Source organism: Eubalaena glacialis, chromosome 1, assembly GCF_028564815.1.
Source record: "Eubalaena glacialis isolate mEubGla1 chromosome 1, mEubGla1.1.hap2.+ XY, whole genome shotgun sequence".
In the NCBI taxonomy this organism is placed as follows: Eukaryota; Metazoa; Chordata; class Mammalia; order Artiodactyla; family Balaenidae; genus Eubalaena; species Eubalaena glacialis.
The window spans coordinates 173,912,705-174,027,144 of NC_083716.1; the positions used below are offsets into that span (position 1 = coordinate 173,912,705).

General features: G+C 36.5%; 1 protein-coding gene across 5 annotated transcripts; it reads right to left on the reverse strand.

Moving 5' to 3' along the window:
- Window positions 1-7,084: 7,084 nt before the first annotated feature.
- On the reverse strand, window positions 7,085-94,810 carry TTC21B (tetratricopeptide repeat domain 21B). 5 transcript variants are annotated; one of them, XM_061201131.1, is made up of 29 exons: window positions 94,698-94,810; window positions 89,983-90,112; window positions 89,784-89,894; window positions 86,910-87,025; window positions 84,290-84,412; window positions 81,370-81,527; window positions 77,430-77,514; window positions 76,225-76,323; window positions 74,621-74,813; window positions 74,073-74,170; window positions 73,565-73,765; window positions 69,984-70,113; window positions 63,560-63,717; window positions 61,472-61,696; window positions 59,626-59,864; window positions 57,748-57,820; window positions 56,674-56,784; window positions 55,800-55,938; window positions 50,027-50,133; window positions 45,779-45,967; window positions 41,175-41,285; window positions 40,130-40,211; window positions 23,228-23,378; window positions 22,870-23,031; window positions 20,586-20,781; window positions 16,488-16,712; window positions 12,673-12,793; window positions 8,815-8,882; window positions 7,085-7,574 (listed from the first exon to the last, which is right to left on the reverse strand). In XM_061201131.1, exons 1-29 carry the CDS (start codon window positions 94,716-94,718, stop codon window positions 7,497-7,499), a joined length of 3,900 nt encoding a protein of 1,299 aa, XP_061057114.1. In that variant the 5' UTR covers window positions 94,719-94,810; the 3' UTR covers window positions 7,085-7,496. The 5 variants fall into 5 exon arrangements, with proteins under 5 accessions (XP_061057114.1, XP_061057106.1, XP_061057099.1 ...); XM_061201123.1 differs by having other exon boundaries at window positions 16,488-16,709; window positions 86,859-87,025; XM_061201116.1 differs by having other exon boundaries at window positions 86,859-87,025.
- Between the last annotated feature and the right edge of the window lie 19,630 nt (window positions 94,811-114,440).

The following is a 114,440-nucleotide window of genomic DNA, read 5'->3' on the forward strand; positions in this document are numbered from 1 at the left end:
CTGAAGAAATGAACAAATATGATGAAGTTGCTGGGACTCAGGGTCTCACTGTGGAAGAAGGGACATACAAATGAAAACTGGGGGAACACAAGAAAGAACCCTATGGTGATAAACTGGATTTGGAGGAATTGGTGTAAATTTGTGATTTCTGAAACATGTTTCAGTATGTGTGTACTTATACCTGTGTATGCATGTATATGTGTGCACATACATATGTGTATGTATGCATGTGAGTGCATATATACATGCATATGTTTTCTATTTGCTGAAAGGGTTTAGAAACAATTCACCCTAGTGGCAGTGAACACACCTTACACTAAGTTCTTGATCTCTAATACCATTGCCCCACTAAAGGGAACCAGGGCTCCTCAGAGAAGTGGCTGATTCCAGGGCTGGGACAGGGTAATTAAAAGTTGAACCTGGGATATTTTGTTATGCTAGAAAGTAGGAACATGCTTAGAAAAAAAAAAAAAGAAAAGAAAGAAAGAAAAAGATAGGGGTAGTCACAAGGACACCAAAGGAGCCAACTTGAAGTGGTCCTGCTGGCCAAATCTGAAACCATTTGAGCACCAAAATAATTAAAGGCATTAATGAATTATGAACCAATGAAAAAATAGGAATTCATGAACACATATGATATTAAATAATAAATATGTAAAAAAGTAAAAAGAATAATAAATAAGCAAAGGAGGGGCTCTTGCTTATAGTAAAATGCTAAGGGCTGACTGGTTGGAACATGTGGAGAAAGTGGTGAGGTTAGAATATCATCATTTATAATCATCATGGTGAATATTAGATCAGACAGGAATCAGGCTAATCTAGGGGAAATTTTTGAAGAAGCAGAATATTTGTAAGATCTTAAAGTGTCTCCTCACAGATTGGTTATTAGTTGCAAGGGGAAAAATAACAATTATATGGTAGAAAAGTTTGACTTGTGTAATCAAAATTAATGTCTCCAATGAGGGCAGGTGGACATTGTGTGTTTCCAGACGTGATACCATGAGGACACCACATCACTTATACAGTATTATGGCCAGAAACACTCAACTCAGATTGAATCTTAAGGAAATATCAGGCAAATCCAAAACAAAGGAACACTCAAATTAAAAAAAAAGGGGGGGGGGAGCAGAGGACTGTATTTTCAAAAATAGCTATTTTATAAAAGACAGAGGAAGGCTGTGGAAATGCTCCAGATTAAACAAGACTAAAGACATGACAAGTAAATGCAATACCCAATCCTAGAATGGAACCCAACTGGAGGGAAAAGATGCTGTAGAGGATATTATTGGATCAGTTGGCGGTAAATAGTGGCAGATTAAAAGTTTTGTATCTATGTTGAATTAACTGATGTTCATAACTGTACTGTCATTAAACTGGAGAATATCCCTATTCTCATGAAATACACAATGAAGTACTTTGGACTACAGAGGTATGTATGATGTATGCAACTTACTCTCAAAATGTTCAGAAAAAACATTTTACGTATAGGTGTGTATATGTGTGTGTGTATAAATGTATATATAAAATTTGTATATACACAGAGAAGATGCAAATGAGGTAAAATACTAACAATATTGTAGTATGTATCTGGGTAAATGGCATGTGGGTGCTCTTTGTACTCTTCTTATTCACGAAACTTCTTTAAGTTTGAAATGATTTCCAAATGAAAAATTAACCAAAAATTTTTTGTGTGTGTGGAAAAAACCCAATTTTTATTGGAACTGAAGTAATGAATATTTACACTTTAAGAAATCTGTGGAAACAGCAGTAAGCTCACTCACACAAAAAAGATATTACACTTCATAAGAGACAGTAGAGTTACTTGTTCAGCACAGAGAACTGACATCAGGACCCAGACACATCTCCTTGGTCACATTTCTTCCCCTGACCTCTGTGTGGTCTGCGCGCCATCATTTTAACTTTGCTCTTGCGTGTTCTCAATATCCTGGACTTTCCCCAATCCCCGTATCCCCCTCAAATTATCCTCTGCAATCTGTGACTTAATGTGAAAAATTGGCTGGAAACTTGTCAAGAAAGTATATGTCAGGGAGTTTTCATTCATTGACTAGAGCAACTTCAAGTATTTAACTTAAACGGTTGAAAGGAGCATTTATGTAACTGCTTAGCATTTTAGCACATTTTTTCCTCCAGTGTTCTTTAAGCTTAGTGTGTTTTCCATAAAAAGTTTAATCTCTACCTGTGAAACAGGACCTATTACCCATTATAAGTGAGGATACTACTGAATACTTCCCAGCCCTGTTCTTAGTGTTTCAAGTTTTTTTTTTTTTTTTTTTAAGGTTCTTACATCATTTACCCATTAAAAATAAAACTAGCCTGCCTCTGGCGGAAACTGAAATAGTAATTACTTTCTTAAAATACACTTGTTTTTTTGAAACAGAGTTTCTGTTACATTGCCAAAAGAATTTGTTTGAAGAAAGATAAACATAACATACACACTATTTGAAAACAGCCTCGTTTAAAGATTGCCATAGATTCTAAGGTTGTACCACTCGGAAGGAAGACATTTAGAATCTGCTCGTTACTCAGCTTTCCTCGTTTATGGGATCAAATTGTTTTACGGGCAGCGTGCCAGATCCATTTACGTGCACTATAAGGCCGAGTGTAGAGTCAGGCATTTCTCTAGAAAACATCTGGTTCTTAAGAAGAGGATTAAAAGGTGGGTAACACTTTTTTGCTCGTAACTATGATTTATGATGTTACAGTAACCCCCCCTCTAATCTGGCAGGCAGACTTCCAGCAACCACAACCAGGAACCTGGAAGTAAGTGAAAATACTTCAGAGCTCAAGGAAAACAGAGGCCCCCAAATTCCATGCATATGAAAGAGTGGTACTGCCTTTAGGTCAAAGTCCACTTTATTATAAAACTGACGGAGCAAATCAGCATACGGGCTCCTAAGCCCACCTTTATATGTAATACCTCTTTCTACAGTTACATTTTGTTCCTTTACTCCCTTTACAAAAATCACACATCCCTCTGAACTCTAATTCTTCTAAACCATCCCCTGGACCCCTTTTCCTACTCAGGCTTCCCCCTTTTCTCTGTCTTATACCTTCAATATCTACTGACCTTTCCCCATAAATATTCCAAGATGCTCAAGTAGCTCCTGTCTTGAAAAACAGAAAACAAAAACCCTTCCATAAACCTCTGTAGCCATCACTCTATTGCTCCCTTACCCTCAGCCCTATAGCCAAACATTTTTCTCTTCTGTCTCTAGTTCCTCACCTTTCATTCAAACTTTGTTCAAATTAGTAAGGGATCCTCTTCCTCCAAAGGGGTGCAGTTGCAGTTGTGAGACCCAGAGTGCTAGCTTCTGCTCCTCTGCTACCCCCTTGGGTGGGTCACTCTGTCCAGGGCTCACACGACACAACTACACGTTGTGGCCCTGTGTGATTTCAGGTATTTCCTCCGGCTTCTTGTTAGTTATATTTGGTAGGATCATCGTTAAAACTCTGTTACTAGAATCATGGAAAGTGCAGAGAACTGGTTTTTTTCTGCAGTTGCAGGACTGTACTCTTCACTCACCTTGACAAGAGGTACTCCTCTCTCCCTCAGTAACTCCTGTGCTCTCCTATTACTGTTGCTATCGCCACTCTCCTATTGCCATTTTCTGGCAGTCTTTTTCAATCTTCTCCTTCTTGAATCTTTTTCTCTGACAACTGAAATAAACCAGATTACATTTTGTACAAACCATTAAAGTGTGGGTGTTAAGAGTTTTTCTATTCATCTTTAAGAAAGCTATTCTTTTTTTTTAAAAAAAGGGGGGAAATCCTTATTTTTAGTGTGTGTTCCTTGCAGTTAACTTGAAAAATGGCAAATTTTTCATCACTCAGATATAACTACTGTTAAAAATTGGGTTAGTTTCATTTAGTTGTGTGTGTGTATCTTACATATACATCTATTTATATTCTTTTGCAAATTAATGTTATACGAACAGTTATGTTTCTTGCATTTTCACTTATTTTGTGAGAATCTTAGCAGTTAAAAATCTTTTAAAATTCTTTAAAAAATAGGAAAAAAAGAAAAAATCTTTGAAAACAGTTTTTGATGACTACATAGGACTCCATTATTGGGTAAACTAATATATTTGACCACTTCATTTATGTTGAATGTTCTGGCAATAACCAAAAAACCCAAGCTTTTTGCTTCTATGTTTATTTAAACCAAAAAACTTTGAGGAAATTTCTGAATGTCCCCTATGATAAATTTCTCTAAGTGGGATTACTTGGTCAAAGGACAGAATCTTAAATCCATACTGCCAAATTCCCTTCGGAAAGGGTGAATGTGGTGGTTTTCTTGCACTGTTGCCAATCTTCCATTAAAAACAAAAACCAAAATAAAACATAAAAGCATTTGCTACTTTATCAGCACTAGCACTGTTAATATGATCCTGTTATAAGGCTCTTCACTTATCTCCAGACCCAAACTAGGAGAGTTCCTGTCAGTCTTAACCGGTCTTTTGGTTTCCATAGTGATTCTATCATCTATCCTAGTGCAAAGTTTAACCTAGCTTCCTCAGCTGTCCATACATAAAACCCTTCCAGAATTGCTCTAGCTTCTTGACTTATGGGAGAGAGAGCGGTTTCCTTTTGGGACCCAGTTCACCATACTAGCTGGCCTAATGTCAAAGGGCATTGAACTTAAAAATGCTTCCTTACTATGAGGGTGGTGGTATTCAAACCCCAAATGCACAGAAAATTCATTCATGTGGTGTCCCTCCCTCCCCGTCCTCCGTGTGGGCCCCAAACTATCACTGAACATGCCACGGGCACTGATTCCTTCAAGCAGTAGTTCAGTTTGAGTTCCAGCTTTCCTGGATGTGCGATCTTGGGCATGTGAACAAGAAAAACATCAGAGATTAGTTAGTGCTAAATAGAGAGTTTAACAAGGGTGACAGGGTACAGACTGACATGATGGCTACTTTAGAGTGTTGGCCTGGGCATGGACAGGGCCTCTGAGGAGGTGATAATAAACTGGTACCTGAATGAAAGAAAGAATAAGCCTAGAGAGGGAAGCTTGGAGACAGTAAGCGGGGATTAGGGAGAGAATTCCAGCAGAGGAGAGAAGGTCAAAAGTCTGTTCGAGATGGATGAAGTGAGATTTACGCATGTAAAGAGTGCAACATAATTTCTGGTGGGGGAGGGGAGCAAGAGAGAGAGGGAAGGAGGGAGGGAGACAATGAATGAGAATCTTGACTCCTGTACGGCTGTGCTTCTAGGGGAACTGACTAGTCCTCTCCATCTCACCTTTGCCTGCATTGTCTCTTTTCTTCTGTGAAGGTTCTTCTCAATTGCAACTACTACTTGACCCTGTTCGGTTTATAATAAGTAAGTAGAGCTACTATTTATTAAGAGCCCAAGTGAGTTAGATTCATTAGGTTTTATGTACGTTCTTTCACTTAATTCTTACAACAACCCGAGGAAGGTTATTCTCCCGATACGTTACTTTATGGATAAGAAAAGCAAAACGAGGCTCAGAGAGCCTATGTAACTTGAGAAAGTAGTAAGGCCAGACTTGAAACCTAAGCCGGTCTGACTTCAGAGCCATGTTCTTCGCTGCTACACTACACTGCTCCTCACTTACAACTCTCGTTGGAAGCTGCCACATTTGTAAGGACGTTCATTCCGCTCAGTTCTTCTTGTTCCTCATTACCTAGCCACCTCTGTGACAGAACACTCAGCTTCATCTGTTAGCCAGATGCAGATAAAAGAATTTTTCTTATAGACACCATCTCTCTTAGTTATGGAAGGCACCTTAATATAGGAAAGGCTGGTGTGGAATCCAGGCTCTGACAATTCTTCTCTGACCTTGGGCAAATCACTTAGTTTGAGCCTCATCATCTGAAAAAATACTATCTCTCTGGAGAGCTGACTGAGAAATAAAAGACCTAATTTAAAGAAAGTTTCTAGAATAGTATCTAACAAATGGCAGAATAAGTGGCTGCGTAAGAAACAAAAACAAACTCATTTTACAGATAGGAAAACTGATTTGGAAATGTCTTGCTGGGAGAAGAGATGTTCTACTTTCTCTATCCAACTTCCATGATTCTAGCATTCCATGATGCAGGCTCACTGGAACTGCTAAGGGTATTCTGTTATATCACGTCTTTAACAATGCCCATTCAGGCTGAAAGGTTATAGAGAAAGAGATAATCTGTCACAGTGCCAGAACTATAAAACAGGGATAATAATGTCTATATTATAGGACTGGGGGATAAATGTAATAAGACATGTGAAAGCGTTTTAACAGGCATGAAATGTTTCATAAATGCTCTACTTATTAAACATTTTCATGGAATGCCATACATAAAAGAATGACTAGAATTTTATAACATATAATTGGAATTAAAAGGACTCTGGAAAATTGGAGAAGTGATCAGAAACTAGAATGTAGCTCAAAAGAAATAAACATGAGGTACTTAAGGAAAAGCAAGGGACTTTGAAAAATACTGTTTATTGAAAATGCAATTAAAATTGAAGACTGTGTTTATTGTATTTTTAAAGGCAACTGAAAAAGGTATAGATAACATACTAAAAATGATGTTAAGAATTGAGTTTATGAAGATTAGGTTAAATTCAGTGTAAAGAGTGAGTGCTCTCCCAGGGTGGCGGCAGGGATTCTAGGGAGAGTGGGGTCTGCAGCTGCTTTCACACGGTGTGCTTTGGGAGTCCCTACTGACCAGAAATATTCTCCACCAGATGCTACAGCGTCTAAAGTTACACCAAAAGACCTCGTCTTTGGGCTAAGGTTAAATATTGCTATAAAGGTTTACCTATTTAAACTAATTTCAGGTACTGGTTATTTCTTAAAAGGATCACATAGGCATTGGGAGCAGGAAGAATCAGTTCAACAGAGAAGCAAAACACACACACTCTTTATACTTCTCCACAAAGATTTTTCTAGGAAAGCCACATTTTCTGTAATACTACGCATTAACATGGGGAGCCTACCCTGATTTTGCAAAACTCACCATGTCTTTTGAGTTCCAAGAGGAATACAAATCATAAATTTATAAAATATTTATTAAAAAATATATTTTCTTTTTCATAAATATCTACAGGGAAATTTACTCAAACCTTTGAAATAACAGAGACTATCACAAAAATGTTTAACAGAGAACAACAATATTGTAAATGTATTTCCTGAAAGAAACAACTAATGTTTCTTAGAAAAGATATAGGATACTTAACTACCAAGATTTTAACAAAATATTTTTTATAGAAATGGGTTATAATCTTTACCACAGAGTCACGAAATCTGCACCTAATCAAGAGAGTCAATTAAATAAACCAGCTCTCATTCACCTTCTCCATCGGAAGACATCCATTTAACATAGTGTTTCTCTTTATATACAACAGCAGCCTCTGCTGGAGAAAGAAAAGTATGCTTTCTATTACAAAGTATTAGCTTAAACCTATTTTGAACTGGAAGAACTCAGATTCTTTTCATTTCTTGCTTCAAAAAGCTAAAATAATTTTCAAGGTCTTAAAGATGTACGAGCCTTATCAAGTATATCCTTTCTGATTTTGGGGTAAGTTGGATGTGCTTCGAGAACCTGCAAAAACACACACACAAACAAAAAAACAAAATAAAACAAAAGCATAAGAACTTGTAATTCATTATCAAGAACTGGGGAGTCACACAACTTACTAGAAACAGCATTACAGTTGATATTTCATTATATTAATACTACAAATATAACAACACTTTTTAAAGGTGATATCTGAGATGCGTATGACATGATGACTCACTTCTATTAACAGCAAATAAATGGAAAAGGTAGAATATAATACTACACGTGAAAAATATAACAAATATAATTATTTCCTTAATAGATCAGTTACAGAAAACAATTATGTATCAATGATTTAAGATACTTCAAAAAATTTAGCTATTTATGCATGATATTTAATAAACCCTTAGTTATTTTTACCCAGGAGCACACATCAGATTTACCTGGAATGATTCTGAAACATACAAATTTCCAGGTCTACTGAGTCTAGGAGTAGCGGAAATTCATTAAAAAAAAAAACCTCCACAAATGATTCTAATGTATAACTTTACATTAATGTACAACCTTAACCTTAATGTGAAATGCTGCCTTACACAGAGACTCAGTAATCAATAGCAATCGCTGGGGCCAAGTATTTACTATAATGATGCTCACACAGCTATCTGGGATAAGGCACATTACATAATTCTCTGCTAAGGAGCTTTTCTTGGAGCTCCCAATAATGTTTAGTAAAATGTCTTATATGGAATATCAGTGTGACAATGTATATAAAGAAACTGCAAATTCTAAAACTGCAACTTAAATATTTGTCATTTTTAACAAGGGATCATTTAGTCAGGAATCAATTCCAGAAGTGTAATTGAATGACTTCTAAATGACAAAAATACCTCTTTAATTTATAAATCTGAATCCTCTAATAAACAGACTTAGACACATACATAAGAACTTCTACTCAGAACAGTGACGTGGAGAATCTATAATAATCCTGAGATATCTTCTGACTTAAGGATTAAGTTTTATTTAACATGCTTCTCTAGCCTCTTTCTTTAAATTGACGTAAACATTTTATTATTTGAGCCCAATTAAAAACATATGTTTTTTCAATTTAAGTAAACTTTATTTTCTAAACTTTGAAAACTGGTAGTATCTCCCAGATATATTTGATGAGTCATTTAACCAAAATATGACGTCTTCTATCTCTATTCATGTACATCTTGATATTAATTAAAAGTAGGAAATAGTGCATCTGAAAAATTTTAAGAAATCTAAATTTAAGTTTTACCTGGTGACATACGTCAATTGCATCCACATATCTTTTTGCTTTTAAGTAATTAAATGCCAGTTTGTATCCTGTAAAGACAAAAAACCCAACAATGATATAGTACTATATTTATAGAGCATACTGTTAATATTACCTTTTTCGGCCTCCTCCTTTGTTTGCTTACTCTAATATCAGAGAACTCTTAGTGGAGGCTGGTGACTGTACTATGACAGAAATGATAAGATAATAGAAGGTGGAGTGACATAAAAGGACAACAGGTAGGAAAGAAAATGGAGTTGTAACAAAGGACCACAGTTGGGTTAGAAGATGGCCGGCCATCCCACAAATGCGGTTTTGCAACTTACTAGAAAAGTCCCATTTGTTTCAGATTATGGTAAAAACTCATCATAGGGCAGTAAATGGTAACACAGCTATCATTTATACAGTACAGATTTACTTAACACGTCAGGCAAACTGGTTCCTTCAGTCATGAGGTTTACATTCCATTAGGAAAGAAAGTACCTTATTTAAGTAATTATGTAAGTACATGAATAATTTCAAAACTGAGATAAATGCTATGAAATAAAGGTACAGGCCAAGAGCACTGTAATAAGAAACCTGGTTGGGGAGGGGGTGGGAGTCAGGCAAGGTCTGAAATCTGAAGGAAGAGGTATAATGTAGGCCAAGGGGGTGGGAAGCAAGAACACTGTTAGGCAAAAACTGCACACGGAAAGGCCAGTGGTAGAGGGAGACATAGCAACCAAATGGACCTGGAGTGCACGAGCGGAGGGCAGAGCGGGGGGGAGAGCGGCTCAGAAGACACTGGGTTAGTCATCAGATAGCCACATCAGCGATGAGTAACAAGTACCACAGTTACTGATACTGAAATGTCACATTTCAAACACTGACAATTTAGAAGAAAGTTTTAAGACATTCTTAACTGACTGTTGTTCTGTAACAATGCCCTAATAGTAAGCAAACTAAGGAAAAGACAAAAAAAGTGGACTCCATAAATAAGATATAACACAATGTAAAATAATATGTAACTAATAAATTAAATATCTTGCTTTACCATTTAGAAATATGAAAAAGGGAAATCTGAATGCTGCTCTTAGGCTTTAATCAAAGTACCAAAGCAAGTTTTTAGAATTTCAAAGCAATGTTTTAAAAGAATTGCTGGCTAATGCAATCATATGGTAGCAAAAAGGAAAAGGAATGATCTAAAATTCATTGTATTCGATACACACACACATACACAGAAATGAGAAATGTCCAAGATGAAAACAATAAGTGTCAGAGAGGTAAACTTGATATCATTAGAAAATAATTATAAAACAGATTAATAAATAGAGTTTATTAGAGACCTGGACTCAAGTCATAGGTTTCTTTCAGTCTTAGTGTCACCTCAGAAGAGTTAATTGAAAACAAGCCTTCTGTACTTCAAATTAGTTGATTTGAAATAGTTAAGAATTGCTAATGATGTGTTTGCAAACATGTGAAGTAAATTGAATTTAATGTTGAATACTTTCAAGCATTCACCTAATAAAGCCACTGTTAAGCATTGAAAAAAAAAGGGAACATTTAAAAGGACATTTAAAAAGTAAAACAACTTAAGATGTCATGCCAAACATGGAAACTAGAGCCAAAAAAAACCCAGACTTAACTTTTGGTTTCTGGCTTCCTGACTAGCTTTGAGACCTTAGACAAGTCACCTGAGCTGTCAATTTCAAGTTTCCTCATCCAAAAATGCAAGGATAACTCTGCTCTCTCTTAGTGTAAGTTTAAAGATCAAATGAAATATTTGTTGTGAAATGCTTTTAAAAATTTGAGTACCACGCAAATATTAGCGTTTTTTTTCTGTGTAAACACTAAATTAGAAGCACAAAGTTTTCATATTGAAAGAAACTTGATAGATCATTTCCTTCAAAAAACTTCAGAGAGGAAATGAAGAGCTAGAAATGGCAAAGAACACGTGTACCGCAGCTGCATGACACCTGTCAGGCTTCTAAGAATTCAACTCTTTGTAATCAGGAAAAAAAACAGGGGAGAGAGAGAGAGTGCGCTCGTGAACACGAACAATGTGAACAGCCCAGTGACTGTCACGTAACCTGGGAATGACTGAAGGGAGAAACATGACTGTGTTCTCCTCTCAGTGGATCTCAGCTCCTGGTGCCTTTCACAGTTATAGTACTCACGCCTGAATCCTATGAAAAGAACACAACCATGATTTTAAGGATTTCCTGACAAGTGAAAAAGTGAAATAAATGCATCATTAACTTGGCCAGGCAGGCTGGGGGTACTGGATGCAATGATAATCTTAAGGAAGAAACTGTGAGAATTAATTGAGAGCCTCAGAGAAATGCCTACTAAGGAGAAGTCAAAGGAACTGAAAAAATCACCTATAAAACACAAAGATCACACAGTGAAGGAGCTACTGACTTGAAATCTCTTTATTTGCTGGTCTTCCAAGGAACAGAGTATTTAAATCACTGAGCTTCTAACTGTATTCCTTCTGGGGAATAAAGCACCAAAATTAAATATATTTTAAGGATTTTAAGGAATGTTCATTTTACAAGCTGATTTTATTCTGTAAGACACACAATACCTGAGAAAGAAGCGTTAGTTCCTGTGCTCTATACAAGTCTAGTAAAATAACAGACCTCAGAAAAATACAAGGTAGGGGAAGTCCTGAACTGACAGCAGGAAGTCTAAAGATGACCAATCTGACTGCAGATTCAATCTGAGTCATTACTGTGCCACGGCTGCTAAAAAGACAGATGCCATCTTAGGCTGAACTATCAACTACTGAATGCCTAATTTTAAAAAATAGCTTCATTATACATACAATTCATTCTTAAATCATACTTAAGAACTTGTTCATTTCTGGTACAATAGGTCAAGATGGACATGGACAAATAAAATTGCCTTTTCCAAACCTATTTGGCCATGGAACCTAATCTCCTCATGCTCAACTCTCTGTTTTAAAGCAATAACTATTAATACCTCACCCAGTATTCCAAAGCAAAGTTTGGGAAATACTATTTGAGAGCTTCCAGGAGACAGCAAGGAGGGTGAAAGACTTGAAAGCAAGAATGGACAAGCACCTGAGGATGGTCTGGAGAGAAACTGAGGAGAGACATGACAGAGTTTGCAATTAGAGGGCCATTATGTATAAGGGCGGAAGGACTCTGTGGGTTGCTCCAGAGAACAGACAGGGCAGTGTCAATGAAGCCTATTTCAGCGCAACACAAAGAAAGAGAGGCCTGGGAAGGAGCCCCCTCACACTGTGGGAGACAGGAGTCACTAAGTATATTCCAGATGCTGCCCATCTGTTAGGGATACTGGAGACTAGCCTTCCTCAAACCAATGGGCTACCACTGGAACCAGATGACGTTTATAGATGCTCAAGAGAAAAAAAAAAGTTCCGTAGTCAAATTACTGTGGGAAACATGTCCCCTCTGTGATATCCATCACGGTATATATTAGGGTTTAGAGGCTTTGAGAAGTTCTGCAGTAAAGAAACCAGCAGGACTTGATTTGATGCAATGTCTTCCCACTTCCTTCACAGTGGTACACCTTCCCCCCACAGCATCACCATTTTGGAATTAGAAGGTGAAGGGAAAGAAAGGGCAGAATTAGATCAGATGTCCTTTAAGGCGACTGAGGCAGAGTTTGAATCTCAGGAAACTACACCTAATAACTTAGTAGCTAATAATCTATTATAAATATAAAATTTATTTTTCAGAAGGTCCGACAAAGGATGTTGGCTCTTAATGTGTATTTTGTCCTTAAAGAGAAAAAACAAATGCATTTAAATGAAGATTTACTTATAAAACCCACGTTTCCTGTGAAAACCCAGTGTCTAAATTTTAAACTCACCTACTGCTGGATTTGTCTGATTGCCATGTTTCCATGCCATCTCATAGTTTAAGGCAGCGTCTGTATATGCTTGCTCTTTTTCCATAATGTATCCCATATATTCATAAGCTTTGCAGCAAGACTGAAGAAAAATGCAAGATGTATGAACAGATTACACTTGATATCACTAAGATTTTATGGAGTGCTTATGACTATAGAGGTCAACCATATTAACTCATTTAAATGGCACATAAAACAGTGGTTTTCAACCTTGGCTATGCAATCCAGTCATGTATGGGACTAAAAAAAAGATTCTGATGCCAAGCCCCTATCCCAAACCTACAGAATCAGGATTTTTGGGTGAGAGGGAAGGATATGTTTTATACATATACATGTACACTTTTTATTACAAATAATTCTAACACATATAGAAATAACAGTATGATGGACCCCCTGAACCCATATCTTCAACAATGAACTCCTGACTGATACTGTTTCACTACTCCATACACTTGTCCTTCTGTATTATCAGATAAAAAACCCTCAGATACTACATCATTTCACCCATAAATATTTTAGTATGCCTCTTTAAAAATAAGGACTTTCTTTCAACATAACCACAAATTATCACACCTAAAATGTAACAACTCCTTGATATCACCAAATATCCAGTCACTATTCAAATTTCAAATAGTCTTAACATACTTTTTTGTTTGCATGTTAGGATGAGGATTCAAATAAGGGCCACACACTGTGACTGGTTGAAATGTCCCTAAACTTCCTTTTGATCTAGAAGCCTCCTCTCTGTCTCTCTATCTCTTTCCTTGCAATTAAATGTAGACGAAACAAGAATGTTCATCCTAGAGTTTCTCACAGCCCAGATTTAGGTGAGTGCATCCTTATAGTAGTTATATAATATATTCCTATGTCACTGATATTTCCTGGAAATTGTATTAGACCTAGAGGTTTGTATCCGATTTTGACTTGAGGGGAAAGAGGTGAAACTACTTACTTCATAGATCAGTGCTCAACCGAGTCACACTGCTCCTTATGAAAAAGCAAAAATGCACAATGCTGTGTACATGTTTTTAGGTATTTTTTCCCAGAGTGTTAATTTTAAAAAATCAAAAAATAGAAAAGTAGGTATATTAAAATTCACTGTGTTATTTTAAGTTTGAATATTTTTTCTATTTATCATAATTTTACTTTCCTTACTTTCATGCAAGAAGAGACATCACTAATATTTTCATGAAAACTATTAACCATTAAAAAATACACACAAACATGGATCAGGGCACACGTTTTCCCTTTTTGCTTCAGGCTTCAATATAGCTCAGCACAGCACTGTAAGATCCTACCTGTCTTACCTTTTGATACTTTGATTTTTTAAAAAATATTGCATTAAATGTCATTCATCCTGATCACTACATTGGACTGAGTGTTTATGTTCCCCCAAATTCATATGTTGAAATCCTAGCATCCAATGTGATGGTATTAGGAGGTGAGGCTTTGGGGAGGTGAACAGGTCATTTGGGTGGAGCCCTCCTGAATGGGATTAGTGACCTTATAAAAGGGACCCCAGAGAGCTCCCTTGCCCTCTTTTTCTGCCATGTGAGGACACAGTGAGAACTCATTAGTCTGCAACCAGGAAGAGGGTTATCACTACAACCCAACCATGCTGGCACCCTAATCTTAGACTTCCAGTGTCTAGAACTGTGAGAAATATTGATAAATTTCTGGTGTTTATAAGCCACCCAGTCTATGGTACTTTGTTATAGCAGCATCAGTTAACTAAGATAATCACTGAGATTTTTTTTAAAAATATTTATTTATTTATTTATTTATTTGGCTGCGCAGGGTCTTAGTTGCAGCACGTGGGATCTTCGTTGCTGGTGCGGGATCTTCGTTGCGGCATGTGGGATCTTTTTAGTTGTGGCATGCGGGATCCTTTTTTTTTTAGTTGCAGCATGCGAACTCTTAGTAGCGGCATGTGGGATCTAGTTCCCTGACCAGGGATCAAACCCGGGCCCCCTGCACTGGGAGCACGGAGCCTTAGCCATTGGACCACCAGGGAAGTCCCGATAATTACTGAGATTTTAAGTGCTCCTTTAAATTTCAGACCTGGAGTGAGTGTTTCACCTGTGTCACCCCACTCTGACCCTCTCATAGATGGTGTGTTCTTCCATCACGTGGCACGTGATGTTATACCCATTCATTAATTCATCATGGTTGGAAAACAGTGACATTCTATCATTCTTTCTTCATTTATTAGCTGGAAAACATCTATAATGAGAAACAACTCCTTTTCCACTATTTTGTTTCCCAGCAGTATTGTTCATACAGAAAAGGCAGGATAGATGCTTAATTCTTTCCCTTTATTTGCCAGCTTTAGAAATAAGTCAGTTTACTAGCATATTTCAGTGGTGACCAATTAGGGTTTTTTTTCTTTTTTAGATCTTTGTAAACTCATGGACTTAGACATATTTGGTGTGTTCCAACTCAATGCAGTTATTACTGATATCTAAAGTGTCTCACCTTTGGCTAGTGGGAGTGTCCTCAAGTTGGCTCTTGAGTCCCTGACATGACTCCAATTATCACTGATAGCTTCCTTGCCATCTGGTATGACAAGATGGTCTAGTGTCATCTTGCACATTTCCTGCCCCAAATCTGGATGATCTCCATTTTTTAATTATATAATTCAAAGTTTCTAAGCTCTGGTTCCTGAATTTCAGGCTTCCAATATTGTCATGCCTAAGCAGTAGGGCTGACGCCTCTAAAGCAGCCGTCATGTTCAACCATGCAATGTACTGCTGTCTGCATTCTGGCAAATTGAAATTCTATCTGCACTGAAACCTTAATTCCCATGAAAGCTTGCTTAATCCTAGATTAGGCATGTAAGGGTTAGTTATTTGGCAGTTTAGATTTTTCAGAGCCTATTAATAAGTATTCTTTTTTTTAAGGCCAATGTAACTTAAATTACATGTATAATTACATAAATTGATAAATGGCTTGATATTTTAGGTTTTTAAAGTCCCCAAGAAAATAACTTAATAGTATTAGATGATCATGACTCTTCTTTGAAAAACAAATGATCCATTTTGTAATCTAACTGGCTCAAAGGGAATAAAACATAGATTTGCTGTGATTAAGATTTTGAAGTAACTGATAAGACTCTATAAAGATAAATATCCTCAAGTTTCTAAGTTGAGCACCATGATTTCTCAATAAATAGTAACAAATTCTTAACTTAAAACGTGTTATAAAAAGACATCCTTTTCTGGGCAATTAAATACTAAAATGCACTGTTAGTAAAGAGCCTTAAATTCTAAGGACTTGAAGATTTTCAGTTTTATACCTAATGATACGGACTTTTCATTAAACAAATCAAATTAAATGCTTAAAACACTTTTCCCTACAAATTATATTATGCAGAGTGGATTTTAATAATGTGAAAACAACATGCAGCTGCAGTCAGTTCATCAGGAGTATTTAACAGGAGGGACAGACGTCCGCAATTAATGCTCTTCTGCAACTTTCATTAGTTCTGGGATGAGATGGATAATCACAGGCAAACGCTTGACATTCCAAAACACTTTCTGAAAGTAGGGCAAACCACAGCTGAAACTTGAAACCGCAATCTCTCGTTCTTTATTTTCAAGGGCAAATGGCTTCTTTTTTATTACTAATGTTTACTTCCTGATTGTGGTAAAAACAAACATTTAATTCTCTGAAAACACACAGAAATCCCTAGAAATGGACCAACACTCTATAAAAACCTATATACAAAGCTTATACAACAAAGGCTACCAATTATTTTTCGCTCCTCAGTCACCTACCCTATTATGACGCAGGCACCTTTTTAACAGCTCTTCTGCCATGTCGTACTTTGCTGATTGAATATAAATATCAGCAAGCAGCAGCCAACTCCTCTCAAAGTCCTCAGCATCAATAGGATTCCAGTTCATTTTTGCAATCCGTTTCAGCTGGTTTCGGGCTCGTGGAGTTTGTTTCAAGATCATATAAGCTGTTGCCATTCCCAGAAGTGCTGGAATATGATCCTTCTATAAGGAAACAAGAGTTGAGACCCCCAGATACACAAACATAAATGTGCCATGTTTAAAAGAAAAACACATGGACAGTAGCAAGTGCTACATAATATAAGGACTGGCCTGTGGATTCTATTGCTGGCTTCACTTAAATACTGTGATATGGTCATTATGTAACACATCCAGTAACCTCAGGCTACCAGGAGGAACCATCTGGTCCAGGTAGTTCAGTAAGAATGCAGGTGCCGTAACCACACAATTCCAGACAATTAGGAAAACTTGTTCTTTAATGAGACTGACTGGTTGTTTTGGTTTTGTACAGAAACAGAAAAAATAAAATTCTATCTCATTGTAGTCCTAATTGAACATTTATGTTTCAGATTCAGCATTCTGGCTCCTTAGTTCTTTCACCTATAAAACAGGAATAACAGAATGATTTACCTGCAAATGATATTCCTTATCTATACTGACTTCTATTGCTCTTTTCCTCCTCCCTTTTCATTTTATTCAAAAGCCTCTTCTCCCAATAAAGTTTGGTCAATGAAATGTTATAAATAAGGCATGCAATTAATTAATCATTTGGAAACTATATGAAATAAACTCATGCCTTAAAATATGCTTTTATATTTGGAGGTCTGCAGCTCCTTGATAGTAACTATAAAAGACGATATTCTTTTAGACAGAGTTCAGAGTCAGAAAATGTCACTCTGCGAAACCAACAAGCTATTAAGAATACCATTAGCGATCTATCCAGAAAACTAACATACCTAAGCAGTTATGTGTATGTATCTGATAAAGATAAAGTGCTTCTCAAATTTCAGCAGAGGGACCATGATGCTTTTATAAAGAGAAAGACTTCCATTTAAAATATAAATAAAAGATGAGAAACTGTGATGTAGAAATTATAATATTATGACTATAATAAAGGTGCACTGTTAAGATAGCAAGTTTCAGTAACTAATAAGGAACAAAAGGAGAGTAGAGTGTTAAAAAGTTCAATGTCCAACACTGATCATGGTTGGAAGTCAGAAATAACCCTGGAATAGAGAAGGGCAATTCACTAGAGTTTGATGAACACGGTTTGTAGGAATATAAAACTTCCTTGGGTCTAATTTTATGTCTATCAATAAACTCCCAATATGTAATTTGTTCTCCTGATTAAGGAATGGCAGAAAGTTTTTTATTTGAATGCCAAATACAACCAATTTGGTAGTAGATTTTGAAGACGTGTGGGATATTATTAATTATTGAACGGTATCCCCCATCCCAGGAGGGCTAGAGAGGAAAGAAAATACAGACCTACTATGCATTTGTCAGCCAGATCCTAGGACAGCCCAAGAAGAGAAGGGTCCTGGAAAACTGTCCAGACCTATTCACATACTAAAAATATCCCACACTATACATTTAAAAATAAACTCTCTGATTTAAAAATCACACACTTTGAGTTTGATTAGAATGAATCAATTCCTCACAGCTTGAAATCACTCCTGAGTGAACTGAAGAATGGTTTCTAAAACTGCAGACTTGCATTCTAACCCCTGCACTAGGCCCATGATGCCTTTTCTGGTGCAGACATCCTATGATGTTCAGCCAGCTTTTCTCTCTCTGTCACTCTGAACTGCAACAACTTTACATCACAAAAGACAATATAGCTCTATTATAAACAGTGTACCTTTATGGTTCAAGGTGAGGGGAAGAAAGGGAGCGGAAACATTTTAGCTTGGGTTTAATGCTTCTTCCACTGGTTCCTCCCATGTCTTCCTGTCATTTTTCAATCAATCTGAAGGCCGCGTAGTGCTGTGACTCTACCCTATGCTCCGATGCCTCCCTGCCTTTGTTCACATTTTTCCCTTAACTTAGAATGCACTTCCTCCAACTCTGCCTGTGAAAATGCAATTTATCCTGGTTCTTCTTAAATCATACCTTCTTCCATGGAAAGGGTCTCTCAGCTCTCCTTATACTATCTCCTACAGCAGTGGTCCCCAACCTTTTTGGCACCAGGGACCAGTTTCGTGGGAGTCAATTTTTCCACAGGCGGGGGGTGGGGGGTGGGGGGTGGGGGGGATGGTTCAGGCAGTAACGTGAGCCATGAACGCGGCAGATGAAGCTTCGCTCGCTTGCCCCGCTGCTCACCTCCTGCTGGCTGGTCCGGTTCCTAACAGGCCGGGGACGGTCCGCGGCCTGGGGGTTGGGAGCCCCTGTCCTACAGCACTTTTATTTGCAACTTTAGGACGGAATGTAACAGATTTTGCTTTGCATTACACTCAGTATGCGTGTCTCATCTTCCCTAGACCACGAGAAACTTGAAGAAAGGGTCTATATGTGGTTTATCTTTGTGATTCCGACTATGCTCAGCACCCACTGGTCACTTAATGAATATTCATTATATTTAATATATGCAGCTTATGAGTTAAAAGGGAAAAATGCAAGATAAAAATTCACTTACTAAACTTCAATTCATACATCAGTCTTTGGACATATATGGCCAGTAAACAGATTTGAGGACCGTATATTACTAATCACATATGTAAGAATGTTAAAAAAAATAAGGTAGTCTCAGCAAAACAAAGAACTGGCACAGTCTCTCTAGGAAACAGCTGTGATGTCACTTACTGCTTTTAGTGTTCCCTCTCAAACCTCACAGTTTAAACTCTCCTTACATGATAGAATGTTACTTCACAACATTAGGGAGCTCTGACACCTTACTTGCAACGGTGCTTTATCATGTTTTACAGATTTTCCTAGACTTACAGGACAGCCCTATTTCTGGTGCTGTCAGCTGCTGTCACCCATCTGCTGCCGCACAGTCAATTCAGCGGAGCACCCCGAGCACTACTTCAATGTCAGCAGAAGGGCTCTGCTTGAGGATGGAGCTGGGCGGCTGCTGCCTTGCTGTTGTTTTGTCCCCAGGGCGGCTTACAGTGGCGGTCAAGTGCCACCATGGATACTTGCACCCAAACACCAACAGGAGTTGCAGGTTTTCCAAAGCCCTCCAGGGTCCTGGGAGGCAGGGGCGAGGGGTCACTGTAGGAGGTTTTGGTCATTTACTGCTGCTGCTGTGACCTCTGAACCACAAGAAAACACAGCAAAATTCTGTACATCCTGTGAGAGGCCCCACATGATGAGTCTCCCACGGCTTACAGCACCAGTGAGTAGAAGAACATGAAATCCCAAGTGCATGCTTAGAACTAGCTACTACCAACTGTTGATGGGATGGGTACCTAGAATTCCTTCCTTAATAACAAGTAATTGGAGAAATACAGCACTGTGTGAGGGAAGGAAAAATAAAAGGCCCAGAGGGTGAGAAGGGCAGTGGATCTGAATGGGCTGAAAAGAGGAGAAAGCCTTTGATCTAATAATAATAAAATAATTTATTATTAATTAATATTTAATATTTATTATTATTATCGCAGGGGGTGATTTCAGTGTCACTAAAGAACAACATCATTATCTGCATGACTGAATTATAAGTTGTCAGTACTGATCTCACTTAGCTCTACAGCTAGAAAAATTTCAAGTTCACGTAAGTGAAAAGGTGAGATATCAAGGCAGCCAGGTGTTTGTTTTCACTTAGTAAGTTAACCTAGGCTACACTTACAACACAGAGGATAAAGCCATTCCCTTGAGAATTAAGTTATGCCCTCTTGCAGAATTTCCTTTCTCTAGAACTCACTGTTCTAATAGAGATAAACATAACACATCAACATGTAAAAACGCCTCCTCTGAAAACAAAGGTACACGATGTAAAATCATACCAAACTATATATCTAATTTTAAATAATAGTAAATAATGAAGTCAATCTTCAGAAAACAAATAACTAATTAAAGTACATATTTCAACACCACCAAGGAAAGCTAACATGAAGTTGAAAAAGAAAATCTACTAACCTCCGACGTTGCTATTTCAGTGAAGGTATTCAATGCCTGCTCGACATTAGATTTCTGTTTGGTAGCCATTAGGCAACAGTTTTCCATTATGCGAAGCTGTACGTGACCCTGAACAGTCTGAGGTTTTAGTTCCTTAAGGAGCTTTTCTGCTGTTCTCACTGCTAACTGCACAGACTCTTGCTTCTCAGTTGAATTACTGTATACAATAAAAAATAAATCTATGTCTATCACTCATGAAGTAAAATTCATTGAGATTAGGGTACATTGGTTTCTATTTTTCTCACCAATTTAAAAGTAATCCTATTGAAGAATGTCACTCATTCTCTTCTAATACAAAGTAAAGCACAGTTACAGTTTTAAAAACAAAACTAACATAGCTTCAGTAAAACACCATTAAACATTTATTCACTTTAGACTGAAAACAAAAATTGGATACTATCCACCTGTGGTAAGTGTGTTCATTTTAGCTAATATAAAACTAGAATTCAGGGTAAGTAGAATCATACAATTATCAAATAGCATACCTACTCAGAAAACAAAAGAAACAAGGGAGACTATAAAATACTGTAAATCAACTATATACTTCAATTCAAAAATAATTAATTTAAAAAAAAAGGAGGGAGCAGAAAGTAACTAACTTTGTTAAAGCACTTCCTATGGGCCAAGCACTGTGTTATTTAATTCAATGTATGTTGAATCCATTTTATATATGAGAAAACCAAGGCTCCAACAGATAAAGTAATTTGCCAAAGGTCACATAGCTAATAGATTTGAATCTAAGTTTGCCAGACATATAAAGTATACTTAATGCTCCTCACCCAGTTGCCTATTAGGCTCTCAGAAAAGAAATTCTTTATTTGTCAAAAGGTTATAAATTTTAAGTGCAATAACAATTTGAATGTGTAATAGCAATTTTCTTATATACATACCCACACCCAGATATAATGCATAAATAAATCAATTAATGAAAGGAAATTAAATTCTTAAAGCCTAATCACTAAAGCTATTGATCTTCTTCTCAGGCTTTTACCTTCTCTAAAACATTTTACACTGTTGGTAATCTTCTTTCAAGCTCCCCTCCTTTTGTTTCTTCTGTAAGATTACAGTTTTCCTTCTCTTTCCACCAGTCATTGCCCTTTCCTTACCTCCCTTCCTCCAATCTCCTTAAATGTTAGCACACCGCAAATTTAGTTCTCAGACTTCCGTCACTACATTCTACTCGAAAAGAGGCCATTCATGGGGTTCCAACTACCCACTCTGAGCACCTATCCCCCAAATCTGTATCTCAAGCTGTGACCTCCCTTCTGAGTTCTATATTCCAAATTTGGTATTTTCAACCTATTGCTGAAGATTTCCATGGGGACAGCCTATAGTTGCAAAACAGAATGTTACCTTAACCTTTCTAAAACAAACAAAAAATAAAAAAGCCTCTCCCCCGCTCTAAATCTTTCAATGGTCTCTGTAATCCAAGCCTTCAGGACTGCCACTGAAACCCCTCAGCAGTCGGGTTCTCATTTCCCCCACTCCTCTATGCAGCATCCCCTGACTGCTCTGTACTATGATTTCTATGAATTCCTGCGACACTTAATAACACTTTAACTCACTTCTGTTTTGTTGCAGATTGAACGGCTTCAGACAGTCTTGCCGACCAGGTAAATTGCATGCATGCTCCTGGGGGCAGAAATGACCTCTCCTACTCCCCTTACACCCTTATACACTCCCCACCCTGCCTTCCCTGACCCTGAGGAGAGGGCAAGCAACAAGTGCAGGCTGACAGAAGTATAACCACTTACCCGCAGTGCACCACAGGGGCCAACAGCGGGAGCTCTGAGGCCAGGGAGGACTCAGTCTAAATCCTTCCTCCGCCATTTTCTAACTCCATCACGTTAGGTTAACTTGGAGCTTTTTCACACATTGTTAAAGGGAATAAATAAGGCAATGCATATAAAGTATACAGCCAAGATCTGGCAGAGAGCCATCTGTTAAGAAGTTACTATTACTATTATGCGGACAATTTTTGCCAAGGTAATCACACACTATGATTCATTTTATTTTCCACAGAGCAATTAGGGGAGTGTCTTCAATAGCATGTCTGTTCTGATTTAGAAAACCTTCTAAAAGTATGTCATGCTTGTTTCAGAGAACAGTTATTCCAGCTATGACTTATTCACTAAACTGCCATTAGTGCTCTCCTGGTATTTAGTTCTCTTTTATAAGATATCCTTGCTTATTATCCCTAACAAGTGTTTCTGGAAAAAAGCGTAACTTGTCAGATAGTACTCACCCCAGGTCTCCATCCAGATTTTCAAATACTTCACCTCCAACAGTTTCATTGTCTGGATTCAAACAGATTTCTATCATATTATAAAGGGCATTTTGGCCCCAGTCACTGTCTTTCCGAGCCTTATTAAAATGTCGAAGGGCATCATTTGGTTCTCCAGTATACCTTGTTAGATGTTTAAAAAAAATTACTTATTGCAATCACTAACTACAAACTTTAAGTCGTTTATAATTTATTTTATTTGGTAAATAAAACTATTATATTTTAAAATATAGAATTTTTAAAATTCAAAGTGTATTGTACTTTAGTCACAATGAGGAAAACAACCTATTATGTAGAATTTATTTGCCAATAAATTTACCAAAGATATAATCCTTTACAGTACTGAAATCCTGGCTCCAGTTTTGCTCTGGAGTTACGTTTCTCAGCCATTAAGAAAAATCTTGGAACATCCTCAAGTTTTCCACATCTTCTTAGGAGATCAATTAAACGAGATAATGTCATATAATTATCTAGAAACAAAGAACATTTCAGTTATGGACATTTTATAGCTTTTGTTTTGATGGTTAAAATCCTACTTCATTAAAGTATACTTTGCTTCAAATGAAGTGCAATTTAAATATAAATTTAAATTTAGTGCCTTAGGGGTTATAAGTCCCTAAAGAGACTGTACAGACACTGGATGATTTATCAAATGATAAGGGATGGGTTGGTCTGGTCACAGTGAGAGAATGTTCAATATAGGCAAATCTATAAAAATGTACATTTGTTGTGCCTTACTTTTCAATCGTCATTCTGGGGACCAAAACCTTCTAGAAACAGCCTCTGTATAATCTAAACTCTTAAATGTAAAATTCAGTAGGATCAATTTGATTGCACAGGAGAAGTCTACCTCTGAGACCTGCTTTCCTACTTACTGCAGCTAGGAAGCGGGTGAGAACAGTACACCTTGATGATAATGTTTAGGGTGGCAATAACTTTACTCCAGACTTGCCTTAAGGTGTACATGTACCTAACACACTCGATACCAGCTTACCATATTATAACCTTAACATACTAGTCCCAGTATTTTAATCCTATTTTATCTTCTTCTAAGGAAAGAGAACTAGTTATTTAGTCCCAGGTATAATTTCCTGGCAGGTTTCTAGAATGGCTTCTTCTAATTCTATTCAGTTCTTTCTCATCACTAAGATACTAAATTTTGAGAATCATGTTAATACATTTTAAGATAGTGAAAATAATGTATGGACACTTTAGAAAATTTGGAAAAGTACAGAAAAGTATAAAGGAGAAAAAATATCACTCATATTCCCACCAACTAGAGATTACCACATTTTGGTACTTTTCCTGTCATATATTTATGAGAAAAATCAATCTATAAATATTTAAATGTAAACAGTGAAATATGTTGCCTACATATATACAAAGTTGGAGTCACACTTGGGGTTCTGATTTTGATTCAACATTATATAGTAAACATTTCCCAATTGTCATTAAATGGACTTCAAAAACACTTTAGTGACTGCACAATATTCTATTATATTGATGGCTCACATTTTATTTCTCTATAGTTGTGTTTTTTATGTATTAATATTTGGGCTCACAAGTTTCAATTAGCACAGGACTCACAGTAGGGAATTTATAAAAATCCTTATTTATATAAGCTATTCGATTCACTTTGATAGGGTGAATTCCTAGAATTACAACACACATAGAAACAAAAACTTTTAAAAGAAATTTATCTTGATTCTATTTTCCAAGAAAAGAGAAGATACCGTATAATCCAGCACTTCCACTTCTGGGTATACACCCCCAAGAACTGAAAGCAGGCACCTAATCAAATATTTGTATACCAGTGTTCACAGCAGCATTATTCACGGTAGCCAAAGGTGGAAACAACCGAAATGTCCACCAATGGATGCATGGATAAACAAAACATGATATATACATATAATGGCATATTATTCAACTTGAAAAGGAAATTCTGACATGCTACAACATGGATAACCCTTGAAGACATTATATTAAGTGAAATAAGCCAGACAAAAAAGGACAATACTGTATGATTCCACTTGTATAAGGTACCTAGAGGAATCAAATTCATAGAGGCAGAAAGTAGCTGGTGGTTGCCAGGGCCTACAGGGAATGGTGAGTTAGTGTACAGAATTTCAGTTTGGAATGATGAAAAAGTTCTTGAGATGGATCACGGTGATGGTTACACAAAAATGTGAATGTACTTAATGCCACTGAACGATACACTTAAGAATGGCTAACATGGCAAATTTTACATATGTTCTAGCAAAATATCATTAAAAAAGGAACCTCTGTAGGCTTTGCATCTACTCTTTTACATGATGTCAAAATAATCCAGGTTGACAATATCATCATTTGCCTTTTAAAAAATTTTTATTGACGTATAGTTGATTTACAATGTTGTGTGAATTTCTGCTGTACAGAAAAGTGATTCAGTTACACATATATATACTTTTAAAAATATTCTTTTCCATTGTGGTTAATCACAGGATACTAAATATAGTTCTTTCTGCTATACAGTAGGACATTGCTGTTTATTCATTCCACATATAATAGCTTACCTCTGCTGACCCCAACCTCCCACTCCATCCCTCCTCCAGCCCCCTCTGCCATGGCAACCACAAATCTGTTCTCTATGTCCTTGAGTCTGTTTTGTAGATAGGTTCGTTTGAGTCGTATTTTAGATTCCACACATAAGTGATATTATATCATATTTGTCTTTCTCTTTCTGACTTACTTCACTTAGTATGATAATCTCTAGTTGCATCCCTGTTGCTGCAAATGGCATTATTTCATTCTTTTTTATGGCTGAGTAGTATTCCATTGTATATATGTACCATATCTTCTTCATCCATTCCTCTATCAATGGACATTTAAATTGTTCCATGTCTTGGCTACTGTGAATAGTGCTGCTATGAACACAGGGGTGCATGTTTCTTTTTGGATTAGAGTTTTGTCTGGATATATGCCCAGGAGTGGGATTGCTGGATCATAAATGTAATTCTATTTTTAGTTTTCCCAGGAAGCTCCACACTGTTTTCTGTAGTGTCTGTACCAACTTACATTCCCACCAACAGTGTAGGAGGGTTCCCTTTTCTCCACATCATCTTCAGCATTTGTTATTTATAGATTTTTTAATGATGGACATTCTGACCAGTGTGAGGTGGTACTTCACTGTAGTTTTGATTTGCATTTCTCTAATAATTAGCGATGTTGAACATCTTTTCATGTGCCTATTGGCCATTTGTATTTATTCTTTGGAGGAATGTCTATTTAGGTCTTCTATCCATTTTTCAATTGGGTTGTTTTTTTAAAATTTTATTTATTTATTTATTTATGGCTGTGTTGGGTCTTCATTTCTGTGCGAGCGCTTTCTCTACTTGCGGCAAGTGGGGGCCACTCTTCATCGCAGTGCGCGGGCCTCTCACTATCGCGGCCTCTCTTGTTGCGGACGGAGCACAGGCTCCAGAAGCGCAGGCTCAGCAATTGTGGCTCACGGGCCTAGCCGCTCTGCGGCATGTGGGATCTTCCCAGACCAGGGCTCGAACCCGTGTCCCCTGCATTGGCAGGCAGATTCTCAACCACTGCGCCACCAGGGAAGCCCGGGTTGTTTTTTTATTTTTGAGTTGTATGTATATTTTGGAAATTAAGCCCTTGTTAGTTGTATAGTTTGCAAATATTTTCCCCCTTTCTGTGGGCTGTTCTCTTATTCTGTTTATGGTTTGCTTTCCTGTGCAGAAGCTTTACTCTTTCAAAGAGCCAGCTCTTGGTTTTACTGATATTTTCTATTTCTTTAATCTCTATCTTATTTCCTTTATGATCTCTATTATTTCCTTCCTTCTGCTGACTTCAGGTTTTGTTTGTTCTTCTTTTTCTAATTCTTTTAAGTGGTAGATTAGCCTATTTAAGATTTTTCTTGTTTTTTGAGGAAGGCCTATATTGCTATAACCTTCCAAGAAATGCTTTTGCCATACCCCATAGATTTTGTATGGTTGCGTTTTCATTGTCATTTGTCTCCAGGTATTTTTTAATTTCCTCTTTGATTTCATTGTTTACCCACTGGTTTTTTTAGCAGCATGTTGTTTAGTCTCCATGAAATCATTTTTTTCTCATTTCTTTTTCTGTGGTTGATTTCTAGTTTTATGCCATTGTTGTCAGAAAAGATGCTTGAGATAATTTCTATACTCTTAAATTTGTTGAGGCCTGTCTTGTGCCCTAGTATGTGGTCAATCCTAGAGAATGTTCCATGTGCACTTGAAAAGAATGTGTATTCTGTTTTTTTGGATGTAATGTCCTGAACATATCAATTAAGTCTAACTGTTCAACTATATCATTTAGGATCTCTGTAGCCTTAGTGATTTTCTGTCCAGAAGACCTGTCCATTGATGTGAGTGGGGTGTAAATGTCTCCTACTATTATTGTATTCTTGTCAATTTCCCCCTTTAGTATTTGTTTTATGTATTTGGGTGCTCCTATATTAAGTACATATATGTTGATGAGTATAAAATCCTCTTCTTGTATTGAGCCTTTTATCATTATATAGTGCCCTTCTTTATCTATCTTTATGGTCTTTGTTCTAATGTCTATTTTGTCTGATATGAGCAATGAAACTACTGATTTCTTTTTATTTCCATTTGCATGAAATATCTTTTTCCATCCATTCACTTTCAATCTATGTGTGCCCTTTGCCCTAAAGTGGGTCTCTTGTAGGCAGCATATTGTAGGCTCTTGTTTTCTTTATCCAATCTGCCACTCTGTGTCTTTTGATTGGAGCATTTACTCCATTGACATTTAAGGTAATTATTGATAGATATGTATTTATTGCATTTTAACCTTGTTCTCCCGTTGATTTTATATTTCTGCTTGGTCCCTTTTTTTTTCTTTTTGTTTTTCCTTTTGTGGTTTATTTTCTTCTGTATTATACTTATGTTCTCTTCTTTTTGGTTTCTGTGAATCTAGTGTATGTTTTTGACTTGTGGTTACCTTGTTTTTCAAGTGTGTTAACCCCATCCTATATCTACTTGCCTTAGACTGGTAGTCATATATGCTCAAACACATTCTAGGAAATGAAAAAAAAAAATCCACTTTTTCTTACTCTCCTCACCCATCTTTTTACATCTTCATGTTCTTCCTTTTGCTGTTCATTGTGGTTATCATCACTTTCACAGAAATTTTCTGATTTTTTTTTTAATCTGTGTACTGGTTTATTCAGGTGATTTGCTTTCCAATTGTGATTTTCTCTTTCCTATATATTCTTACTTCTTTTCTTTTTAGAGAAGACTTTTCAATATTTCCTTAAGGATAGGTTTAGTATTGCTGTATTTTTAGTTTTTGCTTGTCTGAGAAATTTTTTTTTTTTTACATATCAATAAAGCTGTTCTTACATTATTATTTTTTTTAATTTTTGTTTTATATTGGAGTACAGTCAAGTGTACAGCAAAGTGATTCAGTTATACAGACACATGTATCTTTTTCCATTTAGGTTATTAGAGAATATTGAGCAGAATTCCCTGTGCTATACAGTAAGTAGGTCCTTCTCTATTTTAAATATAGTAGTGTGTATGTATCAATCCCAAACTCCCAATTTATCCTTCCCCCCAACCTTTCCCCTTTGGTAACCATAAGTTTGTTTTCTAACTCTGTGAGTCTGTTCCTGTTTTGTAAATAAGTTCATTTGTATCATTTTTTTTGGATTCCACATAGAGTGACATCATATGATATTTGCCTGTCTGACTTACTTCACTTAATATGATAATCTCCAGGTCCATCCATGTTGCTGCAAATGGCATTACTTTGTTCTTTTTATTGGCTGAGTAATATTCCATTGGATATATGTACTACATCTTCTTTATCCAATCATCTGTTGATGGACGTTTAGGTTGCTTCCATGTCTTGGCTATTGTAAACAGCGCTGCAATGAACATTGGGAAGCATGCATCTTTTTGAATTATGGTTTTCTCTGGATATATGCCCAGGAGTGGGATTGCCGGATCATATATATGGTAGCTCTATTTTTAGTTTTTTAAGGAACCTCCATACTATTCTCCATAGTGGCTGTATCAATTTATATTGCCACCAACAGTGCAGGAGCAATAAATCTCCAGCATTTATTGTTTGTAGACTTTTTGATGATGGCCCTTCTGACTGGTGTAAGGTGATACCTCATTGTAGTCTTGATTTGCATTTATCTAATAATTAGTGGTGTTGAGCATCTTTTCATGTGCCTCGTGGCCATCTAAATGTCTTCTTTGGAGAAATGTCTATTTAGGTCTTCTGCCCAATTTTTGATTGGGTTGTTTGTTTTTTTGCTATTGAGCTGCATGAGGTGTTTGTAGATTTTGGAGATTAATCCCTTGTTAGTCACATCATTTGCAAATATTTTCTCTCATTCTGTGGGTTGTCTTTTTGTTTTGTTTATGGTTTTCTTTGCTGTGCAACAGCTTTTGAGTTTAATTAGGTCCCATTTACTTATTTTCATTACTCTAGGAGGTGGATGAAAAAGATATTGCTCCGATTTATGTCAAAGAGTATCCTGCTTATGTTTTCCTCTAAGAGTTTTATAGCATCAGGCCTTACATTTAAGTCTTTAATACATTTTATTTTTCAAAAGGGTGTTACATGTACCAAAATGTTCATTGCAGCTCTATTTACAACAGCCAGGACAAGGAAGCAACCTAAGTGTCCACCAACAGATGAATGGATAAAGAAGATGTGGCACATATATACAATGGAATATTACTCAGCCATAAAAAGAAACGAAATTGAGTTATTTGTAGTGAGGTGGATGGACTTAGAGTCTGTCATACAGAGTGAAGTAAGTCAGAAAGAGAAAAACAAATACCGTATGGTAACACATATATATGGAATCTAAAAAAAAAAAAAAAAAAGGTCATGAAGAACCTAGGAGCAAGACAGGAATAAAAACACAGACCTACTAGAGAATGGACTTGAGGATACGGGGAGGGGGAAGGGTAAGCTGGGACAAAGTGAGAGAGTGGCATGGACATAGATACACTACCAAACATAAAATAGCTAGCTAGTGGGAAGCAGCCGCATAGCACTGGGAGATCAGCTTGGTGCTTTGTGACGACCTAGAGGGGTGGGATAGGGAGGGTGGGAGGGAGGGAGACACAAGAGGGAAGAGATATGGGGACATATGCATATGTATAACTGATTCACTTTGTTATAAAGCAGAAACTAACACACCACTGTAAAGCAATTATACTCCAATAAAGATGTTAAAAAAAAAAGGGCTTTAAGGAATGTTCTAATTTCATTCTTTTACATGTAACTGTCCAGTTTTCCCAGCACAATTTACTAAAGAGATGTCTTTTCACCATTGTATAGTCTTGCCTCCTTTGTCATAAGATTAATTGACCATAGGTGCATGGTTTTATTTCCGGGCTTTCTATCCTGATCCATTGATCTATATTTCTGTTTTTGTGCCAGTACCAAACTGTCTTGATTACTGTAGCTTTGTAATATAGTCTGAAGTCAGGGAGCCTGATTCCTCCAGCTCCATTTTTCTTTCTGAAGATTGCTTTGGCTATTTGGGGTCTTTTGTGTCTCCATACAAATTTAAAATTTTTTGTTCTAGGTCTGTGAAAAATGCCATTTGGTAATCTGCTAGGGATTGCTGTGAATCTGTTGATTGCCTTGGGGAGTATAGTCATTGTGACAATATTGATTCTTCCAATCCAAGAACATGTTATATCTTTCCATCTGTTTGTGTCATCACTGATTTCTTTCATCGGTGTCTTATAGTTTTCAGAATTACAGGTGTTTTGTCTTCTTAGGTAGGTTTATTCCTAAGTATTTTATTCTTTTTGATGCGATGGTAAATGGGATTGTTTCTTCAATTTCTCTTTCTGATCTTTCGTTGTGAGTGTATAGGAATGCAAGAGGTTTCTGTGTATTAATTTTGTATCCTGCAACTTTACTGAATTCATTGATGGATTCCGTAGTTTTCTGGTGGCATCTTTAATTTTCTATGTATAGTATCATGTCATCTGGAAACAATGACAGTTTTACTTCTTTTCCAATTTGGATTACTTTTATTTCTTTTTCTTCTCTGACTGCCATGGCTAGGACTTCCAAAACTATGTTGAATAAAAGTGGCAAGAGAGGACATCCTTATCTTGTTCCTGATCTTAGAGGAAATGCTTTCAGCTTTTCACCGTTGAGTATGATGTTAGCTGTAGGTCTGTCATATACGGCCTTTATTATGTTGAGGTATGTTCCCTCTATTCCCACTTTCTGGAGAGTTTTTATCATAAATCGGTGTTGAATTTTGTCAAAACCTTTTTCTGTATTTACTGAGACGATGATACGGTTTTTATTCTTCTGTTTGTTGATGTGGTGTATCACATTGACTGATTTGCGGACATTGAAAAATCCTTGCAGCCCTGCGATAAATCCCACTTGATCATAGTGTATGATCCTTTTAATGTATTGTTGGATTTGGTTTGCTAGTATTTTGTTGAGTGTTTTTGCATCTGTGTTCATCAGTAATACTGGCTTGCAGTTTTCTTTTTTTTCTGGTATCTTTGTCTGGTTTGGTATCAGTATGATGGTGGCCTCATAAAATGAGCTTGGGAGTGTTCCTTCCTCTGCAGTATTTTGGAATACTTTCAGAAGGACAGGTGTTAAGTCTTCTCTAAATGTTTGATAGAATTCACCTGTGAAGCCATCTGGTCCTGCACTTTTGTTTGTTGGAAGTTTTTTGATCACAATTTCAATTTCAGTATTTGTGATTGGTCTATTCATATTTGCAATTTCTTCCTGATTCAGTATTGGGAGATTGTATCTTTCTAAGAGTTTGTCATTTCTTCCAGGTTGTCCATTTTGTTGGCATATAGTTGCTTGTAGTGTCTCTTATGATCCTTTGTACTTCTGTGGTGTCCATTGTAACTTCTCCTTTTTCATTTCTAATTTTATTGATTTGTGCCCTCTCCTTTTTTTTCTTAATGAGTCTGGCTAAAGGTTTAGCAATTTTGTTTATCTTTTCAGAGAACTATCTTTTAGTTTCACTGATCTTTTCTATAACTCTATTTCATTTATTTCTGCTCTGATCTTTATTTCTTTCTTTCTTTCTACTAACTTTAGGTTTTGTTTGCTCTTCTTTCTCTAGTTGCTTTAGGTGTAAGGTTAGGTTGTTTATTTGAGCTTTTTCTTGTTTCCTGAGGTAAGCTTGCATTGCTATAACTTCCCTCTTAGAACTGCTTTTTCTGTGTCTCATAGGTTTTGGATCATTGTGCTTTTGTCGACATTTGTCTCTAGGTATTTTTTGATTTCCTCTTTGATTTCTTCAGTGATCCACTGCTTCTTTAGTAGCATATTGTTTAAGCTCCATGTGTTTTTGTTTTTTTTTACAGTTTTTTCTTGTAGTTGATTTCTAATCTCATAGCATTGTGGTTGAAAAGATGCTTGATATGATTTCCATTTTCTTAAATTAACCGTGGCTTGCTTTGAGGCCCAGCATGTGATCAGTCCCGGAGAATGTTCCATGTGCACTTGAGAAGAATGTGTATTCTGCTGCTTTTGGATGTAATGCTCTATAAATATCATTTAAGTTCACCTGGTCTAATGTGTCATTTAAGGCCTGTGTTTCCTTATTGATTTTCTTGTCTGGATGATCTGTCCATTGATGAAAGTTGGGTGTTAAAGTCCCCCACTATTATTGTGTTACTGTCGATTTCTCCTTTTATGGCTGTTACTATTTGCCTTATATATTGCGGTGCTTCTATGTTAGGTGCATATATACTTAAAATTGTTGCATCTTTTTCTTGGATTGATCCCTTGATCATTATGTAATGTCCTTCTCTGTCTCTTGTAACAGTCTTTATTTTAAAGTCTACTTTGTCTGATATGAGTATTGCTACTCCAGCTTTCTTTAAATTTCCATTTGCATGGAATACCTTCTTCAGTCTGTATGTGTCTCTAGATCTGAAGTGGGTCTCTTGTAGACAGCATATATACAGGTCTTGTTTTTGTACACATTCAGTCAGTCTATGTCTTTTGGTTAGACTATTTAAACCGTTTACATCTAAGGCAATTATCGATATGTATGTCCTGTTACCATTTTGTTAACTGCTTTGGATTTGTTTTTGTAGGTCTTTTTTCTTCCCTTCCTCTTTTGTTCTCTTCTCTTGTGATTTGATGACTAACTTTAGTGCTGTTTGGATTCCTTTTTCTTTTCTCTGTATCTATTGTAGATTTTCAGTATGTGGTTACCATGAAGTGTTTTTTTTTTTTTTCTTTAAAGATTTTTTGATGTGGACCAATTTTAAAGTCTTTATTGAATTTTGTTACAACATTGCTTCTGTTTTATATTTTGGTCTTTTGGCCCCAAGGCATCTGGGATCTTAGCTCCCTGACCAGGGATCGAACCTGCACCCCCTGCATTGGAAGGCGAAGTCTTTATCACTGGACTGCCAGGGAAGTCCCTACTGTGTTTTGATATAGCAGTCTATGTATAAATAAGATTGTTTTAAGTTGTTGGTCTTTTAATTTTAAATGCATTTTCAGTATCCTGTATTTGTACTCTCCTCTTCTCATGACTGCTGGTTTTGATGTCATATTTGTGTGTGGATGATTTTCTACCTCTGTGCTTCCTGTACTGGGGTATCTGTTTCCTTCTTTAGGTTTGGGAAGTTTTCTGCCATAATTTCTTCAAATGCATTTTCCATCCCCTACTCTCTTTCTTTCCCTCCTGGAATCCCTATTATGCATAAATTTGCATGGTTTATATTATCCCATAGGTCTCTTAAATTGTTTTCATTTATTTTCATTTGGCTTTCTGTCTTCTGTCCTGATTGGGTGATTTCCATTATTCTATCTTCCAGGTCACTTATTCATTCTTCTGCCTTATTTCTTCTGCTATTCATTGCCTTTAGTTCAGTTTTTGTCTTGACAAATGAGTTTTCTAATTTTTCTTGGTTCCTCTTTATAGTTTCTAGTTCTTTTTTATAGTACTCTGCATTTCTTTTGACAGCCTTTCTTAATTCCTTCAGTATTTTCATTATCTCCTTTTTGAAATTGGTGTCTATTAGACTGAAGAGATCTGTTTCATTGTTTGTTCTTTCAGGGGAATTCTCTTGGTCTTTTAACTGGGAATGGTTCCTCTGCTTCTTCATTTTATTTATATTTCTCTTATTCTGTGAGTTTAGGAGAAACAGTTATCTATAGTGGTCTTGGAGGGTTATTTATATGTGGGAGCATCCCTATATAGCTCGTGTGGGTTTAATATTTTTGGTGCAAGGGCTGTTTTTAGTATGGATGCCTGTCGTCGCTTTCCTCAGTATGTGCTGGTCGTTATCCCCTTGAAGGGGGTGCACAGATGCAGCAGCTGGTGCCTGGTTGTGGGGTTTTCAGCAGTGGTGGCAGCTCACGTGCACCCCTGGAGCACACAATGGGAGCAGAGGTGGCTCACGACTGCTCCTGGAGTCCAGCAGGGCGGAGTTGGTGGCTTGAGACCACTCCTAAAGTACAGGGGCAGTGGTGGCTCACAGTTGGTCCTGAAGCCTAGGGGACAGTGGTGGCTCACAATTGCTTTTGGAGCTCATGCAGGCTGTGTCTTGCCACCTGAGAGCTCACGCAGGAAAAAAAGCTGTAATGGCGGGCTCCACCCCTCCCCTTGTGCACCACCCACACAATGGCACCTGGCCTCTAAGGCAGCCCAGGCTTCCTTTGCGTACACCCGCGGGTGCAGCTGCACCAGACTCCAGCCTCTTCAGGGTATTTCCATGCAGCCCACCCCAGTCCTCTCCCCAGGTCTGATCTCCGAAGCCTGAGGTTCCGCACCCAGCCCCCACCAGCACTGGCAGATGCGTGTTTCAGGCTGGGGAGTGCAGAGTGGTGGCACTGACCATCTGTGCAGGTCTCTCTCCATTCTAGCTGCTGCAAACCGGTTGCTGCATTCTCCTCTGAGGCTCCAAAGCGCCCCCTGTCCCAGCTGATCTCCCCATCAGGGGACTTCCCTGGGTGCAGGAACCTTTCCTCTTTCGTAGCTCCCTCCCAGGGGAGCAGGTCCCATCCCCAATTCCTTTCTCACTTTCTTTTTTTCTTTTGTCCTACCCGGTTATGTGGAGATTTTCTTGCCCTTTCAGAGGTCTGAAGTCTTCTGCTAGCATGCAGTAGATATTCAGTGAGAATCATTCCACATGTAGAGGTATTTTTGATGTATTCGTGGGAGGAGATGAGCTTCACATCCTACTACTCCACCATCTTGATCGCTCCCCCCCACCATTTGCCTTTCTTGACCCATAATCTTGGGTTTCAAAATTTTGTTCTCTCTGCCTTCTGGTATCACTAAAAAGAGGAGCGCGATAAGAATATGGTTTCAGAAAGAGGATTCGAATATTGGTCTTATCCTTTATGTGAATTCCAGCACATTACTCAAATTCTCTGAGTCTAGAATCACTTACTTTCTTAAAATAGGATTATAATATTGACCTTCAGAGTGCCATGGAAACCAAATAAAAGCATGAAAGAGCTTTAAAACTATAAACGTCAATAGTAATATCTATAATGCCAAATATTTTGTTAAGAACTAGGATGACTACCCTATAATAAAGCCACAGAATCTAGCAGCTAAATTGGATTAGACAGGAAGTAAAGGTTGAAATTTCTGGCCCCCAATTGTTTGTATGATTTTGCTAACGTGTGTGATATATAATATTACTGATATTATCTAAAGTCAATCTTGGGAGGCCAGTTTCTTGAATAATTATCACCTTACAATATTACTGAAATGCATTCATTATTAGTTGAAGTTATAATTACCACTGATAGGTTAGATTACATTAATGTAACTTGTCTTTTGGTTAACCATGAAATCTGACAGAAAGCAAATTTCTGCACTTAAGAAATCTGTCGAAAGCTGAAATGTATTATATTCTGAAAAGTTAGTTCATGTTTATTAATGAACAGTGAGAAAATATCAAGAAAAACCATAATGTGATGTGATTAGGCATGAAGTGCTATGGAATTACAATGCACAGAATTCCTAACTTTGCCTGGGGGAGGCAGAAGAGGTTTCACAGAGGATCAGACTTTTGAGTCTTGTTAGGCAGACAAAGGCATTCCAAGGGCAGGTGGCATGTGCAAAGACAGGGCTGAGAAGAGCATGGAGAGTGCTGGACGCTGAAGTAGAGGAAGAGGGATAAGAAATACGGATGGAAGGGTAATCCTGGGGTGTATTATTATCAAAATAATGCTGTATTTTAGACTTTACCCTGGAAAGTCACCCTAAATTTTAAGCAGAGGGCTAGTTTTTGATTTTTTAGAATTATTATGATAGTTCCTACAATGGCCTGGAACAGCAAGAGACTAGAGGCTGGAAGATCAGCTGGGAAACTGCACTAGTCCGGGTGAGAGGTAATAAAGTTCTTCATTAGAGTGGTGGGCTAGGAGAAGATGGACAGGATGTGATAGTTAGCTACTCAGCAGAGAGAACTGATAGGACTCGCTAACCAATTAGTGTGAGGGAAGGGGAGAACTCAGGATGATTTGGAGATTCTGAGAGAGAAAAGGTTTGTAATCTGTCAAGAGAGCAGTAATTAGATCTATATGGAGAATTTTCTACTAGCTAGGTTAAGTCAAATTAGACAGTACATTTCTGAAGTAAGCTCAAACACAGCCTTAAAGTATAAGATGTGCTACTGAGGATGATCTATAACACATGACAAAGTAAGTATAGGTGCACAGAGTTTAGAATAATTCTGAAAAAACTGACTAGTGGATAAGTTTATAAAATCCTATTAGGAATAAAGCATAGAATGCAAGATTAAAAACAAAATATCACATAGACAATAAAAATTTACTTAAAACTTTGTATTTTTAAACAACTTGGTATTTTACAGTCATTCATTGAGCCATTCAACCAGTAAACAATTACTCTGCACCATCTATGTGCCTGGAAATATACCTGATGCTGGTGGTTGTATGTTGTTTGGTAGTTCTGGAGTACTAGGTCGTTCTACTGAATTTATAAATAAATAATTCACTTTATATTTGTTTTTAAGTAGACAGTCCAAAGCACCACTATTATGTATTTGGAAAAAGTGCTGGGGCCAAGTAACCTGGGTGATACAAAATTCACGTGACAGATGAGGGGCTTCTTCAAATCTTACATGCGAGGGCGCTGTTGCCACCAATGGCTTAAACATATTCACAAGGAAAGAGGTCTGTTTTTTAAAGAAACCAGGTTGGATCACTGACTCAGAGGGAAATGCTGCAGTATGGGAACAGCTTGAGATAGTCAGAATGAAAATATTACGTGTATTACCTTAAACAGTAGTTCAGAGAAGGAAAAAAAGACAAAACAGAGTATAGAAGCCAAGGGAGAAGCCATGGCAGGAAGACAACTTAGGCCTGAAGAAAGTATGAGTAAGGTTTGGGCAAATGAAGTGGGAGGATGGCCCATATTTTAGACTTGGAGTAAGCAGAAAAGGTAAGAAGTTAAAGTAATTAAGAGCATTCTTTCAAATAACATCTGAATATGAGCTGGAGCAGACAGTGTGAGAAACGACATGACCTGGGGAATTCCAAAGGTGGGAGACAATCTTAAAAGATGATAAAAATAATAAGAAATTAAAAGTGTTGACATCACCATAAGAACAAGATTTTTCCCTTTTAATCTTTGCCCTAACTAGGAATTAGGAATGTTTTATTTGTAAGCAGAAGGGATTGTTCTATAAATTCAAACCTTCAGCGAGTGACAGCATTAGTAAATGGAACAAGTCGAGTGTATCTGGTTCTCTGAGCTGCCCTCCTTGAGGCATGCCCACCTCTGTGTGCACGCTGCCCCACCCAGGCAGCTCTGACTGCCCATGGCATCATCCTGAGACAAGGCATAGGGGTTGGAAGAACTGAACGACAGCTCGAGGACCTCCTCTGAGATCGCAAACTCTTCTCAGCCAGTACTTTGACACATAAGTAACATACATTCCCTTCCTTTCCCCCTTTCCCCCACCTCCCTTCTTTCCTTTTCTCCTCCCACTCTTCTATTCATCCAGTATTTCTACTCAGCCAGATACTGTTCTAAATCTTCACAGCAGTGAAGACACAGCTCCTGGCCACTTGATGCTTATGATCTATCATTTACAATTTTTGTTTTGCTTTGTTTTACAAATGCAATATAAAACAAAGAACCAAGACCAGGATAAGAGGATGGAGGGCAATGAGGTGTTATTGACATAGGATGGCTGGGGAAGGGCACCCTCAGGAAGAGGCAGCATGAGAGCAAAGTTCTGAGTGGAATAAAGCAGAACATACTCCAAGAAGAGGGAACAGCAACTGGAGAGTCTCAAGGAACTAACCTGCCTGGGCTGTTGCTTACCTAATATCTACTATCCCTTCCTTCTTCACTATCAGAGTTCTGATTTTATTCTACGTGGCACTGTGTTCAGCTAGAAGATGACATTTCCCACCCTGTTTTGCAGCTACAGAGGTGCTTCTAGAGAGGGTTTGTTTTTTTGTTTTTTGTTTTTTAAAGAAAAAAAGATGACTCACTGAGGAGGTATGCCCTTTGGCCCACCTCCACCTTCCCCATCCAGGAACATCAATGCCTAGAGCTGCAGCGGTCATCTTGGACATGATACTTAAAATGGAAGTTTGGCTAATGATGGTAGAAGAAAAAGACAGAGGGACTCAGACTTCCTGATGATACCGTGGAACCTCTGGGCCATTCCCAGCACAATTTACTTTTAAATTTCTTTAACATAAGAGAAAAATAAAAGCCATAATTATTTAGGCCACTAGAGTATTATGGGGGGGAGGGTATCTGCTACTTTCAGCTGAAGGCATTTCTAAACTATTTGGAGGCAAGGAGTAGAAACAGAGGTGAGTTATGAGAATACTGCAGTAATCTGTGTGAGAAATGACCAGGGTGGCAGCAGTAGAGGTGGTAAAAGTGATGGGATTCTAGACATATTTTGAAGGTAGAGCTAACAGGGATTTGCTGACAGACTGGATGTGGTATATGAGAAAAAAGATGAGACAAAGGTAACTAGAAGGTTTGGGACTGGAGTAAATGGATAAATGGTAATGCGATTTACTGAAATGAGAAAAAGAGAAGGAGTAGATCTGGAGGGAAGGAAAAGATCCAGTGTTGTATTTTGGACAGGTTAAGCTGGAGAGCCTCCTAGGCAGCTGAGTGGCAATGCAAATAGGCAGTGGTGTAGATGAGTCGGGACTGGACACAGGACGTAAAGCCGGAGGCCTGGATGAAGTCACCTAGAGCAGTGAAGGTATTAAAGAGGAAAACGTTTGAGAACTGATGTCTAGAACATTCTGACATTTAAAGGTCATAAAGAGAAGACAGATCTAACAAAGGAGGGTGAGACAGAGCGGTCAGCTGGGAAAACACCAGGTAAGCCCAGCATCCCGGAAGACAAGGCAAGGACGCCTTTCACGAAGGAGGGGGTAAGCTGTGCCAAGTACAATGTCAGGCCCAGAAAGCAGAGAACTGAGAATCAGACCTGGGTCTGGCAGCACGGAGGGCACTGGCCACCCTGAAGAAGCAGCCTCCCTGGAGTGCAGGAGTGGAGGAGACAGTGAAGACAGCAGACAGAAATCCTTCAGAGGAAATCTGCTACAGTGGAAAATGGAGCTGTAATTGGAAGGGGAGAGTAACTGGAGACTTAAGAGCTGGGTTTTATTTACTAATGTCTTTAAAGCGGGCAGGTGTCACACCATATTTATGTGCTGACTGGGAAGAAAATGATGGTACAGGAGAGACAGAACAGCAGAAGGAAAGCCCTTCAGGAGGGGAGGGGAGGCGTCCAGTGCCCACAGGGAGCAGCTGCTGGAGGTGGGGTGGCAGACCTGGGGAGGACAATGGCTGGGGAGCAGGCAGCCTTGGGGACAGGAAGAGGGAGACGTTCTCTTCCAGGTGCTCACGTTTTCTCAGTGAGGTAGGAGGCAAGGTTTGTAGCTGAGGACAAGGAAAGGGGAAAGGGTGTCAGAGGTTTGAGGAGAGGAGAAAGTATAAAAGGTGGATGGAGTGAGTGAATTCATTAGAGTACAGTAGGACTGCCAGGCAGAATCTGAGGGCCCATCTGGGGTCTCTGGTCATAATCTAAAGTGAGACCAGTCACTTTAATGACCAGTCATTTTCCTTATAACCATTTCAGCTGCTCAAGGGCAGGTGTGGAATAAGCAGCATAACAGCCAAAAAGAAGAGAAAGGGAGTTGATTGCATTAGAAGGTATAATCAGTGGATATTTACCTGGTTTTCGTTCTAAAAGCTGTTGTAAATGAAACACGGCTTGTTCGTAGTCCTGTTTTCTGAACATGAGATCTGCCATCATCTATAAAGGTAAAAGTTGGTTCTAAAAATAGTGCCATATATTTTACAAAGCACAGTATTCCTATCAAGATTGATTGCTATGAAAACACATATGAGTAACATGAGGAGGGCAAAGTTTTATAAAACGGAGCCATTTAAAATTCAAGTATACCTTAAGCAGATTAGCACTGAGATCAGTATAACAGAAGACAATCAAGGATGTGAAACATTTCTCTGTTTGCAAAAACTGTATTTTTAGTATAAAATATGTTTCAAGTAGTTATTCTAAAAACAGAAACTTGAAGGGAACTGCACACTCTCTGTGTCTCACTTGGCTAAAATAACGAGAAGATTTAAAAAAAAAAAACCCAGAACATTCTGAAACCTTAAGTATTTCAAAGGAATTTTAAATGAGCAAGACCTACTGAGATTTTCTTATTATGTGTTTTAAAAGGGAGAGGTCTTATATTTCTTTTCAGTTATAGTGACTCATTTGTAAAATTATTAAATGAACCTCACAAACTGTCACCTATGTAGCTGTTTGAAAAGCTACCAAAAACCTCAACCCAGGTAAAAATGAGAAAGAAAAGCAAAACTCTATTTAATAAACACACACCTTAAAATGATACATGAAGACTTTTTTCTGTAACTCAGAAAGTGCCACTGAAACTGTTAACAGTTAATCTTTAGCAAATTAGAACTTTACCACATGAACTCCTCCTGACCAAGCATAAAGAAAAATTACCTAGGCCCAAGAGGGCAAGCAAAAGCCTGACCTAGGTTCACCATTCGTATAAAATAAAGAGAGTCTTGGTGTTTATTGGAAAAATATACTAATAATGTTAAAAGTGTTATTTCTTCCAAAAGCCAACATGAGCCAGGCATCTCATCTACTATTAGTTTTATCAGGTAAAATTTGAAACTGCCCCATGGAATAAATATAAAACACAACTGCCTTTACAGCAGTGAAGTGTCCTGGACTAACCATGGTGGCAGCTTCATTGTCCTGGTCGCTCTGGAGAAGCAGAGCACAATGCCGCAGGCAGGCGTCAGGGTCATCTTGTGCCAGGTATAATCGTGCCAGCTCCAGCATTATCTACAGAGAAGAAGGGCAAGATTAGTCAGAAAATGTTTGGAATAAAAAGTGAAATAGGAAAATGTCTAGGCACAGATGAAACTTTATTTGACCGAAAGTTATTGCAATAAAAATGCCAAGCATGATAAGCAGGAAAACTATAGGTTTGCTCATCTCTAGTTTCTCTTAAACTGGAAAAAAAAAAAAAAGGAAAAACAGGCTGTGCCTCACCTGGAAAGTAGAGAGACACAAAGCATTGTGAAAAGAACACTGGTCTTAAATTAGGAGCTACGATTCTAGTCCAAGCTTCTCCATGATGGGGCCCCTTACCTCTCTAAACCTGTTTCCTCATTTGTAAAATAAAAAGCTTGAAGCAGATATGCTCCAGATTTACAACTATGATTCCAGTTACTTTAGTCACCACTGAACAAGGTACCTGTTTGGTTATGACTTAATAAAGATTATCTTTGCCTTACATCTGAAAGAGTTGTATTATTTCAAAATGTCCAATCTTAAACTTTAAATTCTAGAACATGGTTGTCTTGTGTTCTACGTCACTTATTTAAATATTCAGCCATTTACTAGACTATTGTTTTAAAATGTTGATCATCTGTCAAGATCTGAGAGTAATAACATTTTAGTTTATAAAACTGGCCGTGACAACCAGTGGATCACTGAAGAAATCAAAGAGGAAATCAAAAAATACCTAGAGACAAATGACAATGAAAACATGACGATCCAAAACATATGGGACGCAGAAAAAGCAGTTCTAAGAGAAGTTTACAGAAATACAATCCTACCTCAGGAAACAAGACAACTCTCAAATCAACAACCTAACCTTACACCTAAAGCAACTAGAGAAAGAAGAACAAAGAAAACCCAAAGTTAGTAGAAGGAAAGAAGTCATAAAGATCAGAGCAGAAATAAATGAAATAGAGACTAAAAAAACGATAGAAAAGATCAATGAAACTAAAAGCTAGTTCTCTGAAAAGATAAACAAAATTGACAAACCTTTAGCCAGACTCGTCAAGAAAAAAAGGGAGAGGGCAAAAATCAATAAAATTAGAAATGAAAAAGGAGAAGTTACAACGGACACCACAGAAATACAAAGGATCATAAGAGACACTACAAGCAACTATATGCCAACAAAATGGACAACCTGGAAGAAATGACAAATTCTTAGAAAGATACAATCTCCCAATACTGAATCAGGAAGAAATTGCAAATATGAACAGACCAATCACAAGTACTCAAATTGGGATAAAAAAAACTTCCAACAAACAAAAGTGCAACACCTGTGAAGATGGCTTCACAGGTAAATTCTACCAAACATTTAGAGAAGAGTTAATACCTACCCTTCCGAAAGTATTCCAAAATACTGCAGAGGAAGGAACACTCCCAAACTCATTTTATGAGGCCACCATCATCCTGATACCAAAACCAGACAGATATCAGAAGAAAAGAAAACTACAGGCCAATATTACTGATGAACACAGATGCAAAAACACTCAACAAAATACTAGCAAACCAAATCCAACAATACATTAAAAGGATCATACACCATGATCAAGTGGGATTTATCCCAGGGATGCAAGGATTCTTCAGTATCTGCCAATCAATCAGTGTGATATACCATATCAACAAACTGAATAAAAACCATATCATCATCTCAATAGATGCAGAAAAAGCTTTTGACAAAATTCAACACCAATTTATGATAAAAACTCTCCAGAAAGTAGGAATAGAGGGAACATACCTCAACATAATATAGGCCATATATGACAAATCTACAGCTAACATCATACTCAACGGTGAAAAGCTGAAAGCATTTCCTCTAAGATCAGGAACAAGACAAGGATGTCCCCTCTTGCCACTCTTATTCAACATAGTTTTGGAAGTCCTAGCCATGGCAATCAGAGAAGAAAAAGAAATAAAAGGAATCCAAATTGGCAAAGAAGGAGTAAAACTGTCACTGTTTCCAGATGACATGATGATACTACACATAGAAAATCCTTAAGATGCTACCAGAAAACTACTAGAGCCCATCAATGAAATCAGTAAAGTTGCAGGATACAAAATTTAACACACAGAAATCTCTTGCATTCCTACACATTAACAATGAAAGACCAGAAAGAGAAATTAAAGAAACAATCCCATTTACCATCAGATCAAAAAGAATAAAATACCTAGAAATAAACCTACCTAAGGAGGCAAAAGACCTGGAATTCTGAAAACTATAAGACACCAATGAAAGAAATCAATGATGACACAAACAGATGGAAAGATATAACATGTTCTTGGATTGGAAGAATCAATATTGTCACAATGACTATACTCCTCAACGCAATCGACAGATTCACTGCAATCCCTAGCAGATTACCAATGGCATTTTTCACAGACCTAGAAAAAAAATTTTAAATTTGTACAGAGACACAAAAGACCCCGAATAGCCAAAGCAATCTTCAGGAAGAAAAACGGAGCTGGAGGAATCAGGCTCCCTGACTTCAGACTATTCTACAAAGCTACAGTCATCAAAACAGTATGTTACTGGCACAAAAACAGAAATATAGATCAATGGAACAGGACAGAATGTCCAGAAATAAACCCACGTCCCTATGGTCAATTAATCTACAACAAAGGAGTCAAGACTATGCAATGGAGAAAAGACAGTCTCTTCAATAAGTTGTGCTGGGAAAACTGGACAGCTACATGTAAATGAATGAAATTACAACATTCTCTAACACCATACACAAAAATAAACTCAAAATGGATCAAAGACCTACATGTAAGTCCAGACACTATAAAACTCTTAGAGGAAAACATAGGCAGAACACTCTCTGACATAGATTGCAGCAATATCTTTTTGGATCCACCTCCTAGAGTAATGGAAAAAAAAACCCAAAAACAGATGGGACCGAATTAAACTTAAAAGCGTCTGCACAGCAAAGGAAACCATAAATAAAAAGACAACCCACAGAATGGGAGAAAATATTTGCAAACAATGCGACTGACAAGGGATTAACCTCCAAAATTTACAAACAGCTCATGCAGCTCAACGTTAAAAAAGCAAACAACCGGACCAAAAAATGGGCAAAAGATCTAAATAGACATTTCTCCAAAGAAAACATACAGATGGCCAAAAAGCACATGAGAAGATGCTCAACATCACTAATCATTAGAGAAACACAAATCAAAACCACAATGAGCTATCACCTCAAACTGGTCAGAATGGCCATCATCAAAAAGTCTACAAACAGAAACAAATGCTGGAAAGGGTGTGGAGAAAAGGGAACCCTCCTACACTGTTTGTGGGAATGTAAATTGGTACAACCACTATGGAGAACAGTATGGAGTTTCCTTAGAAAAAAACTACAAATAGAACTATTGTATGATCCAGCAATCACATTCCTGGGTGTATATCCAGAGAAAACTGTAATTCAAAATGATACATGCACCTCACTGTTCACTGCAGCACTGTTTACAATAGCCAAGACATGGAAGCAACCTAAATGTCCATTGACAGAGGAATGGATAAAGAAGATGTGGTACATATACACAATGGAGTATTACTCAGCTATTAAAATAATGAAATAATCCCATTTGCAGCAGCATGGATGGACCTAGAGATTATCATACTAAGTGAAGTAAGTCAGAAAAACAAATATCATATGATATCACTCACATGTGGACTCTAATTTTTAAAAAATGATACAAATGAACTTATTTACAAAACAGAAATAGACTCACAGATATTGAAAACAAACTTATGGTTACCAAAGGGGAAACGTGGGGGGGACAGATAAATCAGGAGTTTGGGATTAACATACACACACTACGATATATAAGATAGGTAACCAACAAGGACCTACTGTATAGCACAGGGAACTCTACTCAACATTCTGTGATAACCTATATGAGAAAAGAATCTGATAAAGAATGAATATATGTATATGTATAACTGAATCACTTTGCTGTATACCTGAAACTAATACAACATTGTAAATCAACTATATACTCCAATATAATTAAAATAAAATTTTCAAAAAAATTAAACTGGCCATGTATATAAGTTTTCTACACTAATATTATCTTTACATTTATTCTCACACTCTGCCATTTGAAGTTAAGAGATTGAATCTAGTTGCTTTTGTATATCCAGCACCAATCAGCAATTAAAATACAACAGCTGTTTAGTAAACTGAATCAAATCCTCTAGATTCAGATATTTATTTGAAATTGAGAATTGTTTTAAAGTAATTATTAAAACACAGATGAATGTAAAAAGAGCTTACAGATTTACTTTATATCACTTCATAATAATTTTAGACTAACATTATTAATTTAAGGCATCATGTATTTTGAAGTATTTCTGAAACCAATATTAATATTTTAACTTGCATTTTTATTACATTTCTTTTCAAATCTTTATAAATAAGCTGTTAAGAAGTTTACATTTGGGGAAATTAGATGACATCTGGAATATAAGGTGCTTAAAATTTGATAAAAGTACTGACCTTATTATCTGTTTCACAATGAACAAGAGCCTCTCTATAAAACTTAATTGCTTTTTCATAGTCTCGCTGAGCAACAGAATGTTTTGCAATCTCTGCACAAATTTCAGCTGCTAAATGTTTCTGTCCAGGAACTGCATCTGGCTGTTCCATCTGAACACGTTTTAGTACCCGAGCTTGTAATTCTCGAGCCTAGAAAAATATAAGGATAAAAAGGAATTTTAAAAAGAAATGAAAAAGAAATTAAACAATTCTCAGTAACTCACATGTAGCATAATTTTACAGATTTAAGCATTAATGGCCCTCAATCTAACAAAGCCTGATCCAAAGAAAATGTCTTAACTGAGGTTTTAAAAATGTACTTGTTGGCAAATAAGCCAGCATGCACTTATCTTTGCAACTAAAATGCTATAAAAGTACTGAATCTTTTCCCACTGTTATAATATGCACAGGAAACTCACTAAGGAGGAAATGCAACCATAAAACAAATATTTAGAAAAGATGTCTACATGCTGTAATTAAAAAAATGAAAATTGTAAATGTTTATTAAATTAATAAAATAGTATCTAAAAGTTATTGAATCAAATATTGGCATGTTTCAGGGAGTAAGTACATCCACATATTGTCAATGGCATATAAATCAGTCCATCTTTCTGGGGAGCACCCTCATAAAACATACTAACTCCCTAAAATTAACAGGCTATTGAACTTAGCTGTTTCATTCTCGGGAAGGTATTAAGGACACCACTTAGAAGGAAAAAAGGAAACATGTTATTTGTTATTAAAAAAAAAATGACCTGTTGTAAAAACAAAACAACAACAACAAAACAAAAACAAATCTGGAAGCAACCCTAATGTCTGATGATAAGGAAATGCCTAACCAATTGATGGTGTATATACCTGGTCCCACACTATGCATAGACACTCCTAAGGAGGTAGGGGCCTTCCTTAGACTAAGAATGTACAGTAATTTGCTAAATTGGAAGAGTATCAGCCTTCCCGCCCACAAGTCTGGTTTCTGAAACATCGAGACCTTCCTTTAACAAGTGACAGAGAACTCCTAGGCGTTAGGCCTTTACAATAAACTTTAGCTTTGAGCTAATCACTCACTCATGCATTCATGCATTCATTTAATGAACAATAAATGCCCACCATCTGCCACACATTACGCTACACACAGCGAGCCCTTCTGGGGACTCCTGTCAAAACGTTGGTTGACAACTGGTATTTGATGAAGATGGTCTAAAGCTGATTATGTTTTGGAACCACAGGCCATAATATTTTAGGGCATCATGATAAGCATTCTTTTGGAAATGAAAGAGAAAGGATTAAAAAATACTGTATATATAGCATGTGGTAAAGGTTAACACTGTTTCATGAAATTTTAATTTTGGTTATATTAATGTGTGTTTATAAGTATAGAGGTATGTGCACGTTTGTGTATTTGATGTTTTATATTATGCATGTACCAGTGTGCACGGTTTTGCATATGTGCACACACACACATTCACAAAGAACTCTGAAACAACTGGTCTAAATAGGGGCAGTACCCTTTTATACCTGTTGTGCCAGCTTAATTATTAATTCTTCTTTCTTTCTCAAAAGCATTCTGGCTTGAATGATAAATTATATGGTCGCACTAGGTTAAAAGATATGCACTTCTTTCTCTAGACAGTGTGAGTTTTATCTCTGCATCGACTAAATCTCTAAATGTCAAACAGGTGGACCTCATGAGCTTAACTTCCTAGAGAAAAACCTTTATAAGTTAGGTTTTGTGATACCTTACAATTTTCTTAAAGGTAAATAATTGGGGGGGGGGTGGATCTTGAGCAGAAGTTTTTTTCATTTTTTATTAAAGATATCATAAAACAATGCTCAATTTCTCTAAGTATATATAATAATCATTAAAAAACATTTTCACACAGAATAAAATTTTCCTGAAGAATTGATACCATTCCCTATACTTTTCCTTGGTTTTATCAGAAATAAATTTAATGATCTTTTACAATAACCATATTAACCCTGATCTGTCAACACCATTACTTTTCCCTCCCCCTTCCTTTATTATAATATTCTTCTAAATTCCATCAAACCCTTGGGTAGAAGAAAGTATATATATAAACATCTTATTTCAAAGAATTCTTAGTTTTCTCTTTTTATTTCAATAGCCTTATTGTATATCTTACTGAAGACCACATCAAAGCAAAATATGCCAATAAAATCAGAATATCACATTACTTTTTATATGATGAAGATGGAGCTATACTGGAAAAATCCGTACAAATGAATGTTAAGTGAAGGAAGCAAAAACAAGTATAATCTGTACATATTAATTAAAACTATATAAAGTTATAATGCCCTAAAATTGTTAGTGTTTTATGGCACATAGGTTTTTTTATTTCTAGTTTAGATTTTATTTTCACAGAAAAGATAATGCATATACTAAAAAGCGGTTTTTCCTTTAACTGTTCCTGCAATTAAACAATTAAAATAATCTATGATTTCCTTTCAGCCATTCAACAAAAATTTTGAGCTCCTATCATGGTGAACATATTTGAAGATGGATCCCATGATTTTCACCTCTATTGTTCAATAAGAGGATGGGGATCAGTTAGGAGGAGTCTGGGCTAAAAGATAATAATGGATAGGGCTAAAAGATGACAGAGAGGGATAAAGAAATGTGGAGTTATTTCGGAAGTCCGAAACATATTTCATATTTCATATGTTTAGCAACTATGCAAAAATATTATGATGGAACTCCCAAGTTCCATAATGTGGAGAATTAAGCTCAATAAATGGTTGCTGAATAAATGAATTTAAAATATCAAAAACTTTTATTACACTTATAAGTTTCTATTTGAATTGTATTGTAATTCTACATTCAAATTCAAATTGTTTGTATTGTACCTCAAAAAGATTTACTTTTTCAGAGATCAGAATGCAAAGAATATTATAGTTGGAAAGAACGTTATAGCTCTTCAAATTTTATGAAAGGTGAAAAATCCCTGTGCTATATAACATATAAACTTAAAATGAATTTGATTTTGGTTTGTTGGCATTGTCTAACCACAATTTGTCCTTTTTTTTAGTGTTATTCAATGTGTCTGCTCATAGAACACAGAAGCTCATGCAACCAGAATCACTGAGACTAATGATATTCATAATGGAATGAAATATGCCAAATTCACTTCTAAAATGTTTTAAAAGCCTAAATTTATGAAAATTACACTTTTTTTAGCTAATGGTAGCTAACCTCAGGTTAGGTGCCATTCCTTTATCATGTAATTCAGAAAACAGGGATAAAACATACCAACAATTAAGGGTAAGATATTACGTTGTTGAAGATTACATATCTTAATGAAATCATAAGCTTACATGGGGGTCACAGAAATCTAACAGTGTGAGCTCAATTCATTCACAACTTGAACAAAAAAATATTATTGGACATTGCCTGAAAAACACACACACACATTTTGTGTGTTGAAATCTAGATATTGAATCTATTAATAAATCTTCTGTCAAAGAAACCTCAAGGTCTCAAAGGTGCTAATACTGAATTGTTCCAAACATTAAAGAAATAGCATGTCTTAGAGACCAATCTTTCTAATGAACATATATGCACAAACCTTGAACAAAATATTAGGAACTATCTTTAAATTCCAGCAATGTCTTTTAAAAAATCACAACAGTGACATTTATTTCAGTACTATAAGGATGGTTTAACATTCAAAAATCAATCAATAAACAGGAAAAAAAAAATTGGAGAAAAGTCACATGACCATTTTGATAGATGCAGAGAGTGCATTAGACAAAATTGTTAGCAAACTAGAAATTGAAAAATCATCAAAACACATCAGCCACTTAGGAATACCTCTAAGGAAATGTGTACAAAACCTCTACATTGAAAATCACAAAACATTAAAGGAAATTAAAGAAGATATAAATAAGTGGAAGAAAAAAATGAGTTCAACTCCTGCCTATGACACTAGTCATGTGACTTCGCACAAGTTATTAAACCAAGCTCCCTCAGCTATAAAACAGGATTAAAAATATCAACCTTTCCTAATTGTTATAATAATTAGCAACAATACATTTAAACAGTACAATCCACTGGCATTCAATCATTATTTCTATTTGACTTATTTTCTATGACAGTTGGGCCAAAAGATTGTCTTCCTTTTACGTGTGGCATATTTCCTTCTGAGACCATCACCCATCCTTAACCCCTCACAAACAAAGGCATTTGTTTACCTGTTGTAATGAAGTAATTGCATCACCAGGTCTGTCCACTTTACTATAAACTTTTGCTAGAAGAACTTGAGAACGTCCATCCTCCATGAGAGCTGACAGTTCATTTACTATGAAAGAATCAAATATAATGGGAAAAAATAATAATTCATTTAAAATAAATCTTTACATTTTTCTACAAGTTTTTATACTTGATTCTGAAAAACAGTGAATAAAGTTTAAAAAGGTTAAGTTAACTGAAGAATGGCCAAATTGGAAAAAAAAAAGATTTAGGATAAAAACTGGCTGGAAGAAAAGTTAAAGAACTGGAGGCTTTTCTTAGACATACAAGAGATAACAATACAACAACACAGAGAAGAGTTTCAATTTCCATTCTTTTTTTTTTTTAAAGATTTAATTAATTAATTAATTTGTTTGTTTATCTGTCTTTGTTGCTGCACATGGGCTTTCTCTAGTTGTGGTGAGCAGGGGCTACTCTTTGTTGCGGTGCATGGGTTCCTCATTGCGGTGGCTTCTCTTATTGAGGAGCATGGGCTCCAGGCATGTGGGCTCTAGAGCGCACAGACCTCAGTAGTTACGGCATGTGGGGCTCAGTAGTTGCGGCACACGGGCTCTAGGGCACACGAGCTCAGTAGTTGTGGCGCATGGGCTTAGTTGCTCCTCAGCATGTGGGATCTTCCCAGACCAGGGATCGAACCTGTGTACCCGGCATTGGCAGGTGGATTCTTAACCACTGCACCACTAGGAAAGTCCTCAATTTCCATTCTTAAGTGTATAAGCACTTCTGTTTATTGAAGTCATTTAAAAACAAGATAGGGTAGTTGGTACATGCAATTAAGAAGATAACTACTATTTATTTTTAAATAACAGAACTTAATAAAGTATACATATATATACATAATAAACACTGACTTTGATGCCAACCTGTCTGGTTTCAAATCTAGGCTTTATCACTTTCTAGTTAACAAGGTACTAGTTGAACAAGGTAGTTATCCATTCTGTGCCTCCCTTTCATCTGTAAAATAGGGGAAATAATAGTACCTATCTCATAAGATTGTTGTAAAATTTAAAAAGTTAGTAAATTATTAAATAAGCTAATATATGCAAAGCAATTAAAGTCTTGTACATGGCAAGTGCTATTTAAATATTTGGTATTATTATTTTGTAATCTAAGAGTAATAAAAGAACCCTAGATAATTAACAAAAAGATGTTTCTTCTACCATTTATTGACAGCATGGCCTGAGCCATATTCTGTTTGAAGTGGTTTACATACATCATTATTTATTTAAAATCTCAACCTGAGAAGCAGGTTTTGTTATTGCTATTTTACAGGTAAGAAAAGCTCTAAGGTGGTACAAGGAACAAGGAAGCCATGACCATGGTGAGAGCAGGCTGGAAGGAGAGGTCAGAGGAGCAACAGCATGCACGTGTGAAGGCCATGTAAGCCACTGTAAGACTTTGGTTAACTCAGAGAAATGGGAGACAAGGGGGAGTTTGAGCAGGTGTGATTGAACTTTGGTTGTTTAAAAGGTCCAATAGTGCTGCTGGGTTGGGAAAGACTGTGTCCGGCTGTGGGGTTGAGGATTGGGTAACAGGGAGACCAGTGTAGGCTACTGCTTTAATCCCCCTAAGAGACGATGTAGCTAGGACAGGGTGACAGCAGTGGAAATAATGAGACACAGGAGAATTGTGAATGTATCTAGAAGGCAGAACCAAGAGGATTTCCTATGGGCAAGCACAAGGGTGAAGGCAAGGATTTTGGTTCTTCAAAACTACAAAGAAGGATGAAGTTATTGAGATAGAGAAGGCTGCACATAGAACAGACGGGGGAGGCAGATAAGGAATTCACTTTCAAACATGCTAAGTTTAAGATGTTTCTTAGAACCCTGGTGCTACTATATCAGCTAGGTGAACCTGGATAACTCAAGGAAACTTAGTATTAGATGCTAATTTAAAAATGTAGATAATTTTATTTGCCTCAAAAACTAATGTGAGCATTAATAACATATAATGAAATGCACATGAAGGCATCTAAGTACACCATTGGATGTGCTCAGCAAATTATTAAATGAAAGTATTTATACTGCATAAATGTAATATACTTATGCCCATATAAGTAAAACATACGACTTGAATCTCTCCTCCTCTACAACCTTTTAAAAAATGCATATCCACATTTAGGCCATCTGTAGTGTTTCAAGCAAGGTCTGACAAGACTCATGCAAGTATTTTTACGGAATTAATAAATGCATTCGAATTAGGAGAATTTAAGCATCAACTTCAAAGCTAAATTAAAAGACCATTTTAGACATATTAGAAAATTTAGAGTTGGCTTGCCTTATCTATGTATCCAAACATATTTTAAAACCACAGAAAACATGGTATTGGTAAAAATAAAAATGGGGAGGGGAGGAGAAGGAAGGAACTCAAAACAAAAATTCCCAGAATCAGAGTGATATGTATAAAAAAGTTTATTATATAATAAAGGTGGCATTTCAATAAATGACACTGAGATATAATTGGCTATCCATCTGGGAAACTATATGTAAAAATTGTATGTGAATTAAAGTTCTCCATTATAAAAATTTAAATTCTCCATTATATAAATTAAAATTACAAAAACCCCAGAAAAATATAAGAAAACTTTTTTTAATGTTAGGATTAGGGAAGCTTTTTCTGAGCATGACAAGAAATTCAAAAGTCAAAAAGAGAAAAGACTGGTAGGTATTATATATGATAATTAAATATTCTACTTGACCAATGAAATGATAAAGTAATCTGATAAAGAAAGGACAGCCTGGGAGAAAATATCTGCAACATGAATAATAGGTAAGAGATTAATGAATAATAGGTAAAGGATTAAGACAAAGGATATGAATGAAAAGTTCCTAGTGAAAATATGATCTATAGATATAATACCTAACCTTATCAATCATCAAAGAAATGTAAATTAAAAGTTTGTTTTCTCTATAATTAATACTACATAATGTTGGGACATTTTTACCCTTAAGAAAAAACAACGGAGCAAGAATCAATTCTAGGAAGTACATAGTGCTATATAAACAAGGATTCTATCTCAGTAATGTTTTCTTCTATCTAAATGTCTATTGATAGGGGACTCATCAAATAAATTATGATATTGACATACAGTAAAATACGCTACCTATGTTAAAAAATTTAAAAGCGTTATATTTGCCAAAATGAAGAGAGGCTATTAAATGAAAAATGCATACTGCAGACCTATGGGTATAATATGACTCCTTTTTGGTAGAAAAAAGTGTTACGTAACAGTGTGTGAGAGATAGGGGCAGGGAGATTGATCAGGATGTGGTTTTCTCTGGAGAGTGGGAGAGGGACACAACTTTCATTCACTTCTGTAATCTTCAAATTTTTGCAATGAACAAGCACTAGATTTTATTAAAAAGTACAGATCTTTAAAAAGTAAATTTGTATGAACTTGTCAGAAGGCAATTTGATAGTATCCAATTAAATTTTAAGTGCACATACCCTTTAACGTAGCATCTTGCTCTTAAGAAATATAAGCAAGTGTATACCAAAGAATGAGATACAAGGATATTCATTTTAACATGGTTTATAACATCAAAAGACTGGAAGACAAACTAATTGGGGAAAAGTTAAATAGCTTACAGAGTTATAAAATACTGTGAGTCCATTAGATAGAATAATATGGATGTACTGACATCAAACTATATCTGCAACATATTGTATGTGAAAAAAATTGCTGAATAGGAAGAATGATACATTTTGAAAAGAACAATATGCATATTACACTTAGATATTTACATAAATATATATAAAATATACACTAAAACACAAAAATGGTTACCTCTAGGGAGGTCTGAGAACAGGGCAAGTAGAACTCACAGGAGAAACTGGAGACTTGTACATTATACTCTTTAATAATGCTGAATTTTTTAAAAAAAACAACTTTTAAAAAGGATTATAAAAATGTTTACTTGTTTAAACACCAGTTGTAGTTACAATTTATAGGAAACTTCCAACAAAGCTACAGTAATCAAAACACTATGGTACTGGCACAAAAACAGAAATATAGATCAATGGAACAGGATAGAAAGCCCAGAAACAAACCCACACACCTCTGGTCAATTAATCTATGATAAAGGAGGCAAGGATATATAATGGAGAAAAGACAGTCTCTTCAATAAGTGGTGCTGGGAAAACTAGACAGCTACATGAAAAAGAATGAAATTAGAACATTCTCTAACACCATACACAGAAACAAACTCAAAATGGATTAAAGACCTAAACCTAACACCGGATACTATAAAACTCTTAGAGGAAAACATAGGCAGAACACTCTATGACATAAATTGCAGCAACATCCATTGCTGGATTTTTTCAATCCACCTCCTAGAGTAATGAAAATAAAAACAAAAATAAACAAATGGGACCTAATTAAACTTAATAGCTTTTGCAAAGCAAAGGAAACCATAAACAAAATGAAAAGACTACCCACTTCAGAATGGGAGAAAATATTTGCAAATGAAGTGACTGACAAGGGATTCATCACCAAAATATACAAACAGCTCATGAACCTCAATATCAAAAACATAAACAACCCAATCAAAAAATGGTCAGAAGATCTAAACAGACATTTCTCCAAAGAAGACATACAGATGGCCAAAAAAGCACCTGAAAAGATGCTCAACATCGCTAATAATGAGAGAAATGCAAATAAAAACTACAATGAGGTATGACCTCACACTGGGCAGAAGGGCCATCATTAAAAAATCTACAAACAATAAATGCTGGAGAGGACATGGAGAAAAGGGAACCCTCCTACACTGTTGGTGGTAATGTGAATTGGTACAGCCACTATGGAGAACAGTATAGAGGTCCCTTAAAAAAACTAAAAATAGAGCTACCATATGATCCAGCAATCCCACTCCTGGGCATATATCCAGAGGAAACCATAATTCAAAAAGATACATGTACCCAACGTTCACTGCACACTATTTACAATAGCCAGGACATGGAAGCAGCCCAAGTGTTCATCGACAGAGGAGTGGATAAAGAAGATGTGGTACGTATGTACAATGGAAGATTACTCAGCCTTTAAAAAGAATGAAATAATGCCATTTGCAGCAACATGGATGGACCTAGAGATTATCATATAAAGTGAAGTAAATCAGAGAAAGACAAATATCATGATATTACTTACATATGGAATCTAAAAAAATGATACAAATGAACTTATTTACAAAATAGAAACAGACTCACAGAGTCTGAAAACAAACTTATGGTTATGAAAGGGGAAAGGTGGGAGGGAGGGATAAATTAGGAGTTTGGGATCAACAAATACACACTACTATATATAAAATAGATAATCAACAAGGACCTATTGTATAGCACAGGGAACACCACTCAGTAATCTGTAATAACCCATATGGGAAAAGAATGTATACATATATATGTATAACTGAATCACTTTGCTGTACACCTGAAACTAATATAACATTGTAAATCAACTATACTCTAATACAAAATAAAAATTAAATTAAAAAAAAAAACTAAAGGAAACTTCCTTTATGTCACTTTGGAAAGTAGTTTTCTATAACACAAACTGTTTCACAAATCTGTTTTAAGATTTTTAAAATATTTTAGTAGAGTGACATTCTGACAAATGAAAGAACCAACCTCACATACACTAACAATACAAATACATACTAATATAAAAATAAAAAGAATCAGATATATTAGGTATACTTTTTCAAATAAGAAAGATTTTCATACCAGGTTCATGAGCTAGTGCACGTTGAAGAACTTTTTCTGCTTTGTCATACCATTTCAATTTTAATAAGAGCTCAGCCAAGTCATAGAAAAGATAATTTTGTTGTCCATTTTTCAGAGCAGCTTCATAGTAAGTGATTGCCTAAACAAAATCCATTTCAGTTAGGGGAAAAAAAGGCAATGAGAATGGCATTCAAGCATAGATCCTGCACACATTACGACTTAAAGCAATTGGAAGTAACCTAAAAGCACCTTATGCATGGACTTGCACTATTGATTAAGTGTGCCACTTTTCTTACAGAATCCAATATTACACAAGACAACTAGCATTTCTTACAACAAGTAACTAAAGTACTTTGTTAAAATTTTTTCCAGTTTTATTCCAAAAGTTAGTGAATGCAAATACTTTGCTAGCTGTTGTATATATGCTCAACAGTTACCAGGAATAGGCCAAGAATATAACTAAAGGAAAATCTATTATCCTTACTACAAAACAAACAAAAATGAAAAACAAAAAAACAAAAAAAACCCCTCAAAGCACATGGCTTACCAAAACTGGTTCAACAGAAAGGACATCTATTATGCTTTGTCATATGATAAAAGAGATGTAACAACAGTTAAGTTTATCATAATTTATTTCATGGCAGAATTTTGCTGTAAGATGAAACCTGAAGTAAACTTTAGGGTCCAAAAAGTCTTTGCAAAATGCAGCAGAGAAGAATCTGAGACACTGAGAAAGTCTTTAACACAAATTCCAGTTTGTAAAGACAAATTTGGAGTTTCCAACCATTAAGATACAAACAGTGCTTGCTGAAGATCCTTCACAGAGCACGGTTTGCAGATTTGTTAAAACAGATACATTTCAAAATATATTTACCTTTGAGTAGTTGTGAGTTTTGACAAGAGCTTTCCCAATTTTGCTTGCCAATGTTCCATCCTTTGGGTTCTGATTTAATGCTTGCTCATATGCTACTATGGCTTCTTCAGGCTAATGTTGGCAGATAAAAAATGAAGCAATAAAATAACAGCTTAGCTGGCTCCCATTAAATGGCAACACTTCTATAATTAAGGTCTACATTTGGAATACTTACTAAGACCAATAAAGCACATACTAAGTCCAGAAACATTAATCATTTCAGAGAGGTGATAATCACTAGTGCAGGTGTAACTCACTAGTATAATCCCACCCATGTTACTTAGGTCCATGTCCTCATAAATAGTCATATGAAAACTAGAGACAGCTTCTCAACAGCTTTTCATCTGGCATCATTATAAAAGCCAGAACCAGAGGTCAGAGGATTGCTTCCCTTTGAAGAAAACACCACCTTAGCCAGTAGCTCTTTCCATCCTTTTGTTTAAAGGTGACTCACCTTATCATCTCTATTTCAAATGATAGTGCTGAATAACTGGATCTCAATTTGAAAAATAACTATAACTTTTTAATTGTAATGGTTGTCTCCCTTTTTATTGTGATGACTGGATCTTTAACTATTAAGTAAATGTTATTAAAATGAGGGGAGGGGATTTGGATGAAGGTGGTTAAAAGGTACAAGCTTCCAGTTACAAGATAAGCAAGTATTAGGGATGTAATGTACAACATGAAAATTAACACTGCTGTACGTTATACGTGAAAGCTGTTGAAAGTAAATCCTGAGAGTTCTCATTACAAGGGAAAAATATTTTTTTCTATTTCTTTAATTTTGTAGCTATATAAGATGATGGATATTCACTGAACTTACTGTGATAATCATTGCATGATGTATTTAAGTTAAATCATAAACTATAGTTATGCTATACCTTAAACTTAGTGCTGCACGTCAACTGTATCTCAATAAAACTGGAAGAAAAAAACCCAAATTCCTTTCAATAGAATGTTACACTAATCACAAAGAAGAATTTTTGTTTTTTGTTTTGTTTTTAAATCTAAGTTCAGTAGTGTCAGAAACTTTACCTCTTGAATATTCATGTATGCATCACCAAGGAGAATAAAAGAACGAGGGCTGGGCATCCTTTCAGCAATTTCTCTGGAAATCAGAGGAACTCTACTTAGTATACTGAATACAAATTTCTTCTTCTAAACCAATTAAATAAAAGATAAGCTTATTTTTTCAATGAACTAATAGGCTTCAGAGTGCCTTCTTCATATCCAACAGTGTAATATTGTTTCAAAACCCCAGCCATACCCACACTCAAATTGTTTATGCTAAGTCAACAATTTTTTCCATTAAATTTTTCTATTTCCTGAAATGCAGGTAAAAGTATACAGATAGATAGTAAACATATAAGCTCTCATTATCCAGAAATACATGATGTGGGAATGAAGTTCCAAAATATGACAAACACTTATCATCCTCCTATGCATCTTGAGCTCTGATACTCATGGCATAAGTCATATACAACGAGTTACCTTAAAAAATATAAAATATTCTACTTCAACATTTGCTGCTTATTTTTTACCTGCAAAATGTAAACTGCTAAAGGTCAAAATACCAAGGTTGCTCAAATAATGTGATGCTAAGTCTTTAATGTACAATATCTCACTTAATTGGCCCAAAAACGCAGAAAAGAAAATTATTACAATTATATAGATCATGCTGAGTTTATTATAGCTAATGTGTCAGATCTACTTGAAAAAACAAAAACCTATGCTTTTAGCTACTATACTATAGTGCATCCAAACACATCAACCCTATTTTAAAATACTGTCATACATATATACACTACCAAATGTAAAATAGATAGCTAGTGGGAAGCAGCCGCATAGCACAGGGAGATCAGCTCGGTGCTTTGTGACCACCTAGAGGGGTGGGATAGGGAGGGTGGGAGGCAGGGAGATGCAAGGGGGGGGTGGGATATGGGGATATAAGTATATGTATAGCTGATTCACTTTGTTATACAGCAGAAACTAACACAACAATGTAAAGCAATTATACTCCAATAAAGATGTTAAAAAATAATAATAAAATAAAAGGTGTGAAGAGTGAAAAAAAAATTGTCATATCATTAGAGATGATAGTGCTGATATTTTAGAAACATCATAGAAAATATAATCTAGGAAACTCCAGTCCATCCATCTATACAGGGGGTGCTGCTCAGTTTCTCTGAATCACTCAGTACCTATAAAGAATCTGAGCAGCTTTCTGGGCTTTGATATTTACAAAATACATATGAACCAATATGACTTAATTCATCAGCATTTTACTATTCTCAAGGATAAAAACATTAATTTTCTCTCACATGGAGTGTGTGCTTGTATCTTTATCTTTTTGTTTGGGGAGAAGTGTAAGAGCAACCTGTGTGTGCATGTGTGCACCCATGTCTCGTGTGTGTATGTGTGTGTTTTGTGTATCCCAGTAACTCCTAAGGGCGTCAGTGTATGACACTTTTTAAACCCCTGCCATTTCTGTAATCCATGCCTTAGTGTGGTATATACTAAGCCATAATTTTCTTCTGCTATAACTATGATACTGAGTGTTAAATATGACTATACAGCCCCTAAATTGTTACATTACATAATGCTTTTAAGCTATGAGAATACATGTAATTGTAGCTCTTTCAAAGTCCAAAAATAACATCTGATGAGAGAGGAGAGCTGAGAAACTAAAGTAAGCCACAGGTTGAAATAAATCATAATTACTATGATTTACATTTTAGGGAGAGTGAGTAACTTGGTTAGAGTGACTGTGTTTGGTGGTAGTAGAAGGAAGCAAGAACACATTAAGGAAGGGATCTATAAAGTATCTGAAAAGCAGTTAAAAGAAAGAAATTTGGGGATTAATTTTAGGAGATAAATGTTGTCAAGATATAATGGGTTGAAAGAACCATTTACCTGTAACAAGTGATATATAACATCTTCTCTTTTCTGTGCTTCAGATATATATCTGCCATTTTTTCTTTGGTCTCTATGAAATAAGGCTGCTCAGATGTAACATTCTGAAGCATGCTTAAAGCCCGCTCCACATCTCCCTGGGCCAGAGCTAGGTCTGCGTTAGCAATAGTGACACGCAACTCTTCAGGTGTCCCGGAAAATTCATGGATGGCATCTTGTAAAACTTTGGCCGCCTCATGCTGTAAAGGTGAAATTCAAGTAACATTCAAAATTTCAACAAATTACACTACAAACTAAGGTTTTCTACTAATACAGAATGAACAATAAATGCTAGTACAGTTATGATATTTGTGAAATAATGATAGATTTTTTGAAAAGTACAAAAATTTAAAACTAAACTCAGAGACCAAATTAAGATGACATTATAAATATTTGTTAGCTGAAAAGTGTTCTCATAACTCGGACAACAGCAGTTGCTACATAAGACTTGTTGCTACTATAATTTAATAAACATTTACTTTGCACCCAGCATTGTAAATATTAACCCATTTAATTCTCACAAAAATCCTCTAAGGTAGTTACTATAATTACCTCCCACTTTGCAGTAAGTAAAATGAGATTCAGACAGTTAAGAAGTTAACAAATGATAGAACCAGCCTGACTCCAAAGCCTAAACTCTTAGCCATGTTCATTGCTGCATCTTCGATGGGATCCAGTCCACAGTCACCCTCTGTACCCGATGGCTCTACATTACATAGCAGATTACGTTATTCCCTACACTAGGACGTCATTTTTGTTATACCCCAGGTGAATATATTTCCTAATTTCCAAATCTGTACCTCAATGAATCTAAAATGTCATTGATTTTAATTCATCTCAACTTTAGAGATTTTAAAACATTCTGATTTAAGAAACGTTAAAATGTGAAAAAAATAGTGCATTTCAGAATCAACTATCTATAGTAGAATTGGTTCTTCTTATTAAGTGCATTTTACATTAATTTATTAGTGAACTGGAAATTCTTTGAGATTCGGCAAGTATCTGGACACAGCCTTCTTAATTTCCACTAAAATATGAAATATGAAATAACTGATTAGCAACAGCTGCAACTTGAAAAATATATATAAATGATGTTAAGTTCTCATTTTCTACAAGGTTCTAATTCTTTTCTCAGAATTACATTTTTGTTTGCCTTCTTTCTACCTATCTATCCATCTACCTATCTCTATTATTCTTTAAGTATTTGATTTTATGATCTATCTGTATTTTTTTAAGTATTTGATTTTATGATTGTCCTATTAGTTTACCAAAGCTGTATTATTTCAGTGGTTCTTTTATTTTCTCAACTATTAGAATTTCAGATTGGTACTTTGATTTTATTCCAGTAGTACATCTGTGTGTCTGTGTGTGTGTGTGTGTGTGTGTGTGTGTGTGTGTGAGAGAGCCCTTTTAGGAATTCACAGAATTATAACTATATTATATTATTACATTTCATGACAGCCAAAGTAATCATACGTTATATTATTATACACATTATATTAATACATACTACAGTACATCACATTACATCATATTATTACATATACTACACATACAGTGTATATCTAGTATTACATCTCATGGTAGCCAATGTAAGTACACTGATACATAAAGTCATCCCAGTACAAACTATGTCTAACTTCAGGGGCTATAGAAAGTAACATGATCTGGTGCCAAGTGATGAGAATAAATTTTCTAAACTTTACCACTTGGTCAAGTGAATAATTTTAGCTTTTTCATTTCCTACGACTCTATATACTTGAATAACAAAGTTCAGATCTGAGCCATTGAATTACACTTGACCTACCTGTTCTCCATTTAAGCGGTGAACCTCTACCAACTCAAGAAAGACTGATAAACGATGGCTTGCATCGACTTCAGTTTTTCTGTATTTTGACTTTGAGGAAGTTCCAGTTCTCCTCATTCCTGGTAAACTCATTGCCATATGCAGGGTTTTAATTGCTTCTGCTATTTCTCCCATTTTCTTTTGTGACTGAGCTTTTATCAAATGATATAAAGGATATTCTCTCACCTGAAAAAATAATATTCAGAAATACTTCCTTGGAGTGTTTACAACATCAACACATAGTTTACAATCCATCAAATGTTATAATCATAGGATCTTTGAGGACAGTCTACCCTGTTGATTGTATGCATGAGGTCTATTTCTGTCCTCTTACTCATGTTCTGATCATTACATTAAATCAGAATTCAGCTAACCTGACACTACCTAGTGTTCCACTGGTTAACAAACAAGTTAAATGCTTCTACCATGAGAGGAAAGAAATTGCACACAAAGTGTATAAGGCTAGCAAATATATTCTAAGAAATTATTTTAGTTTTCAGGAAATGAATTTCTTTACCTCAAACTTCTCGTACTGAAATAAAGTTATCAGATTTCTACACAGTTTCTTGTCTTTTCTTTATTTTCTAATTTGAAGATTAAAAATTTCAGGGCTTCCCTGGTGGCACAGTGGTTAAGAATCCACCTGCCAATGCAGGGGACACGGGTTCGAGCCCTGGTCCAGGAAGATCCCACATGCCGCAGAGCAACTAAGCCCGTGCGCCACAACTACTGAGCCTGAGCTCTAGAGCCCGCGAGCCACAAGGCCGCGTGCCTAGAGCACGTGCTCCGCAACAAGAGAAGCCACCGCAATGAGAAGCCCGCACACCGCAACGAAGAGTAGCCCCCTTGCTGCAACTAGAGAAAGCCCCCGCGCAGCAACAAAGACCCAACGTAGCCAAAAGTAAATAAAGTAAATAAATAAATACATAAATAATTTAAGATTAAAAATTTCAGGACACGTTAATCAAACATTGGTTTTACCCTTTGATACTACTCCGAAACACGTAGTAATGAATCTCCTGTCTTTATTTTGGCTATCAACAGCATATACAGAAAAAATAAAGAGAATGACAAAAGATGAGGAAGGAGTCAAAGGGAAGAAGATGGTCCAGAATGAGAGGATGTGGCAGCCATCTAACCTCCAGGATGGCTACAGTCCTCCTAATGCTGGGTTCTGAGCCGTAGCTAGGCATCGTGTTTACCTGTGGGCCTTGTGTAAACAATCATGCTTATGCTCTTCTCTCAGAGATTCTGATTCACTGGGTGGGGCACTGGCACTGGGGTCACAATGCACCACCAGTCTTGAGAACTACCGTCCTAAGAAGCAGGCATTATCTTCTGCAAACCTTGCCTGGAGCTTGAATTCTCCAGTGCACTAAAGGGTTCTCACATCGAAGGGCTCAAGACACTGCCAACCAAAGCAAAAGTCTGAGAGGCTCCTCCTTGACTCCAGGTCGCTCAGGAAGCCCCTGAACCTAGGATTTTCCGTAATGCTCAGGAATATGAGATGTTCACACTGAATATCTTGGATAGAAATCTAGTGTGTTTATATCCTCAAACCACATACCAACTTTCAAAATGACTAGCTGTTCTCTGATGATGTTTCTAAAAAGAAGTTATTAAAAACCAAGGTCCAAGAAAGAAACAGGCAATAAAATAAAATCCTTATACATAAAAATATTTGGCACAATGCTCTACAGTCTACAATTATCTCTACATATTCATATTGCATTTAATGTTCACTATAATTGTAGGGTATTATTATATAAGTTTTCTAGAAAAGAAAACTGAGGTTCAGAGAGAAACAGGTGAAAAGACCAGACACTATCTCCAGGTCTTTTGTTGCCAAGTCCATATAGCTGTTTAACTACACCACAGTTGCCTCCATTTTTTTCTCCTACTGCTAATGAGTTCAAAATATTTTCCATTAAAAATGCATTTATTAGCAAAATATTACAGGCTAAAAAACAAAATAGTTGAATATGTAAACATCTGCTAAAGGTTCAAGGAGGGCGATATGTCTTATCCACTTGGGTCTGGAACACTTACCTTAAAATTATAGCTCAGACAAAGTTCAAGAGACTGAGAACACAATTTGAATTTTTCCTGAGACAAATAAACCTGAGCCATCAGGAGATGAGCATCTGCATAGGAAGGACTGTGTTCTAGGCAATGCTGCAGATTATTATAAGCTGCTTCAGTATCACCTAATGAGGAAACAAAGCACTATTATAATACAAAATGATCAAGAGGAAACCTGAGAGAACACGGAGAAAAGTATTTAGTCTATGGATAGTTCTGGTGTTTGAACTTGAAAGTTCTCTGTTCGTAAGGCCTTAGCTTAACCTCTACCTGCACTAGTCAGTTTCTTTTTAATACGCATGAAAGAATACACCTAAAGCCAGGCCATCCCTTGGTCATAAGGAGCAAATCAGGAAAAGTATGTGAAAAAATCTGAATCCATCACCACTGTTACTGAGAGCCCTTTAAATGTACCTGTATTTTCCCTGTCAAAAAAAAGTTTTTAATTTACAATTTCATTAAAATAAGTTATGTTAAGACATAGAAATTTAAACAGAATGTTATAGTGCCACATCTAGGCTAGAAATTTTACTACTGTACAAAAAATAACCAAAAAAGGAATAAGGATATATTCCAGGGGTTTAGAAATGTGAGTTACAGATTTAAAATGCCTTTAAATACTAACTGAAATATCAAATGTTTTGGAACCACAGGTATTGGACATCTGGAAGTCTTTTTCTTTTATTGTAGTTGGTTTACAATACTGCGTTAGTTTCAGGTGTCCAGCATAATGATTCAGCATTTTTGCAGATTATATTCCATTATAGGTTAGTAAGTACATCCGGGAATCTTAAAATAGAAGGAAATGATCAAGATGAAAGTGAACAGAATATTGGAATCTACCTTGGGCTGACAGATAAGGTAGAAGAGGCTCTTCAGAGAAACAACAGCACAGACTCTAGGTGCTAGAAGTTTCATGATGTCACCCACACTGATTTGCATTTAGCCATCTCATAAACTGGCCTTAAGTAGGTGTAGCTAGGCCAGCTCCCCATGTAACTCTGCTAAGGTATCCGTTCAATTACTCTCTGTAAACTTACCTGACACCTTAACAGACAAAGTAAGGCTAACAGTCAGGCCTTCAGTTCCCAAACGCTCAACTTTCTTCTAACAGAAATCCATTTAAACAGAAAACACTTTCTTAGAGACAGAGGATTAATGAACAATAATTTAGCTGGGGTAGCACAATAACTTATTAAATACAGTGTCTAAATTTCTCAGTTAACCATCAAGCATAATAAACATTAGATTCTTTTTCACTGTGATGCAATCCAACACTCAGAACTGTGCAGACAAAAAAAGAAGGGGAGATTAAGCATAATAAATTTGCATGCAAATTACTACCCCCATATTCTTTTAGGAAGGAGGAGGATTAAGGAGATAACTTGAAAAAAGAGCTTATTACTAAGTGGAGAGAGTACATAGAAAAGAATTAGGGTTTGCAAATAAGAGACTGGAAAAAAAATGAGGACTGTATGAATAACTGAAATCATAATCTTTTTTGTTGGTGACTACAAAACATTATTTTAGAGCAGAGACATGAAACAAAAAAAAAAAAGAGAGAGAGAAAACTGAGGAAAACATCATAGAAAACCACCAAACTAAAAGGGCAGACAGAAAAACAGAAAAAGAAACAATGGAGATACAGAGCAACAAGAAAAAAAAAGATAAAAGGCAGTACTAAGTCTTTATTTATCAATAATCACCCTAAATGTAAATGGATTGAATTCACTAATCAAAAGACCCAGAGTGGCTGAACAGATTAAAAAACAAGCCCCAACTATATGCTGCTTCCAGGAGACTCATCTTAGCTCTAAAGACAAACACAGGCTCAAAGTGAAGGGATGGAAGATGATACTCCAAGCAAATGGCAGCCAAAAGAAAGCAGATGTAGTTATACTCATATCAGACAAAATAGACTTCAAGCCAAAAGGGGTAACAAGAGAAAAAGATGGACACTGTATAATGATAAAGGGACAATTCATCAAGAGGACATAACAATGATTATATATGCACCTAAAATAAGAGCACTAAAATATATAAAGTGATCATTACCAGACACAAAGGGAGAAATTGACAGCAACACAGTAACAGTAGGGGACTTTAATACCCCACTTACATCAGTAGATAAATCACCCAGACAGAAAGTGAACCAGGAAACAATGGCCTTAAATGAAACATTGAACCGATGGATTTGATAGATATGTACAGAATATTCCATTCAAATGAGCAGAATACACATTCTTCTCAAGGGCACGTGGAACATCCTCAATCATAGACCATATGTTGAAACACAAAACAAGTCTATAAATTTAAGAAGATTGAAATCATAGCAAGCATCTTTTCCAACACAACGGTATAAAATTAGAAATCAACTACAAGAAGAAAGCTGGAAAAATCACAAATGTGTGCAGACTAAACAACATGCTACTGAACAACTATTGAGTCAATGAAGAAATCAAAGGAGAAATTAAAAAAACCTGAAGACAAGTGAAAATGAAAGTATGACATACCAAAATCTATAGGATGTAGCAAAAGTGGTACTAAGAGGGTAGTTTATAGTAATATAGGCCTACCTCAAGAAACAAGAAAAATCTCAAATAAACAACATAATTTTGTACATAAAGAAACTAGAAAAAGAAGAACAAACAGAACCCGAAGTCAGTTGAAGGAAGGAAATAAAATATTTATGATTCTATCTAACAACTAATGAATAAATGATCAAGTTGATTTCATAAAAAACAATGCTTAATAGAGCATTTTCCATTAGAAGAAATAATCAGACATGAAGCAAAATGATAAGAATAAATAATAAATAAAACAATATCTAAAAAAAAAAAATAATAATAATATTCATGTACATTTTGGAGAGTATTGATTTTCATTTTGTAATTTTTTTTCTCATTTATTTTTAGGTTACTGTAAAAAAAATCTTCTAAGAGATGATAATAAGAAATATCTAGGTCACGTATTTATTTATACTGACCTCTGATTCTTGGAGACTTGTGGAAGAGAAGAATTGTAGTCAGTGAACTAGAATATTTGTGATCATTAGCATCAGTATTACATAGAGAAAGACATTAAAATTAAAACGGTCTAGAAAAAATAGAGATCTGTCTTTCGTCTGTGCAAATGATGAACACAGCCACATTTAAAAAAAATTATTTTCCACTGTTAAATATGTTCTGGGATTTTAAATTTATAAAAGAAAAAAATCTTCAGGTTCCTAGCACCAAGGAATACAAACATAGTAATTTGTGCCAGGGTTGTAGAAAGAGTATTGTGAGAAGCTTAAGGGTAATATTTCTTCTTTCTTTGGGAACAGAAAGTTGGCAAATTGTTCATTATTTTTCCTCATGAAGAAATAATAATAACAGTAAGAGAAAAACACTGTATACAGGCCTCTTGTATAAGTGCTTTATGTATATTTTCTCACTAATCTTTCCCAAAGCACATGACATCATTACTGTTACTAAGAACTAGAGTTGAAGAGATTGATGTACTGGAAAATCAGAAACGGAACAGGGTGCATGGCCCAGTCAATGAGATTTGAGTCTGAGATGTTAACTCTGAAGAGATAGATTTTTGTATTAGAAGAGACAATAACTTTGACACTTCTTTTTCCCTTTCTACATTAGCATTTCTACTTTCGCCTCTTCTTCTTTATCCTACAAATAAATCTTTTCTATGAGTGTTATGATAACTACAACTTCTCTTCTCATCTAAAAGTTGGGAGCTGATAAAGCTGAGGTACAGTGATTCCACAGCACAGAATATATGTACATTAGTTTTCCTGATAAAATCTTTAGTAATAAAACTGATTATATTATTCAGTAAGTTGGGCTATTTAATAAAGTTTTAAAGGAATTTTCCATTGGCCAACAAAAAAAAAAAAAAAGAATTAGGGTTTGCAAATAAGAGACTGGAAAAAAAATGAGGACTGTATGAATAACTGAAATCATAATCTTTTTTGTTTCTTCTAAAGATAAGGAGGAAGAATATGTCCAGTTAGCTTCAGGAGGCCACGAAGTATTTCAAAATGGAGAAACGGGTCATCACTGTTGGGAAAAAACAGGCCATAAAAACAAAGATCACATCAATATCACATTCTTATCTAAGAGCAGCCCAATTTCTCTTGAGAGAAAAATGGAAGAAATTTCTGTCCTGCAGTTCTGCCTTTGTCAGGTCCTATGTAATAAAGAATTTGGCTGGCATTTATCCCAGGGAGACAGGGAGACAGTTCCCAGGAGACAGTCTCTAAATCTTGGAATTTCCCAAGCAATAGGAGAATCTTTGTTATTCATGGTGGGCCCTGAGAGCTTATGCTAATGATGTGGCTCAGGATGGTGGCTGGCCTTGCCAGAAAGATCAACCCTGTGAATAGAAGGGTAGGGCTTTGAGCCACCTATACCAGCCTAACCTAGGGAGAGGGGAGCTGGAGACTGACTTCAATCACATGGCCAAAGGTTCAGTCCATGTCTATGTAATAAAACCCTAATAAAACTCTGGATACCGAACCTTGGGTGAGCTCTCTTGGTTGCTAATGTTCCACAGGTGTCGTCATACATTGATGTGTCGGAAAGTTGATGTGTCCTGACTCCACAGGGAGAGGACAATGGAAGCTTCACAGCTGGGACCCTCCCAGACCTCACCCTCTGCATCTCTTCCTTTTGCTGGTTCGGATGACTTTCAAATTTCAGTTTGCTATCATAACACTCTAATCCTAGATATAGTGCTTTCCTGAGTTCTGTGAGTCTTTCTAGTGAATTATCGAACCTGAAGGGAATCATAAGAACCCTTAAATTAGGAGCAAGCTAGTCAGAAGTGCAGGAGGCCCTGGGAACCCCTGAACTTGTGGCTGCTATCTAAAATGAGGGCAGTATGATGGAGAACTGTGCCCTTAACCTGTGAAGTTTAGTCCAACTCCAGGTAGTTGGTACCAGAGGTCACTGTAGTTGGCAATTCAGCAAGAATATTGCTATTTAGACACGTGCCACCACTGTTTCACATGATTTCAGGCTGCTCTTTTTAAAAGTGGGGTTAATATACAAGACTTTCCTTCCTAAGACTTTGGCAATTAACTATTACTATATTGAAACTGATTTATATCAAAATTCAAAATAAATAATGAGTGTTTACTAAATTAATCACAGAACTCAAAGTCCCAGTTTGATCACCTAGTAGGTGATACCGGTTCTAACTGGGAAGAAAGTAGAAATATGATGTGGCTCAATAGAACTCAATCAGAAGAAGGTATTAGAGAGTCACTTCTTACAACTAGAGTATTTTAGAGGTGAAACAAGCTTTTGTGATCATTTGGTTCTCTTTTTAAAACAGTTAAAGGGACTTCCATGGTGGCACAGTGGTTAAGAATCTGCCTGCCAATGCAGGGGACACGGGTTCGAGCCCTGGTGTGGGAAGATCCCACATGCCGCGGAGCAACTAAGCCTGTGCGCCACAACTACTGAAGCCCGCGGGCCTAGAGCCCGTGCTCCGCAACAAGAGAAGCCTCCGCAATGAGAAGCCTGTGCATTGCAACGAAGAGTAGCCCCCGCTCGCTGCAACTAGAGAAAGCCTGCGCGCAGCAGCGAAGACCCAACTCGGCCAAAAATAAATAAATAAATAAATTTATTTTTAAAAAACCCAAAAAACAGTTAAAACTGAAATCCAAAAAATTAGTAAGGTCAAACTCTTCACTCGTTCCATTATGTACAAGATTAACTGTTAACGATAATGAACACCTTGAAGTTGGTTTCTGTCCTATAGGACTCTACAAACTTAACTTACTTTGCATAGCATTCAGCCAGCAAAGATACATACATAAGTACCATATGATGGTCTATTTTTATATATATTGTCATACATATATTTGTGTCCTAAAAATCTAAGGTTATAACTGAGGATATTTTTTTAAAGCTATGTATAACCAATCACAGAAACTAAATAGGAATTAATCAATGAATTTCTTAAGGGCCTGAAACCTGGTGAACATCACATTTGGTCATGCCAATGAGTCAACAATTATAAATTATAATCTGTTCAAAGGAGAGATTAAAGACTATAAATTATACTGCCAGGACCTAGTACCATCTGATGGACTTTTTCTAAGTGGTAGAACTGTATTTTCCCAGAAATTCACTTGAACCACAGAAGTTTATAGTAATTTTTTTAAAGAATTAAATAGTAAAGAAAGTTATGCAGTTTTATTTTGGATAAAAATTACTCATCTGTGCACACGTAAAATGTGCATTTTATGTGACTATTCTATGAAGACTATTCTATGTGACTATTTTACGTGACTATTCATACGAGGAATGCTTAGTTTGTTTATACAAGTTCTTATCAACATCAGAATATAAAGGTTATTTTAAGATTTTAATGTATACCTTACCTGACAAATATTTCACTTTTGCTATTAGGAAGACAGCTTGCAGAAGACCAGGAACAGTTCTTACTATAGTCTCCAGGATTGAGGTACAACGTCTGAGAAGTGGAGAAAGAGGTTGCCCAGGACTTGCAGGCTAAACAAATCAGCAGATCATTTTTTATAGGTTTATAATAGTATTTAGCTAAAAATAAACACATATTAATTGTAATGTGAAGAGCAAAAATCACATATTTTTCTAAAATTTGTCTTATTCTATTTATTGCCCAAAATCTTTACTATGACTGGACTAATACTAATTTATCTCCCTGGGATCTATGAACAGACTATATAAATGATAGCTTTTGCTCAGCAAAATAACTGTGAAATTATTATACAGTTACTAATTTGATAACATATGAAATGAGCATATCTGTTTAAAAACTTTATCAAGAAAACATATCTGTTCAAAGGAATGATAACGAGAGGTAGAGTTTCTTGCTGGAATTGAGAGTCAAGGCAATGTGAGTTCCAACTCTAAACCTGCCTTGTGATTTACTCAATTCAGTAACTTGCACCACCCCCTAGAATACTGTAAGGTCAGTTTTTAGAGAATTCAGATTTCATCATTCTAGTAAAAATCCAAAGGTTGAACACTCACGTATACTACACCAAATGTCTCATACCTTCATATTCCCCACTTTTCCGCCTGGCATGTTGTAGGCCCTCAAATTTTTGTTCTCTTTTTATTAATAGTGAATACGATATCTAAAGCAGTCCTAGACCACTTTTTTATTCTTTTAATGGCTGTCTATTCAACCCATCTTTATCCAGTGGTTATTCACTCACAACTTAGAAATGTGATATTAGAGTTTAAATATCAAATGTTCGTTCTCCCTGCTTTGCCTTACTAACGCTCCTTCCTTTATCTGAAGGATGATCCTCCCAGCCCCCCAATCTTACACTCCACATACACAGATTCTTAACTGGAGCACCGCCTCTTACTGACAGTCACTCCTACGAAGAGCCATTGTTACTAACAAGAAAGTGTGGTATCTTCTCACTATGTGGAGGCACCAAAAAAAATGTGTCCTCAAAAGGATTTTCAGAGTATAAAACTATTGGTGCCTAGAATACTTCAACTTCTTGAAATTTCTATAGCGCTTATAATCTATGTAATAATTCAGCATTCTTTGTCTTATACAGTTCTATAGTAGTTTCATATTTAGTTTTGCCTCTTTTATAGGGCTAAGGGTCTTTATGTGTCTCAAAGATCAGACTTTTAAAACTTCTTCACACAGTAATGGGCACAGAGTATATTCTTAAAACATTTATTTCTTCAGTGTAACTGAAAATAATGAAAGCATAGGTAAAAGGGTGAAGTTCGGATAATGTTCTCTGCCAATTGCTAAGAATTACTCATTGAAAACAACATTGTTTTTTACTGTAATTTCACAGAGAATCATAGAAAAAAACCAGGACTTATATGGACAACCTCTAAGATAATATGTTTGATTTTAGAAAGTATATATATAAAAGGGCCAAAGTAGAAACGGAGCTGGAGAGACAAGTCTGCCTTTCTGATATTTCCCCACGAAAACAGCATTTTAAATGCTAATCAGATTCTATCATGCTGATAAAGGTTATATTATGGAAAAATAGGATGTCTGTGGACTAGGGACCCAACTACCATTTAACACGTTATTTCTTACTCCTTGTACAGTTTACTCTCGGCACAGCTGCCAGAAGACTCCTTTTAAAATGCTGAACTGGATCATGCTGGAAGCCTTCTGGTGGCTCCCCACTGTACTCAGAACTGAAGCCAGAGAAGTTACCACACTGGTCTCTATGCTGAGACCTCGCGGTGACTACTCCCCAACTCCTCACTCTGTCCTGGGCACACTCATCTCTGTGTCCCTTTGGGCCACCTGCACAACGGCTCCCTTTGCCTGAAACACTCTATACCATATTCCCACGACCTTCAAGTTTTTGTTCAAATTTTACCATCTTAATGAGGCCTACCCAGACCACCTTATCTAAAATTACTACCCCCACTGCCCTGTTATTTTCTTCTGTGATATTCTAACATACTACATGATTGACTTAATTATATTATGTCTCCTCCTGCTAGTACTCATGTTTCAAGAAGGCAAGGGTTGTAGTTTGTTTTTACAAACTATTTCCCCAGCTCTGAGCAACTCACTGGTACAAGCACTTGTTGAATGAAATCTAAATACTGCATGAGTACTGAAAAATGCTTTCCAACTCATTAGCAACTGAAAACAGATCATGACTGAGACTGAGATCAATCCCAGGTGTGATTCCAGACGGATTAGTTAAAAAAAATAGGTTATGAAAGTCTGGAAAAGGACATGATGATCAATGAAAGGCAGCATGAGTTCCCTAAGGGAAGGTCATGAACAGTTACTGAAGTTCATTTACAGTTACTGAAGCTGTAAATCAGAGAGAAGGCTAAAAACTATGCTTTTAGGAATGAAATTATTTGCTAGTGCCCGTCACGATATCCCTGTGTTGAGTTGTGAGTTGAGTATAATAAAGTCAAGTCATCTGCTTACTGTCTGTAATGAGAGTGTTGACTAATGGATCCACATTAACTTGGAATGAACTCCCTGGCAATACAACAGAGGGCTCCATTCTTAGTTCTACTCAGAGCTAGATAGGCAGATGACAATCAGGATCCAAAAGGACAACATAATCTGGAATTACGGGATAAATCTGGAGAGAGAAAATTTCACAGGGATAAATGTAGAGTCCTACACTTGGGTCCAAAGTTACAGTGAATAACAAATCTAAGGACTTTAGTTAACAGTTAATTCAATAGGGGTCGATAATGTAATGTGATTCACAAAAAAGGAAGCTAGATAGACATCCAGAATTAGGGAGCAAAGAATCTAATCTAAGTTTTGCAGTCCAAATCCATATTTGGAAGAGTGAGTTTAATGAGGCACTGATAAAATGAAAAATATCCTCAGGCTTACAACCAGCGTTCTCAAACTATGTCATGAAAAAAAGAAATGGTTGGAAACCTGGAATTGTTTAGAGGAACATGAAAACTAATTTCCAAAATCTGAAGGTGTGTTTTATGAATGAGGAATGGTCCTTGCCAAGACTAAGTAACTGGACTTGCTCCGTGTCACTCCAGAGCAGAAGGAGGACCGATAAACGAGTGAATTTTTTAATATAAAGAGAAGTCTGACTTAACATAGGAAATACAGTCTAATAATCACAGTTATACAATAAGAACTGCATCTCTGAGTGCATCCAGAGATGGGATGGGCACGTAATGAGGATGTTGTGGAGTAGATTCAAATACAAGGTGGGTGTCTGAATTAAATGACCTCTAATAGTTTGTTTAAATTTAAGATTTTATGAATTACAAATGAATGTTTGTAAACCAACACATTTATTAGTCGATAGTAGTCATTACTGTAAATAGTTTCATTAAAAATTATTTCACCTAATATAGATACAAATACTTCCATTTTAAGATGCTGATTATAGTCTAACATGTAGAACATAATTTATTAGCAACTTTCATAAAACACCATGTAAATGCATCCTTGAAAATAAGTCCCAGAATTACTTACCTGCAATGGACAGAAATTCAGATATTCTGTAATAATTTCTAGCAAGAAATCAGGATTTAACTTCTCAAAATACTGTATGCCAAGAGGTAAATCTTCTAAGTGTGAAAAATGAGTGTCTAGGACATCATTTAACAAATTAATAACTTCTTCTTGTCGTTTATTTTTCTTCATAGCGAGAACTGCATGTAAATAGGTTAATTCCTGGAAAATAGGTAGTTTTCATAAATTACTCCATGCAGCTATAAAGCCATTTATTTCTACTTAGATTTCAAAAGTATATGAAGTGCTATTTATGTACAGTATTTGTTCAAACTTAAATATTAGCTTGGATGGATTTTTCGAATCTTAAGTCTAATTATGCACGGAGGTAAATTAATAAATGTAATTACATATTAAAATTAGTGTACATTAGTCCTCTAAAACCATTACTAAATATTAAGACATTTAAAATTTCATATTTTATAAATAGTAGCTAGGATCTACCATCTGATAAAATAAAATACTATACCGCCGATTTTCCAATAGACTGCTGAATTTCACTAAGGAATTCTAACTGCTGATCTGCATCCTGTAGTTGCCCTTCTATTAATTGACATTGGATAAATCCTAAAAAAAAAAAAAAAAAAAAAAAATAGACAAAAATGGCAAAATTCCACATCATTTCAGGCACGTACACTTCAAGCTAACACAAACAATATTAATTAAACAAGGGTTTTTTTTGCCATAATACATCAAAGTTTTAGATTTAAAAACAAAGACAGAAAGAAGAAAAAGAGTGAAAGAAAATGGGTAGCTTTGTACCCACAGAAAATCAGTTACTATGGAATTCATAATTTATGTGAATTATCTCATAAAAATCTATTCTCTTAAGATAGTATTTAAGAAGTAAAAATTTTATTCTTAAAGGTACATGATTTTTTTTTCTGTTATAGACAGTGGAGAACAGTTTAATTTTAGAAAACCATAAAATATGTCTTTTCTTTTTTAATGGCAGGTATGAAAAGCAATCATTACTCGCATCTGTATGAGGAACACTCATAGATATGGTTGTCATACCAATTAGTGCAGAGACACTGGTTTCATCTAGTGTCATGGCAGTCTTATACCACTTCAATGCCTCTTTAACTTTCCCCTGTAAAATCATTTGGTATCCAAGTTCTGTAGCAAATTCTGATTGCTGAGGAGTTAAACTAAAAGCTCTCTCTAGTAATGTTTGGGTTTTTTGAAGAATCAGTTGACTACGTCCACACTAAAAAGAAAAAAACAATTTAAGTTAGATTAAAACACTTCCACTCGGAAGAATTCACTTTTTCTAAATGTACATATAAATAATTTTTATTTCACAGATTCAGAATGTAGGAAAAAAATAAAATTATTTCATAAAGAAAAATGAAACTGCTCTATTTACTATCTAGACAGTGCAGCAAGAGTTCATATCCTAACAGAACTTAAACAACCGTATGAGTAATGCTTTTAAAAAACAGCTATCTTGAAAAGTTTACTGCTTCTAATGATGCTGCACAAGCAAAATCTTCAGAGCTCTTTTTTCAAACTGTCTCATGATCAGAAAAGAAAATCATTACTTTAAGGTTTTATATATATTTATGTGTGTGTGTGTATATATACATGTGTGTATATCTAGAGTAATATAGAGAGACATATATATATATTTTATTGAATATATATATTTTTATTGAATCAAAAACTAGGACAAGGATCTGCTTTACCCCTAAAGACAAGTATACCACCAGTGAGAACCACGCCTTAGACTCTTCTTGAAAAAAAGCCTTCAAAATTATTTCAAGAAATGGCAATGCTGTCAGAATAAGTATAAACTTTTTGAACATAACAACTTTGAAGAGTCGTTACTTACTAAATTGTTTGATTTGTTGTAAAGTAATAAAAACCACGTGTCTGGCAGTAGGTAAATAAAAAAAGGTAAATACCCCCCCTTAACTCAAACTTCCATAATAGTGGGGCAGGCGGGTCAGGGACAGTTCCTCTAAATTTCACATGATCCGACAATCTTTGTTTTTGAATAAGAGAATTCAGTTTATTCATGTCATTTAACAATTAATATCCTTGATTATTTTCTTTCAACTTTATTTTAATAATTATTTTACTTACTCTGTGTCTCCTTTCCTTATTTACTTTTTTCTAGTTAACTTTTCAATCCTCTCATTTCTTGTAGTGATTTTAAAATTCTGCTGTATTTTTCTATTCCATTCCCAATTACCTCCTTTTTACTGGGTGCTTGTAATAAAATCATTTCTTTGTTATTATAAAAAAATAAGATAGCAACCACTTCCCCCACCCAAATAGTCTATTACCCACTTTACAACATTCAAAAAATAGTTTTAAAAACATAAAACAAAGAACAACCCTAGTCGTAAACCCTACGCTCTGATTCCCATTTCCTTTGTCTGGAAGGCACTTCCCTATCCTTAAAGGATTCACGGGTGCCACTTCCTCCATGATACCTTCATGATGGCTTCTGATAGCTGGAAACTGTATCTCCTCTGAACTACCTTAAGAATGTATCACGTATTTATAGACACATCACATTTTCACTCTAGGTCATGTGCTTTTTGGTGCCTCAACATTTGTGACTAATTTTATATTTCCAGCTACAAATAACAGAGCTCTGTTGGCACTCTTACAGTTCTGCTGAAGGCTATTGTGATATTATAAAAAAGTTGAGCATTCTGCGGTTCCATGGCATCCAGTGCATTTCCTAAGTTTTCCAGCTTGGTGGCAGCCTAAAACAAAAAGTATTCAGTATTATTTAAAAATAAACTAAGAATAAAAGAACATAATACATGACATGTACACTAATAAATATTATTATTAATATTTAAAAAGATCTTTGCTTTTATAAAGTCCCCTTCTTCCAATGAAATCTTATATGTTGCAAGAGGATAAAAGGCCATTTTACAAAAAGTTGAATAATTATAAATAAATAACTGCATTTTAAAATGTGTTTCCTTAATAATTGTTATTGAATGGAAACCTTTGGGTTTCCTAAGGGTGGGTAAAGATACCCATAATATTCAATTAACTACACATGCCAAGCTCCCTCTCCAATAATTAATTCATAACACACGAGATATGAATGATAACACATTTACAAACATTACTATAATATGAGATCAGTCCTTGGATTACCTAGATAGCCTGGTTTATATTTAAAATATTTTCTAGAACAGAAAAATCATATACTTGACACAAATAATTTCAATGCCTGGAAAATTTACTGAAGAGTTGCTCCTCTAAGATTCTTCTAGTATTTACTGAAGTATTTACTAGGTACTATCACATTATCCAATTTAACCAGACTAAATACCAGTCTAAATCTATTACTTGTTATAATACTATTTACTTCAGACTGGATTTTGGCATTCCATAATCTAGTATACAGTCAATGTGTTCACTAGCAGAGAAAACACGTGCCTTATAAGGTCCAATGGGATTTCATCCTAAGCCCATTTAACTTATGCAAACTCCATAAAATTGTAAAAGTACTATGAATTATATTTTGTATATGTTCTCTTCCATACCCAGTATCACTTGTTACATTAATCATATATATTACTGCACATGAGTTTTACATAGAAACAGCACATGCTGTAGTTAATAATTTTAAAAGTTTTCATGGGTAATTTTAACTATATGATATTTTTGCTTTACTAGGTGATTTAACAAACCCACCTCTTTGTTAAGGTATATTTCTAGGAATCAACTAAAAACTACCATGACATACATTCTAAAACAGCACTTCAAGGCTCTTTTGTATGTGCATGTGTGTGTGTAACTAAATATATATTTAGTATAGGAAACATAAATATAATAGTACAATACAACTTACCTTCTCTATATCCCCCTCCCTACACAAATAGTAAAGGGCCATCATTCTTAGTGCTTCCACATTTTGATTATCTTGCAGCATTAACCTGAAAAAAAAATTTCAGTTAATGTTATGTGTTTTTATTTGACGGCCTGAAAACTTGGTTTGCTGATTATTCCACAGTCTAAATAAGAAATTTTAATTAGTAAAGTGACATCTCCTTTACGAAAATTATCAATCTCATTATTTAAACCCCAAAGAATCTCTGGATCTTAATTTTGATATGTTTACGAAAGATATGAATACACTCTACCATACTCAACAGTATATTAAAAGAATAATTCACCCTGACCACACAGATTTATTACAAGAATTCCAGGAATGTAAAGATGGGCTGAATATCAAAAACTCTATTAATGGAATTCACAACATTAAAATAGATCCAATGTGGTAAAAATAAATTAGAAAATGTTATTAAAAAATCCTTTTAATAATAGGAACAAAAACAAAACTTAGTAAGAAATATGCAAAAGCTACAGAAATTCCTATAAAACTCTATCAAGGGTATTCAGAAACGGAACTGAATAAATGGGGTAACACACTAGGTTTCTTATCATGCACGGTGTGCTATGTTGAATTATTAGCTCCAGCTTTTTCACTCTCCCTGATTACATGCTTTCTGCCATGTAACTGAGCAGTTCCCCCTACAAATGCTGGCTTGTGCTTCACTGCCCCCAACTACAAACCTGGACATTTTTCTTGGCCAATGGGATGTGGATAGGAATGGCGGTGTGCCAAGCCTGTTTCAGAGGCATCGCATATTTCTGCTTGTCCTCTGCAACTCTGCTATCACCATAAGAAGGGCTTCCTCTGGGAAGCTGGTGTTCTTTGGCTGGAGCCCAGGGAAGAACACCCTTCGAGTGGGCCAGAGTCCAAACTGCAGTGAGGTGACACGCCCTCCCAGCTGCATCTGAAACTTGAAGCAGAGTCCCAGCCACACATCTGGACTGGGTCAGTGACCCTAGATGACCCACACCAAAGTACAAATGAGTGCACAGTATCACATGCCCTGAGATGTGTAGTTGTTTGCCGTAGATCAATAGCTGCCTAATACTAATAGCTAATAGCTAATACTAATGCCTAATAGCTGCCTAATAATACTCATTTGGGGTTAAAAAAATTCTCCCCAAATAATCTACAGACTTAATGCAATTCAACCCAATATCTTATAAAGTTTTTCTTTTTTTTAAGCTAGTTATTCTGATAGTCAACTGCAAAAGAAGGGCCAAAAAAGCTATCAAAAAAGAAACATGATGGAGAACTTCCCCTAAAAGATGTAAAAATCCATTAGAAATATAGGAAAGAACAGATCCAGTTAAAAAGAAAAAATGGACCAGTCAGTATACAGAAAAAAAATAGATTTTAGCATAAAAAAGCTGGTCAATGGTAACATGATCAAGGAAATGAAAATAAAAATAAGTTACCCTTCTTATTCTACCAGATTGTTTAAAAAACAAATAAAAAACCCCACATTGACAACAGCCAGAATTGGTAAGGATGGGGGGTGGGCATGCCATAGACTACTAATGAGAATCTTAGTATAATTTCTTACAAGAACAGTTTGGCAGCATTTATCAAAATGTCAAATGTGTATACCTGAGGCAGAGACTGCAATCTCTCCTCAAGTCCACTCTCCCCTTATTTGCTTGGGCTCAGGGCTAGCCAACACTTCCCAGCCATCTCTGCAGGTAGCCATGGCCAATGTGAGAGGAAGCAGTTTATGGCATTTCTGGGCCTGGGCTTTTAAGAAAAGCGGAATGACTCCTCCACACTCTTTCCCCTCTTACCAGCTGGACACCAATGTCAAGAGGTTTTAGGAAATGCCAGAGTTGCAAGATGGAGAGCTTGGGTCCCTTGAAGACAGTGTGGAAGAAGGCTGCCTGATCAAATCTTACACCCACTCAAAACAGTTACGTGTGACCAAAAAAAAAGCTCACTGTGTTAAAACATATGTTTGGATCTACTTTTTATAGGAGCTTAGCTTGCCCTAAAAAAATATAATTCCCTTTAAATTAGTAATCCCTCATTTGGGAAACCATCCTTCAGAAATACTCCTATATGTGTATAAAGGTGTGTGTGTGCATGTGCGTGTGTGTGTGTGTTCACTGCAATATTTAGAGCAGCAAAAAATTAGAAACATGCCTACCAATGGGGAAAGATAAAATAAACTATATTTATGTTCCCTTTATAGATGCTATTCATTGTTAATAAACATAAAAGGATATCCATGAAATACTAAGTTAAAGAAAAATCAAGTTTAAAAGCTATATAACAAGTCTATTTTTCACTTTTTAAATGCCCCCCAAGATATATGCATATATTTATATATTATGTGGACACCTCCCACTCCCACCCCCCCAAACAGTGCCTAGAGAGGAAATCTGGAAAAATATAAACATCAGAAAGTTACTTATACCCAAATTGTGGTCTCCAAACACCATTTCTCAGTGAAAGGAATTAGATTGCCCTGGACCATGGCTGATACCTACACAGGGCAGTAAATACACAAAATAACCCTGGTATATCTTGCCATACCAAATAGTAAGGAAACTATCAAAGACTACTAGGGTCATGTCAAAAAAGACTCAAGAACTAACTTGAAGAAGCTACTAATGGCCAAAGATAACTCAATCTGAGCAATTATAATAACCAAAATGGTTAGAAACACTCAAGTTTAATCCATGTGATATAAACAAACAAACCCAAACCACTATCAATCACCAATGGAGAATGCTAGGGATGCTAGGGGCCTTTTTTGTTTGTTTCTGAAACCTGGAAATAAGGGAAAAGACTCAAGCACTTATCCAACTTTTCTTACATGAACTATAACACTAGATAACCAATCAGCAGGTTGGAAGTTTTTCTTTATAGGAGGATTCTAGCTAAGAAATGCAGAAAGAATGACATAACCATACTGTAATCCTAAACCAAGTACCTAGGTATTGAGCTCGAATTGCTGCTAATACCACAAAAAAAGAGAAACAAGCATAGATTATGTCTCTTTGATGGAAGAACACATCAGCACTTATGAATTAACTGCCAAACAAAGAAACAAATAGTGAATGTGAATCTAACCAAGTCTCTAGATCCGTCACCAATTTATTAGAAATACTGAGGATAAGCAATAAGCTACACAGTTATATGGCATACAATCAATACAATTCATATCATTCAAAACCTGTAGGATAAAAATACTGGTTTCTTTAACTTATTTAGCAAGAACAAAAAGAGGAGGGGGTTGTTGGGGAGAAAGAAGAACAAACCAGGAAGGGAGGAAAGGAGAGAGGGAACCCTCCAATGCCTTCACACTTCAGAAGAAAAACCAAAATCTTTACCATGACCAACAAGACCCTGTGCTCTGACGTCACCGCCTAGTCATCTTGCTCCTTCCCATCCTTAACCATATGACACGTACTCTTGCCTCAAGGTCTCTGCACTTGCATTTGCTTCTTACTGCAGTCTTCTCCGGGATGTCTGCAAGCTTGCTCCCTCTGTCAAATGCCATCTTCTAACAGGCCTTCCCTGCCAACCCATAAAATTGAAGCCCCTCCCCCCGGTCCCTATTTCACTTTCCGGCTTTATTTTTTCTCCACTGCACTTTTAACTTTTTAACATACTACATAATTTCTTAGTTGTTCTGCTTATTATATAAGCTTCATGAGGTCAGGGATATTTGTCTTTCTGCATATAAGAGTGTTTTAGAATAGCTACCCAGATATTTATGTAAATCAATAAATTCAGCCTTTAAAAACAATGCAACGTTAAGGTTTTCCTCAATTCTATATTGTTTGAAAAATTCAAATTAAAAGAACCTTATAAGAAAAAAATACACATAGATTTTCTTTTTTCTCAAAATTATAACCAGATCCAAAGATACTTGTGACATCTTTTTTTACTTAACCTCTGTGCTGTCTCAACCGTCTGGTCCCAATCCTGCAAGGCTAGTTGTAGTTTCATTTTCTTTACAAAAGCAGGAAGGAAACTTGGAAAGTTCATGATTATCTGGTTCACAGTCTCCAGAGCACCTGAATAATTCTGGCGCATCTCAAGGCACTGTGCCTAATGGGAGAAAAAAAAAAGTGACATCAAAACTGTGATCATATATACTAAGGTTCTCACAGCACTTACCCTGGAAGAGGTAGAATTCTAGTGTTTAACATTTTTTATACTTTTATTTTCTGACCTTTCTGTAAGAAATAGTTTTCACTTTTATAATCAGAAAAACAAAATAAGTTTTAATCAAACAAAATTTTAAAACATCACAGAATAAAAATATTTTACATTATAAGTGACTGTTTTAAAATCCACTTTTAAGTAACTGAGAAATACAACTACAGGATGAAAATTTTGAAATATTTTTAGAAACATCATAAGGAATGTTTCTATTTATAACAGAAAAATTACCTTTTCGAATAAAATATTTCCAGGATATTTGCAAGTAGCATTTAAAACTAATAGATATTGTATCTTTTTTAAAAAATTACTTTCAGGCTAAAGAAGGTAAGACTTTAAAGAATCAGCAAAATAAAGTGCAAAACTACCTCAATATTTTCACTTCTATGAATTATCTTAAGGACATAAATGGATAAAACCAAAAAGAAGCATATTTATGGCAGAACTATTTATAATAGAAAAAATTAAAATAACCTGAAATGGCCACCTAGGATAAAATGATAGCATATTTACTTAATAAAATTTTAGGTGGCCATTAAAACTCATTATGTTAATTTGTAGATCGATATTTACTGACACGAAGAGATGTCATTTACGATATAATAGTTTAGCTGGTTATCTCCAATGGTGATATTTATTAATTCAGATATTATTGTATTCTAAAATTTTTCTACAATGTACATGTATTACTTTCATAGTCAGAAAATATAAATCTATAAATATAGCAAGTGCTTTAAGAACAGATGATTAGGCATATTTACCATATGTCAGATTTTTAACAATGTGTTTCTGAATCTCCTTTAGGAATAAATTTAGTCCTAGAATATCTCAGTTCAAAATGAGCATCCAGCCTCAACAGATGTACAGTAAAACTGCAATATATTCCCGAAATCAGTTTGAGATTATGTTCCCATATAATTAAAGGAAAGTATGAGAACCATCCAAAGATGCCACTATGTCAAAATAAATTATTATTTAAATTTCTCAATAGTGGACAATAATAGCAAGAAAGATTAATGCAGATAATTTTTTAAAATATATATGCCTTTGCAATCTGCCTAAATAGCTGGTAACATAAAATAACAAAATCATGCAAATAGACCACATCTAATACTTCCTTAGACCATCACCTCCCATATGAATGCAACATACTATATTAAATGAAACTAAATTTGCTATATAATTGGTTCATATCATTCCTAGTTGGAATTCAACTAATGCAAGCCTCTTGCTGAATGAACTGAAAAATAAATACATAATTGGAATGGGTTATATCAGAAAAAGAATTTAAACCAGTCTAAAGTATTAGAGGAAAAAGGTAAATCCTTCCTAAGCTGCTTATATTGACACTTGAAATAGCCCTACCTTAGATTACCTACTAGCTTTTCTTTAAGGAATAGAGGGGAGCAGAAATGATCAAGAAAAACTTTTTTAAAAACTTGCTAAATGCCCATAACCTCTAGCAGTGCCATTAGGCAAAACCTGAGTCCAAGCAGCACGAATACTAGTTGTACTGGTGGCAAACATGTGAACAAGCTCACTAGCCAGGGAAATTGACAAGAGCAATGTAGGGACATTGGCAATAGCCAAGACACCAATAATCCTCTCTTTCTTTTTTATCCCCCCACACCAGATTACTGCTAATCTAATAGACTGTTTTCCTAATATAAATTTAATTTTTTGCTGAAATAAAAAATGATTTTTTTTAAATTTAAGGCATTCAGACAGCATCCATGGAATTGAAGAAAAAGTCCAAATTAAACATTTCTACCCACCAATGATTTCTAATGACACTGCCACTTGGTCATCCCTCTCAATGTAAGTTAGATCATGTCATTTCTCTTTTCATTGGCTGCCCATCTATCTGGTTCAAAGCAAAAGCCAAAGGCTTTACAGAATCAGCCAGCCTCTCCTCATTCTCCCCCATGCCCACCTGCCCTGACACTCACCTTCTCTCCCTCTAGCCTTCACATTTCTCCCCTTCACTCATTCTGCTATAGTCTCCAGGCCTCCTAGCAATCCCTTCAACATGCCTTAAGGTATTTGAACTCTCTACTCCCCTATTTGTAATGCTCTCCCCAGGTGCCCACAGGGCTTTAACCCTCACCTCCTACATGTCTTTGCTCAAATGTCACTTTCTCTGACCACATCATTTAAAACTGCAAGTTCATACCCCAGTTGTACTTCTCCCTCTTTCCTTGTTTTATTTTTCCATTGTACTTACCACCTTCTAATATAGCATATAATTCACTTACTTTCTTTATTGTCTGTCTCCACCAGTAGAACATAAGCTCCATAAAAGCAAGAGGTTTTATTTTGCTTAGGGTATCCCTAGTATGTAGAGTGATGCCTCATACATATTAGATACATCATAGCTGTTTGGTGAGTAAATAATATAGGAACCACCACAACTACCAACAGCAACAACAAAAACAATTAAAACTGATCCAGGATTCAGGAATTTGGCAGGGAGTACTTTTCTCTAGCTTACTGTTCATCGTCCCATACAAATGCAAGTCCCCCCTGCAGTTGAGAGTTGATAAAAGTAACATAAAAACTATCTTTTTGAGCTACTTGGTTTTGTTGGGTTTCATATATATTACAAATAAATTTTAAAACTTCATTTTATTAATCTAACGCCAACTCACCTTACCCAGCAGAGCAAAAATATCATTTCCATCTTGTAATCCCTCTTCAAAATACCTCAGTGCTTTTTTAGTATAAGGTTCTTTTCCTCTTGTAATATCAAGCCATGCTCTCAAAACCTGTCCCTGTAAAATGAATAATTCTAATATTTTCATTTTTTTGGAAATGAAAGAAATAAATGTTGATGAAGAAGTTAAACTAAGCATCATTCTTATTTGTAATTAGTAACAAAAATCACTCTATCAAATAATGTTATGAAAAATAAAACTGCAATAAAATCACTTTCAAACCCTTGCTAGTCTACAGTCTTGGGAACTATCATGAATTTCGGCCTTTAAGATTACTACTGTGGGGCTTCCCTGGTGGCGCAGTGGTTGAGAATCTGCCTGCCAATGCAGGGGACACGGGTTCGAGCCCTGGTCTGGGAGGATCCCACATGCCACGGAGCAACTGTGCCTGTGAGCCACAATTACTGAGCCTGCGCGCCTGGAGCCTGTGCTCCGCAACAAGAGAGGCCGCGATAGTGAGTGGCCCCCACTTGCCACAACTAGAGAAAGCCCTAGCACAGAAACGAAGACCCAACACAGCCATAAATAAATAAATAAATAAATAAATAAATAAATAAATAAATAAATAAAAAGATTACTACTGTGGTCGATATTAATATTAAGGAGCTTGTAAAATATTCCCTTAATACTAAATAACCAATATTCTTACATGGGGCTTTGCTAATAAATTACTAATAACTGCTAAACATGTAATTCAATACATAAATAAGAATTTGTTACCTCTTTTTGGGGAAACAGACCAAATGAACTAAGATGGGAAAAAAGAAGTGCCTTGCTTCACATTTATTAAAAATTAAGATAATTTGGCAACTATCTCAACCTCTTTGACTAGTCCAGTGAGCTTCAAGTGAAAGGATAAAATGGCCTCAGAAATTAAAAAATGAAGAAGCCATGAACGTTTACCTTCAGAAATGTTAGTGAGCCAATGGACTGTAAGGTTTATAGGATTAGAAAGAAGATGAATACACTCTGATTATTTTTCTTTTTAATGCCAAATAAAAAATTATGAAAACTGCTCGTCTGTCAAAAAATTTCTAGGTTAATTAATAAACCTTATAAATCTTTAACTAAGATCATATTTACTTCCCTATATTTCACCTGAAAAGACAGGTAAGAATACTTAAACAATGTTACTTCTACTCATTAGATCACTGTACTTTCTTGAATCATTTCAACTGTGTGGATGATTCTCAACCTTTATTTCTAGTCCAACACCTTTTCTAATTTTTTCTCTTCTTTTTCTAAAAGCTCATCTACTGTCTCCATCTCACTGTTCTGTCAGAGCCTGAAATACAGAATGTCTAAAACCAAACACATCACCTCCCTCCAAGATTACCTTCTCATCCCAAAGTATTTTCTAGTCACGTTAACTGGTCTCTGAATTGTCCAGGCTTAAAACCTCAGAGAGACATCCTTGATATCTGACACCTCAATATCTTTCCCCCAATATTTATAATAAGTTGAAAAGTCCTGTGGGTATTTGATAATTCTCAAATTCCTACCCACTGAATAGTATTTTAGTGTAGGCCCTTAAAGCCTTCTGCCAGAAAGTACTATCTTTGGGGGCCTGCATTCTGGTTTCTTCCCAGGTCAGTTCATCCTATAAACCTTTGCTAAATTAATCTTCTGAATTTGCACTTTAATAACATCACTGACCCTCAGTGCATATCAAATTAGATACAAGTATTTGTACCTAGCCATCAAGATCCTTCAATTTGTCCCAACCCACTTTTCCAACCTTTTCTTCCACGCTCTTCTTCTCTGTACCCTGTATTCCCATCAGGTGTGAGGTTCTCACTGTACCCAGACCTACACGTCTCCTTGTTCTTCTCCTTTCTATCTATTATCTCCCACCCTGGGAGTATCTACTTCCCTTTTCCATAATCTTTGCCTGTGGAAACTGTATCCATCTTTCAGGTTTTAGCTCAAATGCTACTTCCTTCAAGAAATTCTTCTTCATTCGCCTAACAGTTATCGATGTGATCTCCCCTTGAGTACATAAAATAGTGCCTAGCACAAAATAAATGAGCAATAAATGTTAACTATTATTTTCCTGCACATTTTAATCACACTTCTCTCATTCCATTTGTCAATTTTCTCACAATGTTAATTGGGTGTGTGCTCTATAACACTGCTAGATGATCCAGTCGTGAAAGTAAAGTTTATGTATTTTTTATCTTTCTATTATTAACAGTGCAAATAATGGTGCCTTGTACCTAGAGCAGTTCAATAAGGAGAGTGGGAGGGAAGGAAGGAGAAAGAAAAGGAGGGAAGGGAGGGAAGGAACCAGGGAGGGAAGGAACCAGGGAGGGCTCTTGTCAAGAGTTAATAAATAACATTAAAAAAAAAAAACCTTAGAGAACCACAATTTTATAAAATAATAAAATATTAAAATAAGGCTGTTATTTATAAAATGAGAATAGAGTGGGCAATAACAAAGCTTTTATATAAATAACATAAGCTTCCTTTAATGTTAGTATTTCAAAATGAGAAAACCAGCTACCTCTTTACTACCATTTGACATTTTGATCATTCGGTCAACATATTCTCTCGCCTTATCGTGACGACCAATGTGCCACAAAAATAAGCCTGCATGGTACAAAGCTTTTGGTCCAGCTCCTTTACGCTGCTCCTTCACTCTGGCATCTGATTCCAGAATAGCTTCTCTATCTGGGAGAAGGAGAAAAAGACATTAAGTGAAAATCAAATTCTAGATTAAGAGTTTATAATAGGTCAGATAATTAACAGCAGAGAATACAGTTCTTCTCTCCACAGCAGCACTAATAAAAATAAAATGCAAGCCACATATGTAATTTAAAATTTCCTAGTAGCCACATCAAAGAAGTAGAAACAAGTAAAATTCACTTTAATAATATATTTTATTTAACCCAATATATCCAAATTATCATTTCAACACATAATTGATTTGAAAATTATTAAGAAGATACTTTTCTTTTTTGTCTTACTAAATCTTTAAAATCTGGTATGCACTTTGCACAAAGCACATCTCAATTAACATGTGAAATTTTCTTCAGCAAATCTTTATACTTAGATTTCATAAAATTTATTTTGGAAAAAGCAGAATCGTATACTTGTTCTAAACATAATTTTTCTAACTGAATCAAGTATCAGTTTTAAATTTTAAAGTAAATTAATTAGAATTAAATTTAAAATTCATGTCCTCAAACGAGACACATTTCAAGAGCTCTACAGCCACCTGTGGCTAATGACCACTGTGACCACACTACAGTTCTATAGTTCATGTCATTCTCAAGACATAAAGGCTATATATGCAAATTTTTTTTTAATAATAAGATGAAAAAGTTAGCAATGATTCTAAAATGAGACAATTATTAGGGGCAAATTCAGAACTAGGAGTCAAATTACCCTACTTCCTAATCCAATTCTAAAACATATAACCAAGCCAGGCTGCTGTCACAGGTCAATGAAAGGTGGTATAATTACTGCTACTTATATAGTTAATACTGACTGCCTGACTGCTCCCTTAAAAAGATGGTCTATGCCTAGAACTCTAATCACTTCTCTTTAATCTGTTATGTAAATGCTTGGGACACAAATGTCAGTTAGATCCAAATCCCAGGTCGAATCAAAATGTGGATCAGCTAGGCAATAGAAAGAAGAAATGTCAAAGTTGAGGACTGAGATTCTAACAGACCACCTTTCTGGAAATGGCTACCAAGGAAAGGTATGTGACTCTTCCTTTTAACTCTAACGATACAAATTTAAATTTAAATGTGGAATTACTAAGGTACAACTTTACGAGTTTAGGAAACAAAATTGTACTCTGGAGGGCTATAGATTGCTTGGCAAGGGACCCCTTCTGCCCTGCCTACAGCACACCCACTGCAACACCTTCAGAAGTTCTCACTAAATAGGCATGATACAGAAACAGAACTTATCGGGGCAGGAGCAGGCACTGTACCTTCCTGCCCAGATTTCCATCAAGTCCCTAGTGGGGCATCAGCTAGCTGTGATAGTCTGCATAAAGCTAGATCTTTCCAGATATCAGCTCAAGTTCTTAATGCATCACAGCCCTTTAATAAACAGGGCTTACATTAGCATTCAGGAAGAATGTATGAGAACAATGTAGGCTCTTCCTAGGCGAGACAGACAGACATCTGGGCCTCTCCTGAACTCAAGTGCACTCAGCATTATCTATGGAGGAAAGTCGAGTGAGTACTCAGGTGTCTCTAAACAATCCTGGAAATCACATTTTCTAACAGAACCAGTACTCTTGGGAGTAACCAATTAAATAAAAACTTGATTCTAGGAAGAAAACATTGTTAATTTCTCTTTTTTTTTTTTTTTAAGGCTTACTGACTACAGCTCTCCTACACCAATTCTCTGCTCCAGCTACACACAGTCCTGCTGGAACACAGAGGAAGGGGATCCAGAGATGAACCTAATCCTGAACCATTTCCACATATTTGCCCATCGAGTTCTCCTGTCTGAGAAGATCAAGTCCCCACTTCCACAAAGTCTTCCCAGCCTACTCCTATGGATAAACAGTACAGGCCATTTCCCCACACTTTCTTAAAAGTTTTAGAAAGCATCTAGTCATTAGATTTGTTTATGAACTAAACATATTAGTGTTTTAAATAACTTTTTATTTATTTGTACAAGTATATGTGGGTGAAGGATGTAAGTGATACTCTGCTTAAGAAAAAACTGTTTTCTAATATTTAAAAAAATTTATGACATTTGGTAATTGTTTAATTATTTGAAACAAGATCTATTTTTACAATGCTATTAGCTGTCACTGGATATAGATGGATGAATACAATACTATTTCTTTTTTATTACCTATAATTCCAATACTGTTCTGCCTCAGCCATTAAGATATGCTATGTATTAAGACAGTTCACACAATTTTAATTGCTGGTTTATGTATAAAGTTCCTTCTATAATCTAATCATATTTCCCAACCTACTACTGGATAAAAATTTACTGAATATCTTCCAAAGAGCTAGCCCCCCTGGTGGATGTAAAGGCTTTTAAGAAGCTCAAGATATAGTAGAAGAGGGAAACTGCATGTAGCTATATATGCACAAAACAAGTTGTAAAGTTGGCTGCTACAGAGTAATTTATGTATATACCTGTTTTGAGCTGTCCTTTTTTGGTTTAACCATTGCTAATATTTATTCACCTTTACATTAATTCAAACAATCCCTACATACTAATGAAACATCTGCCATGGGATATAAGGAATATGAAAGCAATAGAAGACCCATATATCTCATGCTTGATAAACTTAAGTCTTGTCAGGAAGATAAAACAACTATGACATAAATAGTATCTACAGATAATACATAATACAGTATGATTAGACTGAATGTTAAGGTAATTGAGAAAAATCAAATGAACTGAGTAGAAAAAACTGTCTAAGCATTGTACTTAAATACTATACCTGGATTGGGACTCATTTTATGAGTGTATATCAGTGCAATTAGAGAACAAAGTGATACATCTTGTTTATTTTTAATAGCCTCAAATTCTCGAAGAGCTTCTTGAGTTTTACCTGAAAATCAAAATTACGAAGTGAAAATTGTTCTTCGTGCAAAACAAGAATTTTAAACTTATGGAAATGTTTAATAATTAGCACATACCTTCCATTAATGTACCATAGGCATAATAAAACCTGAAGACGGGATCACTGCCATACCTCTTAGTTCCCTCACTGGCAACAAGTAACACATGATGGAAATATCTCTCTTGACAATAGTAATTAATCAAAGTCTAAGAGGAAATAAAGACTAAATGTTAAAAGAGATGCTGATGTTCTGAAATACTCTAAGCAGATATAAACCTAAGATCCTGAATAATCTAAAACTTCGATAACGTGTTTTTTTCTTTCAAGTTCCTTAAATACTGTTAAAGGCTAGCACTTAAGGAATGTAGAACACAGTGAACACAAAATTATTGAAATAACTCAATGTTTTCTAATAATTTCCATCTTTTTTTTCCTAAACTATTTCTTAACAATACTGAAGTCAGGGTATTTTCACCTCTTTCCTTTCCCCACATTTTCTTAAGGTTTTAGAAAATGGGAAAACAGACAAAAAGCAGGAATTAAAAAAAAAAAAAAGACAAGAGGCTTCCACTGCCAGACCAGATTTCTTTTAAAAACAAAAACCCTTCTATTTTGTTTTTATAGCCTCACAAAGTAATGACCAATTAAACGCAGCAATTGATTGTCAAAGGTTATCTTGTTTTCTGAGTTCCACAACAAATAACTGTCAGTAAAACAAAGGATCTATTTTTTAATGGAAATCACTATCATTAGGCTTTTTTCAAAATGATATTATTTATACATGAGGCAGAAGACTAGTATCAGGAGATACAAAGTTCTGATTAATTGGAGCTATGCTTTACACCATTTTTCTCAGGATCACATCTAAGGCTTAGTTGCTAACCTAATCAAAGAGGGAAGCCATATTCACTATCACCGTGATATACCTGATTCACTCCCACAAACCAATTCGGGCCATCCCATACCTCCCTGGTCTGACTCTTCAGCTGGTTCAGCAGAAGCAAGAAATACAGATGAAGCACTGATTGACAGGATTAAAATGAGTGTCTGAACAGCTTTTTTTTTTCTTTTACAGTCCATTGTTCCTGGAGGGCTACAGTCCATGTGTTTCTCTAGAACAGTCTGGCAAACATCCTCCAACTTTTACTCTGCTTCTCTCCTGTGGTTACTGTTCTCCAGTCCCTTCTCAGCCACTGTTTCTTCAAAGTGTGATCCAGACACCAATTCCAAGACCCCCGCAGCACACCTCAGGAAAGTGCAGTTTTCCTCCAGAGCCCTTTCCCTAAGGTTGCAAATGACTTCTTAGCTTGCCACAACTAAGGACACTTTTAATATCATCTTACTTGACTTCTGTCCAGCGTTTAGTATCACTAAGCACCTATAACTCTCCTAAAAGGCAGTGGCATGGTATCATAAAAAGGGCAATGGATTTTAAGACCTGTTTTCAAATTTCCGGTCTATCTTATAGCTGCTCAGTTTGCTCATTTGTAAAATGCTGGTAGTCATTTATAGGTCATTGTAAGGATTAATTGAGATATCATACTGTAAAACTCCTATTCCAAAAAAAAAAAAAAAGTTCCTCCAAACCCCGAATGTTGATATTAAAAAAAAAAAAAACACGTGTCCAGCCAAGACCTCTCATCACAGCTCCAGATTCCTATTTCAATTTCCCGAAAACCCAAGCCAGACATCGCGTCAGGAATCCTCTCTTCCTGTTTGCACAGTCCCCATAAGATTAACCAGTCACTAGGTTCTTCTTCTATTGTTCTAGTCAGCTTCCCACTCCCCGCACCTATTTCCACTGCCTTGGTTCAGGTTAGGTTGTTCAATCCAACAAACATTTACTGACTGCTACGAGTGCCAAGCACTGGGCTAGGTACGGTGAACATGAAGGTGAATAAGATATGGCTCCTGTCCCAGAAAAGCTTAAAATTTTCAACTGAGACTAGAATCTAAAGACTATTTGAACCCACGCACCTACAGTCAATCTTCCACAAAGGAGGTAAGAATACACAATAGAGAAAAGACAGTCTCTTCAGCAAGTGGTGCTGGGAAAGCTGGGCAGCCACGTGTAAATCAATGAAGTTAGAGCACATCCTCACACCATACACAACAATAAACTCAAAATGGCTTAAAGACTTAAAATATTAAGACATGACACCATAAAACTCCTAGAAGACAGCATAAGGCAAAACATTCTCGGACATAAATCGTACCAATGTTTTATTACGTCAGTTTCCCAAGGTAATAGAATTAAAAGCAAAAATAAACAAATGGGACCTAATCAAACTTAAAAGCTTATGTACAGCAAAGGAAACCACAAACAAAATGAAAAAACCTACGGAGTGGGAGAAAATATTTGCAAATGATGTAACTGACAAGGGCTTAATTTTCAAAATATACAAACAGCTCAAACAACTCAGGAAAAAAAAGGAAAAAAAAAAAAAAAAGCCCAACAACCCAATCAAAAAATGGGCAGAAGACCTAAATACACACTTCTCCAAAGTAGACATACAGATGGCCAACGGGCACATGAAAAGATGCTCAACATCGTTAATTATTAGAGAAATGCAAGTCAAAACAACAATGAGGTACCACCTCACACCGGTCAGAATGGCCATCATTAAAAAATCTACAAATAACAAATGCTGGAGAGGGTGTGGAGAAAAGGGAACCCTACTACACTGTCGGTGGGAATAAAATTGGTGCAGCCATTATGGAAAACCGTATGGAGGTTCCTCAAAAAACTAAAAATAGAGTTGCCGTATGATCCCGCAATCCCACTCCTGGGCATATATCTGGATGATCCTGTATGATCCCGGATGATCCTGCAATCCCACTCCTGGGCATATATCCGGAGAAAATTCAAAAAGATACATGCATGCCAATGTTCACAGCAGCACTATTTACAATAGCCAAGACATGGAAACAACCTAAATGTCTATTGACAGATGAATGGATAAAGAAGATGTGGTGTGTATGTGTGTATACACACACACACACACACACACACAATGGAATACTATTCGGCCATAAAAAGGAATGAAATAATGCCATTTGCATCAACATGGATGCAACTAGAGATTATCATACTAAGTGAAGTAAGTTAGAAAGAGAAATACCGTATAATATCACTTATATGTGGAATCGAAAGTATGACACAAATGAATTTATCTACGACACAAAAACAGACTACGACACAGAGAAGAGACTGATGGTTGCCAAGGGGGAGGGGAGATGGGGTAGGGATGGATTGGGAATTTGGGGTTAGCAGATGCAAACTATTATATAGATAATGGATAAACAACAAGTTCCTACTGTATAGCACAGGGAGCTATATTCAAATAATTCAAATTTCAGCATCCGTAAGTAAAGTTTTATTGGAACAAAGCCATGTTTAAGTATTGTCTACAGCTGCTTTCATGATACGATGGCAGATTCGATGCCACAGAGACCCTATGGCCCATAAAGCCTGAATATGTACCACCTGGCCCTTTAAAGTTTGCTGTTCTACTTAAGGCTCCTGTTCTAGAACGTTAAGTAGAACAGGGATTATTGGATAACAAGGTTAGAAGAAAGCTAGGGTCAAGAAGGGCCTCCTATTGAGTTGATCCTCTAGTCTAAGTGATGAGGAGTTAAATCACAGTTTTTAGCATGAAAGTGTTTTTATTAAAAAGTTCATTTGGGTGGCAGTACAAAGGATACATTTAAGGGGATGAAAATACTTAAGGGGATGAGGGAAGGCTTCACAGGAAGATAATGTAAAACTTTAGGCAAAAAAGCAAAAGACACTCCAGCACCCCCATCACTGCCAAACTGTCCTCCAACCACTCATCACCAGCTAACATGGTACGCATTGCATTTACCTGTTTACCGACTGACTCCCCCTCGCCAAACGTAGAAAGATTTGGGAGGGTTTTTCTTAGCTTTATTACTGCAGGGCTTATTATCTTCACGCTTAGAATAGTGCCAAACACATGGGAGGCATTCAATAAACATCTGTTGAATTAATTTAATTAAGATTTTCGCCAACATTAGATTATAAATTCACAGTCCCTGTGAAGGCGGGGACTGTTCCGTTCTGTTCATCACTATCTCCAGCTCCAGTGGACACACAGTGAGCCCTCCATCAATATGTGTTGAACAAGGGAATCAGTGAACAAATGAATGGAGAAGATAATCATCCTAAAAAGTAACTTCTTTTACCTTGAAGTCTCATGTCTTTGTTTTCATATCATTATTTCTTACGTGGACCGTCATTAAATATTTGCTGAACGGATGCATCAGTGATAAACAGAGAAGACCATCACCCTAAAATACTCCTCCATTTTCAAGCCTATGTCTTTAACTGATTTCGTATCATCTTTCCGTGCTCCTTTTACCGTCCCACGGGGGGAGCTGGCACTAGTTTGCTGTAAGTCCTTAAAAATTGCACCCGGGAGACGCACCAGGTGTCCTATGTTGACCAAACCTTCCGAGCAAACAGGGTACAAAAGTAAAAGTAAACACGACCAACAGGGTGGGAAACGCACACTAACGGCAATTCGGAAAGCAGCGCGCTGGGAAGGCTGCCCAGACCTCAAGATTCCAAAGCAGGGCCCGCGGAGGGAGAGCAGGTGATGTAGGTTACAGGCCCGCAACCCAGGCGGGGGCACCTAGCCAGCCGGGGCGGCAGGTACCGCAGGGTAACAACGGCCTAGCCAGGTCGGCCCGCGAGCTCCCCACGCCCCCCGGCCCCTCGCCAGCCCGGCACCCCCCACGGCAACACACGGCCAGCTCTTGCCCGCTCACCTTCAGCCCCTGAGAGTCCATGGCTTCCGAGGCCGAGCCGCGTGCCTCCTGGGCGCGCGCCTGCCGAAGCCCAGCAGAAGAGCCAAGGGTCTCAGGGTCTCGCAGCCCAGGCCCAAACCAGCTTGGGACGCGGCGGGAGGGGCGGGGAGGGGCGGGGCCTCGCCGCCATTGGCTGCCGGCGGAGGGGGCGGGCCCTCGCGGCAGGGATTGCGGGGGTCGAGGCACGGGCGGGGACCCGGAGGCAGGGCGGAGGGTGGGGAAGGGGGCGCGACCAACCGGATGCTGGGTGAGGCGGAGGTCAAACAGCGAAACGACCCTAGGGGCACCGTGGGTGGGCGGGCCTGAGGATTAGGAATTAAAGAATGAAGGAAATGGGGAAGGACGTAGGAAAAAGGGCAAGTCTGTTTCCCATCTCCGGCTACAAAGCAAGACACCATTTTCTACACGTTTGTGTAGAGGCGGGTTCCCGCAATGCAGCTATTTAGAAGGCCTGACCAGCTCAGAGAAAAGCCTTTAACTTACACATGTAGTAGTTGCATTATGGCCACAAGGTGGAGCAGAAAAATCACAAGTTCTTAACAGAGAGGGATGAGCTTCTTGCGCCCATCTTTGCAGGCAGTGCTGCAATCCCGTGTTTTTTGTTAGAAAGCACGTTAAATTAGTCTTTTTTTTTTTTTTTTTACCAGCCCTGATAATGGGAGGAACCAATGAAGTAAACCTATTTTTTCAGTTAAAAAAAAAAATAACACTGCTGATTTTAAACTGAGAATAAAATTAATCCCTATGCAAACGTTTATGTTTGCACCGATCAGGCAACTGTCTGTTGCTCGTAGATTTCTTCAGTTATTTAGTGAATTGAATTGAAATAGAATGAACAACGAGATTTCCTATTTCTGCTTAAAGATATTTTTAAAATAAGATTTGAGGTTTAAGTAATCTTTGTGGAATCTTTTACATGGATCCCAAATTTCAATCCTAGTTCTAATTATCTTACTTTAGTTGATGTGATTCATAGTTGCCTTAATCAGATTTTAAGTTTGTTAAGCAGTCAACGAACATTAACCTTTTTCCATGCCAGTAGGTTAGGTAATGACAATCTTGAGGGAAAGGGTGAGTATGATTACAGACTTCAGTGCTAGGCAATATTTCTCACTGGTTTCCCTTAAAAGAGCATTCTACCCAGAGAGGCACATATTATTTTCATGAAGATTGCTTTTGTTTGTTTCCATCATTCATAGTCAAGCTAAATGTTTGTGATAATGGACAGCTGGTAATACCTGCTGGTCTGATTTTCAAAGCCTGTGGATTAATCTGCACTTGGTATGCAGCAGAGAATATCAGAAACTAAGGTGCTCATCCGAGTATATAATCTTAACCTGTATGCTTTTGGTTTCAAGTGAAGAGTTCATCCAGAAGAAAACTTCTGAGGATGATAGTTAAAGGAACAGATGATCAAGCTACCTTTCTGAGATCTTTAAAGTCTAAACTTGGGCTGTCAGACTATTGGAAGGCTGCACACTTGGGCCCTATTAATTTAGCCCTTTATAAAATTTCCTTCGTTGAATTTTGCTCTAAGGTTAAAGTATTTAGCACAAAACACCATGCTTGGCACTCCATGAGTGTTTGTTGGATTAAAACTACTTTGGGAATTTGCTTTGACACTCCTGGTAAACTTGTTCCCTGCATAAGGCCTCACATGAGTAGTTTCTTTTGGATCTCAGGCCAGGAAAAACTCTGTCTTCCCTGAAAAACTGAGGTGTTCCTTAGCTCAAGCATTTCTACTGGCTCACTTTTACCTACCAACGTTTGAGTCTGCCATCTAAGACCTTTCATGGTCTTTCAAGCCTTATCTCCTACTTCTCCATTCATAGAGCCTTTATTCCAGGCAAATGGGACAACCATTCTTTCTTCTGGGTGCCTTCCCTTACTTTGCTCTGAGCTCTTTCTCCATCTGAAAAAAGAAACCTACTCTTTTTTTCATAGTTCATCTCAAATCTCATTGTCTATGAAGCCTTTAGGGATGGCTATAACTGATTGGATGTGTGAGATTGCCTGGTGCAGTAGCAAGAATATGGTCTCCCAGATGTGAGATGGAACTCCTGGCATGCTATTATCTTTATGACTCGGGAAAGTAACTTCCTGAGCTTAATTTTCCATATTTACTAAAGAAACTAAACACCTAACCACATACAAAAAGTTCCTGACACATAATAGACATAACCATTAATTTCCATAAAACACATAGGGCTCTGTAAGACTTAACACACTTTTATATTTTTTGCATTATAGCTATGGTGTATTTTTTGTTTGTTTAATCTTTTCTACTAAATGGGGAGTACCTTAAAGCCACACAATATAGTGAGATGGGTAACATCTTGGTCCCTGGAGCTAGGCCACCTGCAATCAAATCCTGACACCACCATTCCCGAGCTGTTTACTTGGAAAAACTACTTAACTTCTCTGTGCTTCAGCTGTAAAGTGGGACTAATACCTCAGAAAGCTGTTAAGAAGATTAAATGAGTTAATATTTAATGAACACAGCAGTGTTAGATACATGGTAGGCATTGAATAACTTTAACCTGTAATTATTTGTACTCCCAACTACTCTGAACACAGAGCACAGTATTGATTCCATAAGCATTTAGTAAATCTTATAGGACTGTTGAAGCCCTTCAATTGTGCCTCTGTTTGGCTTTCTCCCCCCCAATTCTTACACCGATTCACTTGTATATATATTATCATTTATTCGAGAAGTTAAAGGAAACCCTTAAGAAAAATAGGTGGTTCTGGTGAAGACAAAAGTAAAAGTAAGTACACAAAAAATAAAACAGAGATAAATGTATGATCTCATTAAATTTGGGAGCTGGAAAGAACTTTAGAAACGATTGTCCAATCTCTTTATTTTACAGATGAAGCCCAAACATATGAAATAATCTACCCAAGGTCTCACAGTTTTCTACTCCCAATCTAGCCTTCAAAGCAGTTATGAATAATAAAGAGATTAGGTGTTTGTCTTTTCTTCTTAAGGCTATTTTACTATAAAGTTGAAGCACAAAATATAGAGAGTAAATATGTATGAAATCCAAATAAATTGGCACAGAGTTTAGTCTCACAGGTGATACCATGGAAAAGTTAGAAGTTAACTGAAGTCAAAATTGCTGAATCTGAGTTAAGGCTCTATCCCTTAATAACTTTGCAACTTTGGGCAAAGTTGTTAACTTTTCTCTGCTTTAGTTTATACATTTGCAGTGGGCATTTGGGACTAGGATTTTAATATTTGTTTTGTTAGTGTATAGACTAAATGAGATTATGTGAAAATATTTCAAAAATTGAAAACCACCTTGTAAAAGTTCATACCACTGCTACAGGAAAGCTTCTTACCTAATGAGCTGACTATGGGGCAAGACATCTTACCTCCCTGACATTATCATCCAGCCTTCCGTATGCTACCTAGTGCTCTTTTCTTCACCAAATAGCACAGCACAAACGTACCGTTCTTTTGAATCGTGCATGAAGCATGGTGTCTGCTGATGCAAAAAATAAGATGGTTGTCATAACTCATCCCTTTAAAATTCTCCAATTTTATTCATTTAAGTAAATTAGGGAGACGATGATAATCGTCAGTCACTTACCTTTCACATTTTTTTTTTTGCTAAATGATACTATGGAGAAAGTTGAGGAAGTGATCAGAGTTCTAACCATGTGTTACTTAATCATTCATTTATTCACCAAAGGTTAAATGAGTGCTGATGGCAGAGAATAGAATTCTTGTCTTCTCCTCCCAGAATTTAAAGTCTAGTAAAAGGAGACAGACATCAAAGAGATATTCACAAAAGGAAATGAATAAATGACAAGTAGTGACAGCTTTAATAGCTGTTTTAGTAAGTGCAATAAACAGACTAAACTGTGTGGTCTTTGCCCGGTTTTAAGGATTAATATATCAATAATGAAGTGAAACTCACATTAACTTGCTGCAGTCCAGGGAATCCTTCCACTCAATTCCTACAATTAACTTCTTTTAGACCACTGAATGATACTTTGTTTTTCTTTAAAAATACCTGAGCAGCTCAGATATCTGATGGCTAAGAACTTCTGATAACAGGAAATTTGCTTCTTGCTTACCTGAACTAGCAGATGTAACGAATGTTTCTACTCAAATACCATGACAGAGACTTACCAGGAGTTATTTTTTTCTTGATGTTCTTGACTATATCTTGACATTTCATCTATGCAAAAGTAGGAGAGAGAAAACACAGAAAAATAGATTTCAAAAAGAGTCTGGTATTTTGAAATAGAAACAATGAATTATTTAAATGTTTACAACTGTGATATACCGAATATCTTGTCAAGATGCCATCTGTCTTTCCTTCTACTCCTTTAAAGAATCTTTTTCTGGTCGATAGAATAAGAACAAAGAATAGTGATCACTCCCCCTCTGCCTGGTGTGACATTGAGGTAGACAGTACATTGCTTTAGATTCTACTCACTTAGGTCCAAGCTCACATCTGAAAAATCTTCCCTGACATCAAATTCACACTGCACATCTTCCTAGACACTGTTATTTCTGGATGTGAGATAACCAGAGCTCTGTTCTAATTTTTATCTTAAGGTCGAGAAGAATCCGGCCTTAGCTTTCTAGGTGTCTGATTCTGGAAACTTTGTTTATGGCAGTGTTTCTAAGCAGTCACAACGCTCCTTGGAGTCAATACACGCTAATGTCAAGTGCTCAGTCTGCAAAAATAAAGGAGCCAACAGCGACTTCGCGCCTGCCCGACAGACTCGGTTACGCAGGATGTTAATGCTCTAGCAGGATCTCCTTTGGGTACCTCAAATGCAATTCTTCTCACTCATCTTCCTTTCTCTCCTTTTTCCCTTGGTCTCTCCCCTCCCTGCATCCATTTCAGCATCTGTGTGTTAACAGCCGCTGTGTGATGCCTCTACTCCACCAGGTTGCCTCTTCCTAGCTTCTGGTTCCGACTTGCTTGCCCTAAATACCTCTCACTCCGCCAGCCTAACTTCTTTATCTGTAACAACTTAGGCCAGAAGCTCACCAGAGCACCACCTCCCACTGACTCGCTGACGGCCCCTCCACCCCGAAGGCACCGCCTCCGTCTCCCTTGGGAAGAGAACCCTCCCATTCGGAGGCGCGCCTGGAGGAGGAGCTTCTGTTTCCCCTGACGGCTGAGATTTTGTTGTTCTCACGTCAAAGTACCCAGGTTTTCTCTCTCTTCACATCCATCTCCTGATTTCTCAGGCACTGGGCCCTCCTCATCAGTCCTACCACTTGTCTGACTCGGCTGAATTAAAACAGCTGGAACTCATCCCTCAAGATCCCTGCTCATAAATCCATTTGTAACTGGGCTTTACAAATGGGCTTTTACGGCAGGATATTTTTTCCCACAAATTTTTATTTTGAGAATTTTCAAACATGCAGGAAATTTGAACAGCGCAACGAACACCCCCCTACTCACCACCAGAGAACTTTCTTGAGATGCTGTATCGTATTGCTCTCCATATTTTCCATTCGCCAGATTCATGAGGATGGCTAGGCCATTAGTATTTTTGTAGCAGGGTGAAAGCAAAAGCCTTTAGAAAGGTGGTGCTAGCCACATGAGGCTGTTTACATTACGGTTAATTAAAATTAAAAATTAGATACATGAGTTGCACTAGCCACATTTCAAATGCTCAGGAGCCACTGTGGCTAGTGGTTCCTGGATTGGACAGGACAGATAGAGGACATTTGCATCATTTCAGGAAATTCTATTTTAAAGCAGCTTAAGCTTTGGGATCTTCTGTAAAGGACTAAGTTTACTAAAGAAATGAGTTGGTTTCTTGGCGGGTAGAAGGAGCCAGAGAGGTGCCTCTGAGGCAAGGGAGGGAGGAGCCCTTTTCAGAAACTGGGACAGGGACCAAATGCAATAGGGTCCTGTGATTTCTAGGGCTCCACCGCCTAATCTGTGACCGTGCACCCAGAAGGAGGCAAAACTTCAGAAAAATGGTTGCATGGTGTGCCCAGCAGAGCTGAATCTGGAATACTGGCCTCAGGGATCCACAGTAGTTTGGAAAATAAGGATGCCATCAGAGGCTATGATGGACTTCCTATTTTCTGAACACCACATAAGCCTCTTGGATTCTGGTTGAGTCCTGGGAGAGAAGGTTGTAATACTGAGTGAGATTTAATTTCCTGGCAATCCAGTGAGACTAGTGCTCAGCTTTGGATTTTATTAGATTTAAAAGAAGAAGAGGTAGAAATTTGTTGCATATGTGAATTTTGGGATTGAGTTCCAAGCCCACTTAAAAAAGAGCGAAAATTGTGAAAAAATACAGTATACATATTACATATAGTGTATATATATATACACAATATATATATAATTTTTAAAAAATAGTGTATACGTTTTTGGCCACTGGGGAACATTGTTGCCCTATGCATAAGACAAGGAATGCTTTGGAGCAGTGGTTCTTGAACTTGAGCACATGTCAGAATCACCTGGGGGACTTGTTAAAGCACAGATTCCTAGGCTGCCACCTGCAGAGGTTCTAGTTCAATGAGGACGGGGAGGCAAAAATATGAATTTCTAACACATTCCCAAGTGATACTGATGCTGTTGGTCTGGGGACCATGCTTTGAAAACCACTGCTTTAATAACAATTTAAAAATATGATATTAAAACTGTTTATTGACCAAACTTCCTTCATCATTAGGATATTATAATGGACACAGAGAAAAATCTGCATGCTGTACTAATAGTTGGCCTTAGTCTAGCATAGAAAAAGGTTATATGTGATTTTAAAGTGTCAATAGTAACAGCACTTCAGCAAGTCATAGTTTCTATTTAGTTGACGTTCATCCTTCTATATATATGGCGGAAGGGGATCAGCAATGAAGTTTAAGACCAAAAAACTAAATGGCTTCTGAGACACAGTTAGCTTAGGTCTAGGCAGAACTTGGTCCCTAAACTATTGATTTAGGAGATGCTCTCAAAAATTGTACCTGGCTATAAAAGGCCCTAAAATTCAGCAATTCATTTCCAAACTGTAGTTCAGGTAATACCAAGGAGACTAGATTTGTCAGGGTAATTCAGAGTTAGGTTTTATTTTAGAGTTGCGTTACAGGCTGGGACGTGGGCTGCCTGATGAAATACAGCCTCACAGAGCAGAAAGAAAATCATCTTCCACAGATTCCTAAGAACCAGGTGACCTTCTGTAATGTGAACATCTTTTCCCCCAGACAGTTGTTATAACAAAATCAATGTGTAGACAGCAGCTATCCCTCCTTATGAGAAATCCTCTGTATATTGTCTTAAAAGCCTAGAAAACTAATGTGAGGTTTACTAGATTCACCATGTTAATTATGATAGTTTATTGTTTTATGCCACCAGAAATTGGTTTTATTCTCAGAAAAATAGTGTTTTGATACTAGAATGGACCTCGAAAATTCATGTCTTCCAAACACTTCATAATGTCAATAAGAATCCAGTGTTCAGGAAAGTTAAATGATGAGCTTCAGGTATTATAGTTTTTATAACAATAGTATTTCTGGTCTTCTGGAAGATCAATTAAGAAACAGCAGCTTAGGAAGTTTGAAAGGTTAAGTAAATGTTTTTGATCTAATGTTACAGGTAGTAATAACTCATGAAAAACTATAAACCAAGTTTTAGCAAGAGTTGTCTTTGGGCTTCTTATTTTCTACTGTGTAAATTTTGTAGTCTTGACTTTATTATGATAACCATGTTTTGCTATTGTAATAAAAAATGTAGATAACTCCTATCTTAGAAATAAATATTCCAATCTCCTTCAGTATTTTAAAATAGAAACTTTATTGCGGGCTTCCTTGGTGGCGCAGTGGTTGAGAATCTGCCTGCCAATGCAGGGGACACGGGTTCGAGCCTTGTTCTGGGAAGATCCCACATACCACGGAGCAACTGGGCCCGTGAGCCACAACTGCTGAGCCTGCGCGTCTGGAGCCTGTGCTCCGGAACAGGAGAGCCCGCGATGAGGAGTGGCCCCCGCTCGCCGCGACTGGAGAAAGCCCTCGCACAGAAATGAAGACCCAACACAGCCAAAAATAAATAAATAAATAAATAAATAAATAATCACTATTTAAAAAAAAAAAAAACTTTATTGCTGAATGAGATAGTTTCTTTTAAGTATAATTGTTAAAAGATAATTTAAATTACATTCTTTATTTCTCATTCATAGGATACATAAAAATTTAACAGCATCAGATGTGCTGATAGTATTTGCCATACCTCCTCATTTTCATTCTCAAGTAGTCATTGTTTTTGAATACTAATATGATGTCATGCAGCTCCCACCATCTGAAATATGACATTGCTGTACATGCTGACTGTGTTGGGTTCACTGCAAAAAAAAAAAAAAAAAAAAGCATTATTGGCTTTATGTGGTTGGTCCTAAATTTCAAGATATTGTGAAGGATGTTTTCAATGCAGTTTGCAATCACTCTTCAAGTTGGTAGGTTATTCATTTATTCAACTTTTTAAAAAGTGCAATGCAGGCACTTTTCTATACCATGTAGGATGGACGTGGTTCCTCCCCTTACAGTTGTTATGGTTGTAGAATTATTTGGCCTAGAAGATATGTTGGGAGATGAAAAATTAAAGAGGATCGTATGATGGCCCCTGCTTCAAGGAGAAGCACCTACACTTAATCCAGCTGTCTAAAATAAACATGGAAAATGTAAATACTTTAGACCTAGAAAATCCAGTTTCAAGAATTTATCCAACAGAAATATTCATAGATTTCACAAAAATACAGGAAGAAAGATATTCATTACAGCCTTGCTAGCTATAGAGCAAAACTAGAAAAATCTAAGTGTCCATCAATAAGTGTTTAATTAAATCTATAGAATGGAATGCTACACATTATTTACAAAGAATGAGGTAGATTTATATGTGCCAAATGGAAATATATCTAAGCTATATTAATTGTAAGGTCAAGTGTAGAGTGACGTAAAAACATTTCATTATTTATAATAACAAACAATATGTTTGCATATGTGTAAAACAATGCCTGGGGACTTCCCTGGTGGTGCAGTAGTTAAGAATCCACCTGCCAATTCAAGGGACACGGGTTCAAGCCCTGGTCTGGAAAGATCCCACATGCTGCAGAGCAACTAAGCCTGCGTGCCACAACTACTGAGCCTGCGCTCTAGAGCCGGCGAGCCACAACTACTGAAGCCTGCACACCTAGGGCCCGTACTCTGCAACAAGAGAAGCCACCACAATGAGAAGCCTGCACACCACAAGGGAGAGTAGCCCCCGCTCTCCGCAACTAGAGAAAGCCCTCACGCAGCAGTGAAGACCCAACGCAGTCATAAATAAATAAACAAATAAATAAATAAACAAATAAATAAATTTTAAAAAACAGAAACAAAAGAAACAATGCCTGGACAGTTATTCAGGAAATTGCTCTGAGAGGAGAGTGGGATAATAGTATTTTATACCTTTCTGTACTATTTTAGTTTTTTTTCCTTAAATAATAGGTAATATTTTTGCAGTCTAAACAAAAAGCAACAGCAAACTTCAATGAAGTTTGCAAAGACCTATGGGTACTTGTCCCATTCCCTATCATAACTTTTTAATCCTCATGTGAATCATAATATGCCATTTGGGTGGATAAAAGCATTCCACAGCCTTGAAATATTAGAATGGTTATTGGCCTAGAAGTTAATCGTTTCCTCTGTGATCTCTCTTGGTGTTGGTAGTTTAGATCAATAATGACAACCAGTTGTTCAGGTTGTTCTGCACAAAAGTGCCAGTTGAAATCCATTTACTGTATCCTTTGTCCCAGCACAGAGCTGTTTTCCCCAGAGGAGAAAAGGAGACTTTTCCCTAATTTTTACAAAGGTCTATATGAGCTAATTAAGTCCCTGATGTTAGAACTCATTTTCTTTTAGTACATCTAAATCATGTAGGCTGAAGGATAACCTGTTTTATTCTCTTTATTCAGCCCATATTGCTGGGAAGTCTTTGGTTACATAACAGTATCATACTGAATCAAACTCTGTAACTCCGGGATGATACTTGGTGATGTGCCCATTCTGACTTTTGAGTATTTTATTAATTAAGTATTATAATCAACTAATGATGAGTTCCTGAAGGCCTTGAACCTTACCAGGCTACCAACCACTAAGCCAGGCTTTCCCAGACTTGCTGATTATAAGACCCTCCTAGGGAGCTTGCTATAGCTTTCTTCTACCTCATTCTAACAGTACAACTCATTAGACATTTTAGGCCCTTTTATGGTGATTCTGATTTAATTTGAGATGAGGCTTGGAACTGTATTTGTAACTATTGCCCTCGTAGGCTTTTAGAATTAGATGAGTTTTTGTTGTGGCTGTTGTTTCGTTTTGTTTTGTTTTGTTTTTCATGCTCTAAGATTGAAAGGTAAGAGAGGTTATCTAATAAGCCCAGAGACTTGGAGTTCACCACACTGAAGTTATCTTTGGATTGAGTTGGACATTTAAGGCATAGCCCAGAGAGAATGCCATGGAAATGCCAAGATTTTGGGGTGGGGAAAGAGGAATGCTATCATAAAATTCTAAGACGTACCTGACTAGTTTCAGACTAAATTTTATGCAGTTAACTGCCTAATGAGTTTTATTTTAGCAAATCATAACATGTTACAAATTGGAAACCTCTGCTGCATTTGAATGAAGTCCTTCCTCCTATCCTTGTCTCTGAAAGAAATATGTCTACATACTTTAACCATTCTCCATAAATCCTATTATCTACCTCCTTGCATATTTATAAGATCACAATCTTATAGTTACTATATTTTGCTCTAGCGTTGCACCTACTGACAATATCCGTCAGCATAACTCCATAGACATTTTTCCTGAGGTAGGGAGAATGGCTGCACTTATGACTAAGGTTGACCAAAGGCACAATCTGTTTGCCTTTAGAAATGTGTGTTTTCTGTGACTGCAAGAAATACTGCTGAACAAGACGTTTCTTTACCATCCTTGATGAATGATGGACATTAATAATGCAGATAAGAATTAGGCCAAGTGATATTGAAGAGAAAACAAGGTCCAGAATCCCTAATTCCTTTTAGAGGAATAAATTTTAAATGGCAAGCTCAGTAGTTCCATCACAGCAAAGAACGAGGTGAGTATTATACAATCTTTAAGTTCTAAAGAGTCAAAAATCAATTTATGGACCTTATACCTTGGAAATATTTATGTATATACATAATTATACATATACTCACACTTATATCTATGTCTCTTTATAGGTAACAGAGAGGTAGTATGTTTGCTCTTATGGATGTAATATATGTCCATTTAAATATTTATTACATATATCCAATGTTACTATAATATACCAAGGTCAATTTTCATTTGTAACTTTTCTGATGTTTTATTCTTTTATATATCTTGCATATAATGACAGCCCTCTGTTAGAATATATAAGCAAAGGGCAAAATATCTTAGAGGGATAAATGACTCTTTTAAAAATAGAACTATTTAGAGCAATGCTAAAAATTAACTAATTTGACCTTTTACTAAATACCTAGAAAACACCTTCTCTCTACAAAGTACTACAGAGGATACAGAGGTATTTAAGGCCAGTTTCTGCCAATCATACACTTTCTGGTGTGTGTGTTCTTGTGGCAAAAATTGGAGGAGGAGGGTGATGAGAGGAAGAAAACTGTATTTTAAACCACTGCTTCATGGCTAAGTGCCATACAAATGGAATACAGTGGTGATCCTATGTCCTGCTTTGCCTAGGAGAGTCCTCATTTATGCCTGTTGCTTTATTTTAATTATTAATAGTCTCCTCCTTCACTCTCAAAACTGTCTGGGTGTGAACATATACATCAAAGTCCCATAGAAGTTCACAGGAAAGAAAATTCTCTTCCAGTAATACGACATAAGAAAAATGTCACTGAATCCTGAAGGATGGGTTTGATTTCAGAGGTAGAAAGATAGATGAGGAAGTAGTCAAGGCTTATGTCTCATCATTGCTTGCCTGTATTCTTCCAGTAACTTCTCAAATTATGACCCTGCTTTCTGTTTCTTTTTCCTTAAAGTCAGAATCTACTCTAGCATCTTCACTTCTACCTTTATTTCTTTTACAAATGTCTTAATGGTTCTTCGTCACCATTATGTTATGTTATGTCATATGTTAAAGCCAAAGCGCCAACATGCACTTAGGGCCCTTCATTATCTGGCCCCTGCTTGCCTCTCTGTCAGTATCAATACCCATTTTTCACTGTAGCCATATTGAACTATTGTGAATGCTCTAAACATGCCATCCTGTTTCTGATTTTCATGCGTGTTTTTGGTCTTCATCATCATCAGGGCAAATACTTATATAGTAATTACCATAGGCTTGGAACTGTTGATCCGAAAGCTCTACTTGTATTAACTCATTTAATCCTCATACAAATTATTATTACCATTTTACAGATGACAAAATTGAGGCAAAGAGGGGCTAAGAAACTTTTCAAAGTTGTTCAGCTAGTAAGCAGTATAGCTGATGTTTGAATCCAGGCAATCTAGCTGCAGAATCTATACTTTTGACCACTTTTCTATAATATTTCTGCTGTTTGGACTGCCCTATCCCTCTCATTCTTCACACCCAGATCAGAGTTTACAGTTATAATTGTCCCTGAATCCGCCTGTAGAGTTACTCATTCGTTCCTCTATATATTCTGTAATTTGTACTTACTTCTTTTGCTGAGCCTGAAGAAGGACCCAAACAATAACAGATATTGAGAAACCAGGTTGACTTCTGGCCAGTTTTGCTGGTGGTTGAGAGGAATAGAATATGGTCAAATCACTTTTGGATGTATGAAGTTGAAGATGATAGGCAAATATGCAAGTATAAAAGACCAACAGAAAGTTGGAATTGCAGCACCAGCTCAACAAAAAGGCTGACGCTGCTGAATAAATCTGTAAGAAGTGGGAAAAATTAATAAACGGTAAAGGCAAAGAATCTAAAATGTAAGAAGAGACCTAGAAGAGTTTAGTTTTATGGAAGGCAAAGGAAGACGCAATTCAGTGAAGGAGGTGGTGATGACCATCCTCATCCAATTCTAAAAATCTGCCAAATCTGATAAAGACTGAATAAAGATCATTGAATTTGGCTAATTGTAGACTGGTGGGAAGAGGAGCCAGATCTGACAGCATTAAAAAGAGTGAGAAGGTGCTTGGGAAGAATAAGATTCAACATTGGTTTGGTATTTGAATCTGTTAGTCGCAATTTATTTCAAAGAGCTTGAAGAAGAAACATAAAACCTGCACCTTAATGCTTTCCGACAACACACACAGACACACTGTAGCCAGTTTAACGCAGGGTAGTGATTCATGAAAGTTTAGTAAGTAAATTGAATTTTCTATAACAACATATTTTTAATGAAGAATTTATACTTCAAAATATAATTGAAATATAATTTCCTATAAATTTATTTTAAGAACTTTCTGGTCTCCACACCGTCATAAATAAAAGCTGCATTCCTGGAAGACAAACAAACAAAATGCTGCAGTTAACAATTGAATAGCTCTGTGAACATCTTACCCTTCTAAGTAAACATTAAATAGAGGAGGTATTCATGATAACCAGATACAGAGTATATACAGCTCTCCTCCACATGGTTAATGTTCCTTGTTCCTATACTCACCTTCTGAAAATATTATCCAGTCTTTTCCTCATAATGTTATTGAGAAGGATAATAGCCAGCATAGTATTTTGAAAACTCAATGTGCTTATATCAACAAGATTATTTACAGCCAAGTTTTCTCATCAATATCATTGAGACCTATATTTCATTTAATTTTAACCAAGAGTCAAAGTGTTGAGTATAGAACCCTGATTTTAGAAGGTAATTTTTATTTATTTTTTTAAAGATTTTTTTTTTGATGTGGACCATTTTTAAAGTCTTTATTGAATTTGTTACAATATTACTTCTGTTTTATGTTTTCTGGTTTTTTTGTCCACGAGGTATGTGGGATCTTAGCTCCCCAACCAGCGATTGAACCCGACCCCCTGCGTTGGAAGGTGAAGTCTCAACCACTGGACCACCAGGGAAGTCCCTAGAAGGTAATTTTTAAAAGGAAAGAGATAACGGGACAGTGAACAAAGATACATCACAGTTGAGAAAAGTTAATTTTCGAAATTAGAAGAAACAATTTTGAAAGTGCGAAGCTGGACAGAAAGAATCAATCATGAAGGAGAGAATAAAGACACAAGAGAAGGTGAATAACTCATGGAGCAAGGTATCAGAGTATGTAGAAATGAATGCGGGAAAATGATCTCTGGAAAGATATGAAGGTAGAGAATAGAGGGAGGTAGAGGGGGAAAGGGAAAGGGAGAAAAGCAAAGAGGGGGCAAGGCAGGAAAGCGGAGGGAAGCAGAGGGAAGGGAAGGAAGACATTTTTCATTGCAGAGGAAAGAAGCTGAGGAAGTTCATGATAATGTCCTCATGTTTCTTGGTGGGGTAAGAGGCAGCGTTATTTGCAAATATGAGTGTTCTGAGAAGGTAGTAAGGGACTTGAGCAACACTGAGTACTCAGTGGACACTGAAGATTATCTACTAGTGATGTCAAGAATTTCTTGGTGATGCATCTTCCCCAACAATACTTGACTGCCTGTAATATTTTTCTCCTCTAGTGCCTTTGCTGCCACACTGGTTGAATCAATGTTAATTGACAACCTTGGAGAATATTCCCATGTCCCAGGAAGGACAGTACTATGAGTAGTATAATACATGATAGAAGCAATAATATTTCTTGACTATGAACATTTTGATAAATTCGTAGTGACTCAGAAACATTTATCTTCTTACATAATAATATGAAATTCTAATGCACACATGATAGAATACACAATTACAGGACAAATTTGTAGACTTTAATACAGGTTATACAGCTCTAATGTCTGAACCTGTTGGTACACACATACAAACATATGAACCTATGAGGTTAAGTAGTGATTGTCTATCCCACTGGTTCCTGGACTCTTGATTTCATGTACCAGTTAAATAAAATGGGAGGAACAACACAGGGTCGCCAATTTTTTTGGGGGGGCCGCGTTGGGTCTTCGTTGCTGCACGTGGGCTTTCTCTAGTTGCGGTGAGCAGGGGCTACTCTTCATTTTGGTGCGCGGGCTTCTCATTGCGGTGGCTTCTCTTGTTGCGGAGCACAGGCTCCGGGCGCAGGGGCTTCAGTCGTTGTGGCTCGCGGGCTCTAGAGCGCAGGCTCAGTAGTTGTGGCGCACGGGCTTAGTTGCTCCTCAGCATGTGGGATCTTCCCAGACCAGGGCTCGAATCCATGTCCCCTGAATTGGCAGGTGGATTCTTAACCACTGCGCCACCAGGGAAGTCCAGGGTCGCCAATTTTTAATTTGGCCAAATAAAGTATTAAAACAAGCCACTATCATTTATTTTCACCATCATTTCAAAATGAGGATGTTAACATAAAATGCTTTTAGTCTTTGGAATTAAAAAAAAAAAGTCACTTTTACAATAAAGTTCTTTAAATTGAATATGTTTAGCTTTATAAATATTTGTGACATTATTCTTAGTTTCCTAGGTTAACTGCAGGCATATGAAACCCTTGCCATGTGGGTGTTGGTCTGTGGAAATATGTTTGGGGTTATTGATTGACACAATGTTTGGACCCCAACTCATATAGCCAATAAGCCACCTTCTGTTATGATATGGGCAGAATCCCCAGAGTTTAGATCAAAAGGCCCCGATTTAGATCTGTCTAGCTTCAAATACTGAGGTCTTAACCACTATGCCACAGATCTCTCCTAAAATATTCTTATTTTTAGTACTATAAGGATTATCATGAAGGGCAAGGAATGTAATCATTTAAGTGTCTCTTCAGAAAGATGACTTCCAGGGAACAAGAATAGTAGTTAAAATACAGGGTTCTTTGAAGTAATTAGAGCTAGTACACCTAATTCTAAGGGTAGAATCATAAATTCCAGGACACAAAAAACAGGTGATACAATGAATACACACACACACACACACACACACACACACACACACTTCAATAACACAAGGGCAAAAAAAACCCTTCCCATCCCCAAAGACACACACACATATCTATATCAACCTTTATATACACACATATACACATATAATTTATTTTCCTTTGATCCCATTCAAAAGTCAGTTGCAGACATCATCCCACTCATCCCTAAATACTTTAATGTGCATTTTCCGAGAACAAGGGTATTACCTTTAATTATGTAATAGTCACATTTAGACTTTCTAAAATTAAGGAAATTAATACTTTTATAATACTAATAATCAACAGTCCATATTCAAATTTAGCCAGTTTCCCCAGTAATATCCATAATTATTACTATTTTCCCAGTCTAGTATTCAATCCAGAATCACACATTGTGTTTAGTTTTCATAGCTCTTCAACTTCAAGCCATTCCTTAGCCTTTCTTTGTTTTTCATGACATTTTTGAAGAGTTCAGTCCAGTTATTTCATAGAATGTCCTCAATTTGATTTTCGTTATGACTAAGTTCTGGTTATGCCATTTTGACTGGATACCAAGAAGTGATGTGTCTTCTTCAGTAAAGTTGTTCCCGTAATTGATGATGTTATCTTTGAAGGTAGTGTCTGCTAGTTTTCTCCACTGTAAGCTTTCTTATTTTAAAAAATTTTTTAATTAATACAGAATACTTAGAGACAATGTAAATGTCCTATTCCTCATCAAACTTTCACCCATGAGTTTTAGTATTCGTTGATTATTCTTGCATGAATCAATTGTGATTATGATGGTTGCCAAGTGATAATTTTCTAACTTCATTATTCTACATTTGTTCGTTAACATTCAACTGTAAGGAAGAGATTTTTCCTTTTCTCCATTTATTTATGTCAGTATATACTTGTGAATTCTTATTTTATTGAATGGGTTAAATCTGTTACTATCATTATTTGCTATGCAAGATAATACCAAAATGAATATGGTGATTTATATGATTATGTTTTGTATTTGGAAAGGTACCAGTGAGCACTGGTATGGATGTGGAATACAAAAAAAATCTGTAGGGATTATCCTATAATCCTTATTTTTGTTGGTTAGAAATGGGAAATTCTTTTCACCCACTAGTAAATCAGAATTAGTTGTTGTGGTGTTTTAGGGAGATGATGTCATGAAGAGACAAGGTCAGGAAGTTGAAGGATGGGGAGAAGCACTGTGTGTGACCTCTCCTCTTTCCATCAAGTTCACGTTCCTCTTTCAGGCTTCAAAACTGATGTTGTGCTACTCTGATGACAAGTGAGGGCTTCTCTTTACTCATAAATTTAGATGTTTCTTTAGCTGTCACTTTCACTGTCTGGACCACTCCAGTAACCTCTCCATGATCTCTGTGAATTCTGTGCTTGACTTCACTGTATTTTCGCCAGTTCCTGTTTATCTACCAAAGCTGGTTAGATTAAGCCTCCAAGCTAACCCAAGGCAAATCTTTGCCTCGTGCCCACTTTCACGAGATATGTAATCACTGTATCATCCAGGCAGGAGACAGATGGCATGCTGAAATGAGGCAACAGAGAACGTTTTTATGAAGGGGCCATTTAAAAAGTTGTCAGCAAGGTAAGGGGAAAATGACAAGGAATAGGAACACAGGTCTTAAGGAGCAAGGCGGAGAGTGATGACCAGACCCTCAACAAAGTAGCTCTCATTGTAGGAGGGGGCTGTCTGACTGCAAGTATGACTATGTTGATGAATGCAGCACTGCCAACCCAGAGCAACCTAGCAAAGAAGACACTGGGAAATAAACACCCAATTTCACTGTTCTCCCACTGGTGTTTTCCTGATGGTATTTTCCTTCTGGGGCTTCCCACTGGCCAAACCGATTGTGATCTAGAGGGTAACAGAGCCCATTGATGCAATTTATAAGACCACCCTCACACAGAGCAGGATGGAGGAGCATGAAGAGTGGTTCTGGAGGAGCAAACAAAATACCGGACTCACACATTGCAACTTTTACTATTTTAATACAGTTCTGAGGGATTCTCTTTGTACGTCAAGTGGCCATCCACCATAGCTCCGGTTCCCATATCCTTCTTTTCCTTCTGGAGCCACCAGCTTATGCTCTAGCATCAGTCCTTTCTCCTAACAGAGACCACACCCTACTGCCTGTAGCCCCTGGTAGGTCACTTCCCCCAGTCCCATTCCTACCACAGGTTTTCTTGCTGTCAGCCCGGGTATACCTCCGTGTGTGTGTGTGTGTGTGTGTGTTTAGCTCCCCTTCTCCCCAAATTTGTACAATAAAAACATCTTCATCTTGTTACACAACACTGTTAACTAAAAGTAACTGGGCAAACAATAAAATAAAAAATGTAATCTTTATTAGTTTTGCACATTTTTAATGTTGGTTAACATCATTTAGGGTAATAGTAGCATTTTCCAGCATGCAGTTCACAAATACAGTTTAAGTAGTTTTAAGAAAAAGTGGTGCCTATAGTTTGCTTCTGTAAGAAACACAAAATGTCCTGATATAACTGACTATGTAAGTTCACTACTCTCTGTTCTTCCAGAAAAAAAAAAGTTGTGAAACCCACATTATATTTAGAGCAATCTAGAGCAGCATGACTCCAAAGAAATGAAAACATAAACAGAAGTTAGAAAAAAGAGGACAAAAATGAAAAATAAGCACTATCTTCAATCAGTTAGTGTAGGAACTACCAAAAATGTAAATAAAAATTTATACCTTTTTCCAATTGCAAAGCATAATTTGGATGTGAGTTGTGAACCTATTTTTGCCCCTTAAAATTATGAAATAATCTAAAAGTAGCAAATGTAATAAAAAAGCAGAAATCTACAACTACCCCGTCTTGTTTTCATTTCTTATTTAGCAAATTTCTTCCCTGGAAAAGTACGGTGGACAGAAAGTAAGAAAGTGATTGTGATATCAATCTTAAGATAATGTCCTCTTCATATTTATGTACATAATGCTGAAAAATAAAATAAAAATGACTTTTTACAGTACTTATATTTGCTTATAAAACTCTAAACACATTTTAACAGGTTAAGCAGTGCTTTTTTTGAAACTTGTCTGTACAGTCAGGCTATACAACATGTTATCCACTTAAAATTTAAAAATAACCAAAAAGCTGTTAAAGTGCTGCAAACTATTGCTTAATGACTTAAAGAAATGAGGTCTGTTGAGCAATTTCTTTGACTTTACCAGTGACATACGGTTTCTCATGAATGAGATTCTGAGCAGTGGGTGAAACCAGATACAGCAGCATGGTAATAGAAACATGCATTCATAGCATCCAAACTATCTATAATGGTACGGAATACATTATGTTACCTGTGTAAAGCTTGCACTCTACATTTCTTGTGGTACATATTTGATGCAATAAATACTGTGCTTAGGTCATTATTTGTTTGCTCAAACGTGCACCACCGGGTAAAATGACTATTTACATAATAAATAGCATTTCATTAACATATACATTGTCAACCTTGCTGAGCTGAAGATGGCTAAACAAAGTGCAGGATTAAGCAGAAATTCATAAAGCGTTCTTTTTGTCAATTCCGTCTTTAGGGGGGAAGCAATACTTATTCAGTTTTTTAAATACAATAAACAGAAACATAACACTTATGACTCCAGACATTTGAGTGAAGTTTTCACCTGCTAAGATTTCATGGGTTATCCCCCCAAAATGATATAGTTGGTCTAGGGGCTGGATTTGACAAGGTCAGCAAAGCACCTCCAATTTTCACCTAATTACCCCTC

Bases quoted from the DNA above. Each gene is read 5' to 3' on its own strand.
- TTC21B (XM_061201116.1), bottom strand. From the start codon at position 94,718: ATGGACTCTCAGGGGCTGAAG. The intron at 89,895-89,982 runs GTATGTGCTAAT...TTTGATTTTCAG, and splicing joins CTATGGTACATTAATGGAAG to GTAAAACTCAAGAAGCTCTT. The intron at 8,883-12,672 runs GTGAGTTTAAAA...TTGTCTTTACAG, and splicing joins TCAGACAAATCCAGCAGTAG to GATACAAACTGGCATTTAAT.